This window comes from Embiotoca jacksoni, unplaced genomic scaffold, assembly GCF_022577435.1.
Source record: "Embiotoca jacksoni isolate LCO1_2020_lvr unplaced genomic scaffold, fEmbJac1.0.p SCAF_55, whole genome shotgun sequence".
Taxonomy (NCBI): Eukaryota; Metazoa; Chordata; class Actinopteri; family Embiotocidae; genus Embiotoca; species Embiotoca jacksoni.
The window spans coordinates 721,301-844,415 of record NW_027185409.1 but is presented as its reverse complement, the minus strand read 5'-3'; the positions used below and the strand labels follow the sequence as shown (position 1 = coordinate 844,415).

General features: G+C 42.8%; 8 protein-coding genes across 10 annotated transcripts in view; 4 read left to right on the top strand and 4 right to left on the bottom strand.

Moving 5' to 3' along the window:
- Nucleotides 1–2,079: 2,079 nt before the first annotated feature.
- LOC138212467 (alanine--tRNA ligase, cytoplasmic-like) lies at nt 2,080–7,921 on the bottom strand. The gene is made up of 10 exons (XM_069172853.1): nt 7,814–7,921; nt 6,206–6,363; nt 5,934–6,122; nt 5,358–5,503; nt 4,822–5,013; nt 4,463–4,607; nt 3,412–3,557; nt 3,194–3,302; nt 2,775–2,925; nt 2,080–2,538 (listed from the first exon to the last, which is right to left on the bottom strand). Exons 2-10 carry the CDS (start codon nt 6,347–6,349, stop codon nt 2,447–2,449), a joined length of 1,314 nt encoding a protein of 437 aa, XP_069028954.1. The 5' UTR covers nt 6,350–6,363; nt 7,814–7,921; the 3' UTR covers nt 2,080–2,446.
- Nucleotides 7,922–8,503: 582 nt separating this feature from the next.
- On the top strand, nt 8,504–9,837 carry exosc6 (exosome component 6). Its single transcript, XM_069172857.1, has 2 exons — nt 8,504–8,857; nt 9,219–9,837. The coding sequence occupies exons 1-2, from the start codon at nt 8,580–8,582 to the stop codon at nt 9,763–9,765; spliced, it is 825 nt and encodes a 274-aa protein (XP_069028958.1). The 5' UTR covers nt 8,504–8,579; the 3' UTR covers nt 9,766–9,837.
- A 770-nt stretch (nt 9,838–10,607) lies between these two features.
- Nucleotides 10,608–15,884, bottom strand: psme3ip1 (proteasome activator subunit 3 interacting protein 1). Its single transcript, XM_069172807.1, has 7 exons — nt 15,797–15,884; nt 14,527–14,663; nt 14,319–14,417; nt 14,030–14,151; nt 12,934–13,067; nt 12,642–12,733; nt 10,608–12,049 (listed from the first exon to the last, which is right to left on the bottom strand). Exons 2-7 carry the CDS (start codon nt 14,651–14,653, stop codon nt 11,787–11,789), a joined length of 837 nt encoding a protein of 278 aa, XP_069028908.1. The 5' UTR covers nt 14,654–14,663; nt 15,797–15,884; the 3' UTR covers nt 10,608–11,786.
- A 4,688-nt stretch (nt 15,885–20,572) lies between these two features.
- cpne2 (copine II) lies at nt 20,573–56,335 on the bottom strand. Of its 3 annotated transcripts, none has more exons than XM_069172744.1 (17): nt 56,090–56,335; nt 55,506–55,655; nt 52,320–52,520; nt 46,507–46,686; nt 46,335–46,409; nt 45,728–45,799; nt 44,870–44,953; nt 44,641–44,730; nt 44,352–44,450; nt 43,089–43,175; nt 41,958–42,017; nt 32,608–32,741; nt 31,241–31,295; nt 30,728–30,779; nt 27,592–27,749; nt 22,249–22,485; nt 20,573–21,809 (listed from the first exon to the last, which is right to left on the bottom strand). In XM_069172744.1, the coding sequence occupies exons 3-17, from the start codon at nt 52,494–52,496 to the stop codon at nt 21,702–21,704; spliced, it is 1,668 nt and encodes a 555-aa protein (XP_069028845.1). In that variant the 5' UTR covers nt 52,497–52,520; nt 55,506–55,655; nt 56,090–56,335; the 3' UTR covers nt 20,573–21,701. The 3 variants fall into 3 exon arrangements, with proteins under 3 accessions (XP_069028845.1, XP_069028844.1, XP_069028843.1); XM_069172743.1 differs by having other exon boundaries at nt 55,563–55,655; XM_069172742.1 differs by lacking the exon at nt 55,506–55,655.
- Nucleotides 56,336–57,183: 848 nt separating this feature from the next.
- nlrc5 (NLR family, CARD domain containing 5) lies at nt 57,184–86,458 on the bottom strand. The gene is made up of 55 exons (XM_069172821.1): nt 86,399–86,458; nt 84,657–84,967; nt 83,655–83,738; nt 83,340–83,525; nt 82,991–83,145; nt 82,338–82,469; nt 81,620–81,926; nt 80,337–80,742; nt 80,099–80,249; nt 79,458–79,588; nt 76,258–76,489; nt 75,936–76,177; nt 74,936–75,019; nt 74,755–74,838; nt 73,984–74,067; nt 73,789–73,878; nt 73,485–73,520; nt 73,368–73,397; nt 73,079–73,162; nt 72,622–72,705; nt 72,338–72,427; nt 72,129–72,209; nt 71,819–71,902; nt 71,585–71,668; nt 71,052–71,141; nt 70,768–70,815; nt 70,450–70,479; nt 70,258–70,341; nt 70,092–70,175; nt 69,683–69,772; nt 69,476–69,535; nt 68,972–69,055; nt 68,495–68,578; nt 67,655–67,744; nt 67,458–67,523; nt 67,282–67,365; nt 66,274–66,357; nt 66,090–66,176; nt 65,875–65,934; nt 65,579–65,626; nt 65,148–65,228; nt 64,968–65,051; nt 64,809–64,892; nt 64,550–64,624; nt 63,970–64,053; nt 63,772–63,855; nt 62,815–62,910; nt 62,654–62,737; nt 60,798–60,881; nt 60,436–60,519; nt 60,267–60,350; nt 60,109–60,186; nt 59,671–59,754; nt 59,071–59,154; nt 57,184–58,955 (listed from the first exon to the last, which is right to left on the bottom strand). Exons 2-55 carry the CDS (start codon nt 84,949–84,951, stop codon nt 58,874–58,876), a joined length of 5,661 nt encoding a protein of 1,886 aa, XP_069028922.1. The 5' UTR covers nt 84,952–84,967; nt 86,399–86,458; the 3' UTR covers nt 57,184–58,873.
- A 4,395-nt stretch (nt 86,459–90,853) lies between these two features.
- LOC138212385 (myosin heavy chain, fast skeletal muscle-like) lies at nt 90,854–100,408 on the top strand. Its single transcript, XM_069172738.1, has 38 exons — nt 90,854–91,060; nt 91,141–91,284; nt 91,387–91,543; nt 91,633–91,660; nt 91,741–91,852; nt 91,943–92,035; nt 92,122–92,185; nt 92,277–92,375; nt 92,472–92,575; nt 92,693–92,831; nt 92,963–93,081; nt 93,237–93,386; nt 93,485–93,655; nt 93,748–94,048; nt 94,149–94,219; nt 94,303–94,390; nt 94,491–94,608; nt 94,692–94,815; nt 95,028–95,164; nt 95,252–95,507; nt 95,596–95,838; nt 95,943–96,119; nt 96,203–96,348; nt 96,432–96,522; nt 96,626–97,015; nt 97,120–97,246; nt 97,338–97,456; nt 97,543–97,739; nt 97,912–98,095; nt 98,184–98,349; nt 98,435–98,559; nt 98,670–98,978; nt 99,067–99,270; nt 99,358–99,483; nt 99,579–99,749; nt 99,853–99,957; nt 100,051–100,146; nt 100,262–100,408. Exons 1-38 carry the CDS (start codon nt 90,854–90,856, stop codon nt 100,406–100,408), a joined length of 5,805 nt encoding a protein of 1,934 aa, XP_069028839.1.
- A 5,792-nt stretch (nt 100,409–106,200) lies between these two features.
- Nucleotides 106,201–116,040, top strand: LOC138212408 (myosin heavy chain, fast skeletal muscle-like). The gene is made up of 39 exons (XM_069172768.1): nt 106,201–106,407; nt 106,488–106,631; nt 106,734–106,890; nt 106,980–107,007; nt 107,088–107,199; nt 107,290–107,382; nt 107,469–107,532; nt 107,624–107,722; nt 107,819–107,922; nt 108,040–108,178; nt 108,310–108,428; nt 108,584–108,733; nt 108,832–109,002; nt 109,095–109,395; nt 109,496–109,566; nt 109,650–109,737; nt 109,838–109,955; nt 110,039–110,162; nt 110,376–110,512; nt 110,600–110,855; nt 110,944–111,186; nt 111,291–111,467; nt 111,551–111,696; nt 111,780–111,870; nt 111,974–112,363; nt 112,468–112,594; nt 112,686–112,804; nt 112,891–113,087; nt 113,284–113,467; nt 113,563–113,728; nt 113,814–113,938; nt 114,049–114,357; nt 114,446–114,649; nt 114,737–114,862; nt 114,958–115,128; nt 115,232–115,336; nt 115,430–115,525; nt 115,641–115,772; nt 115,941–116,040. The coding sequence occupies exons 1-39, from the start codon at nt 106,201–106,203 to the stop codon at nt 115,959–115,961; spliced, it is 5,811 nt and encodes a 1,936-aa protein (XP_069028869.1). The 3' UTR covers nt 115,962–116,040.
- A 6,375-nt stretch (nt 116,041–122,415) lies between these two features.
- LOC138212412 (myosin heavy chain, fast skeletal muscle-like) overlaps nt 122,416–123,115 on the top strand; it is a 9,774-nt gene continuing 9,074 nt past the window's right edge. Inside the window, exons 1-3 of the mRNA XM_069172771.1 lie at nt 122,416–122,622; nt 122,703–122,846; nt 122,949–123,105. Of these exons, the coding sequence (XP_069028872.1) occupies nt 122,416–122,622; nt 122,703–122,846; nt 122,949–123,105 (508 nt within the window). The remainder of the gene's footprint in view (nt 122,623–122,702; nt 122,847–122,948; nt 123,106–123,115) is intronic.

The following is a 123,115-nucleotide window of genomic DNA, read 5'->3' as shown; positions in this document are numbered from 1 at the left end:
GTCGTTTTCCGTTAATGGTCCTCTCGTGACGGCTGATGTCCCTTTGAGTGACAGAAAGGGTTCCAGCAGTATATTTGGCGTCAGGGTATAAAAAAATTAATTTAAAAAAAAGCGCGGACATCCTCACCGAAACTGCTAATATCACGTCTCCTCCCCCAATAAGAGCTAGAAAAGAAAAGTGTGGGATAACTTCGGCATCTTTAAAACTAACATGTTGTTTTTCTTGGAGATCCAGTTTGCAAAAAAAAAATATATATAAGTTAAACATCTTCAGGATTCTCTCCACGTAAGATCGGAGCACGTTTCCCGTGTATTGATTTAATGCCGAACAAAAAAAAATTGTAATTGTTAAAAATGCTAATAACAACAACAATAATAATAATAATAATAATAATAATAATAATGAAATACCGCATAGTGATATTTTCCTGAGCCGGTTCTTATAAGGTGATATTTTCCTCGTGGCGTTGCGACCCGAGTGACAGGCGTCACGCTGAAAAACAACCCACCTCCGAACAAATCTCAAAAACAAGCCGAGTCTCAGTCGACTGACTGAGCTCTAATTTTGAGATGAAATAAAGTCTTAAATAAAGATTTAACAAAGCGAAGTTCCTCCGACAAATCTTCACGTCCTCAGCAAATATGAGAATGAATAATAAAAATATATATATAAAAAAAAAAAAAAGCAAAAATACACAAAAGAAACAAAGTGCAGACATTTGAATGGACTGTTTTAGTCAGACGGTCGGCTGCAGACTGACAGGAATGTTTTTCTGTCATTCAGACGAGAGCAGTTCGGGGTTTTTTTTTTTCATCCATTCTTGTCAGAATTATGATGTTTCATTTGACAGCCTTTGTTGCCACGCCGACGGGTCCGTTTGCCTCGCAGCTGCGATTTCCAGCCGCTATCAGCGAGCCGCCGGAAATTTTCTTATCGCCGCAATTAAAAACCAAACAAAAAGGTAAAAACTGGATTCTTATTGGGTTTTTTTTTTTGTCGCACTCACGTCCTCGGCGTTGTCGTCGTCCTCTCGGAGCAGGTAGCCCTCGTCGAACGTCTGCCCGCCCTGCTCGGCGTAGAAGGACGTCCGGTCCAGCAGCACGCCGCACTCCTGACCCGTGGTCGCCTCGTCGCAGAAGGCGCGGTCGCGGCGCAGAGCGAGCACGGTGGCCGAGGCCTCGTCGAAGTCTGGACACACAGACGGGGTCAAAGGTCACAGCGTCCACCGCCATCCGTCTGGAAAGCGTGTGTGTGTGTGTGTGTGTGTGTGTGTGTGAATTGTTCAGGCGACTCACTGTAGCTGCCGCTGTCGTCGGAGCTGTATTTGTACTTGGGGGAGTCGTCTGTGGGCGGAGTCTGCTGGTTTCTCAGCTCCTCGATGGCGTAGATGTCCAGCATGATGTGGTCGGCGTCTCCTGCGCCTTTACCCTGAGACTTCAACTGAAACACACACACACACATTTTGTTTGCACTGGGTGATTACTGATCAGGTATAATCGTTTCAAACCCGACGATACTATGCCCCGCCCACCTATAGAGGAATCCTGTCAATCAAACGGACACGCACCCAAACATACCACTTTTTGAAGCTTATTTTCTTAACCTCAAGTTTCACTTCAGAGTTGTGACCGAAGTCAGAGTGGGTTTGTCCTCTCACACACAACACACACACACACACACACACACACACACACACACAGCTGCAGTATTACAGAGCAGAAATCAATCAGTTTGATAAATCAAACATGGAGGGATTATGTGGCGTAAAATGCAGCCGTATTTAAACAGCAGGTGCTCGACTCCCGATTCTGACTTACAGTGCAAAACTGCAGAACGCTGACAAGGTGAAAAACACACACACACACACACACACACACACACACACACACACACACACACACACACACACACACACACACACAGAGTTCTCGGTCTCCTCACCTGCGCCGCCTTCTTCTCCTCCTCGAAGGCAGCCATGTCCACCCCCATGCCCTTCTCCTCGGCGATGAGCGAGGTCAGGTCCAGGGGGAAGCCGTACGTGTCGTAGAGCAGCCACGCCGTGTCGCCTGGACGCACCGACAGAGCGAGAGAGAGAGAGAGAGAGAGAGAGACGAGCTGCTTGATATGCAGGACAGACGTCTGACACGCGTGTCCTTCAGTCGGACAGCGAACATTCGGCATTTCCACGAGTCCGACGTGGAGTTTCTGCTCTTATTGTATTTAAATCTATGCTTGTTTTTTTTTTTTTTTTTTAAAAGACTCGGCAAGATTTGTGTTAAAATACAAATGTAGAAGTCACCGTTTGAGATGAAATAAATAAAAGTCTGAGGAAGACAACAATCTGTCAAAGAAATCCAATACACTGTTCACAAACAATCCCGGAGGAGGTTCACGAGGAAAAGCTGCTTCGGTTTCCAGTTATTGGGATTTTTGAGCTGTTTCGATTCATTTCCTGTCGCCAGCGGGACTGTTTTTATACACCGAGCAAGAAAAAGATTTGAGATATGAAGACAAGACAGATGGATGAAGGAGGGAGACTGATCCATGAAGCCAACAAACACATCGAGATGGGATTAAAAAGGGAAGAAAAAAAAAAGAAAAACAAGAGGAGTGACGGAGAAAAAAGGAAAGGAAGTGATGATGTGGACAGAGAGGAGATGGGAGGAGTCAAAAACCATCATCAAAGTTAAAACATATCTTGATGATCTTAAAATAAACTCTCTCCTAAAAAAAATGTAAATAAATGGTCAGGTTTGTGAGTTGGGTGTCTCACCTGGGATGGTCTTGCAGTCTCCCAGGCTCACAATCTTCCTGTCGAGGATACGGCGCCCTCTGCTGAGGGTTTTGAGGAACTGCTCCTCCTCCTCGTTGACAACGTCCTTCACCATGTCGGGGTCTTTCTTCAGCTCCGGGAACGCTTCGCCCTGGAGAAAGAGGAGAAGGTCAGAGGTCGCCATGTAAAGCTGCTTTTATTGTGTTGAATGTCGACAGAAATATGAACAATAATCTTTTCTACAGTTCGGCATCGCTACTTCCTGAGTCCTGATATCTTCAGGAAAACAATAGTGAATGTGGTTGGAAGTCTGTGGAGAAGCAGCTACGGTGCAATCAGACATAAGAAAATGTCAAAATTCAGGTTTTTAAGTATCCTGGATCGAAAAAAAACGAGGCGGGTGGAGAAGAAAATCTCACCAAGGATTGGACGACGACGTCCACCAGAGAGGCGAAGAAGCCCCGCTGAGCTCCCAGCTTCTCGTGGGAGTACCGGACGGCGCGGCGCAGGATCCTCCTCAACACGTAGCTGCACGCGGTGGAAACAACCAAACATCAAAACCCGACGGCAAAACGTTGAAACCGTAGACACGCTGCCAGGAAAGTGGCGTTTTGCAGTATTAACGTGGGCGTCTCACCCTCGTCCCGTGTTGTCAGGGCGACCGCCGTCCGACAGGGCGATGGTGATGGTGCGGGCGTGGTCGGCCAGCACGCGGTAGGCCATGTCGATGCCGTCGGCGTCCTCGGCGCCCACCTTCCCGGTGTACGGCCGAGCCCCGGTGCCCTGCAACCAACACAGACCGGGTTATAGATGTTTAGGTTTCTGGATCTTTTACTTGCTGTAATTTAAACTCTCGGTTGCTAACTAGTGGTGCGTTCAGGAAGCTGGGAATCAGGAGCGTTCCCACAGAAGCCACCGCCGGACATCTTTCTCCGTTTTCAGTTGTGAGAACACCGAAAAATGACAAACAACCTCATCAGCATCCAGATAAACCGACACGGAGACGAAATGGAGCTCAAGAGGTGAATATTATTTATACATGTTTTTATGAACTGTTGTTTTTATTTAACTATTTCACGTCATTTTCAGAGCAGGTACATTTTCCTTACTTTCGCCACAAACTCTTCTCAGAGCCATCGATAACCTCCAACTCTTCCCCGGTTGGATATTCCCAGTTTGGTAGGTGCGAGGTCTGAACTTTCCTACGTCCCAGCTGCTCATGAACGCACCATAATTTTACGTTAAAAAAAACCAAACTCTTTTGCTGCAGATGGTGTTTCTGGTGTCACAGCTGCTTGTTTATTAGAAAATTAGCCGGTAATGACACTAAAGATCAGCTTCACACTTCCACTTCTCATTCAGAGGGGAATTTGCTTTCCTCCTAATAAACACAAATGTTTGGATTTATTCATGTTTTTTTATTTATTCATTCATTCTTACTGTTTCCTGTGACACATTTTGGATTACTGCCGTTCTTACATCACATCAGGAAGAGGAGGATTAAGGACACACTGCAGCCAAATTAAAATCTGATATCAATATTGATTTTGTCCATTTAGAAATTTAATTTTTAAAGCGCGCTGCTCCGTGCTAATTTTTTTGGGGGTTCTTTCCTTAAAACAAGCAGGTGACCCTTCGGTGCGCCAGCAGTCCTGAAGGTACAGATGCAGAATCTTAGAAGTCGGTACCTTCTGGATGGCTTCGAAGTACGGGACGAAGAGGTCGGTGTCGTAGTTGGACATCTTGTCCTGCAGGACGGACACCAGGCGCTCCAGACCCATCCCCGTGTCGATGCTCTTCTTGGGCAGCGGCTTCAGCTCCGTCTCCGACTCTCTGAGCAGGAAACCAGAGTTCAAATCAGAAACGGTAACAGATCGAGCACGTCCAGATTCCAGCAACACCTGATCTCAGTCGTCGGTCGTCTTTGTAGTCAGACGTGCTGCCGTCACGTTCAGCTTTGAAAGAACCTGCATCGCTTTAACCGGTGAAAAAGCCTCGTTGGAAGCTGCAGGTCGACGTGACGTACTTTGACCTGTGCGTTGGTTACCTGTTGAACTGGATGAAGACCAGGTTCCAGATCTCCAGCACGTTGGGGTCGTCCATGTTCACCAGGTGGGAGGCGTCTCTCCCGCCGATGCGGTCGAAGTGGATCTCGCTGCAGGGGCCGCAGGGGCCGGTGTCCCCCATCTCCCAGAAGTTATCCTTCATGCTGCCGGGCAGGATGCGAGCCTCCGCCACCCTGAACACACCACAGAGACAGGGAGGGGGCGGGACTTATTTTTATGACTTTGATTCTTTTGGGGAGTATTTAGAGTGACATTTCAAACCGTCATGTAAGAGCCTGATTATTCAAATGTTATTACAAAAATAAAGAAAGACATTTTGATTAATATCGTGTCTTCTCAAAAGCAACAGAAAGAAAGTAAGTGATGTAAGAGAAGTGGTTTTATTTAAGCAGAGAAGTGAATCTAAGAAGGTGAAATGAGCAAACGTCCTCATCTGTGACAGATTTAGACCGCCGGATTGTTTATATAATGCAAGGCTATTAAATTAATTATATATATATATATATCTTGTTCTCACCCCAGGTCCATCCAGATCTGTTTGCACTCCAGGTCGGGCTCCAGGCCGGCGTCGTCGTTCCCTCCGAAGTAGGTGACGTACAGCCGGTCGATGGAAATCCCAAACTCCTGAGTCAGCAGCTCCAGTGCCATCTTACAGGCCAGATGCTATACGAGAACGAGAACCAATAAACTTTAAAGTGTGAATTATTGCACGTTGATACTGTCGGTTAGTTTCCTTTTAATGAGTCGGACGTGTTGACAGAACAGAAAAAGGCTGCGAGACGTCCACACGGAGCAAATCATATCGAAATGAAGGGAACAACAGCTGATAACGTAAAAACCAGGACGGTAGAGTCAGTCGTTGCTTTTTGCAGATACTTTGATGGACAAATTGGCCCAAAAAAGTGACAAGAAATTGCAGAACAGAAGTTTTTCTAACCTCCTAATGTCCAACTTATTATGTACTTTGGTGACAATTGTAAAATACAAACAAATCTCAGGGATCAATATCAATAATTTTTTCACGACTCAGTTTTAAGCATCAGTTCCAGTCCGAAGACACCCCCAAAAAAAAGGTGACAGCTGAACTCAATACCTTGAAGTAGTCGCCGAAAGACCAGGAGCCGAGCATCTCGAAGAAGGTGTGGTGGTAGACGTCTTTCCCCACGTCGTCCAGGTCGTTGTGTTTGCCTCCCGCGCGGATGCACTTCTGGGTGTTGGCGGCCCGACGCAGCCGGGCCATGGGATGGGACGGGTCGATGGTGTTGAGGAAGATGGGCTTGAACTTGAGGAGGAAGAGGAACGAAAGTCAAATTTGATGATTTCAGCAGAACGTTGTAAATCCGGCTGAAGGAGTTTTTTCGGTACCTGGTTCATGCCGGCGTTGGCGAAGAGCAGCGTGGGGTCGTCCAGCGGGACGGTGGCCGACGAGTGGACGTACTGGTGCTCGTAGCGCCGGAAGAAGTCGATGAACTTCTCGCGGATCTGAGCTGCGCTCAAGAAGGAGTCCATTCTGGATCAGCTCTCTGAGCGGGAAAAGCACAAGAGAAAAATACGAGTGAGCAGAGAACCAACCGGAGCGGCTCCGCCTCCAATTAAAACTTTCAACAAAGTTTTAAAAGGGTCATAAAAGTCTTAAAGCAGCAATGATGCCGTTTCTGTGGTCGAACTACTCGTGCGTTACGGCTGCACCCATCCTTCCTCTTATTTATAGCTGGGAAGGTAAAACACCTGCAGGCAAGTGAGTCACGTGATCTCAACCGACGAACGTTTGTTTTGATCCGAAACGTCCAGGTTGAATTGAACTCGGCAGGTCAGATCAAGAGGCTTACGATCAACCGTCAATCACATACCTGCAATTCATTTCATTGTCTTTTTTTGTTGTTGTTGTTCGCTGCCTTTACAGAACAAACCTGAGCATAGTTTAATAAAACACCTTTACTGGTTGAGGCTTTTCACTTTGTGCCTAAATCATTAATATTATTAACGTTAACAGATGTTCTGTAGAAATGCAACCAAACAAAATAGTCGAAGTTAAGCGCCTCGAGATAAACAACTTGGTGGTGCTGATCCTCCAAAACATTTTACAGTCAAAAATATGTTGAAATAAGGTCAGAAGCAGATTTAAAACCTTTTAAACGCTCCTGAAGGATTTAAATTGAACTTTAAATATTTCTGAAACAAATCACCGTAACTACAGTGTCAAAAAGCAGCAGGATGCTGTCTATAATTAAAAAGGCGGAAGAGTTGAATTCCCATCAGCGTTAAAAAACAACAACTAGCCGGCAAAGGAAACCCCATCCTGACTACCAAACCACCGGGATGGCAACCAGAGGAGAGAGTCGAGACTCTGGGGGGTGATGGGATGGAAAGTTCAGCCTGGTGTTATAACAATAAAAAATAAAACGTTTTTTAAAAGGACAGAAAACAGGATCTAATGACTTGTTGACAGGAACATTTTGAGTTGTGTGATTCACTCCAGGATCATCGAGCTGTTTCACAGAGAGGGTTAAAGACTGACACCATCTTTATGTCCAGAGTCTCATTCAAGGTGACACGTCTTGGTTTTGGTGTTTCTTCCACCATCATGTTTGTGTCCATGAATTCAGAGTAAAAACGAGACATGAAGTGTCTCTCAGGGTTGACTTCCTGTCCTCTCGCTGTCCTCTCCAGGACACCCTGAGCTGTAAACAACCGGCACAGAAAACAGTGACAGTCACGTCAGACACCGCAGCTCCTCTCAAACTGCCTCGAATATTTATTTACGTTTATTTTATTTTATTTTTTTTAAACCGGCGTCCTGCTGACTGTTAAACTGACGTCAGCGAAGCTAATGTTAGCCTGTCGTGCTACCCGCTGTGACTTCAGCACGAGACGAGAGACTTCAGCACAACCTCGGACAGAAAGCTTCTCCGCTGGACGCCGTCGGTGAACGTTATTCCTCCGAAGAGCACCTGAGTGAATGTTTATACTCACAGGAAGTCGCTGTTCTCGCGGAATGAATCGGCTGCTGCTCCCGGACTCACCGCGCTGGGTCGGACCGCAGAAGGGAAGCGCGGCGTCGGCGAACGCGCCCACGGCGGCCGCTCATTGGTCCGTCCGCGCCGGCGCGTCAGCCGATCTCAATTCCCATTGGACAACCGCGCTGTCGCTCTTAGCCGAGCCCGCCGCATCAGTGGCACAGAGTTCCCTGCTTTGGCTGATGCAATGGAAAAGACAATAACTCATATTTATGTTTTATAATAAGTATATGTTATTCTTGTGTTGTGTATTTTATACAGCCGATATATAGTTTATATGCCTGTTAATTATACCTATTTTGATTTTCTAATATTAATATCTGCGTCCCTCTGGTTATTTGTTATACGTTGTTTGTCAATCAATAAAAAAAGAAATGAAAAAAGAGTAAAGGTTGAGCATGATATTTGTTATTAAAAAGTTTAATTTAAATTCGTGTCGATAGTCAGATTTTTGTAGGTATTATTTTTGCTTTTGCTTGTCGTCCTCGTCGTCATGTTGCTTTATCATAAGTATTGTAATAATTTGTGAAGTTATGACAAAGGAAAAGAAGAGATGATGAAATATTACTGCATTCAGCAGCACCTGTTATTTAGATACGTCATTTCCTCCAGTAGTGCGCATCGGCGGAAACATTTCTGATCCGGTCGTGTTTCCGGGGGGACAGGTTTTCGTGTAGGACCGGTCCTTGTGCTTGTTGTCGCTGCTCCTCCGCCGCGGCGCCATGCCGACTGACACGAAGCGCGTACGCGGCCCAGAAGTGTCTCAGAGCCCGTCTCTGTTCGCGTGCCAACCCGCCGCGGCCCCCGGCTCCCCGGGCCCCAGAGCGGACGGCCGGCAGCGGGACCAGGTCGACGTCCGGCCGGTGTTCGTCCGCTGCGGCCTGGTGAGCCAAGCTAAAGGCTCCGCGTACATCGAGGCCGGAAACACCAAGCTGATGTGCTGCGTTTACGGTCCCCGCGAAACGGAGCGGAAAGACGAGACGGATATGAAATGTGGAAGGTGTGCAGTGTTTAAATAAAAATAAAAATCATATTTATTGATTTACAACAAAGTAAACAAACAAATTTAACTTTCAAATGTGGTTTGAATTCAGCTTATTTGGGTTTTATTTGTGAGAACACGCATTTCTACATCTGTGATGTAATCTGTGTTTATATGCTGCAGATTTATTAAATATTACTAGTTACCATAATTATGCTTAAATACAGGTGGTTTTATCTTTTAAAAGTGGTCATAACTTTGTCATTTCTATTCTGAATGATGCTCAGCATCCACGTTTCTACATCAAACTGAACACCTGATGTTTGTGATATCTACAATGAACAGAATTTAACGCACCCGTCTGTCTCCGTGCGTCCAGGTTGACCACCGACATGCGCTTCGCTCCGTTTTCCTGCCCGGAGAGGGGCTCCTGGATCCAGGGCAGCCAGGAGAAGGACTTCTCCCTGATGCTCCACGAGAGCCTGCAGCCGGCCGTGTGCCTCCAGAAGTACCCGCGCTCTCAGATCGAGGTCAACGTCGTGGTTCTGGAGAACAGCGGCTCGGTGCTGGCCCACGCCGTCACCTGCGCCTCTCTGGCGCTGGCGGACGCCGGGATCGAGATGTACGACCTGGTGCTCGGTTGCTCCGTCCGCCAGGACGGCGCCTCCTACGTGGTCGACCCGTCCCACGAGGAGGAGAACCGCCGCAGCTCGGTCGGCGGCGAGAACCAGGGCCGGCTGGTCGTCGCCTTCCTCCCCAGCCTGAACCAGGTCTCCGGGCTGCGGTCGGACGGGGAGATGAGCGAGGACACTCTGACGGCCGGGGTTCGGACCTGCATCGAGGGATGCTACAAACTGTACCCGGCCGTCCAACAGGCTCTGACCAAAGCCGTACGCAAGGCGGCTCTTCCGCCCTCCGAGAGCTGAGAGGCTGCGGCCGGTCCTCACCTCCACAACACAACATATTGTTTTCTAATTAAATATTTTTATGCTCATAAATTGGTTTGGTTTTTTTTGCAGTTTGAAGCTTCAAATCGGCCCGACATCAGAGAGGAAAAAAAAACATAAATTAATAAATTAGATTAGATTGTTAATTTGGGAAAGTTCCTGAAAACATCGTCAACATACGAAGCACAAAAAAAAAAAAAAAATATCATATGTTTGTCATAATTTGGTCACCAGAACATTTTTTGGGGGATGTTTGGAGTTTAAGAGCGGTTCAAACCTGTGTTGATTAAAACAAAATGAAATGACATTTAAAAATGCTGCAGGTAAATTCCACCAGAGGTTTGTGATGTAAGTGACCTTAATGCCACTAGAGGGCGCTCTCTCTGAGGTTTAGTTACAGCAGAGGGAAGAGATTACTGACTCTTTTCTTTTTAACTAGATACTAGGGTAGTATTGCTTAAATATTTTCTGCTTCCTTTAGTCCTCCATGTTAATGAACTGAAGATCTTTTGGTTGTGAACTGTTGGTTCAACACATCTGAAGCTGCGGATTCGGCTTTATGTTTGCACATCTTTCGAGGTCATTCCTGCTCGGAAAGGTCAAATAAATGATCACACTTCTTCTGTTTTAGGACGCGAGGTTAGAAACACTTCATTTTCTGTTTTTCTCTGCTAAGATAACAGCGTCGTCTCCTGGAGACCTCGAAGTGAAAGGAATAACCAGATGTTTATCATTTCTAATCCGGTTGTTTTATTTCTGAAGTAAATAATAAACGACTTCTTTGTCTTTCCGTCACATGTAAACCCAACAGGAAACACAGAACGAGAACGAGCTCTTTATTAAGTTCTGCTCAGACGTCGGACAACAAAACCGACTCCGGCATCTTTTCCACAAATTTATCAGACTTTGAAAACAATCTACTGATGAGGAAAAAAAAAACAAAAAACAACAACAACAACACAGAAATCACAGAAATGAAAACGTTACCTTTCGCACCGTTCAAAGACTCAACACAAAAACGCAGGGAGGGAGAGAGACGAGCGCGTCCCGCTCGCCCGCCCTCCTCTGCCGCTCAGCTAACGGGTCATGTGACAGTCTAACAAGCAGTCCCTTCCGTGCTCCACAGCTGTCAATCACTGTTCCCCTCAGCCAATAGCACAGCCTGCAGTCGCTGTGGGAGGGGAGTGTGGTGGTGGTGGTGGTGGCTGTGGCGGTGGCGGGGTTGGGGGGGGAGAGGGGCAGGATGTCGTCGAGGGTAGGCAGTGCAGGGATTGGCGCGCTCCGCTTAAACTGCGTGAGATGCGATTGAGGGAAGGAAGGGTGGAGGCGTCACGTTTGAGTGCCAAAATAAGAGCAAATAGCACAATTTTTTATTTTATTTTTAAAGAACAGATTCAGCGTTAACGGGTTTGAGCTGTTTTTTTTTAATTTTTTATCAGGATTAAATATTCTGGGCTGAACGAGCAACAGGTCAACTCACAGCTGTGAAAACAACAGGAATAATAGTGTTTGCTAGGTGTGTGTGTGTGTGTGTTTCCTGAAGACATGCTTCATGTGTGTATCTCTATCAATCAATCAATCAATCAATCAATCAATCAATCAATCAATCAATCAGCCCCTCCAAGAACAATCTTGCGATCGCAATAATGAACTTTTTCTGGACATACGCAGCTTTCAGGAGTTTTTTTTATGTAACTTTTACCTCCATGTTTCTCTAAATTCAATAAATTAATAAATACATAAATAATAGATCAGAACTAAAATATCTCTGTGAAGTTGCAGCATGATTATTATTACAGGAAGTGATTACATATTTATTCCTTTATCAGGTAGTGATTAAAAAAAAAAATTGATTTTTTTTTTTTCTCGACAGAAAAATCTAAACAATCACAAAAACTCTTGAAGGTACTGATTACTAATTAATTTATGTAAGAGCTTTAGTCTGCCCGTGTGTGTGTGTGTGTGTGTGTGTGTGTGTGTGTGTGTGTGTGTGTGTGTGTCTATCTGTAGGCCCTGTTGTGCCGAGGGTACGGCGACATGATTGCGTCCACGCTACCTTCGCTGTCCGAGCTGCTGTCAGAGTCGCTGCTGCCGGAATAAACCCAGAGACCCGGTAGGACGCCGACGCACACGGCCGCCGACGGCAGGTGCAGCACGCCCTGCCCGGAGCCCAGGGGGGCCGGGGGGGTCTTCGCCGTCAGCCCCGGGACGCTTTGTCGGTCTTCAGCTCTCCCGGCGCCTCCTCCTGCTCCGCCCTCCTGCTCTGAACAGCACAACACACTGTAAGGTTCACACTCTCTCTGTAATAAACCTGATTTCTGACGAGGCAGACGTGAAACATTTGGACAGTCAGAAGCTCTTTTTAAAGTTTTAGTTGGTTTTAATTTTGGTGGAACAGACGTGAAAATTTAAAGGACTGTTGTGCGCTTTTATTTTGAAGAACGTACGTTTTCCCTGAAGTCGCTGTTTGTCGACATCGTCACGTTAGTACTTTCAGAAGGTCGGTTTGGGATCGGAGAAGTCTGACTCTTCACCTCTAACAAGGAAAGTCTGTCATATTTCATATCGTTTAATTTAGAAAACCGAGATTTTGAAATTGTTTGAAAACACACACACGTGTGTAACTGAAGATAAATCTGCCTTTTTTCTTTCAGTGAGGGTTTTAGGCTGTTTTTAATTTTATGGCTTTAACAGTTCACGAAGGAATTTTGTGTTCCTGCACTCGTTTTTTTGTTTGCGTTGTGATTACAATCATTATTATTTTATAGTCAAAGTCAGCTTTGCGTGTAGTCGACAAACACGCTTCCATCCAACAGTGAGCTGTGTTTGTGTTTGTGTGTCTGACTGCAGCCCACCTGTGTGTCTGTCTCCGTTTCCTGTCGCTGCTGCCGTTGTCGTGGTGATCTCCACCTTCTGTCTCTTACTGCTGTCCGACGACTGAGAGGAGCTGAGAGAGAGAGAGTCGACGAGATGAAGAAGATTTAAAAAGCAATGTGACAAAACAGAGAGAAATATCTCCTCAGCTCTGTGGAGCAGTTTCGGGTCTTTCAGCTCCGTGTTTTGGGCCCTAAAATGTCATGTTTTGGTTCAACGGCTAAAGAGAAAGCTGACCAGGTTTGCTACTAACGAACTAAAAGGGTCGTCTACCTGCGTCTCTTCACGGCTCCGGCTAGTAGATGAGCCTGAGACAGGTGGCTGGTCCTTTGCTCCGGGGTTTTAGGCCCCGCCTTCTTCTCGGGCTCTCGGCGGGTCTCGGCGGTCGCCTGCTTCACTCGGGCGCTGTGACGGCTCTTAGTTAAGGTGAACGAACCGTAGCGGAAGAGCAGAGCTCAGAGCATCTTTATCTTCAGTCATATGTGGGATTGAAATTTTTAAAAGTGAATATGGTCACATGACACTCCACGTGTTTGATCAGGAGGAGACAGCTGACAGTTACAAGAATAAATCAGACCTCAACCACCTTCTTTGTTTCTCAGGTTGATCGGATGAAATCCAACTTTGAAGTTTCCCTCTAACGTGTGTTTTTATATGTCGGACAGAGTTATCGAGTTAAAGCACAATCTGATTGGATGAATTTATGAGTGCAGGATGAGTCATCGGTTCTACAGGAAGAAAAAAAAAAAGTTCATATTAAAATACTTGTTTTGTCACATGTTTAACGTGGAATGAGAGATTGTGACTTGAACTCAGTGCAGCATCGGTGCGTTTTGAAATCGTCGCCGTAGTTACCAGCAGACGTTACAGTTTCCACAACAACCTGTTTATCTACCTGCGGACGAACCTGTCGGTCCAGAAACAGTCAAAAAGATGAGTTACAGAGGAGGAGATGGAAATCAGAGAAATCAGCAAGTAAAATGACTTTTTCTTCAATGAGGTTTATCCTAAATGAATAAATTCCTCCACAATTGATTTATTTCTTTATTAGAATAAGATGAATTATTTTTATACAAATGTGAACTGTCTCTGAACGGAAATGAAAGATGCAGCTTCACTTTCTTTCTTTTAAACTCTTAACTGTGTGAATGTACATGTGTATATTTTTGTGTTATTTGCTGCCATCATTTTTGTACCTGAACCTCTCAGTTTGAGTGTTTAATTCTGAGTTTAAGTTGATAATTCTTTCTGATACGACGCCAAAACATTTGCAAAGATTAGTTTGGCATCTACATGAATTATAACTCTATTTTTTCCATGTTTCCGTGCTTGCTTGATGTTTTTTGTGAGTCTCTATCTAAAAGGATATTCTGTATTCCAGCAGCTCCTGCTTCTCCTCGTCCCGGCGCTGCTTCTCCACCAGGCACTGTTGCCGGGAGACCTCGTCCAAGAAGCTGCTCTCATCCTCGTCCAATCCCCTCACCATGTTGCCTGTCGCCATGGAAACATGCTCTCAAACACATGGCAGGAGAGTGGCTGCAGAGTTTTTGTAGACACCGTTTGATTTTGTTTGTACACACACACACACACACACACACACACACACACACACACACACACACACACGAGTAAGTGACCAGAAATAGCTGAAATCTCACTGAATTTGAACTGCTCCTCATATTCCTCCTGTTTCTTGTCCTTCTGCTCCTGCAGCCGCTCGAACAGAGAACGGGCGTCGTACTCCTCCTCCGGGGCCTCTGAGGAGGCCACAAACAAACACCTTTACACACACACACACACACACGTGCACATCACGGAGGTTTTGGATCTGTGTGTGTGTGTGTGTGTGTGTGTGTGTGTCCGTACCCTCGGGGTCGTCGGGCTTCCTGACCTTCTCCCACTCCTCCTGCCTCTTCTTCCTCTTCTCCTCGAGCTCCGTCTCCGACACAAACTTCCTGCTGAGGTCGACGCCTGTTGCTTCACCGCCCGCCATCACGGCTGCCCTGCAGAGCGACACGCAGAGACTTTTAACACCGACATCGTTTCTGCGGGCTCCTTTTGTCTGACGCTCGAGGGTTTAATGATTTTTTTTTTGATTGATATAAAAAAAAATAATCCAACATGTAAAAATCAGCTTGTGTCACCAGAGCAAAAACCCTTTGAGTGTTTGTTATTTTCAACAACCCGAGACCCCAATTCAGTCACGCATCTGTTGAATAAATGCAACATTAATTTGTCTTAATGCAACCAGGCCCTCCTCACTATAAATGAATGTCGCCGTTGAAAGATTTGTTTTCCATTATTTAATCTGTGTGACAATCAAAATCTTGTTTTCATATTATTCCAAAAAAAAAAATCCAGACCCAAGATCACTTCTCATAAAACCAACTCTTTTCAAGATGAATTCAAGCTGCTTGATTTCATCCTGAAATACGATTTGATTCAAAAAGGACCAACTGAGGTCCCTGAAATGATCAGTCACAAATGTCACGTTTGAAAAAAAAATAACAAAATAAAATAAGGATTTATATGTAAAAGTTTCAGAATATATGAAAACAGATGATATGTAAAAGGAGAGGGGAAAAAAATCTATATAGTTTCGCAATATTATATTTTGTTGTGAATAACCGATGGTTAACATTCATGGTTTTTGCATTGGTTACTGCAATTAAAATGATGATAGAACTTTATTAGATAAAAAAAAAAATACTTATTGGACTGAAAAAAAAGTATAAAAAAAGATGAATCGAAATATCATTAAAAAAAAAATTTGATATGTCGTGAATGAAGTATGAAGGGGGCCTGTTATTTTGGTTTTTTAATTTACAATAATAAACTTTATTTTTTACAGCACCTTTCACATATTAAATGCAGCTCAACACATACAAATAAAACAAACAAACAAAGAATAACGCTTTACAGTCCAGCAGTCGGTCCGCGTCTTTCTGTCTTTCTGTCTGGACGGCTAACGTTAGCTCCGTTAGCTTTAAGCCGCTCTCACCGCCGCTGTTAGCGACACAAACATCGTGTCACGTCGGAAAAGCAAAACTTTTCATCGCACAACCGATCAGACTTCAGTTTCTGTTAAAGACTGTCTCGTAAAGCGTTAAAACACGTCTGCGTCTCTTCAACCTACCGAGCTCCAAAGCTGGTCGATAGCCAGATCCAAAAATCAATGACGTTTTTGTGTCACCGTTAATAAGGGCTCGTCGGGATATTCGGCGTGCGAGTTTTTTTTGTTCCGTTCGGATTTGTTCCGCCGCAGTAAAGGACGTCGAGCAACAACGACAATTCTCTCCGTTTAAATGGAACTTTATTTATAATATTATTAAATATAATAAACACAGAAAAACAACAATATTGGTGAAATCATGATGGAGAAAAAAAAAAAAAAGGAGAAAATATCTAAAAATAAGACAAAAACACTAAATTCCAACACTCAGATTCATAAGGTCCAGATAACATGGGTATTATGTACACAACTCTATATATTCATTTTGATATATACAAAAGTGGCTTGTCAACTTGATTGATTAATGAATTAATTTGAATGTAATTACCTGCATGTGTGGTCCACCAGGAAACAAAGGGAAACAATGGAATCAGGCTGCATGTTAATTAGGTACAGAGGCACATTGTTAGAGAAAAATATTCCAAGCTGTTCCAACAAATGATCACAGGATGGCGCCTGAAATCTACGAATAACCTCTGATCGTGTTCAGCTACATTTATTAAAGGACGGGTTCACAATTTTTCAAGCCTGCCTGAATTAACTGGGGTCCAGGCAGCTGTTTCATTGTATTGATAACTTATCCTATATATATAGAATAATCGGTATAACATTTTTATAGATTCAGTACAATACAAACAAATAAAAAAATTTCAGGTCAACCTGGGACATTTTTATGCTGCTGTATTACAAATAGTAAAGCGCACAATAGAATTTTAATTTATAACATTTCATTCATTCTTTTCAAAACTTGAACTGTGTAAAAATATAGTTTTTGGTGTGTTTGGTTTCATCAGACTTGCAGCTCAAAGTCTCAGGCAACAAACTGTAGTTTTATTTTAAAGATCCTTTTCAATAGAAGTGATTAGAGACCAAATCCAGACATCATCCAGAACAACACGGCAATAACAAAGCTCTTCTTTTGAAGAAGTTCAGGAAACACATTTATTTGTTTATCTTGAGTAGACGTGAGAGATGAGAAGATTAATGCCACTCTCTCCTGCGTGTTCAGCAAATACAAAACTAACAGCAGCAGCTGCCAAACTTCCCCCAGCAGACTGAAAAAAAAAAATATTTTTAGAGTATTTTTTCTTGGCGAACAGAAAGTCATCTAAGACCTGAAATAAGCAGCCTGATAACCGACTTGGAGCCAAAACTGGGAGCAGTAGTAAACAAAAGAGCAGGAGGAGGCGCACAGAGCGGTGAGAGAGAAAATAGAGCCCTTAATAACATGAAACATGTCATATATGTTCACAGCACATTTGTATTCCTGAAAATTATCCTGCAATTTAACATAAAACACAATCAAATACTTTGACTGCTTGTCAATTAAAACATGCTTTATTATACTATAAAGAAAAATGTTGAATCCTGGATTATTATTTTTTTAGCTGCATTTTAATGTGACTTTTTCGAGTTTTGTTTGATAGAAATGTGAGTTTATGTTTCCAGGTATTGAAATGTGTAATAAATAGTCGTGGATGTGTGTTTGATTGAATCCTGCTGTTCTCCTGATGTTTACTTCGCTCCACCAACAGTAGCAGCACGAATGTTTCTCCAATCACTTCCTGAGTAAATCACAGATGATGAATTTGACTTTTTTTCTATTTGTGAAATCTTGTTTTAAAATTTGGACTTTTTTTTCTTCATCTCCGTCCCTCCGTCTCTCTGACAGACAGATTTTTTTTTTTGATTTTTTGTTCTTGCAGATGAAGACGGAGCATGGGTTGTCGTGGAAACTGTATCATGGGCTGGTAACTACAGTGACGATTTAAAAAAAACAGTCGTTTTGTGTGTGTGGAGACACGCCGGCTGCAGGCCTCGGTTCCTCTGTGTCTCCTGTCCGGCTCCGAGTCCGTCCGTCCACCTGTCCCCCTTTTGTTTGTCTTTGTGTGCTCCGTCTCTGCGTCTCGACCTTGTTTCGTGTCTCCTGAGCAGCTCCTGATCTGTGTCACCATCTCTCTCTCTCTCTCTGCCTCTCGGTGCTTTTCTTAGCCTCTCAGATCTGTGTCACTTCATCCAGCACACTGATGGAGAGCACACACACACACACACACACACACACACACACACACACACACACACACACAGCTTCCTGTCTGTGTTTTGCTGCTTTTCCACCACCTGCCTCTGAGCGGCTCTCTTCGGCTCCATTATGGTCTTAAACTCGGTTCTGTCACAGCAGAGCAGCTGCAGGGGAGCTGACAAAAAAAAAAAAAAAAAAAGAGGCTGGCGCTAGAATGGATCGGTGGGAGGGGCGCTCCGCTGTTTGATTGACACGTGGAGGGAGGGTTAAGTTTGTAGGGAAGCAGATGATTGACAGTAAAAACAACAGGGTTTAAAGCATGCGTCCCTCCAGCTGATCCAATCTGACACCAACCGACGCTAAAAGCCTGAAAACACTCGGAGCAGAGGAGCGGCCACCTGTCTCAAAGAAACACAGGTACGCACACAGATCCACGCTACACCTGCACTAACCTGTTTTCTCTTCGTAGCCACCAGGGGGCAGCGAAGCTCCTTTAAAACAGTCGTGTTTATTTAACTGTTCCAATGACGTGAACAGGATCAGCATTCGTTTGGAGTAAATTTTCATTCTCTTTTTTTTTTACCCGCGTCTCTCCGTGTTAGCGTCTAAGTGCTCCGTTATTTTCACCAGCTCGTCGCCAACGTTGTCTGCTCACCTTTTGGTGACCACAACTTTGAAGTTGTGAGCCGAATGAACCAAAACACTGAGCTGAAAGACACTAAAAAAAAGGCTCTGCAGAGCTAAAGCAGGATTGTCAGTATGAAAATGAAATCTTCCTCAAAATGTCTTCGTCATTGAGTTCTTTGCATTCGTTAACCGGCAGGATATAAAACAGAAGGTCCGGTTGTCTGGAGCAGTTTCAGGTCACCTGTCCGTCCGTCAAAGGTACGATCACATCGTCTTATTCAAGCTGAGAAAATGAGAATCAGCTTGTTTTTTTTTTTGTTACTTGCAAAACTGAAAAAGAGGAAACCAAACAAAGAAATAAAGCTCTTCTGAAACGAGGTTGGAATATAAATGCTCGTCTCAGCAAAAAAAAACGTGTTTGTCTGAGATGTACAGAGCTGAGCAAGCATTAAAAAAAAAAAGGTCTTCACGTCGCGTGAAAATGGTTCAAAACTGCGGCTCAGAGCCGGATCGACGAGGAGCCGTGAAATTGATGGGAAATAAATTTGGACCGGATCAAAACTAATTTGTGTAATTGGATTGTGGGACGTGTCGGAGTCTTCATCGGCACCTTCGGCGGGACGATTGTGCATCTGGAGCTGTTAAATGATTTCAGTCGGGGCGAGATGATATCGAAATGTAACGTCTCCGACAACCTGAACGGTGTTTAACGATTCTCTCCGGAGGGTTTGGATGTTTCCGCCGGGGCGCGTGAGGCCGACTCGAAGACGAAGATGATTTCATCATCATCGTGTTCGATAACGAGAGTTTCAGTTTGTCCGCAGGTCAGTTTTCGCCGACATCATTAAGGCAGCTGTGTTCTTTTTTGGGTTTAACCGACAGATGAGGCTAAGTGTCGCCGGTGTTTGCTGAGAGGCGTTGCTATGACAACAAACAATATAACTAACACACACAAGGAATAAATCAGCAGCCATACTTTTTTTGGGGGGGAAATCTGGTAAATGTTAAAAGTTCAAGGTGGTTTGTGTCGAAGCGACCGAAAAGTATGCAGGACGACCGAGGTCGAGATTTTCTCTGTGTGTGTTTGTGTGTGTCTGTGTGTGTCCGTGTGTGTGTGTTTGTGTGTGTCCATGTGTGTGTTTGTGTGTGTCTGTGTGTCCGTGTGTGTCTGTGTTTGTGTGTGTCTGTGTGTGTCCGTGTGTGTCTGTGTGTCTGTGTGTCTTTGTGTGTCTGTGTGTGTCTGTGTGTGTGTGTCCGTGTGTGTGTGTTTGTGTGTGTCCGTGTGTGTCCATGTGTGTGTTTGTGTGTGTCCATGTGTGTGTTTGTGTGTGTCTGTGTGTCCGTGTGTGTCTGTGTTTGTGTGTGTCTGTGTGTGTCCGTGTGTGTCTGTGTGTGTCCGTGTGTGTCTGTGTGTGTCTGTGTGTGTTTGTGTGTGTCCATGTGTGTGTTTGTGTGTGTCTGTGTCCGTGTGTGTCTGTGTTTGTGTGTGTCTGTGTGTCTGTGTGTGTCCGTGTGTGTCTGTGTGTGTTTGTGTGTGTTTGTGTGTGTCTGTGTGTTTGTGTGTGTCCGTGTGGTGCATCTTTGTGTTGCTTATCTTCTCATGATTTTTGCATCCTTTTTGTGGTAATTTTGCATCTCTGCAGTCATTTTCCGTCCTGTTGGAGCAGCTTCAAGGCTCTTCAGAGCTGCTGTGCATCTATTTGTTGTCATTTTTTGTTTCTTGGTGGAAATTTTGAGTTTCATTGTCGTCATTTTACATCTTTTTTTACTTTGGTAATTTGGTTGGTTTGCATCTCTTTGTGTTAATTTTTCATCTCTGCAGTCTTCTTGTCTCCTTGTCGTTATTTTGAGGCTCTTCACATCTATCCTGCATCTCTGTGGTTATTTTGTGTCTCTGCGGCTCTAACGTCCACAGAGACACACCGAGGCCGCGGGGACTTTTCCTCCACTTTAATAACCGTTTAATAACCCGACTGTGGACACGGATACAACTTTATAAAATGAACAACAACACATTTAGTACAAAGACGCACAGCAATACACATCGTAGTTTAATTACACAATTCAGCACTGCATAAAAAGTACATTAAAAACATGGCGGAAACGTTGGCATATAACACGAACAGCGTAATAGAAATATACATTCGATATCTGCATATCACAAACTTGTCTGCTCTCTGCTTCCACCCGGTAAACCTCTGACAGTTACATCTTCCTTTGTAATACTTCCTTTAAACAGAATCTCATAAAATATTTACAAAATCTGATAAATACATCATTCAAATAAAAATAAATAAAAACATCATGCGTTTGTGGTCATCGGCGTCAGGTTGTAAACAGGGAGGATATCGGCGACATGCAGGTTGAACACGAGTCATAAGAAATAGAAGGATTTTGCAAAAAGCTGTCAGAATGGTCCCATATTAAAGAGTCCACACAGTATCCCACATCTATCCTGTGTTAGTGCTACAGCTGCCGCTTCGGCCGCATCTTCCTCTGGTGCTCTCCTCTTCCGGTAAATTAGCAAAGCGGAGCGTTAAACCTGCCTGCTGATCAAAAGTTTAAAATGAAAAAAAAAAAAAAACACCTCGCCTCCCCCCGCCCCCGCTGACGGAGCCGGGAGGGCGAGGAGGTGCTGCTCTGTGAGTCCGAAAGCGAAACAGCCTTCATCGGATCTGCTACCTCAAAACGATCCACGAAACGACGGGGAGAGGGACCAACCACAGCTTTACACGAAGGAGCTGCATGTATCACACGGTATCAATCACAAGACACACACACACACACACACATGCAGAAAGCAAAAAAAAAAAAAAAAGCAAAAAAAAAAAAAAGTACATCCTGATGAGTCAACATATTTATCATCCCTCTGAAAAAGGCTGTTTTTACCTGCACGTCATCTGGACACGTTATCGTCAAAGATCTGAGAAGAAAAGCTTCAAGAAACAATTAACATCACTTCTGATGGATTCACACCAAACAAACTTCCGTTCTTTGCAAATATAATGTCAGGGATGTCGTCAATGTTTGATTTATATTTTTTCTCATTTTTGTTTGCAGCCGACACACTTTTCATTCTGTAAATGTTTTGCCGTTAAAGAGGAGGATTTGGTGGAGCTATCGTACAGCAGCGTGCGAGCTCTCGACCTTCGGGGCGTCTCACTCCGGCGCCGGGTTGATTGACGGGACGTTCCTCTGTTTGAAGTACTCGGTGACCTGCTGAGGAAGCTCGGCCAGGACCGATTTGGCGAGCGTCTCCTTCGGTGCCTGAGGGAGACAGAAAAGAACACAATGTTAACCTCAACAAAAAAACAAAACAAAAAACCCCCAGAGTAGAATAAAGGTTCAAATAAGTCAGAGTACGGGTGATTGTGCTCGTTTAGTTCAGTAAATCCCAAACCAACAGTGACGTCGCCCGTTTGGTTTGTGAACGTTATGAAGTCTCCAGTTCAGATTCTGTCCGTCTCCATTTTTGCTAGTTGGGAGCGGTTTGGAGCAGGAAGTGACCATATTTGGAGGAGCTGGGGGAGGAGCCAGCGGTGGATCTGACCGATCTGATTGGAAACCTGACGATACTGCGTCCCGCCCACCGATAGCTAATTAAGCGATTAAGATTTAAGGATGATTCAGAGTCCATTCAGAGAACAGAAAGACGTTACACAGGACTTTTTGTTCGTGTCTGTAGAAAACTGAGACCGCCACTCACACTCCGGAAATCCCTGAAGGGGACGAACTGCACGATGTCCCGGACGGCCTCCTCCCCGTCGCTGGACCTCAGGACGCTGGCGTCTCCGTCCAGGAACTCCATGGCGGCGAAGTCTGCGTTCCCCACGCCGATGATGATGATGGACATGGGCAGCTTGGACGCCTCCACGATGGCGTCGCGCGTCTCATCCATGTCGCTGATGACGCCGTCTGTTATGATGAGGAGCGTGAAGTACTGCTGCAGAGGGGACGGGGTGGGGGAGGACGAGGAGGGGGGGGGGCAGAAGATAAGAAAAGATGAGACTTTTAGTTGAGTTTTTGTTGCTAAACCTTGACAGCTTAAAAAACAGTCTGTGAAATCAATTACAAACAAGACAAAAGAAAATTTAAATAGCGTTTCAGCTATTGTTTGGAGTGACAGCGAAGAGGAGAAACAGGAAGTTGGAAGGACTCTGCACGGAGGAGAGAAACGCAGAAACCAGAAACGAAAGCTTTACGAGTCCATTCATATGACAGAGACACCATCTGCTACCGGAAAATAAAACAAAATCCAGACATGATCAAAATGAAGGGAAGTAAATGGTGATCATAACTCGGAACAGAGGCCACGCCCCCACAGCCCACCACCACCACCACCACCACCCGCCCCCCTGCCTTCAACAGAAGGACCACCTCCTCTCTCCGCGTCTGTACAAACTTTCTGGATGAGAGGAAATGTTTCCCGGCCGAGTCTGGAGACGGACTGAGCAGACGGATGGAGCTTCATCCTGCCTCATATCTGTCATTTCTATTTACAAACAAACAAACAAACATACACAAATGATAAATAAACCACATTCAGGGGGTCGATAAAATAATTTACAGAAATGCACACATGGCAGGGAGTTTTATTCTAGTACTGTATTCTGACATGGCAACAAAAAAACATAATAATGAATATACACAATAAAAGGGATATTTTATTACGCTGTTTGTTACGATATAATATTTATAATATATTAAAACACATCACCGTATGCATAAAATGTGAAAACGATGCATCTGCATTTGCATTTCTAACAGTCGCTGCAACATCCAACATCAGGGCACGACTTTCTGAGCAATCTGTGAAAAGAGTCTGAACGTTAAACCCACAATTAAAAATGGTGTTTTTAGAGAATCGGCGTCACGACAATCAACCGTATTGATATTTTCTAAGAAGTCTTGTGGATGAGCAGAATATCATTTGCATGGTGACGCAAGTCAGGAAACATTTGATATGCCTCAAAAACAGAAATGCAGAGGTTGGAATTGAAAAAAACATTAAAAAAAAGAAATAAAAATCAACCTCAAAATGACAGCAGCTCATCTGTCAATCACTTCTGGTACGACTCATGTCTGGCACATCGGCCATTCATCTACAACCTTACTGCCGACGCGAAGCGACAGGATGAATTCAGACGTGCACGAGGTGCCTTCAAAAAGTTCTGAGATTGTTTCTACGTGCAAGAACGAAGGAGTTCTCGTACCGGCGGTCACAAAAAAACGTGTGAAACTCAGCAGGAAGAGTCTGAAACATCAAAACTTACTGGACAACATTTCATCATTCACCACAACGATCAAAACAAAACAATAAAAAAAAAAATAATTAAGAATCAATATGATGATTTTGTTTGACTCCACGTGTTTCTCTCCAATTATTTTCTGCCCCCGCGTGTTAAATAACTGGCTGCATCTCCCACACAGTTCTTTCAATATTTATGTAAAAACCAGCTCAAATTAAAGCTGAGCTTGTTTAATGCACCAATCCGTCATTTTATTTCATATTTGAAGTGATGAAGAACAAAAAAAAAAAACGGTTTCGCTGTCCGAATACGTAGAATCTGCAGCGTTTCTGACAAAAACATGCATCTGCTCTGTGTGCTGAAACACAAGCGGCTGTCCTATGATAAGAACAGACAAGGTGAACACACACACACACACACACACACACACACACACACACACACACACACACACACACACACACACACACTCAGGGAGGGCTCTGAAGCCTGTCTCTTTAATGTGCTAACAGCAGCGCTCATTAGAGAATCATTATCACACAGACAGACAGGGTCGCTCACACACTGGGGCACGCACAGACCGCAAAGGCCTGCAGCCGCCGGGTGTGTGTGTGTGTGTGTGTGCGTGTGTGTGTGCGTGTGTGTGTGTGTGTCAGTACAGCCGCAGTGTGTTTGGACACACTCGCAGGTTTCTCTCATTAACCGAGGAACAGGAACGCTGAGGAAGAGGAGCAGCAGCTGATGTGTGTGCAGCCTCCAGCCTGCCCACCCACTACCCCAGCGTGAGGTCCCAAAAACACACACACACACACACACACACACACACACACACACACACACACACACACACACACACACACACACACACACGCTGCCACATCTCATTGTCTGTTGCTCCTTCCACCCGTGTTTGAACTCGCTGTAATAGAAAAAAACAAGAGAGAGGGTCTGCAATCATTTCCTTACAGAAACAAAAGGATTCTGTCACACAAACACACACACGAGTCCAACCCTTTGTGTATTTTTGCCCGTGTTTTAGTTCCCCGCAGGGTGACAGGGTACAATTAGGGACAAAAAGCACCGTGGGAGCGTAATGATAGTGAGCCGCTGCACTCTCTTCACACACAGGCTGCTGGATTTTCACCGAAAGGGGGACGTGTACCGTTTGTTTAAGGTTTCCAGACCCCCGAGCTTCTGTGAGCGTCGCACATCTGTACACACATCTGTGGGAACGTCGTGCAGAGACTCACAGGGGAGTCTTTGACGTCAGCAAACTGCGCGACACGACGGTTTGTAGCCGCTCGAGTGTCGTTTACATGTCGACTTCAAAATACATGATATGATTAAAAGGATTCAACAGTTTCAGGATTTTGCAAAGCGTATTCAGTTTTGTTGGGTAAATGAATATCAGTGTTTTTGTTACCTGTTGGGTTGTTGAGTGTGTCGTTAAGTTGAAGGAAAAGGAGTCCACCTTTTATTTTGAAGTCTACAGAGTTGCCGCACTTTTAATTTGGAAGGGCATACATTTCCCATGATGCAGCTTGTTTTTTGTTGTAGATGCAGTGACGAACAGTGTTCAGAGATAATGTTTTCTTCGGAAGTGTTCCTGAGCCCATGCAGTGATTTCCACCAGAGTTGTTGATGGAGGGCCTGAAGATCACAGCTATCCAGTACTGGATTTCTTGGTCTTTTCCCTTTCCTACAGAGATTTATTTTAGCATTATACAACTCTTCCAGTCTTTTGTTGAACCTGTTCCAAGTTTTTTGAGACACGTTGATGCCATCAAATTCAAAATGACCAGATATTCTCGATAAAACCAAAAAAAGTTAACGGTTTCAACATTTGGTATGTTGTCTTTGCTCTATTTTTATTGGGTTTACATTATTTGAAAATCATTGCATTCTGTTTTATTTACATTTTATACAGTGTCCACATTTATCTGTGGAAACGGGTTTGTATTATATGTCCAGTTTTAAGTCATGCTTTTGGGATACTAGGCGATATTCAACTATGATTTGTTTTGACTTGAAGCTGGACTAGTTGAGAACCACTGCTGTATAAAACAATACACATCGTAACTTGTAACATATGGCTTTGTATGAATTCATCGTCATTGATTTCCACATGTGGAGCGGCCCAAACAACAACAACAACAACATGTCGCCGTGTTACTCTCGATATAAATGAAGTCCCTGTAAATCCTTCTTGAACGAGGAACGCTGCACTGAGAAACGCTACCAGAATAGAAAACCTCCTCAGAAGTGAGCTGGCGCCTCAGGCTTGTTCTTATTTTGGGTTTTATGTGTTAATGCCTCTGACATATAATTCAGCGTTTAAGCAGTTGGAAGTACAGTCTTCTGCGATTTGACTGAAAACTGAAGTCACATCAGACCAGCTCAGCTGCGATCGGCTCTCCTACTGAGGGACGACTATTTGTGTGACACTACTTTGTGATGTATGAAGCTGAATAAATGTTTTGAAAGGGAACACGCAGTGAAAGAGTGAATGGGCTGATGAAAAGTAGGTCCTGACGGTGCCTTATGTAACCGTCACTATCCAGTTCCCAATCTCACCTTTTTTGATTCACTTTTAGCACGTACTGCAGCGACCCTAACAAAAGGTGACAAAATACGACCGGACGACCGTTTTCAAAATCGTCATCGTAACAGTGACATCAGCGACAACCTCCGAGCACCAACCTACAGGCTGAAAACGTGTAAAAAGACCTACTGGGAATTTCCTCCGACAGAGTGACAGCTTTCTCCTTCATGTTTATGCTGTTTCTAACATTCCTAAAGCAAAAAAAAACAAACTGGAAAAATGTAAGATGCTGTGAAGCCCAAACAAGTGTGTGAAAAGTCTGGTCGGTGTCTCGGCTGCAGAGAGGCGCAAGATAGAAGCAGAGAGGACAGAAGTTGTCACTCCGGTCTGTCACCCTCCTCCCCGACGCTCTGATCTACATGCCAACAGATGCACGCGCCAGTTTTGTCCCGTCAGTCATCAGAGTGGATAAATTATGAGTACAAACTCCCCCTGACAGGCTTCCACTACTCACTGCTGCTGCTGCTGCTGCTGCTGAGTGAACAAATGTTTGCCTTTTCTGCGGTGTGATTCACCCTGAGGTGGCATATTAGAAAGAAGAAGAAGCAGAGAGGTACAACAGAGCAGCTAGAGGAGGAGACATAAAAGCATCCCAGGTTTAGTGTGAAAGAGCAGGACGGCGGTGACACATCAACGAAGGGAAACACGTCAACCTGGAGGAGCATCCGACATCACCGAGACGAGGTGAGAGACTTAACTTGTGATGAAGGTAACGGAGCGTTATAACATCTGTCAACTGTCAGATGTGTGCTCAGTGAGAGCAACAGGAAAAAGATCTAAAACATCACTTTGAATTAAAACAGCAGCCATGAGGTGGATGAAATGTCAAAAATCTGAATTTCCCTGCAGTTACACAAAAACTAAATATTATTAAATAAATAATAAAGCAACCGTTTTGCAGACTGAAGCTCAAATGAATGCGTGCGCGCGCGCACACACACACACACACACACACACACACACACACACACGCACACACACACACACACACACACACACACACACACACACACACACACACACACACACACACACACACTGGTGCTGATGACACAATCAAAGTGGTTTTACTGACAAGCTGCAGTGAAAGCCTGGCTGTGTTTAAGGTTTGGATTGGTCGCCATGGTAACAGTCAGCAGCATGTTCACCTCTCAAAAGAAAAAAAGGCAACGAGAGCCGGCGTGTGTTTTTCACGTACCGTCAGGAAGTTGTGTTCCCCCTCCGCCACTTTGTCCTGCTGCAGCGCCTGAGCGGCGAAACGCGCCACGTGGTTGATGATCGGAGCGAAGTTGGTCGGGCCGTAGAAGCGAATGTGAGGCAGGCAGGCGGAGTAGGCCCGGGCGATGCCCTCCACTCCTGAAGACAAACAACGGACGGAGAGGAGGAAGGATTTAAAGAGGAGCTGGCGAAGGTGAAGGAAGGTTTATCGTGGAGGGTGTGATCAAGAAGTCGGGGGGGGGGGGGGGGTATAACTGTCATGGTCTGGTTGGGAGTTTACATTCTGTTTGTTGGGACTTGTGGTCGGTCTCAGCTTTTGTTTGCTGAATCCTCAGTGTGTCTGTCTGTCATGTGTTCGGATCACAGTTCTTGATGAAACACCACCTGAGTTACTCCCGTTTTTGTGACCACTGTGTGCATTTGCGTTTTTTTTTTATACAATAGACTTGAGGAAAGAGAATCTTTGTTTCAAACTCTGGAAACAGAGACTCTTGAAACGCTTCAGAAAGTCTACGGCGATGAAGCGACGTGTTTCTGAGTGACGTTCATGTTTCAAGAGGGGGCGGAGCTTCACCGTCTGAGACCGAAGAAGAAGGCGTGTCAGGTCAGGAGACACCAGCTGGGTTTTCTTTGACGTTGACGGAGGTTGTGTCACCGTGAATTCGTCCCCCAGAGTCGGACTGTTAACACCGAGTTCCGCCGGGACCTTCTGAGGCGTCTGACGGAAAAACATTCGCTGCAAAACCACCTGAAGTTTAGGCGTGATCGCACTTATGTTCTCAACATGTCAACACACCCACAACAACACTGTCGTCACTCCTCAACCTCTTCGTTATTTTGCTTGCTGTGACTTCCAGGAAACAGTTCAAGTGCTGGAAGCTGCACAAGAGGACAACTTTGGAGGTGATGCAGGCCAGATTTAAATCAGGTTTTTTTGGGTTATAGGTGCAGTCAATGAGACATTTCACCTTTGAAGCCCATGAAGAAACATTAATGTTTGTTATCAATTTGGACTTCTGTCATACAGGATTCATTTGCTGAATGATGTTCTCTTCACTGACATCACATTTTGATAAAAAAATATTCACCTTCAAAGCATTTGTAAGCATTGTAAGCCACTTTAAAATGTTGCATATCAGTAGATGAGAACTTTCGGTTGTTAAATATGATGCTAACTTCTTGTATGGATCTTTTTGCATACGGCAAAAGGGTTTACGTATCAGTTAAAGCAGAACTTTGTGACTTGTTTGGCCTGAAACTTTTCTCTTTGCACTGGAAGCTGCATTGACTGAGAGGAGATACTGACCTCCCAGAGAAAAGTGCGTTTGTGGGGGTAGATGCTTTAATAACTGCGAGCTGTGCATCTATATTTCTGACCGAGCTCGCACAACTTCAGCAGTGTAAAACGTACTTATTCAACACAACCTCCCGCCTCTGTCGGACCAGAACACGCGTTACGCAACTTCACTCGGGGTCTCGCAGTTGCGCTCGCAGCCGTTCGGTTTGCATTTGTCAATAAACACAAATGCATCCTACACATTTGGAACAGATGCAGATGCTGCATATTGAAAGGAGCGCACTTCATGTGTGGTTCATGAAAACAAAGATGATGACAATTTACAAATCTGTTCAAAATGGTGAAGATGAAAAAATGTTCGTCACCGTGGATATATAATAAGCAACTGGTTAAGTTATAAGTACGTACTTATTAACAATAAAAATAAAGTACAGCTGCTCTGTGCAGTTGAGACACGATCAGTCACCGAACGTAAACTCAGGGACCTTTTCTCTGCTCTGACTTGTTCGGTGTCCCGGTGTTGCTTTCGTGTTCACGCTGCTGATTTCAGACAGACGTCCGAAGTAACAAGTGTAGGTGAAGTGTTGAGGAGCGATTTACTCAGACTCAGCGCGGCGCTTCGGCACCTGCTGCTGTCACATGATCCGCAGACGGCACGCTGGCTGTCCTGCTTTCCTGTTCAAAGTGCTTTTCTGTTGTATTGATGTTTCAGCCGCGTCCCTGCAGCCTCATGTCTGAATGTTAATGTAGAAAATTGGACTATAATTTACCGACTAAATTATGTATCCGTCTTTAAATCTATACCTATAAACAAATTGTTTTAAATCGTCTCAAGGCACAAAAAAAAAGAGGTTTGGTAACCCCTCTCTATTCATGCAGCGTGCTGAAGGAGGATGAGGGTCCAAACCACAAAGAGCACCTGTAAACATTATAAGCAAGAGACCGCAAACTCAAAACAAATCAGTATTTTAGTGAGAATGGAGAGCAGGTGAAGGTTCAGCTGGTTCGTGATGAGGATTTAACACATCAGCTTGAGTTTGTGCGCAACATGACAACATGACTTTTACAGCACATATTCTGGTCAAATGTCTGTCACAACTAAATTTTGATGATCAAAACATACTTGTTTATGTTAAAAAGTAAGTCAATTTATCAACAACAGCTGTTTTTTGTTCCGCATGTTTTTGTAACCGCTGGTATGTGAAGATTTGTGATTTTCACCTTTGGACCTGTGTTAAAATGGGGGATAGATGATGTGTTGTTATGGGTGAGGAAGACACGTTTTGTCATGGCGGAGAAGCCTGTTGCCATGGCGCCACAGTTAACGTGTTTTTTCAGCGAATGTTTTCCCCCCATTGCGCCTCAGAAGATCCCGGTGGAACTCGGTGTTGACAGTCTGACTCTGGGGGACGAATTCACGGTGACACAACCTCCGCCAACGTCAAAGAAAACCCAGCTGGTGTCTCCTGACCTGACGCGCCTTCTTCTTTGACGTCTTTGACGGTGAAGCTCCGCCCCCTCTTGAAACATGAACGTCACTCAGAAACACGTCGCCCGGCTCATCGACTTTCTGAAGCGTTTCAAAGGTCTCTGTTGACCGCTTACAGAGTTCGAACCCAAAATCTGATGTTTCTCCAGTTTCAGGTCCGTGATGACCTCACTAATGTTCATGTACCAGCGGTCACATTAACGTGAGGAAACTCAGCTGCTGATGTTGATCAAGAGACGAATCTTGGACTATTTGCTCATGAAAGTCAAAGCTTCGTCCCGCTCCGTGTGCGTCGCCGTGCCGGTCTCTGTTTGTGCTGTTTGCGCTCACCTGAACAGAAAGGGTTGGTGGGGTCAAAGTTGATGGCAAACTCGTGCGACACCTGCAGAGACGAGCAACACAAACATTTCATTCAACGCTCGTCCTCCGCCGCACTGTAAAAATATTGTTAAGAAACAACAGCGTCCATTTCTCCCACACCTTCTCCCTCCTACCCTCTCTCCATCTCCATCTCTCTCTCTCTGTGTGTGTGTGTGTGTGTGTGTGTGTGTGCCGCTCTCTCTTCTTTGTCCTTTTCATCAGCTCACTGCCATGGCAACACAGATGGGTTGACAGTTGCGTAATCATCTGAATATGCATGTATAATGCTTACAGTTTTATCTTTGTGTGTGTGTGTGTGTGTGTGTGTGTGTGTGTGTAAAATGCAAGTAAATAATACAGGCCTGCTTTAAGTGTAAGTTTGCATATGAAACTACACCCTTTCTCTCTCACACATATATGTAGCACACGTGTTTTGCACGCACAAACACACACAACAACAACAACAACAACAACAACACATACCTTCCAGTCTGGTGGGAGTTGGGCACCGAATCCCAGAGCAGGAAACATTTTGTCGCTGATGAGGAAACCATGACAACAGATTGGAGCGTTAGTCAAATCGCTTTCTTCTTTTTTTTCATACAAATTCAACAAGCTGCATTTAGACTATTACCTTGTTCACATAGAAACACATTTATGGACAAGCCAGCAGAGAGCTGCTGGAGAAATGAGGCGTTTTTGTAAAATGGCTTCTCGTAGGAAAAAAACAAAAAAAACCGCTTTCATTCTGAAAGGGCAGGAGGGACAGAAAAATTCTGATGTATTGACACCCAGTTATTTTTTTTTAAGAAGAAAAGGGAACCCGTCTGAGCATCATCGGTGGCATCAGTCAGTTCTTTGTCAGAAAGCATATTTTTAGCACATGAAGTGGGTAAAATAGACGGTCGAGCTGAAGCCGTGCGCGGCGGTGTTGGGGGTAGATGATGGGATTAAGACGGGTATTAGGGAACTTATAAACCAGTTTAGTTCTTTCTGCATTAGTCTGCATAGTGACTGTAGCGCTGCAGAACTCCGGCGCTGAAACATCCGAGCTGTCACTTTGAGTTTGTAGAGACTCTCCGTATGTGACTCCACCTCTTAGCCACCATGCAGATCATTTATCCTCAAGTTATGATTAAAAAGCAACAATACAACCAAAGAAGGCTGCTTTAATGAAGCACTGTTCCACCAGAGTGATGCGGACACCAATTATACAAGTTACCGACTAAAAACAAAAAAACTTGACAACATGACTACACATGGGCTAATGACTAATAACTGGAAAACAATCAGTAGACTCTTATGTAAAGTATGAAACAGTTACTACTCCAGGAAGTAGGCAGAGCCTTTGCAACAACCTTAGCAACAGAGAGGATTTCTAGTCCGTTTTAATGCTCTCTAGAGATGGTTTCTCAAACTGAATAAATACAGCAAATAGAAACACGAAACTGCTCAGCTAGCTCAGTCTGGTTGTAACTAAGATATCTGATGAAAAAAGAAATCGATGGACTCATGTATTTTTGTGTCACGTGTTAAAACCAAACCGGTCCAGCTAGCCGCCGCTAGGATTGTGAGTGTTTGTGGTGTTACGGTACGGGTGCTCGGAGCGACCAAAAAGGACTGAAAGAGACCCGACTTCACCAAATGGGTCACATTTAATAGACCAATAAGTAAAAACAACATTATATTGCATATTATTTAAAATTTAATTCCAATTCTATATTCTGGTTGAGAAGGCGGAGTGATATTTCTCGTGATGAGCAGGGTGTGATGTCATGCTGACTTGTTCTAAATGTTCAGTAAGCCAATCAGATTTCTGGCTCGGAACGACTTGTTGTATTAATACTCACGTGTCGTAGTCCTGTATGATTTGTCCCACAGCTAGAATGGCGGCGAGGTACTCGTTGCTGCCCAGCGGGTTGATGTAGTGCAGGGACGACGGCTCTCGGGGGTTCCCGTTGGAGGCTGTGAAGTCGATGCCAACCTGAAAACACAGAGACGAGCTGGATTGGAGGTCATTGTAGAAACCTGGCGCGTTCTTGAGGTGCCATGTTCTACCAATAGAGACGTTTCCAATGGACTCATGATGCTGTAACCGTCGTGTGTTGAATAGCAGGTGTAAAGTATGTTGGAAACTGCTGGTTGAATCTCTTTGGAAATTAAACTAAAGATGTGACAGGAAGGGGAACTGAGCTTTATGTTTATCCTGTAGAAATCCAGAAGGATTCAAGCTGTGAGTTTTAATGTTATTTAGATCACCTGTGCTGTATATAATCCAGATGTGGGATGAGGAACTAGATGTTCTCTCTCACACTGAAGGTTTGGCTTTAAGTTTGTCCTGGGGTGCAACAGATTCGACTGTTTTTACACAAACTAAGTTCTAGTTTTAGATGGTTGAACGTTGGAGGAGCCCCCTGCTGTGTGAAGCCGTCTCCACACAGGCGGCGGAGCGAGCAGCACATTAGTGGAGCAGCAGATGTGTCGACACAGGAGGCGTTCAGCCACAGTACTTAGTTGTAGGTAACCTGCGTTTTGGAAGCGCGCCAAGCCCGACACTCAGCCACTGCAGATGCAAGAGGAAAAAAAAACAAAAAACAAAGTTGTTGCCATGACAGCAGGCGATGCTTTAAATCTGGATGTTTGCTGCATGTTCAACCACAGACGATGAATACGATCAACACAGTTTCAAGGACGAGATGAATGGGGGTCTATGGAGGCTTTTTGGAGCCGACCTCTGGTGGCCCTCGGTGGTATTGCAGCTTAAGGCGCTTCTGCATCAGCCTCATTTTTCAGACCCGGTTTTATACGCAATCTGTGGTTCAGACAGTTCAGAAAGAAACACCTTCAACACCCGGAAGTCACTGCAAACATAAGACGTGCGTGCCGGTGCAATGACGCCATCGACTCATCGCTCGGCGTGAAACACGTGATATTTTTAACAAACGAACTACGACAGTGGAGGATTCTTAACTTTTGATGGCTTTATACAACGTGAAGTAAAAGATGGAAAACTGGAGAGGCGAAGAAGCTTTGAAATAAGAATCTGAGCTGGAACATCTTAATAACTTGGACGAAGACAACTTTTTCAAGAGCCAACTGATGTTATTTAGTAGATTTGAAATAAATTTTCCGGCTCTACGATGCAGGTCGTTGATTTTATGTATCAAAATATTGCAGGTGCTTCGATAAATGGATGTAAACTTGATGTGTAAGGGTTTAAACATTTAAGAGGGGGAAGTGCATCTATCAGGTTTGTTTAGGATACACGCAGCGTGTTTTGGTGAGTGATACTGAATGTAAATGGGATTTTTATGGATAAGAAAATTTAATGATTGGACATGTGAAGATAAATTAAAAAAAATACATAAAAAGGGCTCAGCTGTGTCTAAAAAAGACAGCATGAACCTGAGACCACACAGAGGTATATTTTTAACACAGATGACCGCAGGGTGACACAACGCCACACACATACAGTAAGTATGAACACACACACAGCCCAAAACAATATAAGATTAACAGTGACAAGCTTCTCCTCGGGCGGTGAATAGCGGTTTGTACAGAGACAAGAGCCCGACCCAGGATCCCTCCCCTCCCCCCCCTCCCCCCCCCCCCATCCACCCTTCCTATCAGCTTAAAGATAGTCCAAACCATCTCCTTCTTTCTGTCTCTCCTCCTCGCTTTGTTTGGCACCACGAGGGGCGTTATCAAACAAACAATGTTCCGGTTCAGTAAGCGAGAAAACGGAGAGCGGAGGGAAATTGGGAAAATGAGGTGACAAATGGGAGGAAAGAGAGAGAGAGAGGACACGCAGATGACAGAATCAGGGTGCTGCCGAGGTTCGAGTACAATGTGTGGGCACGTGAGTTGGTCCTGGAACAACATACTACTTTAGTACTTATGTAAAACTTTCATGTTTAGATCCACACAATGAAAATCAGGGAGGCATCTGGTCTGTCTCATGTTCACTCTGCAGCAGGACGACGAGCCCAAACATGCAGCCGGAGTCAGAGAGAAAATATCTTGAGCCACAGGAAGAACGAGGAGTCGTGCAACAGATGGCCTGATCCCAGAAGAAGACGCTCAATCCGCCGGAGAACTGCAGCAAGTTCTCCGAGATGCTCGACGACCTTCCTGCCAAATACTCTGATCGACTGTTTAGCGAGAGAGAACGGCTGCTGTTTTAATGAACGCAGCAACAAACCATTAGTTTCATCATTAATTCATCTGTTGATTATTTTCTCCAATGAAATAGTGTGAATAAAAACGCTGACTTTCACTTTTTCATTTCTGCGTTTTCTCCGACGTTTTTTAGCAAACTGAGCTCAGCTTTGAGCGACTCATTTCAGCTCAGCACTCACACTAAGTTTTTCTTCAGGAAATGCATTTTCCAATTTGATCATATGTTTGGCCTTTGAAATGCCCCAAAGCCAAAGATGCAGTCAAAAATGTCTTGCTTTGTCCTGATCAACAGTCCAAAACCCAGGAGATATTCAGGATGTTGTCGAGCAGAAGCAGAAAATATTCACATTTAAGAAGCTTTTTTCATAAAAAAAGACTCAAAACTTCTAAATAGATTATCAAAATAGTTGCAGATTATTTTCTGTCAATCAGATAATCAATTAATCACCTGACGCTCTATTTTGATTCAATTTGGGTTTACTGCACATTGTATGAGGTTCATTTTTCGAATAAAAACCATTCATGGTAATATTTTTGAAGGCATTCTCACTTTATTTTTACTGCAGCGGCTCAAAGTTTTTCACAGCACTGCATGTGTGAAAAGACACATATATATATAGCGCACTTATCTTGGATCAGGGTGTCAGTGGAAGAAATGATTTACCCTGTAAACAAAGTTAATTTCTGGAAGTTATGAGACTTTTTATCAGCATTTAAAAAACCCAGACGGAACACAAAGATCCAACGAAAGGACATGATGCCGGGATGCTACTTTTTTTTGTTAACAACAACATCACAGATAGGAGTCAGTGTCGTGTGTAAGAGTAGAATTGCCAAGTGTCCCTGAACGCCTCATTCACACTAAAACGCGGTTCAAACCAACAGCTCGTTCTGCTCTTGGCCCTCAACTCTTCCACGGCCACTGACGTTGTTGTGTGAGTACTTTGATGTTTTATGACGAGTTATTTACCCGAGAAGTTCATGATAAGTATGATTTTTATAGTTATGCCTGCAAAAAGAGAAAATAAATATCTAGTGTATCAGTGATGTTTATTCTGTTCCTCTGGTATTTGTTTATTTTGTCTTAGTATGAAGCCGAGAATATATAGACGCAATCTGACATTTCTTGGCACCGGATCAACCTCCAACCATTACGGCGTTTTTTTCCTCCGGTGGCAGACGTTATCAGTCTGATGGTGGGGAATTCGATGACAGTGGGAGATGACACCGTTTCCTTCCCGACTTATTCCTCGCCTCGAGCTATTAGTAATTGCAAAACCCACACGTGGACTGAACGCAACATGACAAACGCACAAATACACAGCAATTGAGAAAGAACCGGAGGGAGGATGGAGCATCGTCTCATTAATGTACGTCACTGAGCGGCGACACAAAACGTCTGTGACCGCATTAAACAGACGGATTCCACCGCGGCCAAGTTACCGTGAAACAGGCGACGCGCTGACAGTCGCACGGGAGCCGTGCCCCGTCGAGTGTTTTCACCGTGTCCTCGTGCCAGGACCTTCTCCGACTCATCCGCCGTTAACCAGCCAGGGAGATGGATGGAGGTGTTGCAGCCCGTGTGAACATCTTCTGGGGGTCATTCTGTCTCAATCTGAGCTGCTACAGACACCGTCACCCTCCATATTTGTGTATATTTTATTTTATGCTAAGAGCTTCTGCATGTTTCAAAGTAGTGTCAAATATTTAACGATGATAAGTCAAATAGTATGAAATAACTGTACAATAATGGTTATGTTAATGTTGTCTTTAATGATGTATCATACATTGTTCCAGGCTTTTTTTGTGTGTATTTATGAGTATGTTTGATCATATTTTAGTGCGATGCCTCCATTTTCATCTGATACACTCCTGTTAAATTTCTGTTGATTCTCTTTGGTAACAAAAAAAGCTTGAAAATATGAAAAAAAATAAAATAAAATGATATCCATGTTTGTTAGTCGGCTGTTAGTCGGGTATTTCCAGACCCAAATTCACTGTGTGAATATCTTGGTCTGGCAACGCTCTCCGTTAAATCCTAATATGGGCGTAAAGGTCGGGTTGACTTTGAAATGATTCTAGCAGCCTTTAACCAATCAGCGTTGACTGCCATGAGTTTTTGTTGTGCGTCGAGATCATTGACTGTATATCAAAGTGGATGCAACTTCCGGGTGCGAAAAGTGAAGCCCGTGCTGAAAATGCAATACCACCGAGGGCCACTAGAGGCTCCAAAAAGATGGCGACGGCCCAAATACCGAACTTAATATTGTATGTCAGCGTTTGCGTACATGTTGCCTGATTTGAAAACTACTTATAATGCAGAAAAAGATGCTTTTAGTAAATTAGAAACTGTTCCCTTTTTTAAATTTTTTTATATTGAACGGGTATTTATAATCATAAAATTTTCAGTGAAGTTTATTGTTTTCACACACTGATGTCAGTGTGGACAATTAAATGCAAAACCTCTGAGGAATCATTATAAAAAATGTTATAAAACTACAAATTAAATGTTATTTTTTATTGGTTAAAAATCGTTTAAAGTTTTTTGAAAAGTGGCAGGGAGCCCAGCTTGTCGCCTCGATACACCGTTTATAGGCTGTTTTGTGCAACTTCTTGTTTCTCTGAATCTCCACAAACCGAAGTGGAGATGTTATCCTTCGATCACAGAGCGAGTGAAAGAGCTGCAGACCTTCTATATTACACGTTTATTTCCTCCGAACGCTGACGGGTTTGACTGCTTCGGTGGATGCGAGGCCGACCACCGCGGTCATCTTGTACTTTGAGAAGTTTAACATGTTCACTGCAGCTTCTCTGTTCTCTCTCCATCCCAACCGGTTGTCTGCGGCTCTGAATGATATCGCACCTAAGACACGGATAACGGCATAACTGGGCGGAGATAAGTGATTCACAAACAGCCCCGTCAAGATGAAGCCGGCTGTCTCTTTGTGTTGGAGTGTGTAACGGAGAAAAACGTTGCTCTCTCCTCCAGCTCGCCACAGCCCCGAGGAGAGACTTTCCCTTCCTGCAGATTAGGATTAGAGCTGCACTAAGTCTGATTGAACACCGTGCAACTGCTCTTTCTGCATGTGTGTGTGTGTGTGTGTGTGTGTGTGTGTGTGTGTGTGTGTGTGTGTGTGTGTGAAATTCGAGCGTAAAAGTGTTGTTGTTTGAGCGGAGAAGATGTCATCAGTGATTGAGTGTCTGCGCGGGATTATGCACATCTAAATCAGTCGGTGTGCATAAGGAGGGAAGGTGAACGTGTGTGTGTGTGTGTGTGTGTGTGTGTCTGTGCGTGTGTTTGTGTGTTTGTGTGTGTTTGTGTGTGTGTGTGTGTGTACATGTCGGGGAGTTTGCATGTAAACCGATTGTAGTGTGTTAAGTGTGAAAGCAGGAGAGAGAGAGAGAGAGAGAGAGAGAGAGAGAGAGAGAGAGAGAGAGAGAGAGAGAGAGAGAGAGAGAGAGAGAGAGAGAGAGAGAGAGAGAGAGAGAGAGAGAGAGTGTGCGAAGAGGATATTGTATGTTTGTATGGAAATGAGCTTGGAAGCAGGAGAAAATGGAAGAATCTGTGTTATGAGACTATTAGGTGTGTGTGTTTGTGTGTGTGTGTTTGTGTGTGTGTGTGTGTGTGTGTGTGTGTGTGTGTGTGTGTGTGTGTGTGTGTGTGTGTGTGCGTCAGTGAAAAAGCTGCAGGTCTGTGACAAAAGGCGAAAGATTAGGAGGGAGCGGCGGCGGATTTAAGAGTTTCCATTCTGCCTTAAATGAGCTCGTTTCATCAGCAACCGAACACACACACCCACACACACACACACACACACACACACACACACACACACAGAGGCGTTCCCACCGCACTGAAAATGCAACTCATTACAAACAAGCAACTCCCCGAGAGACAACACGAGTACGAACATTTCCACGAGTCTGACGGTCAATAACTAGAAAACTGTGATATTTCTATTTGAACATGCAGGATGGATGTTTCTGATTTCCACCCGCTGAGAGCCGTCCGCCCTTTTTGCCGAAGCTCTCGGCTGTAAAACTTCAAACGAGTTCGAGCTCCTGGTTCTGGTTTGAACGGGTCAGTCCAGAGCATCGAGCAGAGGAATCACCTGCTCCTCAAACTCATCCCATAAACATCAGGATTATCACATTTTCAGACTTTGAGATTGTTAGTCTGTTTCATCGGTGCATCTTGTGGCTGCAACCCAAGTTTTCCGTTCTCACACGGTACATAACCTTTACAGTAACCGTGGTAACAATTTCTGAAACAACAGATGAGTGAATTTAATCAATGTCGACAAAAGCAGCTTCCCATTTCTAGCCTTTCAAATAACCTCTGCTAAAATGTACTTTTAATTTGAAACAGATACAGGAAGTGTTTGTATTAACGTATAATGCGGTAACTTTAGCAGGGCAAACGGCAGCGGATCAAAAAGAGGCATTGTGAATTAATTTATACACCTTAAATATCAATACGACAACTTCGAACACTGCATTTTCTTTTCTTCCGGCCCATGTTGGGTTGACACTTGGCTGCAACTAGCTAATTGTAGCTTATTGTAAATGTTAGCTCAAGTTTTGAATAAACAAATAAGACTGAGGCTAAAGCTACATGTGCTCGGCAAAAAGGCCTGTCACTTATAACTGTCACTAATAAAATGAGTTAATTAAAATTAAAATAAAACATAAAAAGTATATAAAAATCAGAGAAATGTGCATTATAACAATCTGCTTTAATTCTCTCTTTTCACTCTCGTACATATTTTTCACCCTCACTAGTCCATCTCGTTGCAAACATTGTCATCGTCGGCACAAAGCGTCACCATGGCAACAACAACAACTACTTACTTTGCTTTAAAGCCTCATTTCCAACAATAGGACAAGGTGAAAATCACAGGCTGACAATGGAGGTTGTAATTCTGTGTGTGTGTGTGTGTGTGTGTGTGTGTGTGTGTGTGTGTGGTGTGTGTCTGTGTGTGTGTGTGGTGTGTGTGTGTGTGTGTGTGTGTGTGTGTGTGTGTGTGTGTGTGTGTGTGTGTGTGTGCGCGTGCGGTGTGTGTGTGTGTGTGTGTGGTGTGTGTCTGTGTGTGTGTCTGTGTGTGTGTGTGGTGTGTGTGTGTGTGTGTGTGTGTGTGTGTGCGCGTGCGGTGTGTGTGTGTGTGTGTGTGGTGTGTGTCTGTCTGTGTGTGCGTGTGTGTGTGTGTGTGTGTTTGTGTGCGTGCGTGCGGTGTGTGTGTGTTTGTTTGTGTGTGTGTGTGTGTGTGTGTCTGTGTGTGGTGTGTGTCTGTGTGTGCGTGTGTGTGTGTGGTGTGTGTGTGTGTGTGTGTGTGTGTGTGTGTGTGTGTGTGTGTGCGTGCGTGCGTGCGGTGTGTGTGTGTGTGTGTGTGTGTGTGTGTGTGTGTGTGTGCGTGCGGTGTGTGTGTGTGTGTGTGTGTGTGTGTGTGTGTGTGCGTGCGGGTGTGTGTGTGTGTGTGTGTGTGTGTGTGTGTGTGTGTGTGTGTGTGTGTGTGTGTGTGTGCGCTCCTTTACTGTGCCCTGAATTTCACAGAGGATGTAGCAGTAGCAGCTCACTGCCCCAGAGGACGAGCACAACACATCCTCCGACGCCGGCAGAAGTGAAGCCGCCTCCTGCACAACAGCAGCTCTGTTGTACTTGACCAAGACCTTGAGCCAGAAAAATAGCGCTCACGATCATAACGTCACTCTGTACAAGAACAAGAGACGCAGCGATGCGAGCGGCACTTAGAAAAGGACACTTCTCGATGATTCCTTTGCTTGGATTGACAGAAAATTCCTCACAGTTGAATAATCAGTATAAGAAATGTACACTGGTGTTATGTTGGATAAATTAAGCAAGCGAGAAAAATGTTTTGACACTTTTACGGTTCATGTTTAGACCTGCTTGATCATCAACTGGAATTACCGCCTCGCGTTTGTCTGCCTGCGCCAATCGGTCAAGTTTAAATTTACCTTTTAAGACAAAAATCTAATTCAAATCAAGTTTATCATCTGGACCGACTGAACGTTTGTGCCCAAATTGAAGAAATTCCTTCAAGGCGTTCCTGAGATATATCGTATTAACAAGCATGAGACGGACAGACGGACATACGGACAGACCGCCCGTCGTGGAGGCATGAAAAGAAATGGAAATCCTGGAAAATATACAATATGGGACCATGAATGGAAATGGCACAAAATCAAGCATGTAAGAAAGTACATTATCTGTACGCAGCTACATCTGGGGTCTCGTTCTGGCTCACAAAGCTGGGAAATTGTTGCAGAGATAGAGGAGAGAAAAAAAAAACCCCACTGTGGATGTTAAGTTTGGCCCAATGTGTGTGTGTGTGTGTGTGTGTGTGTGTGTGTGTGTGTGTGTGTGTGTGTGTGTGTGTGTGTGTGTGTTCTCTCGTTGCATGTGTGCTACGCCCAGGATAATAATAAACAACTCAATGGTTGGCTATTATAAAAGAGGATCTCTCTCTCTCTCTCTCTCTCTCTCTCTCTCTTACTCACTGAGTTACACAAAAAGGTGTGACATCATCAGGAACACACTAGAGTTTCTCCTAACAAGAGACTAAAATAGAGCGTGACGCTCTCCTCTCTCAGCCTCCCTCTGGTAAAATATCCATCTCCATCTCTTTCCTGTTTTTATCTACGTTAATGTCACGTTCATCTTCTATTTCACCATTTCAAAATGTCCTTTTCCGGGATTCACCTCTTCTACTTCAGAGAAAGTACCCACATTTCAGTTTTTTTTTTTCCCCACACAACAGTCCTCTGTAGTCCACTCATCCTCTCTGTCTCAGAGTACTTCCTTCACATGTCCCCTCGCCCTTTTCCTTTCTGTATGCAAATGACTGTAATCCAGCTGTAACACCCCCCGCCCCCCCGGGGAGATGAAAAAAATAGAAAGAAATCAGAATGTTTTTCCATCTGTTTTTTCTTTTTTTTCCGAGAGGAAAACGTGTATCTCATTATCGCCTCGTTACAGAGGCAGAAAAAACAACAACCTGGTACTCACTGTAAACATGAGCTGGCATCCTCCCAGTATGTAATCCAGGAAAGTGTAGTCCCTCGTAATCTAGAGACACAAGAGGCATAAAAGTAAAATAAAAAATAAAAGTAAGATAAGAATGGATTTTTTTCTAAATTACATTAATTTATTAGACATCTATCATTAAATCTGCTGCTATCTGATCCATTTCTTAAGACTGTAAACAACCCTGCATTAAACACTGCACAGTGTAAAAACAAATGAGTTAAACTAACAATTAGCCCATGGTTTTCTGATATAATGTGCCACCAATGGAGCACCACTTATCTTGTTTGAGCACAATTTCCACTCCAATTACAATGAATATTTACCACGGGCTTTACCGTCATTAGTCCAATCCCTGCCGGCAGCCAACAAATATAATTACTACAGTATATTAGCAATTTTGTTGGTGTGTTGTGCGTGTGTGTCTGTACAAAGGCTCGTTGGTGACGAAGAAAAAAAAAACCGGAATCAATTATGAAAGCTTGTCACGGCGCACACGGCTTTAATGTCACTCCAATAGGCATCTGAAGACGGCGTGTTTCATCTTAATGTGTCCTCCGCGGGGCTCCGAGCGCTAATTAGTTATTCAAAAGGAGCCATGAAACCCCCAGTTAGAAGAGAGTCAGCTGATCGAAACCACAATTCACCTCTGAGTGTCGGGACGGGTCACTGAGACGTGGTCAGAAACTGAAGGATGCGTTTGATGTGTGAGATGAGTTATTATTGTTCCTCCAGCTTTCCAAGTTTTAATGGATGTAACTTTTATTGCATTGATATTTCAAACAGGAAATAGAAAATAATGACTTCTGAAGTAGATTAAACCGGCTTTAAGATATTCTTTTAGTATTAATCCTGAAATAAATCTAAATGCCACTTAGAGTGCTGAACTCGGAAGAATATCGCTCAGCTGTGTTGCTCTCTGCAGCTTTTAGCTGCTTTCAGCTCATTGTTTTGACTTTAGAGAAGGAAAATTATACTGTCTGGTTAAGTTTAATGGTTCATATCATCCATCCATTCATCCATCCATCCATCCACGACATCATCTATCCATCCATCCATCCATCCATCCATCCATCCATCCATCCATCCATCCATCCATCCATCCATCCTCACCTTGCAGGCCTTGACGATGATGAATCCAGAGTTTTTGTAGTTCTTCTTCTTCTTCTGTTTCTTGGGGTTGATGCAGTCGAACTCCACCTGAAGCGTCAGGAAGGAAAAGTGGGCAGAAACGACGGAAAGGAAATTTGAAAGGTATCAGCATCAGCAGCCGAGAAACAACAGAGAAGAATCAGGCGGAAAGTCGACGTGACGACTCAGAGACTCGGATCTGCATGTTTCCACGGTAACTTCAGCTTCACTGTCATACTTGGAGATTGTATTGTGAGCCAACTGATGGTGTTCTGTAGCACAGCGTTAGAAACCCAACAATACGGAGACGAATTTAACGTGATGACGGGAAAAAATGACGAGCGGGACTGTTTAAGACTGTAAGTCACACAGACACACTTCAGATTCCAGCATGTTTGATCAAAAGACACTTTTGAGAGACACACACACACACACACACACACACACACACACACACACACACACACACACACACACACACACACTGCACAGGCACATGCTTTAAGTCATCCGTTGATTCATGACAGGTAGCTCTAAATGCTCGTCGTGTTACTAGGGCTCAGCTAAAGGCTGTTTTACATCTCAAAAGCACCTCTCATTTTCTCATCCTTCTTTTTATATTTTTTTACACACTCTGCCGTCGTGCCTCTGTCTTTAATTGCTTGTTATCCCCCCCCACCCCCATATCATTACCACACATGAAGAGACTCGGTGGGAGAACAAGTCATTGAGGCTGCTTCGGTACACACACACACACACACACACACACACACACACACACACACACACACACACACACACACACACACACACACACACACACACACGGCTGCTAATGAATGAACCGTGTTCTGATCGCTGCATCTTCACATCTTTTAGCAGAGCAGAAGCCCGAAAGTGAAAAGAATAAATCTCAATAGTATTAGAAAAATGCTAATGTGTGCCAGATTATTCCGGCTTCATTGTTGACGATGCGACTGAAAGCATTTAAAGTCCAAATCAGGCCGTGAGGAGGCAGAGGGGTGGTCGATATGAGGTATTTCGTGCGACATCACACACGTGCTGTTGAGATGTTTTTTTTAAGTTTCAAAACCAAACGTGGCCGCTGTACCTGAACGTTTGACATTTCACCTGCCGATAAGAATTAAAAAAACAGAAGACATGAGATGTTCAAGAGCTTCCACACGTGTAGAAAAACATCATCTACAGCGACGTCAAGTGTTTGTTTTGATTGTTTTGTTTTACCTCCACTGAGTTCTGGGCTTCGTTCATCTTGGAAACCGTGGTTTGAAACTCTCCGATGAAGTCGTGGCCTCCGTCGTTATCGTAGTCGTAGCAGAGGACCTGTCGCGGTGGAGAACGTTACATCATCGTGGCGTTTACCCACACTCACAATTTCAATCATTTTATTAGTTCCGTTTGTTTCACGCAGCATTTTTAAAAGACGATGAACGACAGCAAAAACATAATAAAACGAAACAAAAACAACCAAAAAGAAGCTGCATCCAGTCAGAAAGAAACCGTGACGACCGACCTTGATGTTTCTGTCCACGTCCCCGTTGCAGAGAGAAATGAGCGGCACGGTGAAAGACTTCCACGACGGATCCAAAGTATTCTTTATGACCTGCGGACGCAGAAACACGCACACATTACCGTGAAACGACACGGCAGCAGGTGTGGAGGAGGACGCAGCTGCAGTGGAAGTACTTATTTCAGAGTGTTTCACCTGGTTCAGCTGATGACGGTGAAGAGTGCTGACTCACCTCTGTCCTGTGCACCAGCATCCACTTCCCGTCCTCTCCCTGTTTGTGAAACTCCAGGTACGGGTCTGACTTACCGAAGAAGTCCTGCGGGGAGGACGGACAACGAAGATGTTTTTATAGCTTCTTCTCTCCTGAACAACACGTGTGGAACCATCTGACCCCCTGGTGCATTAAATGATACTGTTCTCCTGTACTTCCTGTTGTGTGTGTGTGTGTGTGTGTGTGTGTGTGTGTGTGTGTGTGTGTGTGTGTGTGTGTGTCCATCCAGGATGAATTCAATTCAGACAAAACTTGATTTAAGCAGGAAAACGACTCTTTCCTGAGTTTCACTCCCAACATGTTCATGATTTGAACAATGAGTTGTTTTTAATTGTACTGCTTTTATCTTGAATGTACGTTGCGTTTTTCTCGATGCACCTCGATTTACCAAATAAACATCATATCTCTGTGTTCCAAACTCCTTTAGAGAAGAGAGCAGAAGTCAACGCAATCAAACAATCAAATCAAATACTATTATATTCCACTTTTCATTCATTCTTATGTATTTAAATGTCTATTTTTGTGCAGATGGTTTTCTACTCACTATTTACTCTACGTTGGATGTGAGTGTATGTGTGCAGAACAAAGGTTTGTATTTTTGAAGTGATCTATCTGCTGATCACTCGGAGGGAGACTTTCCCGTTTCGCTCATTCAAACTACGACAGCCTAGTTGAGTGACGTGTGAGAAAAACATTTACTGTAAATGTGTCTGTGTGGGCGTCGTTTGTGTGCCCTAAAGTAGTACGCATTAAAAACAGTCAGGAGTGTGTGTGTGTGTGTGTGTGTGTGTGTGTGTGTGTGTGTGTGTGTGTGCCTACCTTCTTATCCAGTTTACGCCCACTCAGGGTCAAAGTGATGATCCTGTTGTCAGACAGCTCCTGTGCTGTTATCTGAAATACCGGCAGAGCACAACATGAGCTGCAGCAGAGAAACACTGATAAATATTAACGTGCACATAAAACGCCCGTTATCAATGATTATGTGTGTGTGTGTGTGTGTGTGTGTGTGTGTGTAAAAGCACAGCTAGAAAGACGGTTTAAGAAATACAGGAAGCACCTTCAACTGAAAAACACTGACTAAGCGACGCATCATACATCTCAGACACATTATGTAGAGTACAGTATATCGTTTGAATTATAATTTGCACAAATTTGAAAACACACAAGATTTTACAAAGATCAAAAACAACAACCAGTGGACTTATTTGAAGCCTCAAATCTAGATAATATTAAAAAGTTCACAGTTGTAGAAAAGTTTCGATTGCAGAAATATTATTTCCTACATAAAAATAATGTAAACAAATGACAACAAAAATGTATATGACAACCACAGCAAAACCGTGTCGGTAAACCTGTAATGAATGTAATTTGCCGTTGAGGATTTTAACAGTTTTACAAAACAGCTGCTGTCAGCTCTGATTCTTACCGTGATGGATCCTTTGCCGGCCGGCTTCCCATTGGCTAAGACCAGCGGTCTGTGAAGTTTCTTGTTGGACACGATCTGGTGGACAAATTAAAGGAATAGGACACGAATCTTAGTAGTTGCTGTAATCCTGTTTAATACAGACTCTACTTTGAAGAAGAAGAAGAGATCATACCACTCCGAGAGTACAGATGAACTCTCCCAGGAAGTCGTGTTCGTAGAGCTGTGTGGCACACTTGTCCTCGTCGAACATGGCGAAGCGAAGCTTCTGGATCTCCTCGAAGTGGTAGTCCACCTGAAACTTCACCCCGAACACTGGGTTCAAGTTGTTCACGGCTGTTTCAGTGCGTCCCAGCTAGAAGACGAGAAACAAAATTATGATATATTAGCTAAACATCCAACGAAAAAATTTCCAACGAGTTTTCACTCACTAGTTGCTGGTTTGTAAAGTCCAGTCACTTGTTTAGGCTGCCAGCTGTGATGCAGCTCACAAACAAACAAACAAACTAACTAATGAAAAACAAAAAAACACACCGAAAACATAACTGACTCAACAGAGGTTATCGGCACGAAGGACCACGTTCACTTGAAGATAGAAGGAATGTAATCTGATGCCGACCAGGATTCATCCTCTAGGCCGCCATTCAACGCTTCTTGAGATATTTCAGTTGGGACCAAAGTGTTTTAGAGACCTGGTCTCTGGAGCCACGCCGCCAGGCCGGCTAAAAATATCACTAACTGTGCCTGTGTGCCGCTGGTGCCGGGCGGGTAAAGTACAGCAGGTCTATCTGAGCCTTTCATCTGAAAACAGCAGCTTCCCAAACAGTAAATGTCCCCTAAAACCAAAGCAAAGCCCTAAAAAAAGGCCAAAAGGCTCAGTCAGAGATGTCTAACAATTCTTTTTCCATTTCATTGGCCCCGACACTCATTTGTTTCCATGTTTTCCGATATGCTGTGCACTCGTGGCCCCCAACAACAACAAAAACCATCCCAGACAGCACACAGACAGACCAGAGTGAGTGGGAGTCTCCGAGAGTCACGTCGTTTGCTCTGACTCCTCTGAACCAGGTGCTCGGATGACTAACGCTCACGCCGACCGTGCTACTTTCTCTCCAGCGTGACTCACACCAGTTGTGTTTATCCACCGTTACACGAGGTCAGCGCACGTTTGGCCCGTCACCACGAAAAGAGTGAATATAAAAAGCATTTTTGAACGGTCGCTACGCTCTCGTAATGGAGACGAAACGTCAACGCTGCCGGACCGAATCGCATCCGTTCTTCTGCTCATTCACAGACACCAAAACAAACATTTTACGTTGTGTGTTTTCATATTTTATTGCAGCATTTGGTGATGTAGAAGTTGGAAATAAGTGTGATTAAGCCAATCGGAACCAGATCACACAGACAATAAGTCCAACGACAGCCAGTGCAGAGTTAGCACCATTGTTGATGACCCCCAAACATACTATTGGCCTCTTTTTAGCCAAAATCATTAAGACTGGTGATCGTAGATTAGATCAGCCGGAGGGTCGCACACTTTAAACTCTAGCCAGAACCTCCCCGCTTATCCCACATAGCACCAGTCCATGGGTAATCACTGTAGCTCTATGGATGGCCATGTCACTCATCCATCATGTTGGTCGAGACCAAAATATCTCAACATTTACTGGCTGGATAGTGTGGAAATTTGGTGAAGGCCATGTTTTCACAGGATGCATGAATTTGCAAATGTTTTCATGCTAACACGCTAAGTTAAGATGGTTGATATGGTCCTAATGATGCTACCATTAGCATCGTCACTGTTAGCATGTTGGTATTAACATTAGCTATCTCCCTGCTACTGGCTAATAAAATGCACCAAGTGGCAACCCACTACAACGCCACCTGTTGTTTGGACTTTGTGAACAGCCGTTTTTTTAGCTTGTTTTTTTTTTTTTTTTTTTTTTTTTTAACCAAAGTGACCATATTTGGAAGAAGCTGGGGAGACAGTTGATGTTTCTTGAATGGGAGTCTATTGGAGCAAGAGGTGGTGTTTTTTGGAGCTTGCCCCCCTGTTGGCCCTCAGTGGTATTGCACTTTAAGACATTTATGCATTGTCTTTTTTTTAGTCTTTGAGTCCATTTTTTTCCAATTTCTAAGGTTTTATCCCCTCTATCTTTTAATTGAGGCACTTGTGGAAGATTTAGCAACACACTCCAGAGCTTTAATGTCTGCAGGATCATTTTGAAGCTTTTTTTTTAATTCAAAAACCTCCAGTTCATGACCCCCTTCAGTGAACAATAGCTCTGCCACAGTTCTGCTATTCAGCTGTTCTCCTCGCAATTACACCTTTTTGTGCATTCTCTTTATTTTTGTCAGTTTGACAGCTCCTCTGTTTTCACTGAGTCAGAGGAGGAAATATATATCGCCAAGGCAGCTGATGAGCATCACTGTTTGGCATGATTACGTCTCTAAATATTGTTCGTGAGCTATTATTTGTACCGATAGAAGGCATCTGTCAAATGTATCGTTTGCACGCTATTATGAATGCTTTTATCCAAAATATATTTCCTTTGTCGGACTGCAGACGCTGTTATCGGTAAAGACCTGAGAGGAGAGAGGTTACAGAGAAAGGGTTTTAACTTCGACCCGCTATCAGCGCTTAAAGCATTTATCCATCCACCTGATGCCCGGGAACAGAGCAGAGGAGAATGGCTGCACTCCCGTGGCTTAAAAATGGATATTACTGAGACGGCAGCCCGGCAGACTGAAGTGCACATCTCATATTTGTGTCACTGTGGATTTCAACCTGGCTGACCGGACTACGGGAATGAATCAGACCCTTCAGGCACTCCATCCTTTTTCTTTTTTTTTTATCTGTTCATGTTTACTATCAGAAAAATAAGACTAAGAAAATATCAAAACAAAACACTTTCAGACGGAAGAATTATTCTCTGTTGTAAAAACGATGCTGTGATGCTGAATGCAACAATAAAAAAAAAAACTTTCATGACAACGTTAGTTACGTCGCTTAATCAACATCAGCTCCTGAGTGAACGTTCGTGATTTCAACTCAGGCGCTGATGTTGATGAAGTGACGTAACTTGGAATACCGACTCACTAACGTCGTAGCTTCCTTCTGCAAGGTGCTCTTCAGTGTGCTGCTGTTTCGCATTGTTTTGATCGCACCTTGTGCTGCATTTTGAGGGCAATACGGATATTAATATTTGTTCATTTAATAAAACAACATATTAACCATTTTCTTTTTAACATAAACTAACAATCTTGAGTTGACAAACCTACAGTAGTTTGGTATTTGTCACTTTTTATGCAGATATTTACACTGATCTAATTCCAATTGATTTATTTTTAAAGATAAAAGTCGCCTTGGAAAGGTGACAAACACCGTGGAGGTTTCCATGAAGGACATTATATTCAACTAAACCACGAAGCAGAAATGTTTCTAAAGACGTGGTTTAATATCACAAAAATAGATCCGGCGAATGTTACGAGGTTGCACTTTAAATGTGTGATTTTAAACCCCGCTGATTTGAGCATCCCACTGCATGGGAGTCACACGGGCTTATATCTGCATGCATAACACGTGTTGAGATTAGCGTTAGGATTTGGAGTTTGGAGAAGGGGGAAGAGAATCTCAGGCTTTAGGAAACAGCCCCAGTAGTTTGGTGGTTGGAGCCACGTCGCTGAGCTCAGATCCTCCGAGCCTCTCTGACATCAGGTTCGGCCGCGATCATACGTTCATACACTCATTCACTTTCTTTCACCTTCGTCTTGTTCTGTCGCTAGTTCACCTCCTCCTCCTCCTCCTCCTCGTCTTCCCATCTTTCTTTGGCTAATCTTCACCCTCGAACCTCCGCTTCACCCTTTTTTTCTCCCTCATCTCCCTTTTTTCTTGCACCTCCTCACTCTCACACCCTTACCCCCCCCCCCCCCCCCCCCGCCACCACCACCACCCTCCGGCCCCCCATTATCGGCCCCAGCTGCTTCTCACGCCTCGATCTCACACGACACACGAACATGGACCAAAACTGTGACAGGGAAGGCTGGCGACAGAAATGACAATCGGAGATGGAAAGGGAAAAAGAGAGGATGGAGCGAGAGAACAAAGCTAACAGGAGAGGATCAGAGAACAAAAAAGTGAGAAAGCAGCGAGCGCGTCGAGCCGTGGACGACATCCGAGGAAAGGTTCGGGCCTCGTCTTCGCCTCCGCCGCCACCGCCGCCGCTCCCTCACTCCGGGAGCACTGAGGCTTTTGTTTCCCTTCCCGTTGCCATGGTAACTGTTGGCAATTTCACATCGGAGCCACATGCCCTGCTGACCGACAGCTAGCTACAACCCGAGGCATTCGCCTACACACACACGTGCGCGCACACGCACACGCACGCACACGCACACACACACACACACACACACACACACACACACACACACACACAAAGCCAGATTGTCCTGTTTTACCAGCTGTTTGTAACCGAGACGCCTTCGAGCGGCAGCCTACACTCGCCGAAACTTCATCGCCGTGTTCCACTTTTAGCATCTTTAAATTCCCTTTTTTTTTTTTTTTCCTATTTTATACACCGTGAAAAAAACATACATCACACATTCACATCATGGAGTGTTTCTGGAATTAAAGCGAAGGCAGAAGAAACCCCCCAAACTACGTGATTGGACTGACTGATGTCTCGGACACTGAATCATTTCAGTGTAAACAGTTTGGTTTTTAATTCTGATTGCCCTCATTGTTGTTGTTTTTTTTTGTGCTTGTATTTCAGCCTTAACAAAAGAGCCGCATTAATCTTTTTTTGTGCGGTCATCAAAAACACGAGAAAGGCGAACAGGTTAGAGCACACCCACCACCACGCGCCAACACCCGTACAAACCACGCACATGAATATGGAGTACGTGTTGCTGCGACAAGCACAGTGGAGGAAAGGTATCTTGTTTCTATCTGGTTTCTTCTTTGGAGAGTTTTAACAGCATTTGTGGACGCAGCGATGAACTGTGTTCACAGACGATGATTTTCAGAGTGTTCCTGAGCCCATGCAGTGATTTCCACTCCAGAATAGTGTGTTTTTAATGCAGTGCTGCCTGAAGGCCCGAAGATCACCACCATCCAATATTGGTTTCCAGCCTTGTCCCTTGTGTTCAGAGATTTCTCCAGATTCTCTGAATCTTTTAATGATATTATGAACCATCGACGATGAAATCTAATCTAATCTAATCTAATCTAATCTAATCTAATCTAATCTAATCTAATCTAATCCATCTAATTCTTTGCAATTTCACGTCGAGGAACATTATTCTTGAATTATTGCACTATTTACCTACGCAGTCTTTTAAAACCTCTTCAAATGTACTGTCTGCTCACTAGTGATGGCTTCTTTCAGGATTTTTCATGCTTCAAATATTGTTTTCATACATTTCTGGCTGCTTTTGCATCCTTTTGCCCATTTAAAGGCTTTACATTATGATGCATCCTGACATTTTAAGGATATCAGTCAAAACAAGATTACCTCTAGCCAGGTCTGCAGTAAAAATATAAATTGCCAAATTGCCTCCTTCTATTGGCCTCAGCATGTTATAGCTGCTGCCAGATGGTCACAACAACATGAATTTGGATCTGGCTCACAAACTATAGGCTTCTGCCTGCAGAGTAACATCGACCAAAAACAAAATCCTCTGGTCTTTTTCTTTTTTTTCTGGAAGAGCCCGGTGGACGCGACCTCGAAAGTACTTCTAACACTTATTCAACACTTCCATCCTCCCCTCAGTCTTCTTTTTATTTCCTGTATCCCTTTTATCCTCCTCTCTCCACCTCCCTGGAGCTGAAACACAGCGCGGAGAGGCAACGCAAATGGGTTTGACTACTTCTGACGCAAAACACTCATAAATGAACTCTTTTCTGCACCATCTTCCACCTGTTGTACCAAAACAAAAAACAGCTTTCGTTTCTCCCATCGGCCCCTCCGCCTGCACGGCGTACCGTACCTCCACCCAGTTTCCATCCACTTCATGGAAGAGGACGCAGAACGGGTCCGACTTGGAGGCTACGTCTCGGTCCAGCAGGCTGGCCGCGGTGACGGACAGCTCCACCCGGGTGACGCAGTGCTGAGGTCCGACACTGCGCGTCTGGCCGTCGGTGGCCGAGCCTAGTGTGTAGGCCATGGTCGGAGGTCACAGCTGATCAACCTGAGGGAGGGAAAATGAACTTGAGTTTCATACATATACCATCCCACACTTACGAGTACTTGGACTACTAGAGATGGAAACTTCTCCAAAAGAAACATAGGATTTTGTTAACTGATAAAGAAGAAGCAAAATTAACTGTTTTGTCCTCTCGGGGCTCTTAGTGAAGTAAAGTCCTTCAAAACACAAATTTGTTCTTCAGAGCAAAATAGTTTCGGAGCCACTAATATTTCTACCAAGTTTGGTTCCAATTCATTGAGAAATTTGACTCCATATATTCGAGCTGAAACAAGAAGCAGATGGGCAGAAAAATAACAAACAATTTAATTGATAGTTTCAGCTATTTTCTAAAACAAAATGTAATCCGAGTCGTACATCATAGTGAACTTAATATCTTTGTTTTTGGACTGTTGCAGACTAAACGACCAGTCGATACAGCAAAATCAAAAATAATCAGCAGTCCTCTCACAACCATCATAACAATCAAATACCTGTTGATATCTTACAAGTGAGGATCAACACAGTGGACTAACAATTATTTTCATTATTGATGAATCTGCAGATTATCTTCTTAATTAGTTGTTAGCAAAAATAGAGAAAAATGAGATTAAAAATTTCTAACAGCCTCATTTCATGTCTTTAAAAGTCTTTTTTTATTCAACCATTATTCAGAAATCCCAAAATGTTAACATTAACATGATGTACAACAAAGAAATGCATCAAATCCTCACATTTGAGATGCTGAAACCTGCAAATATTCTTATAAAAAATAGACAATATTTCCCTTTCTGTCAACTGACTCATTTATTAAATGAAACACAAAACCAGCTCTGTTGCATTCGACTCTCTATTCTTCGCTGCTTTTTTTTTGGGTCCCCGTCAGCCCAAAGTATCTGCCAGAGTCACAGTGGATAAACGAATGCATTGCAATGATGTAATCTGAACTACAGGTTGTTTTCACACACACACACACACACACACACACACACACACACACACACACACACACACACACTGCTGGTTGCTGTCCAGGATAACAAGCAGCTCCTCGTGAGAGGTCTTACGTAACGTAGCGCTTTACAGGAGCGAGTATGTGTCATGTTCACTCTTACAGAATCATAAATGACTGGAAACGCAGCGGCGGAGAGAAAATAAGATGCTGGAAACACACACAGGGCTGTCTGGATGTGTTGCCAGGCAGAGATCGCATTTCCACACAGATTTCAGAGCTTTTACGGAGGCAGATTATCACATACTGATGAGAGTTTGTAAAAAGTTGAACATAGCAGGGACGGACAGGAAGGAAAAAGGTAGACAAGGAAGTCCAAATGATCAAATTCCCGTTCGGTTCCCCAGTGTTGCCTTCAGAAAAACTCCAATAAAATCGACCCGGTATCACGGCAGAGCGTGAAATAGACACGCCCGTCCAACACGGCAAAGCATGAGATGGCCACGCTTAGGGCTGTCTAGGCGTGAAAGTTACGCCTTTTTGTAAGCGTGAAACTTAAACGCACGTTAATGTCACATGACGAAGGACCATGCGACCAAGGTACCGTAACAGACGTATCGATACCAAGTACAAAGGACACTTTTTTGAATCGCAGACAAATCCAGAAGGTGACAACGTTGTTCTTGAGTTATTTATTTTTTTCCCTAACCCCAACCATACTTTGGTTTTTTCCGAACCCCAACCAGGTGTTTTTTTTGCTAATAGTTTTGTTTTCCTGTAAATCACATGGTTTGGAAGCATGCAGAAGGTTTCTGTCCTCCACGACAAGGAAAACGTGAAACTTTCACGCTTCGACGTCGCCGAGCGTTGCTATCTCACGTTTTGCTGTAGTGGACGGGCGTGTCTATTTCACGTTTTGCCGTGATTCCAAGTTGATGATATCCAGAATTAAACATGATAAAAGACCACACACACAGGCACGCACGCACACGCACACGCACACACACACGCACACACACACACACACACACACACACACACACACACACACAGTGTCCTTAGAGTGGATCAAAGCCATGGCAGAGCCTCCAAAATGAAGAACCCAGAGGGTTGGAAAGGAAAAGACATAAAGAGGAACACACACACACACACACACACACACACACACACACACACACACACACACACACACACATATCTTGAAACACTTCTTGATTTCACTAAAACTTGAGCATGTTGTCATCAATACCTTGTTTTTTCTAAATGATTCCCTCCCAGCTTTAAAGCCTGATAAAACAGAAGAGTGTCCATGAAGGTGGTTTTGTTCTCACAGCGGCACGCTAAAAGGATGCCGTCTGTTGCTAAGAGACTAATGTGTCGTAACCGCCGTGCTCCTCCCGCTCTGCTCCTATGATGTCACGCTGGTAGTGGTGTGACGCACCGAAGACACCAGAGTGAAAGTTTTTTTTTTTTATTCACCGACTTCCGTCATTCAAGCTCGTTTCAACTCATTCATTCACCGCCGCTCACGGACTCGTTCGTTCTCATGCAGGCCTGCATTTACTGATAATACTAACAAAGGCGCTCCGTCAGGGAGCTGGTTTTTCCAACAGACAGTGAGATAAACCCGGCTTTCTGTAGACACCTGCTGCATCCCTCGCATTGGACTGACTGACAGAATTAAAACAGGCAGTGCAGAATACCAAAAAATAGAAATAACACATGAAATATGACTTTATGCATGATGTTAAATTGCAAAAACAAAGCAGCTGTAAAAACTCAGATTTAACTATAACTGTAAAAACTGCAGCTATAAGGAGATACAAAAAAAAAAAAAAAAATCATTTCTCCTGCTCTAATGGACTTTGCTGCACTTTTCATGGCAGAATGTTTTTTTTGTTGTCTTGAATCGAATAGAAACACAATAATCTGCTGCTACTAAAACATCCATTTTTTTTCCGATGTGCCAAGATAATAAAACAATTCAGAAAAGCTTGCACTGTAAAAAAAATTAAAAAAAAAAACAAAAAAAAACTGACGCAAACTGCAGTATATCCGGCAGCCAGGTCCAGGTTTCATGTTGGATGTGTACTGACCCTGCTGAAGACGTTCACACCCCAGTCACACCGCACATCCACACCCGAGTCACCTCTCTGCAGGAGGAGGTGGAGGAGGAGGAGCAGGGCGACCTAACACACAGGGCAGGTTCATTAAAAACATAATTATCTTTGCACACAGTCATTAAGTCTAATTACGTGTCCTGTCTGAAAATACTGGCGCCAAAAGGGGCCAAAATAGTGATGAAGTGCAGACTGTAAACAGTAATCACAGACAAACACGTGTCAATTTAAATTTAACATTAATATTATTTTATATGCATGTGTGTGTACCTGTGATTCCGCAGTGACACATCCTTTTTTTTAATTTTTTTTTTTACCTCTAACCAGCAGAACATTTAGCCTGGAGTGTTATTTTTCGTCTTAGCTGCTCCACAACATCCTTTAGACAACACACGCGCACAAGCACGCATAAACACACACACACACACACACACACACACACACACACACACACACACCGAGTATAATACACGGGCACATGCAGGAGGAACAAAACGACTCACCTCAGTAAAAATGACGACCAACTTTCACTTGACAATTTCTTTAATTGCCGCGCGGAGAAATGAAGGGAGAAAAGGTGGGGGAGAAAAAAACAACCTGCGAGGAGACTTTTTCTACAAAGTGAAAACGGAAGTTGACATTTTTGAACCCGAGGATCCTGCGAGGCGCAACAGTGTGTGAGCGCAAATCATCCTCGCAGCGCGGACTGAGCTCTCTGCGCTCAGCGCCACTGACGGACGCAGCTGAGTCAAGCTCCACGGCGTTAACTACACACCGGAAGTTCACTGTCAAAGTAAAAGCGGTACTGCCGGGAAAAAAAGCAAAGCACTTCCGGCTTGGACTGTAATTTGTTTTCTATTTATTTAGTCTTTATTTAATTTGTTTGGTGCGTGCAACTGCGTGTGGTTTGCGTCACTGGGAACCTACATACTTACCTGTAAATATCTGAATGATTTGGGGATTTTGTAAATTTCTTTTTTTTCCTATTTCAAATTCGAGATTCTTCCCCTGGCACTCTCTCGTGGTCAACACAAACATTACATTCATCAGCAGTATGAAGTATTAAGTAACTAAATACAGTCACAGTTAGGGGATCTATCTTACCCAGGTACATATCTTTACTTATTTTACTTGAACTAAACGCTTCTTCTGCCCATATTCAGTATAAAAATAAGTACTTTTGCAAAATTCTGGTTTCTATTATTAGTTCTATCTTTAAACGTTTTTCAGTTTCTTTTGCACTTTTAATTTCATTTTAAAGTGATGCAGATGTTTTCATTGGTCACCAGGGAAAGCACAGGTGTCACTGATTACATTAACGATGACTTGAAAGTTAAGCAGCTAAATGGAATTCAGTCATCATTAATTTAATATTTACATCTGTGATTTAATTACTATAACGTGATAAAAACGCCTTCAGTAGAAAAGACCTGGGGGGAATCTCTTTTGTTAGGATTACAGCGGGCAGTGCTGTTAATGTGCATCTCTGAATCTTTGAAACTGCAACACATTTGCACCACCAGTTCTAACCACAAGAGGGAGCACGTGTACATAAATGAAAACACTATGAGGGCCACAGCTGACATTTCAGACGCTGTTGTTGCTGTTAGTCAGAATTTTTTATTTTGACTTATTTTTTCTATCAAACAAAGTAAGCTGCATATACAAAACATTTTCAGTATATTTTGAGGTGCAGATTTTGCATGTGGGATTTTATTTCACAACTATCTGAAGAGACAAAGAGCCTGTTTACAAAGAAGAACAATTCATGTGATTTTCCAAATAAGTTTAGCTCTTTTTGTGCTCAAACATGCATCATAGTTTGGGATTAAGATAAAAAAAAAAAAGGAAAACAGGAATTGAAACCAAACTGAGTTGTAAAAGAAAGAAAACATCTAACAGTATGAAATAAGGTGCATTATTTTACGACCTGAGAACAACAATATGATATTATTATTATAATAACACTCATAAAACTCAAGGAATAAAATTGGCCATCTTAACTTCAAAATACACATAATCATTTATGAACAGTGTCAAATACAAACTTGACCAGCTGAATAAATAACTTAAAACAATATGATCCCCAATTCTTTTCCATAATGAACAGCAGAAATAAATACGCAATCTGGACAGAGACCACAACCTGGAACGAGGATGAGAGCAGAAAACTCTTCCTTCACTGTGACTTAATGATTTATTGTGTATCAGCTACCGTGGCCTCTAATTCTTGTAAACACACTTCAGTGCAATTTGACTCAATCTGAGCCCACAAACATTCAGTATTTGTTTTCTCACCGGAGAGAAAAACCCGACGCGGCCTCCAGTTTCACAGCAGCTCGGGTCGGTTTGTAAACATTCTCTTCACTGATTTTATGGTCATATTTCTATAACACCTGTATCGGGACCTTCAGGTCTTCACAGTGCTCATGATTTTAGTTTGAAATAAATTACAACATCTCTGTCTTCTGCACTGTATTATTTCTGGATTTCCTGACTTTTTCCAACTTTAATTTAAATAGTTTTAATTGATTGTATAATATAGTAACACAAACAGCTATAAACAAGAGGTGTGATGTTTTCAACTAGTCTATTACATTCTCCTGAACACGACATCTCAAGAACACCTTGAGGAAATTTCCTAAAATTTGGCAAAACATTCACTTGGACCCACAGATAAACTGCTTAGATTTTTTTGGTCAAAGGTCAAAGGTCAGGGTGACCTCACAAAACATATTTATGGCTGGCACCTTATGAATTCATACGCTGCTTGTGACAAAACTTTACACTAATGTCTGATAGGATGAAACAATGGAAGTCACGACGTTTTCTGTCCAAAAGGTCAAAGGTCAACTTCACTGTTGCATCATAATGTTTTAAAAACAGACATTATTTAGTACATAACTGAGAAACAGATGGGGGGACCGTGACCATGTTCCACATGTGGTCACATCCTGAATGTGTGACCCTAACCCACTGAACACCAGAGGACACGCTGTCGGCTAATAACAGCAGTTTACTGTTGCGAAACTGGAGGTCAATAAGTGCTTAGTCATACATTTAAATACTCTCAAAAAAACAAACTGTTGTGCTTTAGTGCTTTGGTATAATGTTCCACAGAGCTGCTTTTAAAATGAGAGAAATCAACACACTTCAGGAGAACAGGAATGAAAAAAATGCCTCCGATGGTTTGTTTAACTAAATTTGTAGCAGAAGTCGATCAGTAGTGTTGCTGTGATTCACCTCTGCAGACGAACTGGAACGACGCTTCTCCCACCGTCATCAGGTCAGGTGGAGGAGAAGTTCAGCCTCCTGTCCACCAGATGGAGCCTCTGGGCGTCACTCAGGGACACTTTGTTCCTCCACAGCCTACGAGCACAGACGGAGGAAGGTTTGATGTTCTCGATGTGGCATTAACACGACACTATAAATCAATAAGGTGTCAGCAGAGAGTCTACGGGTGCCTGGAAGAGCCAAAGTTTACCTGATGAGGTGCAGAGCCGGGCAGGACTGCAAGGCTTTGAGAAGGGCCTCCGCTCCACACACACTCACACAGTTGGACTCCAGACTAGAAGCAACAGTGACACACTTTATTGTTTACAATGAAATGAAAAACCTAAACGAGGCATAAAGTACTGAGAGAATATAGCACACAATTAGCCGGTCCCACCCAAAATGCACTAAAATATTTTTTGCTGTAAATTAAATCAACGTCCGTTGATTGAGGTAAAACTCTGTATTTCACAGTTTCTGGACTTTTTCAAATCTGGTGTCTGGTGAGACGTTCACAGGCCGGTACTGATGCATCTTATCTTACTGAACAGTAAATTATGTGGAATAGGCTGTGCAGCTGTAAAAAGTTTTTGTAATTGCTCTCACGGTTGAAAGGGGTCTATAAATGTTCTGCACTGAAGGTTTTTAAAAATAGGATGAAATGAGAAGAGACACTAAATCAAATGAAAGTGAAACAGAGAAAAATCCAGTTTAAAAAAAATAAAAACTGATGCAAACTGTAAATCTCTTAACATTTGTGTGTCTGTTTGTACATTTGTGTTTATTGTTTTTTTTTTTTTATCAAACTCACTCTATCCGGGTCAGACTGTGACAGAGAGGCAGAACTCTGGCGAGCTCCAGAGCAACTTCATCACCACAATTATTCCATCCAAGACTAGAGAGAAACAGAGAAAGTTACAGAGAGAGAAACAGAGAATTATAGAATATTTGAACTAACAATTTCTTTCAGCCTTTAGGTCACATTTGAAAGATGTCATGCTTGAAATGAGTCATAACTAACACAAATATAATTATAATGAAATAATCTTTAGTGTATGATGATCGATGAAATATGTCAGGCTTACATCAGGAAGTTGGATTCACTGAAAGCTAACTACGTCGCTATCGCTGAAAACAAAGCTGCCACATGAAGACTTACAGATTCTGAAGTAATAAGAAGATGAATTTAACCATTACATGGCTTTTACTACCAGTTTATGGTCATGTTTTTATTTTTTTTTTATCTCACCCCACGTCCTGCAGGAGGGGACAGTGAGCCAGACCGGCGGCGACGGCGCACAGCTCCGACGTCCCGACGGAGGTCAGACTGAGACGAACCAGAGACACAAACACTCAGCACATCTACTTCCTTATCTGTGCTGTGATTCTCAAAATGACGAGTCTTACTGAATCTTTCTGAGGTTCTTCATGCACATTATTGCTTTGGACAGACTCGCTGCTCCCTCGGGTCCGATACGGTTTTCTGAAATACTAGATAAAGAAAATAAATGTTGGAAAAACTCAGATATAAAGAGTAAAAGTGTTAAGAAGAACGTTTAAAACATGTGAGACGTACTCGAACACAGCGAGGTGCGTCAGCGATGGGAAAACAACGGCCATCCCCGCAGCAGTGAGGTCGCAGAGACTGTTACTGGACAGACTGGAGGAGAGACCGAAGTTTTAAGATTCATTTTGTTATTTATATTCTTCACATTAAACAAATATACTCAGTCAAAGTAACAAAAACAACAACAAAAAAAATTTTTAAATATACTTTTCGAAGCAAAGAACATAATGTTAAAGACAAAATTTTCATAGAAAAGCTTCATGTTTATTGAAATTAAATGTTAAATAGCATCTTTAGCCTCGTGTACAATCATCTGTAACGTAGTCTTTCACTGATGTACAGGAAGAAACCGCATGTAAAACTGTCCTTACTGGAGCTCCTGCAGCCGGCCGCAGCTCTTCAAGGCCTCCAGCAGCTTCACTCCTGATTGGTCGGTGACAAGGTTCTTTGAAAGACTGGAGGACAAATAAACACACACACACACACACACACACACACACCAAAAAAAAGTTTTAATAAATTGTTTCGGAACCACAAAAAGCTGTCCGTCGCCATTTTTTACTACTTCGGAGCGGTTTGGAGCAGAAAGTGACTAATTTGGACGAGCTGGGGGAGGAGCCAGCGGTGGATCTGATTGATCTGATTGGAAAGCTGATGATAATATGTCCCGCCCACCGATAGCTGTAACCTGACTGCACCACAGGCCTGTCAATCAAACAGACACGCCCCCAAAAACAGGTCTTCTTGAATCTTCTTTTCTAATGAATGAGGGATTATTTTCAGATGGACCTCCAGAAAACTAATAAGAAGGAGTGACTTTAGCTAACAACACCGAGATAACTGATGGACACATTTTATTCACTTTGGATTTGATGAGAGAAGTTGAATGGGAGTCTATGGAGCCGGAGGCTTTTTGGAGCCGACCTCTAGTGGCACTCGCTGGTATTGCAGTTTAAGACACTTCTGGATTGGAACCATTTTACAGACCCAGAAGCTACGAACACTTTTATATCCAGTTTGTGGTTCAACATGGTGAATGGACTGCACTTCAACTGTAAAAACGCTTTTTAACTGTAAAATTGAAGAACTTTGACTTTAGTGTCTTGTTCAAGGACACTTCGGCACGTGGACGAGAGGAGCTGGGGATTGAACCCCCAACCCTTGCGATTAAGTGAGCAACCTGCTCAAACAAAACATAATTATTTGACATCTGATCTGTGCCACTTGCACACATATGATCTGCTTCATCTGCGACCTCCATCAGAACAGTCAGATGGAAATTGACGCGCTTTATTTAACACCTGCACAATCCCTCCAATCACCGGTCACCCCGAACTAAACTAACTAAAAATAAACAGAGAAGAACAACAACAGTGACGGGTCAAACGGAGACGAGGGGGTTACAAATCTGACGGACATTTATGAGGGAAGCTTCCTGTCAAGAAAAAAACTAGAGAACTTATCAGAAGGGAGACGTTTCTTAAAGGCATCCAAAGATACGACAAAAGATCCGCATGGATGACGACAACACAACATATCACGCATAAAAAAACTAAAAACAGCAGCATCATCATCCCTCAACCTTGAGCAGGAAGACCTTCTGTAGCTGTCGGACCAACTTGCTGCCAAATGGGAACAGCTGATACCAATAAAGAAGATGATCCAATAAAACGGTTCGTGTGTTCTGAGTGACTTTTCACTTCCACACGAGCAAAACAGAGGACGAGTCTCTGGTCTTTAGAAGACAGCTCGACCGTGCTGTTAAATGTAGACGAAAAATCCCAAAGCAGCAGATTATTGGAAGTCGTTTAGGAAAAGAAAAAGGTCATTGATTGGTGGGATTCATTGGCAGAAATGGATTTTAATTTTCTTAATTAGTGTGAAATTGCTGTGTTTGCATTATCCACGGATCGTAGATTCTCTAACACATCTAAACAGGGAGGGTCGAAGAGAGGCGCATTTAGACGGTTCAGTGGTGGATGAAACCAAAACAGCACTTTTTAGTTTGACTGGTGATATTTGATGAGAAGTGGCACCTACATGATGTCAGTAGCAGATGTGAACGGCTGCATCAATAGTTCACACTAGAAAAAAAAATCTAAGAGCATGCTCATGTAATCTGAGAAATATTTTCTACAGCTGAACTCTCTAAAATATTTATCTGCAGGATTATAACAACATAGATGATGATTTTTTTTTGTGGTCTAAAAAAACGTTTAACAATAACCTGATCTTCCTGAGCTCTGTCCAGGTAGGAAGGAGTCTGATCAGCTGTTCGATTCCTCCGTCGGCCATCAGCCAACCGTCCAACCTGAGAAAAGAAGATTCAACTCAGAATTAACAACGGACTGAAAAATAATCTGCATGTGTGAAAAAAAAACAACTCACTCGATCTCCTCTAATTGCGTGAGTCCTTCCAGAGCAGCGACCAGGAGATCCATGTTAGCTTCTGATTGTCCCATCGCCGTGGCAACCTTACTCAGCCTGGCACACACACACACACACACACACACACACACACACACACACACACACACACACGTACTGTTCAACCAAGCCATGGTCATATTGGCTGCTGAGCTAGCAGACATGCTTCAAGTGTCGTCAGGACAGTAAAGAGGACTAAATAAATCAACATCTCGTTTGATGCAGATTAATATCCACCTAATTACGATCTGTATTTCTGTACTGTTAAGTACTGCACACTGACATTCGCAGTCCATGTTGTGACCTCGCTGCTCATCAGATAGCAACACTTTTACAGCTTAGCACGATGAGAGGACATGATGATGATTCATGAATATTCTCCCTCCTGTGTGTGTGTGTGTGTGTGGTGGGGGGGGGGGGGGGGGGGTCGTGGGATCAGACCCTACGTATTTATTACGCAGCTCACATGGAGCCGATGACAGGTCGGTATGATGGACTGCAGCAACAGTGGCTGTTATGAGAGCGGTGGACCTGTGGATTTTGGCAGTGCAAGCGGTTACATGGCATCATAAATAGACTGGATAGCTCGGGAAGGGAGGGGGGGGGAGGGAGTTGGAGGGGGTCATCCAGGTCGGTGTGACCGTAGTAAAAAAAAACCTAAAAAGCAAAGACGTCAGCCTGGAATAGTTTTTACCGACTAAGCTCTTCATGCTCAATAAATCCTGAAGATTGTGGTGAGCAGGAAGTCAGGGTTTAATTTATGAGTCTTCCAAATCCCCTGGAAAGATCAAAACATATTGAAAAAAAAAAAGTGTCCTTTATAAACTAATGTGATGACTGATCAGTTGTGACGAGGACACTCGATGGAGAACACCCTGTCCTAATGAAAGCGATACGGGAGGAGAGGCTGTCTCTTACTTGAGGCGGCGTATCGAGTTTGAATTCCTCAGCGCTCGTGCCAAACTCGTCCTGCTGCGCTCGTCCAGCAGCGCCGAGTCCAGACTATTTTTTGGGGGGGGGACAAGATGCAGGAAAGAGACGTAAAAACATAGGAAGCATAGAAAACATTTTCACACGTTCATTCATATAAATGTGTGCCACGGTTGCATATCGTACCAAAGGTCTTCCAGACCGACACACTGCCCCAGCGCCTCCACGAGCTGCAGCCGGGCGGCCGAGCTCCACACGCAGCGGGTCAGACTGCAGCGGGGGGAGGGGGGGGGGTCCGGTGGTTAATTATCATGTTTACAACCTGCATGAGATGCTTGAAATGTTTTACACAACGATGCACGTAGGTTCTTATCACTGGTCTTTGGAGGGTGAATCTATAAGTGCAGAGGCTGCAGCTGTTGCACGTTAACGGAGCGCAGCACCGCGACGTGCACGGAGCAGGAAGAAGCTACGACCCTCATGAGTAAGTGATCGTCATCAGTTCCTGAGTTCAGACCCTGAACCCATGCGTGTGCATGCAGGAGCTGTTTGTCGCCGGCGATCACGTGACAATGTCGACCAAAACTAACGTCACATCCATAGTTAGCTCTATAATTTAGGAGATAATTCTGCTGTTTTATTTCTTTCGCTTGTCAGCCCTGATTGCACGAAGACATTTTCTTATGCACTATTTCGTTGGGAAATAAATTGATGAAGTTAGACCAATTGGAAAACCTCTGCTGGACACTAACTTGTAAATGCTTACTTGACTGATCGTAGACGAGGCAACAACCTGGTCAAACTCCGAGCAGCTGCGTCTCTGATCACATGACCTGATAGGCTGGACAGAGTAAAAGAGGAACATCATGTCATTGTTGTATCTGTATGAATTGTTAAAACAAATCTGAGTCGAAGGAAACCTTTCAAAAGTCTGAGGTCAGACCAGCCATGTTTCTGTGCACACTTCAGGGGCTGTCGGAGATCCGAGCGTTTACAACAGAATGCTTTTTGTTGGTGTTTCTCACTTTAAGTGCTGAATGGATGCCGACTGCAGGAGGACCTCGGAGACGTGCTCCACCACAGCTGCAGTGCTCTCTTTGGATCCAACGCTGCAGAAGACAAAAGAGGGTTATTGTCATGCTCATGAATATGAAAACACGTGTTTAATGTGAAATGGCTCAAACCTGAGAGAAGAGAGATTTGGCAACGAGGGCAGAACAGACCAGAGAAACTCAGCTCCCTCTGCACCGAAGCTCGTGACGGAAAAACTGTGACGAACGAGAACAAACAGGAGTTGTTTTTGGGTTTTTTAACAAATATTTTTCTACATGTTACGTTCATGCATAAAACAAAGTTATACTCACTGCAGCTCTGTCAGTGAAGGACACCGCTGGATGATGCTCATCATGGACGCAAGCTGGTGTTTGTCTACACAGTCCACAAAGCTGAAGGAGGAGAGGAGAGGAGAGGAGAGGAGAGGAGAGGAGAGGAGAGGAGAGATAATTAGTCACTTTTTGGTGGTAAAAAAATGAAGTTTTTTTTGAAGACCACAAAAATAATGCTTCTGCATGTGTATAGTTGCTATTTTCTTTCCTTTCATTTGTTGTCTGGCATTACTGAACAATTTTAAGAATAAGAAAGATCATAGCTGAACACTTCTCATAACAACAAGCCTGACGTTTATCTTCTGTCCTCGAAGCCGTGCGAACGTGAAGTTTCAGTCATTAACACAGTGGAGCTGTAAGAAGGTTTTGCATCACTTGCAGGTATAACGTGTAAGTTTAAAAACAATCACCCTATGTTTTTTGTGGCCAGCGATGGAGCTGAATCTGCAGAGTCACCGCTGAAAATAAAAATGACACAAAATGAAGCATGATCAGATTTTCTGTGTGTGCAGTATAACCTGTTAAAGTTTAATATTAGAACTGTTTAATATTAGAACAACTACCTGCTGAACTACAGGAAACGACAGGTTTTATATCTTTTATTCATTTTTACTGCCCTTTTTATAGTATCACCTACGTGCTCACAGTTTCTCAGCTGCAGCTTCATAATAATCAATCCATCACTAAATAACTTGAACTTTATTACCTGGCTGGAGTCAGCTGGGTGGATTTGATCAGAGACAGGTGCAGCGTGCTATGATGGATGCTGCAAAACAAATGTGGCGGACAGTGTTAACAACACACATGCTGCACATGTTGATATGGGAGTCTCCTTTCCTGGTGTGTGTGTGTGTGTGTGTGTGTGTGTGTGTGTGTGTGTGTGTGTGTGTGTGTGTATTTGCATGCATTTTCATATCTCACCTGATCGTGTGAATGTTGCTGTTGAGGTCCAAACAACGAGCCACTAAACGAACAGCTCTCTCAGCTCTGATCCAATCCTCCTCAACGCTGATGTGAAAGTCGAGAGAGGAACATGGAGCAGCGAATCAGCAGGTCAATTTCACTTTGACAAAAAGGTTGTAAGATGTAGTTCAGATGTTCTCACCTGATAATGACTCCGGTCTGCCGGCAGTCCAGCAGTTTCACAAAGTCTTCGATCCACTCTGACTGCAGAGAATTGTTCTTAAACCTGTAAAACAAACAGCAGATGTTTTATTATTCGTTTTCAGATTAATATCTAACACTGGGGGACGAGCACGGAACATTAAAAAAAAATATATAAACACGATCCAAGAAAAATTTCAAATCACAAAATAACAGCAAATAAGCCACCTTTAAAACCTTAATGGTAAAAACAAACTGACTGTCAGTGATTATAACTGTAGACACACGAGTGATTAGTGGTTTATAACACTGGAGACGCAGCAGCTGTGTGTGCGGTGATGTTTTTTGTGGCTGAGCTAATTAAAGCTACTGTGATGTGTTGGTTACCATAAAGGAAGTTCAGATAGTAGTTGGATGTTTATTTACACATCTGAAGCTCAGCAACAGCCAAAGTCTGAACAACAACCATAAATTCAGCCGCACAGCAGCTGCAGCTGTGCTCAGCAGCTCAATGCTATCGAAGATCAAGGAGCACTAAATGTATATAGTGTATTATAAGTAGTCCGGACCAACACACCAACTGTTCATCACTTCAGAAAAAAATGAAAGCATAGTGCAAGAAAGGGAAAAAAGCAGTCGTTTTGTTCACGGCAAGGAGAAACGTCATTGAAAATAAGAAAGAAAGAAGAAATATATCTATTTATTCTTCACCTTAATGCATTTTTTTTTAAATTCTTATCTGGATCCTGGTCATAGGAGTTGATATGATGTGAATTTTTATTTTTATTTTTTTACAGAATTTTATTCATTTATTTATCCTTCAACCAAAGTTAAAGATTTTCCAAAATTGGAATTACAAGATTTTTTTGTAGTGTCGACTTTTACAAAAAAATTAAAGAAAAGATATTTTCTCATGTCAGCAATGCATCACGTCTTTTTTTCCCCCTGAAATCTGAAGTTACACATACATTTTCCATACGATGGCGTCTAAAGATGGAGGTGAACTTACTCCACTTTGGTCAAACCAGGACAGCCGGACACGATCTCTGCAAACCCGACCAGATGGTGGCGCTCCAAACGACTTTCTCTGACACTGACAGAAAAAAACGAGAGCGGAGAACGACGTAATATAACAACAGTTGAAACAGAAAAGAGAGAGTCTAAACCTTCGAGTTTTCTGATTACCTCAGCGTTTTCTCACAACCTCCACTTTGTCTGAACCAGATGAGACACTTCTGCTCTTCATCCAAACTACCGGCAGACATCAGAAGGAAGACGCAAGAGAAAAGGAGACGAATAGACAAAGACATAAATCCTCATTGATTTTTTTTTTTATGCTCTCTTTCTCTGTGTCTTGTTCACTCACTTCCTCACAGACTCACCTGAGCTCCACAGCAGAGATGTGAGCACAGGTACGCAGCGAGCGGGACACGTCCAGCAGCCCCTGCTGGCTCAGGCCGTTCTTACTGAGGCTGTGGATGAAGAAACATAACCAAAAAAAGAAAGAAGTGTTTATCCCACATTATAGCCATTAATAGTAATAATAACAATGAACGTATAATATGCAGCTCTTTACAGGAGAAGGTGAAAACAAAGACATAAAACTTGAATAAAAGTAGAGACAAGAAGTATTAAATCAAAAGAGTGATGTAAAAAATTACTTAAAAGCAAGATCATAAAAATAAGTCTTCAGCTGTTTCTTAAAACTACAAACAGAAGTTTCTCTTTTAATTCGCAGCAGGAGTTTGTTCCAAAAGTTTGGTGCATAAAAACTAAATGTTGCTTCACTGGAGTTCATTTTTGGATTATTTAATCTAAGAGGACGCTTTCAAACATCTTCAGATAAACGGGCAGAAAATGTGAGAAAGGTGCTGAATCATTCAGAAATTTGAAAAAAAACAACAAGTAAAAGCCGGTGTAGTGACGCTAAAACTGGAATACGATCTCTTTTCCTGGTTAAAATTCTGGAAGATGAATGTTGTTGTTTTTCCGTCCAACCAGAATAAAGTGCGTTACAGTAATCCAGTCGAGAAATTACGAAGGCACGAGTAATAGTTTCAGTGGCAGGTAGATACCAAATACTCTTTAAATGGAAAAATACATTTTCAAACACTACAATTACAGTATATTCTATAAGTGCTCTTTTTTCTCTTGTTTTAATAGCATCTCCAACTTCCTGTAAAATGCATCTAAATGTTGCATCTTCATAAGACGCATCTTACTTGACATATCTCCTGATTTTCATCGTTGGAAGAGAATCCATCACACACTTCACTCCTTCATCTCCCAGCTGGTTGTTCGATAAACTGCAGTCAGAAGAGGAGAGTAAGTGAGCACCGGGTACATTAGTGTGTGTGTGTGTGTGTGTGTGTGTGTGTGTGTGTGTGTGTGTGTGTGTGTGTGTGTGTGTGTGTGTGTGTGTGTGTGTGTTTGCGTGTGTGTGCGTGTGTGTGCGTGTGTGTGTGTGTGTGTGCACGTGTGTGCGTGTGTGTGGGTGTGTGTGTGCGTGTGTGTGTGTGTGCGTGTGTGTGCACGTGTGTGCGTGTGTGTGTGTGTGTGTGTGCGTGTGTGTATGTGTGTGTGCACGTGTGTGCGTGTGTGTGCGTGTGTGTGTGTGTGTGTGTGTGTGTGTGTGCATGTATGTATGTGTGTGTGTGTGTGTGTGTGCATGTGTGTGCGTGCGTGTGTGTGTCTCGTACTTCAGATCAGAGAGTCGGGGACCCTGCAGCAGGGTCTCCAGCAGTCTCTTCGAGTCGTCTCCGTCCAGGTGGAAATGAGTGAACCTGCGTGAGCGTGAAGTCGAGACAGACGGACGGAGGAAACGATCAGGAAGGTCGTTAAGTTCCCAGATGTGATTTCCTTCCATGCAACCTTTTTTTTTTTGCAGAGAATGTACTTCCTTGTTTTTTTTCTTCTCTACTGCTCTAAAAGTTGTATTTTGAAGCGTCAGCAGATGTTTTTCAGTCAAATAATAAAATACATTTACTCACTTAATTACTGTTTTAAAAAAAAAGGCCAATTATAGTTTTTTAGTTGTGATAGACAGAATTCCTGCTGGATTAGTTTGTCTATTATTATTATTTTTAAACTGAGCCACGTTGGCAGTTAGATTAAAAGAGTTAAAGAAGTTAAACACTGTGAGAACTGTGAATGTTTAAGCAGCTGACAGACTGAAAAATAAAGCAGTAGATGATTAAACCGACCTGCAGCTCACTTCTTCTGGTTTCACTGCGTCGAAACTGACGAAGGATTCACTGTGAGGCCTGAAGAAGAATTCAAAGCAGCAATTAGTCCAAAAAAACACATCACTGCTGACAGATTGAAATCGACATCAGAAAGACTTTCTGCTGTTGCACATCTGTTCACTCTGTTACAGACAAAATAAAAGCTTTCACAAGTTCATTTTGTACCTGAGCTCCACCGATGAGACTCTCTGACTGTCAGTCAAACAGCTGACTAGCGTGAGTGCGTCAGCTGTGGATGTGATGCTGTGGCTGACACTGACGAGAAAAAGAGGGGATACGGTTAATTCAAATTTAACTACAGCAGTTATTGATAAAAAAAAAAAAAAATTAAAAAAAATTAAATTAAGTAAATCTTTATCAAATTTCTCCAGAGAATGATGGCAAGCTTTTTCTATGATACAATTTTAACTGGACCACTTCTAGGTATTTTATTTACATATCTTTCTTACAAATAAATAACTATAATTTCCCAACAAGGATTAAGTTTTGCATATTACAACAAAATAAAAATAAAAATCTCCAACTAGAGAAAAAAACATGCGTACGAATGAAGTCGTGCACGTGTGCGTCTTACTCGAGTCGCTGCAGCGACGTCATCTTCGGCAGCACTTTCAGCAGATTCTCGAAGGCCTTGTGTGACAACGAGCTGCAAGAAAACCTGACGCAGCATGAAATATTAATGAATGAAAGTTGACCTGTGCTGAAGGAATAAAATGTGAATATAAAGTAATGAATCTTACTCTAACTCCAAACGGGAACGACACCTGACGAGACTTCTACACACTGTGGTGACATCAGACGGTTGGAGGCTGCTGTTGTTTATTCTACAAAATAAATCAAATCATTATTTTGTATTTAAACTGAGTGAAAACTGAAGTTAGAAGAATTAAATTGTGTATTTTTTGTCTTTTTTTTTTTCTGGCTTATGTCACCTGAACGTTTTCAGCTGCTGTTTGTCCTCACTGACAAAAAAAAAAGACAAAAAAAGAGAGGTTAGTTTATTAACAGGAAAATCAAACTGCAGGCCGTGATATGAATGCAGGTTTTTATTTTACACACATTCAGCATTTCTATAAATTGCATTATGATATTTTAACTCTATTTTTGTTTAATTTGTATTATATATTTAATTTTTCTTTATACGTGAAACAGCATGTAATTCTCTTGCTGTAAAGCCCTTTGAGCTGCATTTCTTGTATGAAAGGAGCAATGCAAATAAAGTTTAGGATTATCATGATTATGATTATTACCTTCCATCAGGGCAGAAGCTCAGAATCACCTGGTCTTTACCTCCATCGCTATAAAACCAACAGGACGCCAACAGATTAGAAACCACCTGCATATCTTAACTCTAGTTTAAAGCTAACAAAACCATTGAAATGTGGCCTATGGTTTTATTTTTTTTTTTTTTTTTAATCTTTCATAAACAGATATAAATAAGCTACTTATCATCTGCCACAGTTGGTGAAACAGGTGCTCTCTCTGCTGCTCTAATGAACTCATTAAACGCCTCGAATGGAAAACAAAAGACGACCTGATGTGAATTTGTGTTAAGTTGTCGTGGGAGCACAAAGCAGCAGCCAGCAGCGCCGCTCCGGCCAGGCTGGTGCCATTGTTGCTGGCGCTGAAAAAAAAACACACACACACACACACACACACACACACACACACACACACACACACACACACACACACACACACACACACACACACACACACACACACACAGAGAGAGAAAGATAAACAATGAGCCAGGAGGAAGCCAGTGCTTTGAATGAGAAGCTTACTCGCAGCGGCTGCCAGGTTTTGGAAACCTGTTTGTTGGGGAAATAGAAGTTCCGCTTCTGCCAACTTTCAATGAGCATCTGACAACAACACAAAGTCTCGTGTTTCCTTTGAAACACTCGCAGCTAAATAGAGAAGAATTGGAATAAAAACTCCGCTGGCGGGTTCACAACGTTATTTTTCATATTTTAATGAATATTTAGCTCGAAAACTCAAGTTTCCGAATGGTTCACTAGTTGATTATAATGAATCATTATTTATTCGTTGTTGTGTGAGCCTTACTTGATGGTCTGGATTTTGCTGAGACGAGGCAGGAAGTCCAACAACATCCTCAGACCTTTGTTGCCTAAACAGTTACCGGACAAACTGGAAATAAAGTGTGTCATTAAAAAATGTGTAATTATGGTCAGACACAAAAGAATTATTCAGAAAAAAAAATGCCATAACTGTTGCATTATTCCCATTTGTACTTGCTGATTGTGTGCGTGTACATTCATGTTTTTTTGTGCATCTTACTCGAGAACGGTGAGACCGGAGGACGTTCCCAAACTTTCCCAAACTCTTTCCAGGTCAGCAGGAAGCAGATTACAGCAGCTGAGACTGACAAGAGACAACAGCTTCAGGATTATCAGTAGTTATATCGATAATATTCAGCGTTATGACTGCAGACGTAGTTGAACTACAGACCCGCCTGGACAACTCTGCTACCCTGAACGAGCACAATCTTTTTCCTAAACGATTTCTCTGCAGTAAAATCCTTCCACTACATCCTGTTGTGCTCTCAAAAATGCTGTTGTGTTATTTTTGTGAGAGCGACAGCACAAACCGAAGCGTTCTAGAAGTTTCCTCTGCAGGTTTTTCTCTCCCTCCGGAGAACAGTATCGACACCTGGACGGGACTCTGCAGTCTGAAACACACAGAAACACGACAGTGGGTGTTTCCTCACAAAATAAAACACATTCGAAATAAAGAGGAATTCAGCATAATGTGGCATCTACATGTGTGCATATTTAATATCCAACCACGTGTTGGTACCTGATATGAAGCTCCGTCACGGGACGACAGTCCGACAGCAGAGCGGTCAGAAGCAGCAGAGAGTCCACTGAAGAGCAGCTGTCGTTCATGCTGAGAAAAGACAATTAACGACAACGTTTACACTTTTCTAATTCTTAACCGCTAAATACTGTATTACATATTGGATATTTAGGTATAATAGTGCAGCTGTATCGCACAGGAAACACAATAACAAATATCATTTTCAGAGTAAATGTGGCATTCATTTCCTTTGTGATGAGAGTTTTGTTTAAATCCAGTCTCACATGATTTTTTCGGTCACGTTGAACTTCGGCAAAAACTGAGTCAGCGTCTTTGAAATTTCTTCATCCCACTGACCTCCAGACAGACTGGGATACACACACACACACACACACACACACACACACACACACACACACACACACACACACACACACACACACACACACACACAACTTTATTTACATTTACATTTTCAGATATATTTGTGTACGAATTACCAAATCTGATACACAGATCAGAATATTTACTCTGACTAGCCGTGTTAAATAATAGTGCTGTTGGTCATATGTGGTAAACCTACTTCCAATATATCTTTGCAATACAGTTACGTCTACTTCTGCAGATATACATTTATATAGATAGTTATCTTGGACAATGCATGCTGCATTCATGTTTTGTTCTGCTGTGTCTTTTCTGTGTGTCCAGGGCTTTTTAAATTTGAAGAGTGGATGGACTCACTCCAGGACAGACAGGGCGGGGCAGCGACACAGAGACTCGGCAAGTTTTTGCATCTCAGACCGGCTCCACTTCTGGTTCAACAAGCTGGAGAAAAATGATACCTTAATAACATAAACTGTCATTATAGAATAACAACAGCTAAATATCCACACTGAAAAAAACCATTGCACTAAATTGAAATCAATCTGCACACGAACAGAAGGAGAAGGAACAAAGTGGCAAAACACCTGAGTTTTTGTAAAGTAGTCAACACGCTGTATGATAGGAGAGTTATTGTTTAATGTCTTACCTGATTGTTGGCTCAGGTTTACTTTTATGGCTGCAGAGGAGGAATAAATGAACAGGTCAAAACCCCACCTCTGTTCATTTTATTGTTTTATTTTGTTTTATCAAACTGTGAACTCACTTTGTGTAGAAAGTTACTGTCACTTCTTTCATCCCACTGCAAAGATAAACAAATGTCCGTGTATAGCGATGTTTACTTGGAAATGTTTAAGATTTAAATCACCAGACAAAGAAAAAGATAATCAATTTAGAGTGTAAAATAAATAGTTTTAAAATGTGTGGCTAAGCTTAAAGTGTGTCGAAAATGAGTTTGACACATCCTGCAAAAACAATTACACCTGCAGATTTACTGGCAGTGCTTGTTTATGTCTGTGTGTGTGTGTGTGTGTGTGTGTGTGTGTGTGTGTGTGTGTGTGCGTTCATACTCTGCATGAACATGCTGGATGTTCGAACACGAGGACATTTTTTCAACGAGACAGTCCAGTGCTTTCAGAGAAGTGTTGTTTCGTCCCAGCCTGCAGAGACACACACAAACCTTCAAAGCTAAAAAGCAGCTAAATTTCTCGTGACCGTATTGGAATGAATGAACGATAAAAGTCCCAGAAGAAAAATGAACTTACATTACAGAAGCCAGTGTTTGGAGTTTGTTGAAAATCTCAGCTACGTGTTCGATTCCTTCGTCTTTCAGATTGTTGTCACTCAGACTGAAACGCAAAAATACATCAAGTAAGTTCGCTGTGTGTCACATTTTAGACCTTCATCCAATATCTATAAAAATCATTATATTAAGTGTCTGATTTTCACGTGTCCAAAGAAGTGAAGACCATATTAGCTGACGGAGGACACGTTTACTACTTTTAATTAGGCTATATCCACACTAATATGTTTTAAATTTAAAAAAAAAAAGAGAAAAAAAAAAGCGGCATTTAAAAAAAATAAAGCGATCTCCGTTCATACTAACACCCATAATAAACACAAATGATATGATGATTATTGTACACTGGAAGTCAGACCGTGGAGCCTGCGGTGTTGGTTTGGTTGGTTATGTTTAGCAATGAGGAACGAAATGGTGAAACACGATACGCACCAACTCAGAACTGAAGTTACTTCCAGTAACTACCATTTATTTACTTCGAGTTCATCCATTTCATTTCAGCTCAGCGTAAGAGTCATTAATGCATTTTTCTGCCCGCAATTTGTGTTTAATTCGTTTTCCAAACTAAAACAGGGTCAGCAGCCTTTTGAAAAGTCTCCATTTTAGGGGTTCAAGAACAGAGGAGTAGTGTGGTATGATCAGTTATAAGTTATACCTTTTAAAACATATTAGTGTGGATGTAGTGTGAATGCAGCAGGGAAATTAACGCTGTATACATAAAGGACAGAAAATATACTTGATTTCAGTGATGTCCAGACAGTTCTGGAGACCAGAGGCCAAACTAGCTGCACCTGCAGCAGTCAGACTGGTACCAAAAAACCTTGAGAGGACAAAGATAAAATCAATCAATCGCTGTTGTCGGGCTGTAAGAGGAAGATACATTCCTTCAAGAGCAAAGAAAAAAATCTGGAACCTACTCGAGTTTTCTCAGGGTGGCGAATTCAGGCAGAACAGAGGACAACTTCTCGGCAAACTTGTCATCATACTTGCGGCTGCGAAAACTATGAAAACATAAATAATATAATATAAATGTTTAACGCAATCATTATAAGTTGTACGCGCTGCTGCGAGCTGCATGCAGTTCTCAACAGGCGGGCAGAACTTTGGACAACAGAAAGGAAACGCTCCTGTTTTAAATGCAGCAGCTTCACAAATCTGATACTGAACACAACCTTTGAAAAAAGGCTTTTCTTTTCTTTTGTCTTTCTTTCTGTCTCCTACTCGCATCACGTTGTGTAATGTTGTGTTACTGTTGAGGGAACTCTTTTGTGTCTTTTGTCTAAGTCCTTTAAAAGACTCAGTGGTCATCTTTGAGCACTTGAGCTCAGGTTACTGTACCAACCACACGGACATAGTGGAAATGAATTGTTTTAGTTTTACAGTACGACAGGTGGCCGGCCAGCTGGAGAATTTGTCAAATGCGAAGCAGCGACTCTTTCCAGAACTGCATTCATTATCGCTGTGCAACCAGTGCTCTCTCTCTCCAAGTGTTTGGAAGCTAAACGCAAGTTTTCAGATTCTTGACAACTCGACACCATCAACCTCAACATTCCCACGTGTTACAAATACAGCTTTCACAACCCTTTCATAGTGCGCCACGCCTCTGGCAATAAAAATCCAAAAACATGCACCTCAGGTCAGGTTACCTGGCGCCGCGCTAGTGGCAGCCTGCTGCAGCATCTCCCCCCTGAGAGCCCCCCTGCTGTAGTGAAGAAATTTCCCCTCGGGGATTAATAAAGTGTATAAAATCAAAAAATCAAATCAAAAAGCAGTTGTTAACCCTCTGACCCAAACACTTGTTCAAACGCTGAGTACCACACACAGAGCAAATTTAGCCACTTCAAATAGAAACATTTATATATGCACATACTGATGCTATTTACTATCTTGGTTATGTCAACGCCTTTGTCCGCCCACCTGAGGTAATGAATGTACTGACACCTGGGCAGGACGTCCAAACAGTCCAGCTCCATTGAGCACGCTCCAAAGTCCAAACCGACGCCATTATCGCCTCCCGAGTTGACCACAAAAGCCAGAGCATTGATATCGTTCGGTAACAGCCAGATTTTGCGCAGCTCCAGGACGGGTCTCGAACCCACAACCTCCTTGGCCAGCTGCTGGTCCTGGCTCTCCTGGACGCAGTGGCAAAGCTCCAATAACTGGGAAAACCGTAGGGAGGGAGAGATGAGGGAGGAAGAGACAGAAAAAGAGAAATGTGTCTTTACTGTTTGTATTCTACCTTCGGTCCAGTCAGATTGTTGCTGTGACACAGGCCTTTCAGCAGTTTCAGAACGAGAGCCTGTCGTTTCTCGACCCAGCTTTGGACTCCCGGTCCACACGAGGCCCGGGCTAACTGGACCAGGGCTGCAGTGCATTGTGGGGAGGCCAGACCGCACACGAACAGGTACAGGGAGTCGGTGAAGACCGTCCTCTGGTCTGCCTTGGTCATCCAGCGAGTTTTCAGACTGAATCTGAGGAAGTGACGAGGAAGACGAAGGTCCACACTTTAATTAGAATAATAATCACATTATGTACAATAGGTATGCTGCTCTGACTACTATCATCACGTGATCAGTGGTGTATTCAGGCATGTTTATGTTCATTTATAGGTGCTATATTGTTTACGGAAACTACTTTTATTCTGAAATCCGAGCAGAGTTCGGTGTTTGCATGGATGTTGGTGCTTTCGAAGAGAAATGGCTGATTATGAGCATTGAGTTTTAATAGGCGACAAATCGAATGCATGTTATGAATATTGGGAGGAAACACAAGTGGACTGCAGGTTCTGTTTGATCCCTGCACTCACTCGCCGACATGTTACCGCGGTAACCAAATGTTCACACAGTGTGACCAAAACAAAACAAAACTAAATAAAGAAAAATATAAATTATTTGATAAATATTGAACTAAATACAACAGAAATAATATTAAAAATAAATGGAGAGGTTCAATAATGGAGAAAATGTAATATAAATTGATATATTTTTTTTTTAATTGAATTTACAATTTCCTTTTCCTTTTTAGTTCTTCCTTTTTTTTTTTTTTTCATTATTATTTAAGTTTATTTCATTTTCTGCAATTCTGATTTATAATGCCCAGGAGGAGCTTCACAGATTGGATCGGTGGCCAGGCGCACTGCAGAAATGTGGACCTCCAGTGGGGAGATGACCAGAGAACTTCCTGTGTTTTTCCTTCATGGACGCAGAGCCTTTTGTTTTGAATGATTTGGGGCTCAAAGCGGCTCATGATCGGACAGCACAGCGGTGAAAGACTGTTTTTATTTTCTTGCAGGTTTGTCTTCTGACACGGCGAGGCTTTATTTGGGGTTGGTGAGAGAACGATAAGGGGAGTGTCTCTGTGAGGACTCGGCTTGGGCTGCTGCTGCGTATGTATTTGTCTGAGAAATGTAAAAAAGGCAGCGAGTGATGTTACACTGGGCCGACCTGATGTGACGGTGAATGTGAGCTCATGATTTTTACTCCTCCAGACGATGTGTCTCTGTACTGTCAGACTTCCTGTTACTAAACACACCTCAACGCTTGGACAGCACATCACTCAACACGCTGGTTAAACATCCAGTGCACTCAAACTATGACAGACAGAAATACAACAGTCCCTCACAGCTGTGGTTCAATTTGATGCAATCCTAACAATTTACTGTCACCACAGTACGTCGGACTACAGAGATTCTAGTGTAACACAACTTCCCATACAATGCTGTAACTTACTGCAATGGAAACCCAACCCCAGACCTCACGGCCACACTCACCTCCTGCCTCACTCATCTGACAAACCAACAAGCGACCAACCTTCCAGAGCTTCCGCAGGCAGAATATGAGAACGGCACCCCACGCCATGATCGACCAATGGGCTACAAGCTGATCACATGGCACACTTTGAACCCCCTTTGAAGATATATATTAACAAATAAAATGGAAAATGAAAAAGGAAAGTAACTTAATAGTGGAATTTATACAAATTAATTTATGCTTCTGTATATCGATACAGAAGCAAATGAATACAGAAATAGCAATTAATGTCATATATTATCAAATAATTAATGCCTTAATTTATTGTTAATATCATTTTTGGTGCATATTATTCATTTTCTTGAGTCATTTAATAAGTTATTTATTTTTAATTTCGTCAAATTGTTTCACTAATTCTTGCATAAATAGATGCTTGCGTTTGAGCTGAAATTCAGAATATGTGCAAAAGCTTCTCTGATTGCTGTGAATGAAAAGCATTCTGGGTAATATAGCAACTGCCAGATCAGGATTTTAGCAATTAAAGAATTCTCTACAGCCGTGCCAGGGGTCCAAATTGTGTGCAGGCTGTCTTTCAATTTGGAGCAACAAGTATTGATCCTGTCACAGTGTGACAGCTACAGATATTTAAAATCAAAGAGGAGAATATAGTCCGCATCTGTGCGTTCATGGCATCTGAAGGTGATTATCTCAGTTGGTGGTGAAGCTCTGAAAGGCTGCAATTTTGGATGTCAGGAGGCGGAGCTTAGCAGCTGGTCCAGTTCTCATAACAGCCTTTTATGGTTAAAAAAAAGAGAAAGAAAAGAAACGAAGAGTAAAAGCTGCTGATTGCATAAAGTTCACTAATTAAATAAAGTGCAGATTTCCAGCCAGTCTTACAAACTTGTTTTCTTGTCATTTGAACACCAGAAGCAGCAGCAACTCTTCACCAAGGAAGAATATCAGGCAGAGTGAAAGGCAGGCTGGTATTATAATTTATAATGAAACCACAGTGACAGGGGTCGCCTCCTGCTGTGTCTCACTTTCACTGCCCTCCCACCCAAAGAGCCTCCACCGCTGTGATTGGCTCGTCCTGCTCTGTGCCTACACCGGCATTTTTCTGTCCTCCTTTTAGGGAGGGAGGGAGGTCAAATATGCTCAACGTACTCGACTCGTGTTGCCCAGTTATTCCTGGTATGGACTTTAAATAGTCCATTTCTATTACACATTTCCCCCGATGAGATTTATAAGAATTTATTTCAGGTAGGAGATGAAAGATTGCTCCACACGTGAAAGTAATCATAATTATTGCGTTAGATATGTCATGTTGTGACAGACTGTTTTCCCGCCCTGATGAGAGCAGTTTATGTTTGTTATTTTTGGACCTGCAGAGTGTGGCGGTGCGAACATATGGGAGTCTCATTCAGTTCAGCTGCGACATCACAATGAAAGGTGTCGGTATTTCAGACCTTTTTTTAAATGTGCTTTACACGCCTGACGCACGGCAGAAATATATCTGCTTCCAGGACGTAAATAGGCCGATAATTCAACGGTATGTGAAGGGGAACGCTGACGTGAAATGTGAACAAATCAGCTGTTGCTGATTGGTATTATAATTGATTTGCGATTTATTACAACCACCTTGGAGAATACGAGCATGTTCGTTAGGCTTCCTTGAATTGGGGTTCCTCACCTCTTCCTGAGCTGTGCGTCACTCACGTCGTTACTCGTCATGATTCGGAGAGCAGCCAAAAACTCCTGCAGCGTCAGATGAACGAAGCTGTAGGCGTTCACCGGTGTCCCATCCTGACATCTGACCTCCACCTGACAGGAAGGACAAGGACGTTTATTAATTGTTATCTCACAAACACGGTGGCTCTGTAAAAATTAATATTTTGTGGGATAAATAAAAGTTGAGTTCAAATGTCTGTTCAAGGGTCTTAAAGTAAAAGTGTTAAAAAGGTGTGTGCAGCGATTTAACAAAAACATTTTTGTGTGAGAATATGCAAGCAAATAGATAAATATAATACGATTTTATGAATGAAGTTATTACAACTCTGGGGACGATGAATGTTTACACTGCATGTTGACCCGTGCTGCCAGTTTGGCTACAAATAATACCGGCGATTAACTTATCAGCTGTTGTGCTTTATTACTTCTGTATAAGTTTTGAACACTGCAAAACTAGTAATGTCCCAAAAAAAAACATCCAGTCTGCACACAGCAGACACCAAAACTCTATTTAAAGAAAACAAATTGGCCTTCTGGGTTCAGAGGATCCCCTGAACACCCACACATACGTAGATACGTAGAGGGATGTTGTGAATGTGTGACCTGTGAGAGGAGCCCCGTCCGGAGGGAAAACCTCAGAACATCCGGTAGAACGTCTTCTTCCATGAAGAGGATCCTGCTTTGCTCTAAACCACTCCAAGTCAGCCGACTGAGCTCACGCAGCTCGGACCGGTACTGACCCAGAGAGGCAGCGCTGCACAAAGAGACGGGGAAACAAATGAGATGCGTGTTTGATGGTGGTGTTTTATTTTTCTTGACGTTAATCTCCTCAAGGTTTTACCTGTGAGTAAATCTGGTGCTCCTGTCGTCTCTCCCTCCTTCATCTGGACTTCGGCTCAGAAAGGCACTGAGAGCGGTGAGGTAGACCTGCGTGAGGGTGGAGGGGAGTCGGGTTGGTGAGGGAGGCGGATGAACTCCGCCGTTTGTTCCATCCATTTTGGTGTCTTCTCTCTTTCCTCTTCCTCTCAGTGAACGACTCCGTCCTCTGCTGTCCTCGTCCCGTCCCGCTCCTCCTGTTTCTGCAGCTTTAGCCGTCCCTCTTTCTTCCTGTGTCCCTCCTGCATCTCTCCCCTCCCGCAGTAAATGCTCCAGACAGATGCAGCAGATGTTGCAGAGGGCCGGGAGGGAGGACATGGCGAGGAGGTGTCGACTGGAGCGGAGGAGATCGGCCGCCTGGACTCTGAGAGCTTTTTGCAGTGGAGACGTTAAAGTTTGAGACCACAGAAGACATTTTCACTTATTTTCACCAGATTGAAACACTTCTACGACTGACATCTCCGTGACTCTCCTGCTGCGTTTTGTTTTTTGACTCAATGAGTTATTTGGTACCCAACATAGCTTAGGTCGTCTTCAACCTGAAGCAGAGGTCAGACAGAATAACTTAAAACACTTGTGCTGATGTGCAAAATCAATCTCTCAATGCACTTCCAGAAAATGTGCTGAATCAGTGCAATGCAAACTGTTTGCGATTCAATAAAAATCGAATTTCACACCAGTTATACAGATAATATTATAGATATTGTGCATGCAAACCTATTTTACATGAAAATGTTGCATCCTGAAAGGTTGCAAAGTGTGGATTAACTTTTAGCTGCTGGACGACTGCGATGCAGGTGTTTGGTTTAAAGTACTAAATTAATGCATCAGTATTAAAATGGAAGTAAAGACAGCATTGCTAAAGAGCTTTGTCAAAAAACTATATAAAAAAAAAACAACTATATAAATGCTCAGTCACAAACATGCAGGGTTAATTTTGAACTTGTTTGTTATTAGTGTGACTCTAGACATGAACATCCAATAATATTTTTTTTTTTAAATACTGGGTTCACTCATTATGTAACGTCCCTTTCATGCAGATGTGATTTAAACACTCGTAAATAAAACCTACAGATGAAAAATGCTTATTCAGCTGGTTTGGGTGGAGCTCAGCTATGTGAATAAATGTTAGTTTCATTCATGTCAAAGTGGCTCTCAGAGGGAAAAATAAAAGGTTGGACTACATATTTATCTGTATGTCTGAGTTCTAACAGACGTCACAATGTGAATATAAAATAATTTGTCCACCTTTTCCACCGAAGAAGTCGTCCACGTACTCCTCGATCTGGTGTTGGTCCCACCCCAGCAGCTGCCCCACTTTATCCACCACGCCGTCCAAGTCTACGACGTCACGTACGCGACAGGTGAGCAGCACGGTGCAGCCCGGGAGAAGCTGGCGATGTAACAACCCCGAGACGAGGTCGGCCACGGGACGAGGAGTCTCCGAGTCCAACGGCTCTTCTCGTCCGCCGAGTTTGCAGTGAAACTCGTCGTAGCCGTCTAGCACCCAGCAGCTCTGCGCCGGATTGGAAAGGAGGTAGTCCATGACGGCCCTCTGCTCCGACACAGAATACGAACACGATGTAAGAATGAATAGTTCCATTAGAAACTTTTTGCATGTTTCGACCGTTCAGAAACAACCCGACGACCGAACTCCTGCTAATTTATTCTGAATTAATGATTTAAAAACACTACACAGTTCTTCCCTTTAAACGAGGTTTTATTTCATCTTTATTTAGAAATATTAATTTGTAGAAGATTTTCCCATTTGGACCAAGATTTACGACTACTTAGCTTAATAAACACATGACCTGTAAAACAAGCTAAAAGCAGCAGAAACTATGATTTTGGTGCCATACTGCTTATGTACTGGATGGAATCTGCTGTTTAAAATTCTGCTGTCACATTTGTAATTAGAAAAATCCTGTTTCATAAAGTAACTATTGCAGTATTGCTACCGGCGTACCTTTTCATCATCGCCCCCTGCTGGAGGGAGGTGGTGTTGGAATAGCAGCTCAGACAGGGTGAGAGGGCGGCGCAGCAGGTTGAGCTGACGAAACTCCAGCAGGACAAACAGGTAGGATGAAGGAATGGGTCCCTGGACGACAAGAGGGCCACAAGGGCGGGAAAAAGAAGTCACATCGAAATCAGTTTACAGGTAACAGAGAGGACACTCGAGATTAGTGTCACCGGTTCAAGATCTGACCACACGTGGTTCATGGCAAATTCAAAGAAATTCCCCGAAGGTGGAACACAAAAGTTAAAGTCAGTCACATTTAGTTTGACTTTGTTGTTGATATTTAAAACTGTCTACATATGGCTTCGTTAAGTTGTGATGTCACAACCGTGAATAGTAGTTGGCAACACTGTCCTGATCCAGTTTTTTCTTTTACTCCCGACATCAAAATAAAGAGACAGTTACCATTACAATTAGAAAACTTTCCATACCCCAACCCATTAATCACAGTGAATTTTTAGAAAAACATATTGCTGACTGCACTTTTGGACACAAATTCAATTAACACTGATCTGGCAGATGAACACAGAACATCTTTGTGATTCAAATTATTTATTTAGAACCAAATGCTGATACAAAAAAAAAAAAAAAAGTGACCTCACCAGTCCATTAGCCCACTGCTGTCCCAGGCAGGACATCAGCAGAGTTTTTCCTGAACCGGCCCGGCCGACAAGGACCGTCACTTTTCCCACACATCCCTGAAAGAAGCTCTCCAAAGTCAGTCTGGACTCCAAGCAACCGAAATACCCATCAGGCTCTGAGTTTGGTAAAAATAAAATAAAAGGTGTTAGTTAGATAGATACTTGAAATGTCTTGAAAAGCTCTTCACATCGACCTTCCATGTTGAATTATTATTGTAAAATCTCCTTTCTTGAAATGAAAATTCAAACTGGGAAGTCAAATCTAGCAGACTGTTATTGCACAATGAGAGAAAGAGGAAGTCCCGCTGACCCGGTGTCCTGCTTCCTCTGTCCGCCGACCCCGGGGTTTGATCCGGGCGGTCCCGGCCTTTGTTCGCCGTCCTCAAACCGACCCACACGTTCTCCAGCTGGACCTCCCTCACCAGGCGTTCGGTCAGTCGCTCGAACCTCGTCAGCAACGACCTCCTCACCGCGCCGATGTTCTGCTCCCAGTGATCTGCGGGTCAAAATAAAACACATAGCAAAGATCTGTAAAATAAAAATATGAATGCGTTAATGCTGGACTATCGGGCCGGTTTGTGGATGCAAATGTATATACAGAGGTTATAAAGTGTGTATGCTCTACCAATCCGCGGGCGTTTGATGAGCTGCTGCTCCAAAGGAGGCGGTGACGCGTTCCGATCCGGCACGCCGGGATCTTCACAACAACCTACGGTGAAAGAAAACACACACAAAAACATGCAGCACGTTAAAACACAGAGGAAACACTGGACAATATCAGAACGTTTAATGCTATAATACTTTTCTCAAACTTACACTTTCAGTTTCTAAATCATGTCAAATATAGAACCAAAGGAAATTTGGGGGATTTCTAAACAGAGACAAAGATGCTGCAAGACATTTTGAATATGTGCAAATATGTGGTGAGGGTTGGACATCAGCTGCTTTCATTTTCACTTGTTCACTGCAGTGAGGCAAAAAAAACAACTTGTTTTATATGCAGCTGTATGTCAGTGAAACAAGCGGCCTCAAACTAAACCAAGCTGAGAGCAGTTTTAGATCAGATCTTAAGATATGTTTTTGTTTTTTTCATTGTAGTTTTACAGTTGTACATATATTTAGTTTTGGTCTGTTCTTATATCATAAAAATATTTACATGAAGTCTGTCATTTGTGATCAGCCATGTCATGTACGTTTTAAATTTGGTCATATAAGCAACTTAAAACTAAAATGTATTATTATTATTATTATCATTATGAATCTATCTATCTGTCTGGTAGAATTAAGGCTGAGAGGAACTGCAGCCTTTGTGAGTGCCAGAAAACTGCTGCACCGCTGTTTACTGCAGGGTTGGACCTCAGGCCTCAAGTGCTGCAATAGAAGGTGCTTTCCATATGCTGTCCAAAAAATAAATAAATAAATAACACGTCCGTATCAGACACATTGAGAGAAAGGCAGCCACAGTTTAGGAGCTGTGTTTTTACTTATTAATTTCAACATAAAACTGTGGAGTCAGGACTGAAAGTTGACCCACTGAACACTAAAGTGACTCTTGGAGTGTGAGTGACACTCTGCTTACACCATCTGTCCGTGACTTCGCATATCTATGGCATAATTTCATACTCACTGATTGCACATCCAGCCACTGACATGAGCCTGGAGTCCAGATGCATGGGCATGTTCTCGCATAACAAACACACACGCTGCAGGAATTGGCGGCATTTTGCAGCGCTGGCCTCCTTGAAGTACTCCAACATGGCTTCCACGCACAACGGCGCCGCCGTGGACGCGCCGGGCATCCCTTCCCAAAGCTCCATTATGACTTCAGGCGACTGACAGCTGAGGATGCGTAACAGTTCTGAGGATTCCTGAGCCAAGACGGAGTTCACGTCTTCGTGGTCAGGGTCAACCTCGTCATCCATGGTCAGACTCCATCAGCTGATACGTAAGCAAACAACACATGTAAATAAGCACACGTATGAATTCCGACAAATCTCAAACAGCCCCAACTGAAACAAGGAGCACAAATACCACCTAGTTTCCAAAAACAGTGGGGACACTGTATGAAATGTAAAAGTCAGCAGTCGTCATTTGCTTTGAAAAGAGCATTTCAGAGACAGCAGTGGGGATGCTGAATGATATATTCAGGTTTTGAAACAGAAAATGCCGCCATCCAGACAACGTGTCTTTCAGGGAAGGTCTTGTTCATTTCCACAAAACAATGTCCAACCACATTTTGCCTGTGACAAACAATATGGTGCATCATGAAACGGAAAATACGACAAAGCAGATCTCAAACTGTTGAGCAGCTGAAATCCTATATCAGGTAAGAATGGGGCAATATTTCACTTTCAAAACTCTGTTTTACAGTTGTAAAAAGAAGAAGTGATGCACAACAGCTGTGAACATGCCCCCTGTCCCAACCTTTTTTTAGAGGTGTTGCTTTCAAAATAAGCATCTATTTTTCATAAAACTATATAAAAAATGTTTTTTATCAACATTTGATACGTTGTTTAGGACAACACTTCCCCTGACATCATCATCATCACTCACAAAGCCAAAGTGGAGAACAGACATTTCATAGCTGATCAACACCTGGCTCTACTTTTATTTAAACCGGCAAACTAGGTTTAAGATAAGATAAGATAAAATAATCCTTTATTAGTCCCGCAGTGGGGAAATTTACAGGATTACAGCAGCGTAGTGGATAGTGCAAACAAGAGACATAGTAAAAAACAATGTATCACAAAGTATCATAAATAAGTAATACAGTAAAGGATATTGACTAAGAAAAAGTACAAATCCTCAATAACTAAAATATAACTAACCAAAGACTAAAAAATATGATATATACAGACAGAATAATTGTTGTATTGCACGGTGTATTTATATTGTATTAAATATAACTAAAAATATACAGACAGAAATATTGTAGTATTATTTTTGTCATTATATGACACTTTAAAACGTTTCACAAGCACGTGCTCAGGAACTTGCCCTCCACTCATCTTTTATTTGCATGTTCTTTTTTTTTTCTCTCAATTGTGAATTGAGTTAGGCTTCTTCTATTTAAAGAATCAAAATGACGAATCTAATTTAGGTGGATTCAGCGGAATATGAATGAGAAACTAAGTCCATAAGCGTTCATGATGTTTTTCCATTTTTACGTTGATACCTCTAGTCTACATTCCCTCCGTGTTGTCCGTGTTGTGTCTCGTCCCGATAGAAACTTGCACAGAGGTCACTTGAGGTAAACGAGCATCGAGGTCTTCTGTTCTCTGCAGCGCCACAGAAACCGGCTGCACCAAAGGCTGCAGTTACTACTCCGTTCAAAGTAACCTAATATTCATGAATAAAATGAGAACTCACCAACCACCCTTGTCGCAGACTGCGTTTCACTGCAGCCACTGTGCTTTATTATTTTAAAACGAAACTCAGGAAATGGTGCAGACTTTTGGTTTCGTTTTTACGCTGCGCGAGAGCACGGCACGGACAAAGGCGGGAACGGTGTCTGTTGCTGATATAGTTGAGTGAGAAATAAGACAGTTGTGGGTAAAAGCTGGCAAGTTTTCATAATTATCAGGTCAGCACTTATGTGGCGCACTCGGAAGTTCCTCATTCTGACATGAAACGCGCCCGTGGTTCCCCGCAGTTGGTTTCAGACTGACTGGCAGCGGGCAAATGAACTTGCAGGTCTCATGATTTAACGATCGTTATAATAGGGACAGACATGTCAGTGGGTGAGTACTGTGTGAGGGGCTTTATGCATTACAAACAGTTTTAAGTTGAGGTCAAGTGTTATATTAATGAATGAATCCAGCTCTTATTTTAGTGTTTATCTTGCACCTCACTGTTTTGCCCCCCCAGTGCACTCGAGATCCACTACAGGAATTGAAGGAGGCTCTTGAGCTGAAGCTTAAATTTTACAGCATGCAATTTGCAGCATGCAATCCCAGGACCAGAAGCTGTGGGTTTGTAAGAATATGTTAGACAGACTTCCCCCTCCAAAGTCAAAGGTCAAATTTGCTGCCGTTGTGCTGAGCAGACAAGAAACAGTCACATCCTTTTATTTCCGTTGTTGTTATTATTATTATTATTATTATTATTATTATTTTATCAATTCATCATTTTGAAGCCAAAGCTCTTAAAGTTTACATTTTCCTGCATGTTTTTCATCACAAGCTGTATTTATCTATTTTTTTTGTGTGTATTTATTCATTGGTCTTACTCTTTCTTAAAAATTCTATTTCATCTATCTTATTTTATTGTATACGTATTTGTAATTCTTTCTTATTGTGCGCACCTTTTTTTTTTCCTAACTGTTTTTATGGTGCTGATCTATCTATCTATCTATCTATCTATCTCTCTCTCTCTCTCTCTCTCTCTCTCTCTCTCTACCTATATATCTATCTAATTTTGTTTGGCTTCCTAAGCAGTTACAAGAAAAGGGATCTCTTTACTGAAGTTGCCACCTGTTGACGACCGGAAAGGGGATAAAACCACTTACGCAATACTGGAAACACAGGGAAAAAAAAAGACTACATGGAAAAGATTATATTTTGATAAAAGGCAACTTAAATTTAACCATGCAAACAAAATTCCCTGATATTCCATGACGTGGCCCTCCCAAAAAAGACATTCTGTCTGGAAAAGAGATTTCAAAATTCCCTGATATTCCTTCAAATTCCCTGACCCCTTGGAACCCTGGTGAGGAGAACCCCTGGTCTGTCTTCTTATTTTAGTGCTCCACAAAACTCAGCTTCACTTGGGGACACGGGACAAACATGATGCCCCGTGCGTCTCCTCCGAATCCGCTCTCTCTGTGAGCCGCAGTCCCTTTTATCCTCATCGCTTTTTTTTTTTTAAACTCTTTTACCATGAGTGGTCAAAATATCTGTTTCACTTTTGTAACCAGTCTGCAGAACAGCTTTTTGCAGAATCTTCAACAACTGCCTTGTGCCTCAAAACCCCCAATCTGTGGCAACAACACCTGATCTCCGGCCTCGTAGTTTCCCCTTTCATTCTTCGTGCTCCGTCGGCTATCTCATTACATTGAGCTGGCGCAATCAGATACAGCACACCGAATGTTGGGTGAGCTAAGAGGAAAACATGTAAAGAAATAACTTAAACCCATATTTTGTATATATATATGAATAAATAATAAAAATTGAGTTGAAAGAATTGTGGTTTTGCGCATGCCTTTTATTTTTCCTCTCATTTGGACATCACTGAGGTACATTCACTGAGATTTTATCAGTTTAAAAGTAAATTTCTTTGAATTCAGACATTCGTGAGTCAGAATAAGTAAATATAAAAACATGGCAGGACGTTAGCATGTGCATGTTGCCACACAAATAGTAGCTTTCTTTTTCATTCTAAATTAGCCTACATGGTGTGGCTCTATCCTCTGACCAAATGAGGTAAACACTCAGGTGCGAGGGCATCCATCAGCTCCTTATGCTCACTGCAACTGCCTGGTTGGGAAATCTGGTGCACAAGAACACTGAAACATTTCAATTATTGTTTAAACATATGTAAACATTTGACATTTTCTGAATGAAACGTTGAGCTTTGAGCTGGATGGGCGTGCTGGATGACCCTGACTAACCTGAACCACAGTGTCAATAAAGTTTTATTAGGAAGAATTCAATTCCAGTTTACTCACATATAAACTGACTCATCCATCAAACTGTCTGCAGCCTGTTATAAACACCTCACGTTGAACTAAGTCACATCATTAAATCATTTGTTGTTGCTTTGTCTGTGCAGAATAGTTGCCAAAAATTAGATTTTGTCAAGTGCAAAATCATTTACTTGACACCCTGTTTAACATCCTAACAGAAGCAGGATGCATCAACCAATGTGACTTACTTCGAATGATTGTTTGCTTATTTTTTTATAGCTTCAGTAGATTGCATGTTTGTGTAATCATTACATTTTGAAAATTCCTCATGTCTTTGTGTGATTTGCGGCATAGACATGTCAATACACCAATAAAAGACATTTTGTGACCAAGCAAGTGAATGCAGCGCATTATTTTTGCTGGACCGATGTACAAGTCCACCAATCCAAGGGTAAACTTTGTACCCTTCCATTCCTTGATGACAGGCCGACATTTCCCACCAACAAACAAACACCTCTCAAATGACTCAAATTACATGAGAGAGAGAGCCCCCTGATAAATGTTGCACACAGACGTAGCATGTGTTCCTCATGGCACCCCAAGTTAGATGTGACAGTTTGTTAACACGGAATCAAACTCGCCAAATACGGTTGGCTGAATGTCCTCAGAGGTGGATCATGTTGACTCACATGAGATCGTGACGCTGCAGAGAAATCGTGTTAATTAGTTTAGAGGGCAATAAAACATTTGCAATTTTTCTGAAGCGACAGTAACCTGTCCTTTTTTCTTACACAGTAATTTTAAAGTGTGTATTCAGATGAGATGAGCTAGCATCCCAAATTATAATCCAAATTTCAAAATTTGTTATCAATAATTCAGAGGAAATTGCTCAGAAAACCATTCTGAGTTGGTGCAACCTAATGTCAAACAACCATTAAAACCACTGTGCCCTTAATATAAAAAAAGGATGTCATCTTCTGCACTCTAGACACTTAAGCTCAAGTAGAAGAGCAAATGTTATTTGCATCCAGTTACCAGGTTAACACAAGCAACTGTGAAAGATCAACGATCACCAACATCCTCCGTGTATTTTCTGTTTCATAGTCACATAAAATTTCGTCAACAATTATTAAATACTTTCAGTGTGAACTCCACTGAGTTTCAAAATATCAAAAAGGAAATAAGGAAATGTAATGGGGCAAAACATAACACTCATTTTAAATGTTAATACCTTTAGATGTGAGTGATAATACCACCAGCTGTTGGATGTAATCACCTTCATTACATTTTTTAATTTTAAAAAAACTTATTCCATCTAATACTACTTCATTGTGTAAATAATATTGAGTATTAAAAAATTAACTGAAAAGCTACTTACTCCACACACAGGGATTCTCCTAAGTTTAGTGCCAGCAAAATATTTAAAATACCTCAGGGCTCATCTGGCTATCAAACCATACTTGGTGCGTCACCCCGCTTTACCCTTTGCATGGTAAGCAAAGCGGACCGTACATAAGGGGCCCAAGAAGGGCCACAGAGTGTGTGGTGGAAGAACAGTGAAGTTCTTGCTTGCGGTGAGGTGATTCACTCTTAGGTCTTGGACCAATTAGATATGTTCCATATATTTTAAATTAGTTACTGTCAAGTAAGAGTAGAAATTTATACATTTACTAACATTTACCACGGTTGTCCTCTAAAATAAAATAAATTTGAGGTATTTCTTGTAACTTTGAAATAATAAACTTAGTTGTTTTTTTTCATTCACTGACAAAATTTATGTTTTCAACAGGTTTGTGGAATATACCATTCTTTTCAGATAAGGAAAGGGGCAGGTATGTAAAACTTTTAACATGAATTGCTATTTTAAACAAACATAGGTATGTGTAATCAGTACCTGAGGCCACTGATTACACATACCTATGTTTGTTTAAAATACCACTGATTTGTTTTTCCTATTCGGAAAGAACCCCAAAAATGTCAAGTGTTAAAAGTGACACCGATCAGGTCAGTCTGGAATGCCTTAATTAAGCTGAAGTACACCTGTAATTATGTAAAGGCATTATTTTCTGTGGATATTTCTTAACTTTGCAGTAAAACACCAGGGATGTTTCTAGTAAATAACGTGATATGAAAATTTCTGTTGGTAAAACATTTCTAAGATTGTTATTCTTTGACTTGCTTCACAGACATAAACCGGCACCATGAGTACAGACGCTGAGATGGCCTATTATGGCAAGGCTGCCATTTACCTCCGGAAGCCTGAGAAGGAGAGGATTGAGGCTCAAAACAAACCCTTTGATGCCAAGAGCGCATGCTACGTGGTTGATGTCAAAGAACTCTACGTGAAGGGAAAAATCATCAAGAAAGATGGTGGCAAAGTCACTGTCCAAACCCTGGACACTAAGGAGGTTGGTATCATGAATGTCAGACTCAACTTGGGGTTAAATGTGTTAAATCTGTTCTCATTGTGACCGATGTTGTGTTGCAGGAGAGGACAGTTAAAGAAGAGGACGTCACTCCAATGAACCCTCCCAAGTACGACAAAATTGAGGACATGGCCATGATGACCCATCTCAATGAAGCCTCTGTGCTGTACAATCTCAAAGAGCGTTATGCAGCATGGATGATCTACGTAAGACAACCTGCCCGATGAGCAAAGACGAATATTGAAAATGACTTTCGCTGCAGGAAATGTAAATTGTCATTAATTTTGACATTCTATAATAACTTTTAGACCTACTCTGGGTTGTTCTGCGCAACTGTGAACCCCTACAAGTGGCTTCCAGTGTACGACTCTGAAGTTGTCAATGCCTACAGAGGCAAGAAGCGTATGGAGGCTCCACCCCACATCTTCTCAGTCTCTGACAACGCTTATCAGTTCATGCTTACTGGTATGTTCAAAACACTAAGAAATTTGTTAATATATGAAGTGATTTTTAAAGACATACATTGTACATTTTTCTGATTCTCATTTTAACAGATAGGGAGAATCAGTCTGTCCTGATTACGTAAGTATCACATTTGGTGTCTTCGTTCAATGTAATTAAATATGTTGATCAAAATCTTACAAGTCTCTTTCTATACCCAGTGGAGAATCTGGTGCCGGAAAGACTGTGAACACAAAGCGTGTCATCCAGTACTTTGCCACCATCTCAGTTGGTGGAGACAAGAAGAAGGAAATCACTAACAAGATGGGGGGGGTATGTTATGGTGATAAGAATTATGACATTTTTGAAAATATTTCCCGGAGAAAAGTCCTTTCTGACATATTTTTGAAATGTGGATTATAGGGTTCCCTGGAGGATCAGATTATTGCAGCCAATCCTCTGCTGGAGGCTTATGGTAATGCCAAAACTGTTAGGAATGACAACTCCTCTCGTTTCGTAAGTATGGAGCCGTTTCTAAAAGAGAGAACTTTTGTTACACATTGCTCATGTAGCTACTTTAACAATTCACTTGTTCCAAACAGGGTAAATTCATCCGAATCCATTTCGGCACGACTGGCAAACTGGCGAGTGCTGATATTGAGACTTGTAAGTGACAAATTATCAATGTGAATACATATGACTCAGTCTGAAGGTGGGGCAAATTGTGACTTGAGTGTTTTATGAATGAAATATGCAGATCTGCTGGAGAAGTCTAGAGTGACATTCCAGCTTCCCGATGAGAGAGGCTACCACATCTTCTACCAGATGATGACTGCCCACAAGCCTGAGCTGATTGGTAGGCAGACTGAGTTGTTGCACAATGTTAACCTTATCACAGTTTTCATATTAAACATCAAACATATTGATCATTTCTCCCTTTCTTGATTTTCAGACTTGTGTCTCATCACAACAAATCCCTACGACTTCCCCATGTGCAGTATGGGTCAGATCACTGTGGCCAGCATTGATGACAAAGTTGAGCTGGAAGCTACCGATGTGGGTGATCAGAACTCAAATCTCAATTAAATTGTGTGTTTAAGAAGTGACTGAAATTGCTTTTCAAAAGTGTACTCTGATGTGACTGTAATTCACATGGATACCTCTTGTGAATAGAACGCTATTGATATCCTGGGCTTCAGTAATGAGGAGAAGATGAGCATCTACAAGATGACTGGTGCTGTTCTTCACCATGGTAACATGAAGTTCAAGCAGAAGCAGCGTGAGGAGCAGGCTGAGCCTGATGGCACAGAGGGTGAGTACTCAGTGTGATATCAAACTGCAGTACAACAGTACTGAAGTTCTTAATCAGACTGGTTTCTGTTCATTGTGATGGATGATCACTGTCACATACTGCAAGTAATAACTCTAAATGACTATTTTCAGAGGCTGACAAGGTTTGTTATTTGTTGGGCCTGAACTCCGCTGACATGCTGAAGGCTCTGTGCTATCCCAGAGTGAAGGTCGGAAATGAGTTTGTCACCAAGGGACAGACTGTACCTCAGGTAATCATGAGTTATATTATACTTATGTTAGTTCCAGTGACATAATGTAGAACAAAGATTGTTTGAGAAAAGAAATGACAGTGTTCAGTTCATTGATACTTTAAATCAGTTTTGCACTGAATGTTGATATTAATCATGTTCTTGTTTTTATTTAGGTCATGAACTCTGTGCCTGCCCTGGCCAAGTCCATCTATGAAAGGATGTTCTTGTGGATGGTCGTCCGTATCAACCAGATGTTGGACACTAAGCAGCAGAGGAACTACTTCATTGGTGTCCTGGATATTGCTGGCTTTGAAATCTTTGATGTAAGGTTCTCACTCAACAATATAGCTGTGGATACATTCATGACTTCATGTTTATTATTGCCTACAAGAGATAATGCTAATTTATTGACCAATCACAGTACAACAGCATGGAGCAGCTGTGCATCAACTTCACCAATGAGAAACTGCAACAGTTCTTCAACCACCATATGTTCGTTCTGGAGCAAGAGGAGTACAAGAAGGAGGGTATCATCTGGGAATTCATTGACTTCGGCATGGACTTGGCTGCCTGCATTGAGCTGATTGAGAAGGTACACACCCAGTTCATGATTGTGTTGTATGTAATTGTTCTTATGATAGAAGACTGTCATTTCACATCATATCTCTTTCCCCTTTCATAAAGCCCATGGGTATCTTCTCCATCCTTGAAGAGGAGTGCATGTTCCCCAAGGCCTCTGACACTTCCTTCAAGAACAAGCTGTATGACCAGCATCTTGGCAAAAACAGAGCATTTGAGAAACCCAAGCCCACAAAGGGAAAGGCTGAGGCCCACTTCTCCCTGGTGCACTATGCTGGTACTGTGGACTACAACGTCACTGGCTGGCTGGACAAAAACAAGGACCCACTGAATGAGTCTGTTATTCAGCTGTACCAGAAGTCTCCAGTTAAACTGCTGGCTTTACTTTATCCCCCCGTTGTTGAAGGTAATAGGTTTGATAAAGTGAACTCAAATATATTTTTGTGTGTTAATACACACTCTTGTTTGTCTAACAAAGTTTCCATTTAAAATCTCCTGAAAAACAGAGACCGGTGGTGCAAAGAAGGGAGGCAAGAAGAAGGGTGGTTCTATGCAGACTGTGTCTTCACAGTTCAGGGTGAGGTTTCAAGAATGTTAAAAGATACTTATTTTCACATTAGTTATGATTCATGACAAATGTTCATCACTCTGTACCTACAGGAGAACTTGGGCAAGCTGATGACCAACTTGAGGAGCACCCATCCTCACTTTGTGCGTTGCTTGATTCCCAATGAGTCCAAGACTCCAGGTATCAGAACATGATCTCAATCATTTCTGAGGAGTGGTTTATTTTATGGTTTTTTTCACTATGTATTCACAGTAATAAATAACTAATTTCAATTCTTAAGGTCTGATGGAGAACTTCCTGGTCATCCACCAGCTGAGGTGTAATGGTGTGCTGGAGGGTATTAGAATTTGCAGAAAAGGTTTCCCCAGCAGAATCCTCTATGCTGACTTCAAACAGAGGTAAAATATATGTTTACATCTAAATTTTGATGCAAACTATGATAAGAAAATGCTCACACTAATCATTTACTCTTTCATAATAGATACAAGGTACTGAATGCCAGTGTCATCCCTGAGGGCCAGTTCATTGACAACAAGAAGGCTGCAGAGAAGCTGCTGGGATCAATTGATGTTCCTCATGATGAGTACAGATTCGGAACAACCAAGGTAAGAACCCTGAGTTCCTTGTATTGTCTTATTATGTGTAATTGACAAGGAGGTTGACTTTCTTCTCCTGTTTGTTTGTTTATCAGTAAATTTGTAGGATATCTGAAAAGTCACTTTCTTGAATTGAGTGCAAATGTAAACCTTGTACAAGTTGGTTGTTAAGTTCAACTTCACGCTGTAATCATCCTTTTTTATTTTCTGTTATTATTAAGGTGTTCTTCAAGGCTGGTCTGCTGGGTACCCTTGAGGAGATGAGAGATGAAAAGCTGGCAGCTCTGGTCACAATGACTCAGGCTCTCGCCCGTGGCTACGTCATGAGAAAGGAATTTGTCAAGATGATGGAGAGGAGGCATGTTGAAAAAAGAAAATTCTGAAAACACATGTTAGGAATAAAAAAGAAAAACTTTTGTCTATAACAGAAACTTCTTGTCCACAGGGAGGCCATCTATACCATCCAGTACAATATCCGCTCATTCATGAATGTCAAACATTGGCCATGGATGAAGGTGTACTACAAGATCAAGCCTCTCCTGAAGAGTGCTGAAACTGAGAAAGAGTTACAGCAGATGAAGGAGAACTATGATAAGATGAAAACCGACTTGGCTACTGCTTTGGCCAAGAAGAAGGAACTTGAGGAGAAGATGGTTTCTCTTCTGCAGGAGAAGAACGATCTGCAGCTGCAAGTAGCATCTGTAAGTAGATGTCAAGAGAAAACTGTGCCATTTTATTTTGTGTCGATGAAATGTTAATGTATTAACATCCTTTTCTAATGTAAACTAGGAAGGGGAGAATCTGAGTGATGCTGAGGAGAGATGTGAGGGACTTATCAAGAGCAAGATCCAGATGGAGGCCAAACTCAAAGAGACAACTGAGAGACTGGAAGATGAAGAGGAAATCAATGCCGAGCTTACTGCCAAGAAGAGAAAGCTGGAGGATGAATGCTCTGAGCTCAAGAAGGACATTGATGATCTGGAGCTTACCTTGGCCAAAGTGGAAAAGGAGAAGCATGCCACTGAGAACAAGGTCTGTACATTTGAATACACCTGGCAAATCAAATACAATCCAACAATTCTGTATTCATGAAATAATTCAATCTTTCTCGTAAATGTTCTTTCTTGCAAATGTAGGTGAAGAACCTGACGGAGGAGATGGCCTCTCAGGATGAGAGCATTGCCAAGCTGACCAAGGAGAAGAAAGCCCTTCAGGAGGCTCATCAGCAGACTCTTGATGACCTGCAGGCTGAGGAAGACAAAGTCAACACTCTGACCAAGGCCAAGACCAAGCTGGAGCAGCAAGTCGATGATGTAAGTTTCAAAACTTACTTCGATTGGCAAACAAGATTCTCTTCTGATACTACTGATACTAACAAGCCGATATCAATGTGCAGCTTGAGGGTTCCCTGGAGCAAGAGAAGAAGCTTCGTATGGACCTTGAGAGAGCCAAGAGAAAGCTGGAGGGTGATCTGAAACTGGCCCAGGAATCCATCATGGATCTTGAGAACGACAAGCAGCAGTCTGACGAGAAAATTAAGAAGTAACTAAGTGACACCATTGTGTTTCTACACATCTTCTCTTTGCATGGATGAACTCTTACTATGCACGTTATTATTCTTACAGGAAGGACTTCGAAGTCAGCCAGCTCCTGAGCAAGATTGAGGATGAGCAGTCCATGGGCGCTCAGCTTCAGAAGAAGATCAAGGAGCTCCAGGTAACTTGTACATTGTGTCACGTATTACATTCTTCCATAAATTTTCAACTTTGTTATTTGAATTTGAAACTTTACTGAAAGACAACATATCTACACCTAACAGGCCCGCATTGAGGAGCTGGAAGAGGAGATTGAGGCTGAGCGCGCTGCTCGTGCCAAGGTTGAGAAGCAGAGAGCTGACCTGTCCAGGGAACTTGAGGAGATCAGTGAGAGGCTGGAGGAGGCCGGTGGTGCCACTGCTGCTCAGATTGAGATGAACAAGAAGCGTGAGGCTGAGTTCCAGAAGGTCCGTCGTGACCTGGAGGAGTCTACTCTGCAGCATGAAGCCACTGCTGCTGCTCTGCGCAAGAAGCAGGCTGACAGCGTTGCTGAGCTGGGAGAGCAGATCGACAACCTGCAGCGTGTCAAGCAGAAGCTTGAGAAGGAAAAGAGCGAGTACAAGATGGAGATTGATGACCTCTCCAGCAACATGGAGGCAGTTGCCAAAGCAAAGGTACCCAATTCATTCAATTCTATTTTAATACCTAAATTACAATAAAACACTAATTCATATTCATAAAATCTTATCATTGATTTCATTTCTCTTTTCCTCATTAGGGAAATCTTGAAAAGATGTGCCGTACTCTTGAGGACCAACTTAGTGAACTGAAGACCAAGAATGATGAAAATGTCCGTCAGATCAATGACTTGAGTGGCCAGAAAGCACGTCTCCTGACAGAAAATGGTAAGTACAAGACAGCGATTACCCGCAGTGCTATTAAGTTTGACCGAGAAACTAAACACAAACAAATTTTTGTTGACCATTTTCACAAAAGGTGAGTTTGGCCGTCAAGTAGAGGAGAAGGAAGGCCTTGTGTCCCAGCTGACCAGAGGCAAACAGGCCTTCACACAACAGATTGAGGAGCTGAAGAGACAGACCGAGGAGGAAGTTAAGGTAAGAAAACATTGGGTTATGTGTGCATTGGTATCATTTGTTATCAATTTAGAATTTTCAGCGTTACATTTTATGTCGTATACCAGGCCAAGAACGCTCTTGCCCATGGACTGCAATCAGCCCGTCATGACTGTGATCTGCTGAGGGAACAGTTTGAGGAGGAGCAGGAGGCCAAGGCTGAGCTGCAGCGTGGAATGTCCAAGGCCAACAGCGAGGTGGCTCAGTGGAGAGCAAAATACGAAACTGATGCTATCCAGCGTACTGAGGAGCTTGAGGAGGCCAAGTGAGTAACATTCAAACAATTAGCATTTTAGTGATGTTTGACCAACAACAGCTACATTTAAATATATTGAACAGGTTATTCGTCCAACCTTATGACAAATATGTGGAAAATTGTTGCACGTTTGTAACAATAAGAGTTTTACTGATAGATGAATCTGAAATTTGTTTTAAAGGAAAAAGCTGGCTCAGCGTCTTCAGGAGGCTGAGGAACAGATTGAGGCTGTGAACTCCAAGTGTGCCTCTCTGGAGAAGACCAAACAGAGACTCCAGAGTGAAGTGGAGGACCTCATGATTGATGTGGAGAGAGCTAACGGGCTGGCCGCCAACCTGGACAAGAAGCAGAGGAACTTTGACAAGGTAACATCTTTTAACGACAGACTTAAACCCATTAAATATTTTTTCATTTTGTGGATATATAACTCAACTGTAAACTTGTGGTTTTCAGGTGTTGGCAGAGTGGAAGCAGAAGTTCGAGGAGGGTCAGGCCGAGCTTGAGGGAGCTCAGAAGGAGGCTCGTTCTCTTGGAACTGAACTCTTCAAGATGAAGAACTCTTACGAGGAGTCCCTGGATCAGCTTGAGACCATGAAGCGTGAAAACAAGAACCTGCAACGTAAGTTCCTGCTCGATTGTGCCCTCATATCGTGTTATTCATGTTTTACATTCAAGACTAACCAATATTAAACATCTCTCTTCAGAGGAGATCTCTGATCTGACTGAACAGATTGGTGAGACTGGTAAGAGCATCCACGAGCTGGAGAAGTCCAAGAAGCAGGTGGAGACAGAGAAGTCTGAGATCCAGACAGCTCTTGAGGAGGCTGAGGTAAATCTTTGTCTCGATAGAAATCCTCTGAAAAGAAGTTTACAGTCTTAAAAATATATTATAAATGGTACTAAAGCAGAGATGAATACTGTATTCCTTGATATCATTAGGGAACTCTGGAGCATGAGGAGTCGAAGATCCTGCGTGTCCAGCTGGAGCTCAACCAGATCAAGGGTGAGGTCGACAGGAAGCTGGCAGAGAAGGATGAAGAGATGGAGCAGATCAAGAGGAACAGCCAGAGGGTGACTGACTCAATGCAGAGCACTCTGGACTCTGAGGTCAGGAGCAGGAACGATGCCCTGAGAATCAAGAAGAAGATGGAGGGAGACCTGAATGAGATGGAGATTCAGCTGAGTCATGCCAATCGCCAGGCTGCTGAGTCCCAGAAGCAGCTGAGGAATGTGCAGGCACAGTTAAAGGTATACGACACATAGAGCCGTTGCTTGGAGCTTGACAATAGTCAAGGTAGCTACGTTGTGATATTTAACCTTTGTTTGTTTTCTCTAGGATGCTCAACTGCACCTTGATGATGCCGTCAGAGGTCAGGAAGACCTCAAGGAACAGGCTGCTATGGTGGACCGCAGGAACGGTCTCATGGTTGCTGAAATTGAGGAACTCAGAGCTGCTCTGGAACAGACAGAGAGAAGTCGCAAAGTCGCTGAGCAGGAGCTGGTGGATGCCAGTGAGCGTGTTGGACTTCTGCACTCTCAGGTGAACATTTGTTGAAACATTTCTACACAATCTACACAAACCTAAACTATGACGATGGTAAGAAATAACTCATTTTTAATCTTTCAGAACACAAGCCTTATCAACACCAAGAAGAAGCTCGAGAGTGACCTGGTTCAGGTCCAGAGTGAAGTCGATGACACTGTTCAGGAAGCCAGGAATGCAGAGGACAAAGCCAAGAAGGCCATCACTGATGTACGTTTCAATTTCATGTGTTCATTATAATACCCAGACTGAACTTGTTCTCGTCACATTTCTAACTGAAATGTTATGTTACGATGCTATTCTAGGCTGCTATGATGGCTGAGGAGCTGAAGAAGGAGCAGGACACCAGTGCTCACCTGGAGAGGATGAAGAAGAACCTGGAGGTCGCTGTTAAGGACCTGCAGCACCGCCTGGATGAGGCTGAGAATCTGGCCATGAAGGGTGGCAAGAAGCAGCTCCAGAAACTTGAGAGCAGGGTATGATAACAATGACAGGATTTCTCGCCGTTGGTTAAATGTATGGAAACATGCAAGATCCCCAGATTCTAAATAATTTATGAATGTTTCTGGTTCTCTGAAGGTTCGTGAGCTGGAGACAGAGGTTGAGGGTGAGCAGAGACGTGGTGCTGATGCTGTTAAGGGTGTCCGCAAGTATGAGAGGAGAGTGAAGGAGCTCACCTATCAGGTACAGCCACAATAACAACTTGCATAGTATAATTCAAAACAATATTATACTTACCATTGCATGAAAACACATACCGATATCTTTCTATTCCAGACTGAGGAGGACAAGAAGAACGTCAACAGGCTGCAGGATCTGGTTGACAAGCTGCAGCTCAAGGTGAAGGCCTACAAGAGGCAGGCTGAGGAAGCGGTAAGGACAACATTTACATCTTCAACACTAAAAACGGAATATTATGTGATTTATTATTTTCACAAACAAGACCTTGGTGGACTTTTAAAATGTGAATGTTTTTATGACTTTCCAGGAGGAGCAGGCCAATGTTCATCTGTCCAAGTGCAGGAAGGTCCAGCATGAGCTGGAGGAGGCTGAGGAGCGTGCTGACATTGCAGAGTCCCAGGTCAACAAGATGAGAACAAAGAGCCGTGACTCTGGCAAGGTAAATATTCCATGAAATTAATTTATGAAATTAGCTGTCACCATAACCTTATCAAAATCATTGAATCAAACTTACATAAACATTTATCTGTTTTTTACAGGGAAAGGAAGTCGCTGAGTAAAAACACACTGAGTGTTTCATTGTATTGAATCATATAATATGATACAATTTATGTTGAAACAATAAAGACTAAGCTACTCTTAAATTGCTTTCTGTATTAGTTTCATTCATTTTCTAACTGTGAACGGTAGCTCATGTAACATTTGAATAATTTGTAGCACTCAAGATAATCACATGAAAAAATAATAAGCTGCAAGACTACTATTTATTGCAGCCTATTCTGGATAGAGAAAGAGAATATGAGATAAACATAATATAATGCTTCCTACCAGATCTTTTCTAAAGCCCCTCTGAGACTGAAACCATTTAAACATTTGATTTTCCGTAACACTTTCAGACAAAAATCTTGCAGAAATGTAATCGGTAGAAAGCAAACGAGTCAGTTCACATGCAATAAAAATAACACTTGTGAGGCCCAGCATAGAGCCAAACATCTGAGCGAGCCAGCTTTGATATTTCTCTATCACAGGTTGAAGGAGTTCATCAGATGCGATAAAGTATCCCCTGAAAAGATTTAAGCACTTATTAGATGCACACACAGTTAAATGTGCAATAAAGCATCATTATTGATGTATTGGGAGTGTCAAAATATTTTTCTTCATACTCCAAATTACAGCATCTTGTTTATGATTGAGTGATCATTTAATGGGGACATTTTAAGTGCTCGTCGCATACTACTGCTGCCTGTGACATTTAAAAATGATATTGCTCCATACTGGGAATGGAGTTGACATTCAGAGAGCAGTAGTGTGAACAGTCCAAAAATAAACATTAAGCTGTGTCTGCAGAATCAGTTTGAATGTTAATAGAGTGACATATAAGTGTGAATGCCACGGGCATATCTCTTAAGCTTAATCACAATTCATTATTGTACAAAACGGTATCACACAGTTGTATATTATTCTATTACTATTTATGTATTTATACAGACTTGCGTCTTACGTCTTCCAATTATTTTATTGAAGTATTTGCTCCAATTGGTATATTTTTAATCAATCTAATTAAACAATCTGTAAGAGTTAAAAAACATATGTATTTTTACTGTAACTGCCTATCTCAGCAAAACGATTCGTCAAAAGACCTCAAATGAAAGTGGCCCATCTTAAGTAAGGATTATCTCAAATTCATGGTCTGCATTTGCTGACGGAAACTTGAAACATAAGATGCGACAAATGCTGAACTCATGTAACCATCAGCTGTCGTCCCAAACCATATTTGGAATGTGTCCTGTATTTAACTTCTGCTTTGTAAGCACATACAGTCAATGCAAGGATTCCAATTCAAGCTTGTGAGTGTGGTAGAAGCCTGTGTCGCTTGTGTTTCTGGGGAAATTACCTACGTTGATGTTTTTAGACTACAGAAGCCCACATATAACGTATATCACAATAATTAACTAAACCTTTATTATTTTTAATCCAACTATTTTTCCCAAATAGCAAAGGATATGCATGTGCAAAAACTTTAACTGCTTTTACACACGTTATTTTTAATTACATGATTTTTAAGTCATTGCAACACTTACTCTCTCTAAAAGGCTTCTAAAGAAATCACTTTAAAGTATATAGTGCTGCAAATATATTGTTTTGTAAGTCCATTTCCTGTTTCTAGGAACTCTAAATTTATATTCATTGAGAATGATATTGCTATCAATAGACATAAATAATCCTCCACCTCAAGTGCAGTCAGTCAACAGGTGGCAGAAATTGAAGATCTAAGGGACGCTCTAAATAGACTGTGACAGCAAAGTGATCGAGCCAGCTGGTGATGCAAGTGAATATGATTGACTTCTGGACTCTTGAAAACATTTATTCACTGAATCAAATAGTATGCCCTCACTGGGCATGTGGGAATACAAGTGACTGAATCTTACTACCAGGGAGAACCAAAGTGTTTTGAGTACAAAGAAGCTTCAGAGCTGTAAATGACCGTGTGCAAGAAGCAAGGAGTGCAGGAAAGACTATCATGGACTGGTATGAATATGATGATATTTGAAAGGAAACACACCTGAAGACAAAGGAGAACCTGGAAGTTGCTGCAAAGGACCTGCAGCACTGCCTGGATGAGACTGAGGAGTAAAAAGTGACAACACTTATATTCAGAAACTGATGAATGTTTTTTGGTTTGGTTTGCAAAGTTGAGATTTACAACAAATGTGGAGTAGCAGATGCCAATAAAGTTCTCTGCAAATATGAAAGGAATTTTGAGTAACTTTCTTTCTGTATACACTTTAAAATTCAATAAACAGACAAATATCAAACCCAGTTACCAGGAAAACATAAAAATGTGCAAATTTAGTCCACACCTCAATCTAAAGCAAAAAAAGTCCAAAACACACCAATGATTAATTATGAGACTAACTACAACCTCTTTGAACCGTGAGCTTTACTTTGCACTCAGGTTATCTGCCCTGAAACTGAGAAAAGTGGATTTGGACACAACCTAAATGCACTTGAACCACGCGCTTTAGACCCTGGACTTCGATCGTTAAAATTGAGCCCTACTTGCCTTGACAGCTTTGGGTTATGAGAAATATGGGACCTAATAGGTGGACGAGAAAAGGTTGAGAAATCCTGGCCAACCAACATCGTAAAATGAACAGAGAAAGTAGGGCAAGTGAGAACAGCCCACTTGGTTGGCGAGGGCTGGTTTTGATCATTTATTGATTTGCATCTCCGAAGGAAAAAAAGCTGTTCGGAGCAGGTAGGAGGACTTTTAAGGGGTTTCAGAATTTATTTTGCAGAGGAGAAAATTGTAGAAGTACAGCGAGGTAAGAGAAATATTTTTCAAATGCGGAATGGCGGCACGTTAATGAAACGCTACAGATTATATCGCGCAGGGATGATGTTTGTGGTTGATCTCATTTGAGATGCTCCCTTCTCTTACTCAACGCAATTAAAAGCCAGAAATGAAAGTGATTGCAGTGTGAAGATATTTGGGGAAGTTTCCCAAATCAATCCGAAGCTAAGACTCTTAGATAAAAAAATTTAGGCTAAGTCAAGAGGTCTCTGAGAGGATTCGAAGAATCCTTGTGAATATGGCCCCTGATTATTAATGTCTGAGGTATTGGTGCTAGAGGAGCGTGTTCCCAATATGCAAACATTTTGGGGTGTCCAAGCATCATAGCCAGATCTTACCTGGTGTTACTGCTGTCAGATGTTTCTTTCTGTTAAGAGGGAGTTGTTCCTTCCCTCTGTTGGAGGTTTTTCTTCCTGACAGAGGAGAATTTTTCCCTCCGAGCTTATGTGGGAATTGTTGAATTGTTGGGTTTCTCTGTATAATGTTGTAAAGTTCTGTTTCTAAAGGACTTTAATGTGTAAAGTGCCATGAAAGAACCTGTGTTGTGATTTGGCGCTATATAAATAAATAAAATTGAATTGAATTGAATTGAATTGAATTGAATTGAATTGAATTGAATTGAATTGAATTGAATTGAAAACTGCACTCCACCACTCAAATACACACCAGTAGGCTACAATGTCAACATTCAACCATTTAACTTGCGCATATTTGTGGAGCAGGATGGCAGCTGTAGTCAACTTGGATTGCTGACAGCAACAATGGATTCCAACAATGACCTTGACCTTGACCAATGACCTTGAGACAGAAAAAAAAGAAGTCTAAGTATAACACATTCATAAGAAGTTCACTATCACTCAAAGCATTCCTGCAGTATAATCCACCGTTCAATGTATTCATTATTTTGACATAGTATGTATTATATCATAGTATAGTTCAGTATAGTATAGTTCAGGGTGGCACGGTGGTGCAGTGGTTAGCATTGTCGCCTCACAGCAAAAAGGTTCCAGGTTCAAATCCGGTCCTGGGCCTTTCTGTGCGGAGTTTGCATGTTCTCCCTGTGCTTGCGTGGGTTCTCTCCGGGTTCTCCGGCTTCCTCCCATCATCCAAAAAAACATACACCTCAGGTCAGGTTACCTGGCGCAGCGCTAGTGGCAGCCTGCTGCAGCAGCTCCCCCCTGAGAGCCCCCCTGCTGTAGTGAAGAAATTTCCCCTCTGGGATTAATAAAGTGAAATAAATAAAAAATAAAATATAGCATGGCACACCAATTATTAGTCTTTGCTTTCAGTTACTATTCACAGTGTAGCAAGTAAAGAAAAACAAAAATATTATTCAAACAACATTTCGAAAAATAAAGGGTGACCCTCCCAAAGTCTGTGGGGTAAAGCTGAAATGTTTGAAATACGGTAAATGTTGCTCTGATTTTCACCTATAATAAATGATTATCCGATTAAGCTTCCATCTGTTCTTGTAGAGTTACACATGATGTTCATCTTTTTAAACGAATATGTTTTGAATCCAAGATATCTTAATGTGTTATCTACTATATAATCCAGGATATCCACTAGTTGGAGCACATCAATCAAATTGAGAATTTGGCAGCTGGTAAGTGACTAATCTCGCCCACACTGGCATTTTCCTGGAGCTTCTAAACTGCTCTAAGAATATTTTTTTTTGCCACATTCTGTGTTTAAGTATAAGAATCATAAATTATTGTTAGTTTTCCATCTTGCTCTATTCGGCACATCAGTAGGACATGTTTTGGAATACTTGAAGAGAATGTGTCAACAATAAAATAAAACAAAAAACTTTTGTTTAGCTGTGTACTAAAATTGAAGCATATGTATTCCTTTATCTGTGTAAGACATAGACAACTGAAGAATAAATTCTCTGCAAGTCTGCATTTATATATATGCAATTATAAGTAATGCAAAAACTAAAATTGTTCTTGTGAACTCCTGCCCCTTTCTATTCCTTTCATTTGGGTTGATGTGTTACCTTGAATTGTGTTTGCAAATAAGACATTTGTTTTTTCAAAACAGTTATCATCTTGTCAAAAACTGTTTTAGGGAAATAAAAAAGGCCTTTCTGATTGAAATCAATTATATACGATTCATGGACCAGTGCCACATGTTTCGATTGGCTGTCTGGTCCAAATGATATCCATACCACCTTTGGCCTATCTCCCAGATTAACTTTTGCTGAGTAGGTCGGCTGGATTAAATATAAGGAGTCCAACACGAGACAGGAATATGTGGTGGAGCATCCGGGAAGACTCCTGCTTGTGGTAGGCTCATCCTGTGTCTATGTTAGAAGTTTAATCTCGTCATTATTTGTGACATTACTCTAATGCATTAATCAATGAGTTATATTAACAAATCTGTGCTTTCAAACTTTCTTTAAAAACTGAAAATATGTTGTTTGTTTTCAACAGGATTTTGGAATAGAAAAATACTTTTGGCAGAAAAAGGGCCAGGTATGAACAACTTTACAATATTTAAAGTTTTACTATAATTCATAAGAAACACTTAAAATTTTTGTTGATTTACTTTTGTAAAACTAAATAATGTTAATATTATGCATTGACTCGAGGGAGTAATTTTGAATGGGAAGAAGTCAAGTAACTTGTGATGATGGACATGTATTAACTTGTCTGGACATATGTTCATTAGATACCAGAACCCAGTTATTCTGGGCTGTTCAGTTCCATGATCTGAAGACAGTAGTTTTAATACATTTAACCAAGATAACACTTATTTGTTACAACCTCACAGACATAAACCACCACCAGGGATGTTTCTAGTAAATAACATGATATGGAAATTTCTGTTGGTAAAAAATGTCTAAGATTGTTATTCTTTGACTTGCTTCACAGACATAAACCGGCACCATGAGTACAGACGCTGAGATGGCCTATTATGGCAAGGCTGCCATTTACCTCCGGAAGCCTGAGAAGGAGAGGATTGAGGCTCAAAACAAACCCTTTGATGCCAAGAGCGCATGCTACGTGGTTGATGTCAAAGAACTCTACGTAAAGGGAACAATCATCAAGAAAGATGGTAGCAAAGTCACTGTCCAAACCCTGGACACTAAGGAGGTTGGTATCATGAATGTCAGACTCAACTTGGGGTTAAATGTGTTAAATCTGTTCTCATTGTGACCGATGTTGTGTTGCAGGAGAGGACAGTTAAAGAAGAGGACGTCACTCCAATGAACCCTCCCAAGTACGACAAAATTGAGGACATGGCCATGATGACCCATCTCAATGAAGCCTCTGTGCTGTACAATCTCAAAGAGCGTTATGCAGCATGGATGATCTACGTAAGACAACCTGCCCGATGAGCAAAGACGAATATTGAAAATGACTTTCGCTGCAGGAAATGTAAATTGTCATTAATTTTGACATTCTATAATAACTTTTAGACCTACTCTGGGTTGTTCTGCGCAACTGTGAACCCCTACAAGTGGCTTCCAGTGTACGACTCTGAAGTTGTCAATGCCTACAGAGGCAAGAAGCGTATGGAGGCTCCACCCCACATCTTCTCAGTCTCTGACAACGCTTATCAGTTCATGCTTACTGGTATGTTCAAAACACTAAGAAATTTGTTAATATATGAAGTGATTTTTAAAGACATACATTGTACATTTTTCTGATTCTCATTTTAACAGATAGGGAGAATCAGTCTGTCCTGATTACGTAAGTATCACATTTGGTGTCTTCGTTCAATGTAATTAAATATGTTGATCAAAATCTTACAAGTCTCTTTCTATACCCAGTGGAGAATCTGGTGCCGGAAAGACTGTGAACACAAAGCGTGTCATCCAGTACTTTGCCACCATCTCAGTTGGTGGAGACAAGAAGAAGGAAATCACTAACAAGATGGGGGGGGTATGTTATGATGATAAGAATTATGAAATTTTTGAAAATATTTCCCGGAGAAAAGTCCTTTCTGACATATTTTTGAAATGTGGATTATAGGGTTCCCTGGAGGATCAGATTATTGCAGCCAATCCTCTGCTGGAGGCTTATGGTAATGCCAAAACTGTTAGGAATGACAACTCCTCTCGTTTCGTAAGTATGGAGCCGTTTCTAAAAGAGAGAACTTTTGTTACACATTGCTCATGTAGCTACTTTAACAATTCACTTGTTCCAAACAGGGTAAATTCATCCGAATCCATTTCGGCACGACTGGCAAACTGGCTAGTGCTGATATTGAGACTTGTAAGTGACAAATTATCAATGTGAATACATATGACTCAGTCTGAAGGTGGGGCAAATTGTGACTTGAGTGTTTTATGAATGAAATATGCAGATCTGCTGGAGAAGTCTAGAGTGACATTCCAGCTTCCCGATGAGAGAGGCTACCACATCTTCTACCAGATGATGACTGCCCACAAGCCTGAGCTGATTGGTAGGCAGACTGAGTTGTTGCACAATGTTAACCTTATCACAGTTTTCATATTAAACATCAAACATATTGATCATTTCTCCCTTTCTTGATTTTCAGACTTGTGTCTCATCACAACAAATCCCTACGACTTCCCCATGTGCAGTATGGGTCAGATCACTGTGGCCAGCATTGATGACAAAGTTGAGCTGGAAGCTACTGATGTGAGTGATCAGAACTCAAATCTCAGTTAAATTGTGTGTTTAAGAAGTGACTGAAATTGCTTTTCAAAAGTGTTCTCTGATGTGACTGTAATTCACATGGATACCTCTTTTGAATAGAACGCTATTGATATCCTGGGCTTCAGTAATGAGGAGAAAATGAGCATCTACAAGATGACTGGTGCTGTTCTTCACCATGGTAACATGAAGTTCAAGCAGAAGCAGCGTGAGGAGCAGGCTGAGCCTGATGGCACAGAGGGTGAGTACTCAGTGTGATATCAAACTGCAGTACAACAGTACTGAAGTTCTTAATCAGACTGGTTTCTGTTCATTGTGATGGATGATCACTGTCACATACTACAAGTAATAACTCTAAATTACTATTTTCAGAGGCTGACAAGGTTGCTTATTTGTTGGGCCTAAACTCCGCTGACATGCTGAAGGCTATGTGCTATCCCAGAGTGAAGGTCGGAAATGAGCTTGTCACCAAGGGACAGACTGTACCTCAGGTAATCATGAGTTATATTATACTTTTGTTAGTTCCAGTGACATAACGTAGAACAAAGATTGTTTGAGAAAAGAAATGACAGTGTTCAGTTCATTGATACTTTAAATCAGTTTTGCACTGAATGTTGATATTAATCATGTTCTTGTTTTTATTTAGGTCATGAACTCTGTGCCTGCCCTGGCCAAGTCCATCTATGAAAAGATGTTCTTGTGGATGGTCATCCGTATCAACCAGATGTTGGACACTAAGCAGCAGAGGAACTACTTCATTGGTGTCCTGGATATTGCTGGCTTTGAAATCTTTGATGTAAGGTTCTCACTCAACAATATAGCTGTGGATACTTTCATGACTTCATGTTTATTATTGCCTACAAGAGATAATGCTAATTTATTGACCAATCACAGTACAACAGCATGGAGCAGCTGTGCATCAACTTCACCAATGAGAAACTGCAACAGTTCTTCAACCACCATATGTTCGTTCTGGAGCAAGAGGAGTACAAGAAGGAGGGTATCATCTGGGAATTCATTGACTTCGGCATGGACTTGGCTGCCTGCATTGAGCTGATTGAGAAGGTACACACCCAGTTCATGATTGTGTTGTATGTAATTGTTCTTATGATAGAAGACTGTCATTTCACATCATATCTCTTTCCCCTTTCATAAAGCCCATGGGTATCTTCTCCATCCTTGAAGAGGAGTGCATGTTCCCCAAGGCCTCTGACACTTCCTTCAAGAACAAGCTGTATGACCAGCATCTTGGCAAAAACAAAGCATTTGAGAAGCCAAAGCCCGTCAAGGGAAAGGCTGAGGCCCACTTCTCCCTTGTGCACTACGCTGGTACTGTGGACTACAACGTCACTGGCTGGCTGGACAAAAACAAGGACCCACTGAATGAGTCTGTTATTCAGCTGTACCAGAAGTCTCCAGTTAAACTGCTGGCTTTACTTTATCCCCCCGTTGTTGAAGGTAATAGGTTTGATAAAGTGAACTCAAATATATTTTTGTGTGTTAATACACACTCTTGTTTGTCTAACAAAGTTTCCATTTAAAATCTCCTGAAAAACAGAGACCGGTGGTGCAAAGAAGGGAGGCAAGAAGAAGGGTGGTTCTATGCAGACTGTGTCTTCACAGTTCAGGGTGAGGTTTCAAGAATGTTAAAAGATACTTATTTTCACATTAGTTATGATTCATGACAAATGTTCATCACTCTGTACCTACAGGAGAACTTGGGCAAGCTGATGACCAACTTGAGGAGCACCCATCCTCACTTTGTGCGTTGCTTGATTCCCAATGAGTCCAAGACTCCAGGTATCAGAACATGATCTTAATCATTTCTGAGGAGTGGTTTATTTTATGGTTTTTTTCACTATGTATTCACAGTAATAAATAACTAATTTCAATTCTTAAGGTCTGATGGAGAACTTCCTGGTCATCCACCAGCTGAGGTGTAATGGTGTGCTGGAGGGTATTAGAATTTGCAGAAAAGGTTTCCCCAGCAGAATCCTCTATGCTGACTTCAAACAGAGGTAAAATATATGTTTACATCTAAATTTTGATGTAAACTATGATAAGAAAATGCTCACACTAATCATTTACTCTTTCATAATAGATACAAGGTACTGAATGCCAGTGTCATCCCTGAGGGCCAGTTCATTGACAACAAGAAGGCTGCAGAGAAGCTGCTGGGATCAATTGATGTTCCTCATGATGAGTACAGATTCGGAACAACCAAGGTAAGAACCCTGAGTTCCTTGTATTGTCTTATTATGTGTAATTGACAAGGAGGTTGACTTTCTTCTCCTGTTTGGTTGTTTATCAGTAAATTTGTAGGATATCTGAAAAGTCACTTTCTTGAATTGAGTGCAAATGTAAACCTTGTACAAGTTGGTTGTTAAGTTCAACTTCACGCTGTAATCATCCTTTTTTTATCTTCTGTTATTATTAAGGTGTTCTTCAAGGCTGGTCTGCTGGGTACCCTTGAGGAGATGAGAGATGAAAAGCTGGCAGCTCTGGTCACAATGACTCAGGCTCTCGCCCGTGGCTACGTCATGAGAAAGGAATTTGTCAAGATGATGGAGAGGAGGCATGTTGAAAAAAGAAAATTCTGAAAACACAAGTTAGGAATAAAAAAGAAAAACTTTTGTCTATAACAGAAACTTCTTGTCCACAGGGAGGCCATCTATACCATCCAGTACAATATCCGCTCATTCATGAATGTCAAACATTGGCCATGGATGAAGGTGTACTACAAGATCAAGCCTCTCCTGAAGAGTGCTGAAACTGAGAAAGAGTTACAGCAGATGAAGGAGAACTATGATAAGATGAAAACCGACTTGGCTACTGCTTTGGCCAAGAAGAAGGAACTTGAGGAGAAGATGGTTTCTCTTCTGCAGGAGAAGAACGATCTGCAGCTGCAAGTAGCATCTGTAAGTAGATGTCAAGAGAAAACTGTGCCATTTTATTTTGTGTCGATGAAATGTTAATGTATTAACATCCTTTTCTAATGTAAACTAGGAAGGGGAGAATCTGTGTGATGCTGAGGAGAGATGTGAGGGACTTATCAAGAGCAAGATCCAGCTGGAGGCCAAACTCAAAGAGACAACTGAGAGACTGGAAGATGAAGAGGAAATCAATGCCGAGCTTACTGCCAAGAAGAGAAAGCTGGAGGATGAATGCTCTGAGCTCAAGAAGGACATTGATGATCTGGAGCTTACCTTGGCCAAAGTGGAAAAGGAGAAGCATGCCACTGAGAACAAAGTCTGTACATTTGAATACACCTGGCAAATCAAATACAATCCAACAATTCTGTATTCATGAAATAATTCAATCTTTCTCGTAAATGTTCTTTCTTGCAAATGTAGGTGAAGAACCTGACGGAGGAGATGGCCTCTCAGGATGAGAGCATTGCCAAGCTGACCAAGGAGAAGAAAGCCCTTCAGGAGGCTCATCAGCAGACTCTTGATGACCTGCAGGCTGAGGAAGACAAAGTCAACACTCTGACCAAGGCCAAGACCAAGCTGGAGCAGCAAGTCGATGATGTAAGTTTCAAAACTTACTTCGATTGGCAAACAAGATTCTCTTCTGATACTACTGATACTAACAAGCCGATATCAATGTGCAGCTTGAGGGTTCCCTGGAGCAAGAGAAGAAGCTTCGTATGGACCTTGAGAGAGCCAAGAGAAAGCTGGAGGGTGATCTGAAACTGGCCCAGGAATCCATCATGGATCTTGAGAACGACAAGCAGCAGTCTGACGAGAAAATTAAGAAGTAACTAAGTGACACCATTGTGTTTCTACACATCTTCTCTTTGCATGGATGAACTCTTACTATGCACGTTATTATTCTTACAGGAAGGACTTCGAAGTCAGCCAGCTCCTGAGCAAGATTGAGGATGAGCAGTCCATGGGCGCTCAGCTTCAGAAGAAGATCAAGGAGCTCCAGGTAACTTGTACATTGTGTCACGTATTACATTCTTCCATAAATTTTCAACTTTGTTATTTGAATTTGAAACTTTACTGAAAGACAACATATCTACACCTAACAGGCCCGCATTGAGGAGCTGGAAGAGGAGATTGAGGCTGAGCGCGCTGCTCGTGCCAAGGTTGAGAAGCAGAGAGCTGACCTGTCCAGGGAACTTGAGGAGATCAGTGAGAGGCTGGAGGAGGCCGGTGGTGCCACTGCTGCTCAGATTGAGATGAACAAGAAGCGTGAGGCTGAGTTCCAGAAGGTCCGTCGTGACCTGGAGGAGTCTACTCTGCAGCATGAAGCCACTGCTGCTGCTCTGCGCAAGAAGCAGGCTGACAGCGTTGCTGAGCTGGGAGAGCAGATCGACAACCTGCAGCGTGTCAAGCAGAAGCTTGAGAAGGAAAAGAGCGAGTACAAGATGGAGATTGATGACCTCTCCAGCAACATGGAGGCAGTTGCCAAAGCAAAGGTACCCAATTCATTCAATTCTATTTTAATACCTAAATTACAATAAAACACTAATTCATATTCATAAAATCTTATCATTGATTTCATTTCTCTTTTCCTCATTAGGGAAATCTTGAAAAGATGTGCCGTACTCTTGAGGACCAACTTAGTGAACTGAAGACCAAGAATGATGAAAATGTCCGTCAGATCAATGACTTGAGTGGCCAGAAAGCACGTCTCCTGACAGAAAATGGTAAGTACAAGACAGCGATTACCCGCAGTGCTATTAAGTTTGACCGAGAAACTAAACACAAACAAATTTTTGTTGACCATTTTCACAAAAGGTGAGTTTGGCCGTCAAGTAGAGGAGAAGGAAGGCCTTGTGTCCCAGCTGACCAGAGGCAAACAGGCCTTCACACAACAGATTGAGGAGCTGAAGAGACAGACCGAGGAGGAAGTTAAGGTAAGAAAACATTGGGTTATGTGTGCATTGGTATCATTTGTTATCAATTTAGAATTTTCAGCGTTACATTTTATGTCGTATACCAGGCCAAGAACGCTCTTGCCCATGGACTGCAATCAGCCCGTCATGACTGTGATCTGCTGAGGGAACAGTTTGAGGAGGAGCAGGAGGCCAAGGCTGAGCTGCAGCGTGGAATGTCCAAGGCCAACAGCGAGGTGGCTCAGTGGAGAGCAAAATACGAAACTGATGCTATCCAGCGTACTGAGGAGCTTGAGGAGGCCAAGTGAGTAACATTCAAGCAATGAAATGGCTAGAACTTCAGCATTATAGCGTAGTTTGACTAAAAAATTGTCGTTCTTGCATCAAAATATTTAAAACAATTTAACTCGTTATTCTTCTTAACTTGTTAAAAATATCAGGGAAAATGGTACACATTTGTAGTTTGTATAACAGATAAATCTGACTTTTTATTTTTAAAGGAAAAAGCTGGCTCAGCGTCTTCAGGAGGCTGAGGAACAGATTGAGGCTGTGAACTCCAAGTGTGCCTCTCTGGAGAAGACCAAACAGAGACTCCAGAGTGAAGTGGAGGACCTCATGATTGATGTGGAGAGAGCTAACGGGCTGGCCGCCAACCTGGACAAGAAGCAGAGGAACTTTGACAAGGTAACATCTTCACTTTGGGCGACCAAGACATGAACTCGGAAAAATCATTTTCACTGTGTGGATATATAACTCAACTGTAAAATTGTGGTTTTCAGGTGTTGGCAGAGTGGAAGCAGAAGTTTGAGGAGGGTCAGGCCGAGCTTGAGGGAGCTCAGAAGGAGGCTCGTTCTCTTGGAACTGAACTCTTCAAGATGAAGAACTCTTACGAGGAGTCCCTGGATCATCTTGAGACCATGAAGCGTGAAAACAAGAACCTGCAACGTGAGTTCCTGCTCGATTGTGCCCTCATATCGTGTTATTCATGTTTTACATTCAAGACTAACCAATATTAAACATCTCTCTTCAGAGGAGATCTCTGATCTGACTGAACAGATTGGTGAGACTGGTAAGAGCATCCACGAGCTGGAGAAGTCCAAGAAGCAGGTGGAGACAGAGAAGTCTGAGATCCAGACAGCTCTTGAGGAGGCTGAGGTAAATCTTTGTCTCGATAGAAATCCTCTGAAAAGAAGTTTACAGTCTTAAAAATATATTATAAATGGTACTAAAGCAGAGATGAATACTGTATTCCTCGATATCATTAGGGAACTCTGGAGCATGAGGAGTCTAAGATCCTGCGTGTCCAGCTGGAGCTCAACCAGATCAAGGGTGAGGTCGACAGGAAGCTGGCAGAGAAGGATGAAGAGATGGAGCAGATCAAGAGGAACAGCCAGAGGGTGACTGACTCAATGCAGAGCACTCTGGACTCTGAGGTCAGGAGCAGGAACGATGCCCTGAGAATCAAGAAGAAGATGGAGGGAGACCTGAATGAGATGGAGATTCAGCTGAGTCATGCCAATCGCCAGGCTGCTGAGTCCCAGAAGCAGCTGAGGAATGTGCAGGCACAGTTAAAGGTATACGACACATAGAGCCGTTGCTTGGAGCTTGACAATAGTCAAGGTAGCTACGTTGTGATATTTAACCTTTGTTTGTTTTCTCTAGGATGCTCAACTGCACCTTGATGATGCCGTCAGAGGTCAGGAAGACCTCAAGGAACAGGCTGCTATGGTGGACCGCAGGAACGGTCTCATGGTTGCTGAAATTGAGGAACTCAGAGCTGCTCTGGAACAGACAGAGAGAAGTCGCAAAGTCGCTGAGCAGGAGCTGGTGGATGCCAGTGAGCGTGTTGGACTTCTGCACTCTCAGGTGAACATTTGTTGAAACATTTCTACACAATCTACACAAACCTAAACTATGACGATGGTAAGAAATAACTCATTTTTAATCTTTCAGAACACAAGCCTTATCAACACCAAGAAGAAGCTCGAGAGTGACCTGGTTCAGGTCCAGAGTGAAGTCGATGACACTGTTCAGGAAGCCAGGAATGCAGAGGACAAAGCCAAGAAGGCCATCACTGATGTACGTTTCAATTTCATGTGTTCATTATAATACCCAGACTGAACTTGTTCTCATCACATTTCTAACTGAAATGTTATGTTACTATGCTATTCTAGGCTGCTATGATGGCTGAGGAGCTGAAGAAGGAGCAGGACACCAGTGCTCACCTGGAGAGGATGAAGAAGAACCTGGAGGTCACTGTTAAGGACCTGCAGCACCGCCTGGATGAGGCTGAGAATCTGGCCATGAAGGGTGGCAAGAAGCAGCTCCAGAAACTTGAGAGCAGGGTATGATAACAATGACAGGATTTCTCGCCGTTGGTTAAATGTATGGAAACATGCAAGATCCCCAGATTCTAAATAATGTATGAATGTTTCTGGTTCTCTGAAGGTTCGTGAGCTGGAGACAGAGGTTGAGGGTGAGCAGAGACGTGGTGCTGATGCTGTTAAGGGTGTCCGCAAGTATGAGAGGAGAGTGAAGGAGCTCACCTATCAGGTACAGCCACAATAACAACTTGCATAGTATAATTCAAAACAATATTATACTTACTATTACATGAAAACACATACCGATATCTTTCTATTCCAGACTGAGGAGGACAAGAAGAACGTCAACAGGCTGCAGGATCTGGTTGACAAGCTGCAGCTCAAGGTGAAGGCCTACAAGAGGCAGGCTGAGGAAGCGGTAAGGACAACATTTACATCTTCAACACTAAAAACGGAATATTATGTGATTTATTATTTTCACAAACAAGACCTTGGTGGACTTTTAAAATGTGAATGTTTTTATGACTTTCCAGGAGGAGCAGGCCAATGTTCATCTGTCCAAGTGCAGGAAGGTCCAGCATGAGCTGGAGGAGGCTGAGGAGCGTGCTGACATTGCAGAGTCCCAGGTCAACAAGATAAGAGCAAAGAGCCGTGACTCTGGCAAGGTAAATATAATTTAGACATTAGAAACTCCCCCAAAAATATTACCGTCATTTCCTTGAGCTTCATAAAATTGAAATCAGACAAACCTTAATACGTATGCAGAATATAATGTTTATGGACGCTTGTATATAGTGTATGTACTTATTGTACTTCATTCATTCTTTTTACAGGGCAAAGAAGCAGCTGAGTAAAGCAGTCCAGATGATGTTGCATTTCTAATCATATAATATGATGTGAAACACACCACAATAAACTATTCTTTGATCATAATTTGCTGTCTGTGATATTTTGACTTCATTGTGCTCTGAAAAAAGACAAAAATGAGACACATTAACAAAATGTTAAGGAAATCTTGACTGAAGAATGCTGCATACTATTTTTGATGTACATGCATTTTAAAGTCAACAGCGCTCAAATATATGTATGTCATAGAACAATTTGATTTGATTATGATGAAGGTTTGGGACTTTAGGGTCCATCAGGAAAAGTTGGAAAACCTTGTTGAGGAGGGAAAAAAGGGTTTCACCAATTTGTGTAATCATAATTTAAAAAACAAACACCATCATTAACAAAGGAATTGGTGCAACATAGTTTAATTTAAGATTAGCTCTCATTTAGAAGCTTTCATGGCCAATGGTAACACTTAAATATTAGAAAGCCCAATTATATGTGTTATTCGAGAATACCACCATAATGGTCACTTTTGGCCGTGAAAAAAAGACATCTCGCTGCAGAATGTAAGAACAGCAAATAAGTGTCAGAGAGGGAGAAAAAGGAGATTTGAGTTTGATAGGGATATTTAACAGAAAGCCCATTTTGACTATTATTTCCTGACATGGAAGCAGAACTCTCAACTAGGGAGCTTCCATGAAAACACCAAAAACCATGTCTCTTTTTGAGTGTGGTTTGTAAATGTTTTTTGAGAAGTACCCGCTTTTGACTTTTCATTTTCTTCACTTGCGGGTCGAAATCAATCAACTGTTTTTGTTCGTGCTCTACACGTTGGTTAGTATTTAACCCTGGAGTAGTTAAAGTAATAATGCTACTATTAACATACGAGCAGGGTAGCCTCTGGGTTTAGTGGAGGAGCAACGGTTGCGGTGGTCATGTGTGATCTTGTGGCTTCGAGCAACGATAACGTTGCCAAAGTATGCAGCCACATTTCAGACTAGATTAGATGTAAAACTGGTAGCTCAGGCGTGGTAGGTGTGATTACCAAATAAATTGGTGCAATATAGTTTAAGATTAGCTCTCATTTAGAAGCTTTCTGTTATGTGGTGGGGTGTTTTTCCAGGACCCAAATGCAAGCTCACAGACTCAAGGTTTTCAAGTTCCAAAAATACAGTCTTTATTGTCCAGCGAAAAAACAAACAAAAAACTACAAACCAAAATGTGGCACCGAGCGTGTCCACTTTACGTCCAGTCGGGAGGGCAACTCAACTGACAGCTCCAGGTAACAGCACGGGTAACAGGGCAGCCGGCAGACCAGCGGAAGGGACGGCGTCAACAATCTTCCAAGCCGGGAGGGCAACTCCACCGACTGATGATTTTGACGGGGATATCCGCAGGAGACACAGAGGCCGGAGGAACGGGAACAGGTATAGGACTGACGGAGAGCTGACGGGGAGCAGACGGAAGACGGACGGAGAGCAGACAGAGGACGGACGGGTGGCTAAACAAAAATGCATCGACAACCAGAGTTGTGCAGGGGCAGGTTAAATATAGTCTGGGGAGGTGATCAGGGAGATGCAGTACACCTGCAGGTGGCGATCAGGGGTGAGTGGCTGCATCTGCTGGGACTGGTGAGGGGCGTGGCCACGGGAGGTGAGTGGCGTGGCCACAGACAAAGACAGGGGACACAGGAGGAGAGGTGATCGGGGGCAAAACGGAGGACAAAACTGAACTCCTGACAGTACCCCCCCCTCAAAGGGAGCCTCTCGGCGACCAAAACTGGACCGGACCGGGTGGGAGGAGGGACGGAGGACAACACTAACACAAGACATGAGACAGGAAACCTAGGTGGACGGAAGAAGGCCACGGAGCAGGACGGACTGGGGTGACCGCTCCGGAGGACGGCCATGGGGCAGGACAGGTTCAGGGGCTCTCTCCGGAGGACGGCAATAGGGCAGGGCGGACTGGGGTGACCGCTCCGGAGGACGGCCTCGGGGCAGGACAGGTTCGGGGGATCTCTCCGGAGGACGGCCACGGGGCAGGACGGGTTCGGGTGACCGCTCCGGAGGACGGCCACGGGGAAGGACGGGTTTGGGGGATCTCTCCGGAGGACGATGACGAGGCAGGGCTTCGACCGCGATGGAGGACGGAGCGACGACATTCCTGGAGGACGGAGCCGGAGGCGGGGCGGCGTCCGCGCCTGAGGCCGGAGGCACGACCTCGCCAGAGGACGGGGCCGGTGGCGGGGCGCCGACCTCGCCGGAGGCCGGAGCAGGAGGCGGGGCGCCGACCGCGCCGGAGGCCGGAGGCGGGGCGCCGACCTCGCCGGAGGCCGGAGCGACGACCGAACAGGAGGCCGGAGCGACGACCGAACAGGAGGATGGAGCCGGAGGCGAGGCGTCGACCGCGCCGGAGGCAGCAGGGGCCGGTGGCGTGGCGACGACCGCACAGGAGGATGGAGCAGGGGGCGGGGCGTCGACCACCCTGGAGGACGGAGCCGGAAGCGTGGCGACGACCTTGCCGGAGGCCGGAGACGGAGCGGCGACTGCGCCGGAGGCTGGAGCGACAACATCCCTGGAGGACGGAGCAGGAAGCGGGGCAGCGTCCGCGCCTGAGGCCGGAGCTACGACCTCGCCGGAGGACGGGGCCGGAGGCGTGGCGCCGACCTCTCCAGAGACGGAGGCGGGGCGGCGACTGCGCCGAAGGCCGGAGCGGGAGGCATGACCTCGCCGGAGGCCGGAGGCGGGGCGCCGACCGCGCAGGAGGATAGAGCTGGAGGCGGGGCGTCAACCTCGCCGGAGGCCGGAGACGGGGCGGCGACTGCGCCGGAGGACGGAGACGGGGGCGTGGTGACGACCGCGCAGGAGGATGGAGCCGGAGGCGGGGCGTCGACCGCGCCGGAGGCAGCAGGGGCCGGTGGCGTGGCGACGACCGCACAGGAGGATAGAGGAGGGGGCGGGGCGTCGACCACCCTGGAGGACGGAGCCGGAGGCGTGGCGACGACCACCCTGGAAGCAGCAGGAGCTGGAGGAGGGGCGTCGACCACCCTGGAGGACTGAGTCGGAGGCGTGGCGACGACCGCGCCGGAGGACAGAGACGGGGGTGTGGCGACGACCGCGCCGGAGGATGGAGCCGGAGGCGGGGCGTCGACAGCGCCGGAGGCAGCAGGGGCCGGTGGCGTGGCGATGACCGCACAGGAGGATGGAGCAGGAGGCGGGGCGTCGACCCATCCAAAGGCAGCAGGAGCTGGAGGCAGGACGTCGATGACCCGTCCAGCGACGGGGAACGAAGGAGCAGCATTACTGCCGCATAGGCCATGCTGCAGGTACTTGAGGGCCAACGCCCGGGCCCGGATGGCGTCCGGATCTCTCGCTGGCGCTGCGGGGGTAGAGAGTTCGTAGGGGGGACCGACGGGGCTGAGGGCTCGCTCGTAGCGACCGACGGGACTGAGGGCTCGCTCGTAGCGACCGACGGGGCTGAGGGCTCGCTCGTAGCGATGGACTGGACTGACGGCTACACGTCCAGAGATTAAGGGCGCAGCAGGACCGGATGGCCGGTGACCCCGGCGTCGCCACCTCCTTCTGGGGGGGTCCCAGAAGGCCAGGCGGGTTCCCTCGAACCCAGTCCGGGGTTCAGCAGAAACCGTGTCATTCAGGCGGGCCTGATCGGAAAAATATTGAAATAAAGTCACGTATTTAGGATTCGAGTCTGTGGCTGCTGGGTCCTTCCGTGGTCGGTGCATTCTGTTATGTGGTGGGGTGTTTTTCCAGGACCCAAATGCAAGCTCACAGACTCAAGGTTTTCAAGTTCCAAAAATACAGTCTTTATTGTCCAGCGAAAAAACAAACAAAAAACTACAAACCAAAAGGTGGCACCGAGCGTGTCCACTTTACGTCCAGTCGGGAGGGCAACTCAACCGACAGCTCCAGGTAACAGCACGGGTAACAGGGCAGCCGGCAGACCAGCGGAAGGGACGGCGTCAACAATCTTCCAAGCCGGGAGGGCAACTCCACCGACTGATGATTTTGACGGGGATATCCGCAGGAGACACAGAGGCCGGAGGAACGGGAACAGGTATAGGACTGACGGAGAGCTGACGGAGAGCTGACGGAGAGCAGACGGAAGACGGACGGAGAGCAGACAGAGGACGGACGGGTGGCTAAACAAAAATGCACCGACAACCAGAGTTGTGCAGGGGCAGGTTAAATATAGTCTGGGGAGGTGATCAGGGAGATGCAGTACACCTGCAGGTGGTGATCAGGGGTGAGTGGCTGCATCTGCTGGGACTGGTGAGGGGCGTGGCCACGGGAGGTGAATGGCGTGGCCACAGACAAAGACAGGGGACACAGGAGGAGAGGTGATCGGGGGCAAAACGGAGGACAAAACTGAACTCCTGACACTTTCATGGCCAATGGTAACACTTTTAAACATTAGAAAGCCCAATTATATCTGTTGTTCGAGAATACTGGTCACTTTTGGTTGTGAAAAAAATACATCTCGCTGCAGAATGTAAGAACAGCAAATAAGTTCACTATCAGTCAAAGCATTCCTGCAGTATAATCCACCGATCAATGTATTCATTATTTTGACATAGTATGTATTATATCATAGTATAGTACAGTATAGCATGGCACACCAATTATTAGTCTTTGCTTTCAGTTACTATTCACAGTGTAGCAAGTAAAGAAAAACAAAAATATTATTCAAAAAACATTTCGAAAAATAAAGGGTGACCCTTCCAAAGTCTGTGGGGTAAAGCTGAAATGTTTGAAATACGGTAAATGTTGCTCTGATTTTCACCTATAATAAATGATTATCCTATTAAGCTTCCATCTGTTCTTGTAGAGTTACACATGATGTTCATCTTTTTAAACGAATATGTTTTGAATCCAAGATATCTTAATGCGTTATCTACTATATAATCCAGGATATCCACTAGTTGGAGCACATCAATCAAATTGAGAATTTGGCAGCTGGTAAGTGACTAATCTCGCCCACACTGGCATTTTCCTGGAGCTTCTAAACTGCTCTAAGAATATTTTTTTTTTGCCACATTCTGTGTTTAAGTATAAGAATCATAAATTATTGTTAGTTTTCCATCTTGCTCTATTTGGCACATCAGTAGGACATGTTTTGGAATACTTGAAGAGAATGTGTCAACAATAAAATAAAACAAAAAACTTTTGTTTAGATGATTTACATATTTCCAAATGGCAATAGCGATGAATAATACAGCGCTGTGTTAGTACCTTTCAAAAAAAAATATCAAGTACCGTGTTGAATAATTAGAGCACATACATGGACAGAAGCAGAAAATAGCCTCAAAGCCCGTAAAAATGAGGCAGTGAAACGCGACCTAATACGGAGCCTGGGGAGACAGCTGTGTTTTTTAAAACTGAAGCATATGTATTCCTTAATCTGTATAGGACATTGACAACTGAAGAATAAATTCTGTACCAGTCTGCATTTATGTATATATATATATATATATATATATGCAATTATAAGTCATGCAAAAACTAAAATTGTTCTTGTGAACTCCTGCCCCTTTCTATTCCTTTCATTTGGGTTGATGTGTTACCTTGAATTGTGTTTACAAATAAGACATTTGTTTTTTCAAAAACAGTTATCATCTTGTAAAAAACTGTTTAGGGAAATAAAAAAGGCCTTTCTGATTGAAATCAATTATATACGATTCATGGACCAGTGCCACATGCTTCGATTGGCTGTCTGGTCCAAATGATATCCATACCACATTTGGCCTTTCGCCCATTTTAACTTTTGCTGAGTCGGCTGGCTGGGTTGAATATAAAGACTCCAACAGAAGACAGGAATGTGTGGTGGAGGATCCTGGAAGACTCCTGCTTGTGGTAGGCTCATCCTCTGTCTACTTTAGAACTGTTTAATCTAGTCATTATTTGTGACATTACTTTAATGCATGAATCAATTACTTATATTAACAAATCTGTGCTTTAAAACTTTCTTTAAAAATTTAAATACATGTATGTTTTCAACAGGATTTTGGAAGAAAAAAATACTTTTGGCAGAAAAAGGGCCAGGTATGAACAACTTTACAATATTTAAAGTTTTGCTATAATTCATATGAAAGACTTAAAATTTTTGTTGATTTACTTTTGTTATAACTGAATAATGTTAATATTATACATTGACTCGAGGGAGTAATTTTTAATGGGCAGAAGTCAAGTAACTTGTGATGATAGACATGTATAAACTTGGCTGGACATATGTTCATTAGATACCAGAACTCAGTTATTCTGGGCTGGTCAGTTCCATGATCTGAAGACAGTAGTTTTAATACATTTAACTAAGATAACACTTATTTGTTACAACCTCACAGACATAAACCACCACCAGGGATGTTTCTAGTAAATAACATGATATGGAATTTTCTGTTGGTAAAAAATGTCTAAGATTGTTATTCTTTGACTTGCTTCACAGACATAAACCAGCACCATGAGTACAGACAAGGAGATGGCTATTTATGGCAAGGCTGCCGTTTACCTCCGGAAGCCTGAGAAGGAGAGGATTGAGGCTCAAAGCAAACCCTTTGATGCCAAGAGCGCCTGCTACGTAGTTGATGCCAAAGAACTCTACGTGAAGGGAACAATCATCAAGAAAAATGGTGGCAAAGTCACTGTCCAAATCCTGAACACTAAGGAGGTTGGTATCATGAATGTCAGACTCAACTTGGGGTTAAATGTGTTAAATCTGTTCTCATTGTGACCGATGTTGTGTTGCAGGAGAGGACAGTTAAAGAAGAGGACGTCACTCCAATGAACCCTCCCAAGTACGACAAAATTGAGGACATGGCCATGATGACCCATCTCAATGAAGGCTCTGTGCTGTACAATCTCAAAGAGCGTTATGCAGCATGGATGATCTACGTAAGACAACCTGCCCGATGAGCAAAGACGAATATTGAAAATGACTTTCGCTGCAGGAAATGTAAATTGTCATTAATTTTGACATTCTATAATAACTTTTAGACCTACTCTGGGTTGTTCTGTGCAACTGTGAACCCCTACAAGTGGCTTCCAGTGTACGACTCTGAAGTTGTCAATGCCTACAGAGGCAAGAAGCGTATGGAGGCTCCACCCCACATCTTCTCAGTCTCTGACAACGCTTATCAGTTCATGCTTACTGGTATGTTCAA

Excerpts from the sequence above, each read along its gene's own strand:
- cpne2 (XM_069172744.1), bottom strand. The coding sequence starts at position 52,496 with ATGGCCTACACACTAGGCTCGGCCACCGACGGCCAGACGCGCAGTGTC. Across the intron at positions 30,780-31,240 it reads AACTCCCACCAGACTGGAAG|GTGTCGCACGAGTTTGCCAT; the intron begins GTATGTGTTGTT and ends TCGTCTCTGCAG. Across the intron at positions 22,486-27,591 it reads GGGAACACAACTTCCTGACG|CAGTACTTCACGCTCCTCAT; the intron begins GTACGTGAAAAA and ends TCCCCTCTGCAG.
- exosc6 (XM_069172857.1), top strand. The coding sequence starts at position 8,580 with ATGCCGACTGACACGAAGCGCGTACGCGGCCCAGAAGTGTCTCAGAGC. Across the intron at positions 8,858-9,218 it reads ACGGATATGAAATGTGGAAG|GTTGACCACCGACATGCGCT; the intron begins GTGTGCAGTGTT and ends CCGTGCGTCCAG.
- LOC138212385 (XM_069172738.1), top strand. The coding sequence starts at position 90,854 with ATGAGTACAGACGCTGAGATGGCCTATTATGGCAAGGCTGCCATTTAC. Across the intron at positions 93,387-93,484 it reads CTGGCTTTGAAATCTTTGAT|TACAACAGCATGGAGCAGCT; the intron begins GTAAGGTTCTCA and ends GACCAATCACAG. Across the intron at positions 95,508-95,595 it reads TGCAGCTGCAAGTAGCATCT|GAAGGGGAGAATCTGAGTGA; the intron begins GTAAGTAGATGT and ends AATGTAAACTAG.
- LOC138212408 (XM_069172768.1), top strand. The coding sequence starts at position 106,201 with ATGAGTACAGACGCTGAGATGGCCTATTATGGCAAGGCTGCCATTTAC. Across the intron at positions 109,956-110,038 it reads TATGCTGACTTCAAACAGAG|ATACAAGGTACTGAATGCCA; the intron begins GTAAAATATATG and ends CTTTCATAATAG. Across the intron at positions 113,088-113,283 it reads GAGGAGCTTGAGGAGGCCAA|GAAAAAGCTGGCTCAGCGTC; the intron begins GTGAGTAACATT and ends TTATTTTTAAAG.
- psme3ip1 (XM_069172807.1), bottom strand. The coding sequence starts at position 14,653 with ATGGCGGGCGGTGAAGCAACAGGCGTCGACCTCAGCAGGAAGTTTGTG. Across the intron at positions 13,068-14,029 it reads AGGAGCTGCTGGAATACAGA|AGCGCCCGAGTGAAGCAGGC; the intron begins ATATCCTTTTAG and ends AAGAGCCGTCAC. Across the intron at positions 12,050-12,641 it reads AAACGGAGACAGACACACAG|AGCAGGAGGGCGGAGCAGGA; the intron begins GTGGGCTGCAGT and ends TGTGCTGTTCAG.
- nlrc5 (XM_069172821.1), bottom strand. The coding sequence starts at position 84,951 with ATGGATGACGAGGTTGACCCTGACCACGAAGACGTGAACTCCGTCTTG. Across the intron at positions 72,706-73,078 it reads CCCGCCCTGTCTGTCCTGGA|TCTGTCTGGAGGTCAGTGGG; the intron begins GTGAGTCCATCC and ends TGTGTATCCCAG. Across the intron at positions 64,625-64,808 it reads GCATCCATTCAGCACTTAAA|CCTATCAGGTCATGTGATCA; the intron begins GTGAGAAACACC and ends TACTCTGTCCAG.
- LOC138212467 (XM_069172853.1), bottom strand. The coding sequence starts at position 6,349 with ATGGACTCCTTCTTGAGCGCAGCTCAGATCCGCGAGAAGTTCATCGAC. Across the intron at positions 6,123-6,205 it reads CCAACGCCGGCATGAACCAG|TTCAAGCCCATCTTCCTCAA; the intron begins GTACCGAAAAAA and ends TTCCTCCTCAAG. Across the intron at positions 2,539-2,774 it reads AGACTGCAAGACCATCCCAG|TCTCCCTCCTTCATCCATCT; the intron begins GTGAGACACCCA and ends TTCATGGATCAG.